Source organism: Castor canadensis, chromosome 9, assembly GCF_047511655.1.
Source record: "Castor canadensis chromosome 9, mCasCan1.hap1v2, whole genome shotgun sequence".
NCBI classification, from domain to species: Eukaryota; Metazoa; Chordata; class Mammalia; order Rodentia; family Castoridae; genus Castor; species Castor canadensis.
This window is the reverse complement of record NC_133394.1, coordinates 39,021,074-39,136,983: the sequence shown is the minus strand read 5'-3', so window position 1 is coordinate 39,136,983 and position 115,910 is coordinate 39,021,074. Positions and strand designations below refer to the sequence as shown.

At 37.1% G+C, this 115,910-nt stretch overlaps 1 protein-coding gene across 2 annotated transcripts; it reads left to right on the top strand.

The window, feature by feature from the left end:
* The first annotated feature begins 40,941 nt into the window (after positions 1-40,941).
* Ppa2 (inorganic pyrophosphatase 2) lies at positions 40,942-114,368 on the top strand. 2 transcript variants are annotated; one of them, XM_074041478.1, is made up of 13 exons: positions 40,942-41,238; positions 51,185-51,249; positions 53,804-53,848; positions 57,460-57,513; positions 61,386-61,505; positions 69,817-69,903; positions 82,169-82,295; positions 94,456-94,583; positions 96,742-96,827; positions 102,446-102,558; positions 104,572-104,641; positions 112,954-112,993; positions 114,164-114,368. In XM_074041478.1, exons 1-11 carry the CDS (start codon positions 41,061-41,063, stop codon positions 104,631-104,633), a joined length of 1,065 nt encoding a protein of 354 aa, XP_073897579.1. In that variant the 5' UTR covers positions 40,942-41,060; the 3' UTR covers positions 104,634-104,641; positions 112,954-112,993; positions 114,164-114,368. The 2 variants fall into 2 exon arrangements, with proteins under 2 accessions (XP_073897579.1, XP_020038359.1); XM_020182770.2 differs by lacking the exon at positions 102,446-102,558.
* The last annotated feature ends 1,542 nt before the right edge of the window (positions 114,369-115,910 follow it).

The following is a 115,910-nucleotide window of genomic DNA, read 5'->3' as shown; positions in this document are numbered from 1 at the left end:
TGTAAACAAACATGGCGGCTGGCAGGAGCAGCAGCACCGCCCAGTAATCAGGAGCAGGAAAGATTGTGAAAGTGGCGGTGGGAGGAAAACTGCACAGGAGAGGGGGGAAGACCCACCTCCTACATGAACTGTAAATAAACACGCAGGCCTGACAACATGGGTGCAGTGTCACCTTTCCCAGTGTGCTTGGAAAGAGGAAAGCTTGTAGCAGAGGCTCACGTACAGGAGAAATCTGAGTAAACAAAGCCTGCAGGGCCAGGTTAGTGCTAAGATCACCCCTGAGATCTGCATAAATAACGCCTCTAGCAACAGCAGGCTGACAGCAGCAGGCAGGCAAGCCACAGCTACAGATACCATTCTCAGAACTGTCTCCAGACTCTTTTTTTTTCTTTGTCTCCCTACCTTTGATGAGAGAACAACTGAATTACACCTGCAAGCTGAAAAACTTACTGAAACTGTATTGCATTTGAACTTGGGACACTTGGTGGGGTTTTTGTGTGTGTGTGTGTGTGTGTGTGTGTGTAGTTTTGTTCTACTTTATGCATCCCCTTTGATGAGACAACGACAGAACAACATCTGAGGCACCATCTCCAGGAATGGAGACTGAGACGGACACCCAAATTATTAAGACTGAAACTTCATTGCATTTGAACTTGGAGGTTTTTTGGTTTTTTTGGTTTTTTTAATTTTCTATTTTTTCATTTTATTTTAATACATTTTTATATATAGATTTTTCTTTCATTTACTTATTTTTTATTTTTATTCTTACATTTATTTTTTTTATTTTTGATTTTCAATCCTCTCTCTGTTTCTCTAATGTCTGTTCAGCTTACTGTCGATTAGTACACTAAAGTTCCCTGTTCATACCTTTGAAACCTTCTTGTCTGATACCTTGTTTTGTTTTCTCCTTCCAGTCTGTGTATTTGTTTTTCCCATTTCTTTAACTTCTTGTTTTCCATCTCAGCTCACCCTTCTATTCTAAATATTACCATTGTTATTATTACAAGCTAAAAAATACTTAATTGCACACAGTACAGGGACAGTAACAACACCAAAGACAATGATGGGAAGACAGAAAAAACAGGGAAACCAGTTTCCCCACAGCAAAAAATTAGTACAGGAACCAGAGGGGAATGAAGAAAACAGATACGCAGATCCAGACTCCAACAAAATGAAGACAAACTATGCCAAAGGACCCAATGAAGCCCACAAGAATAATTTAAAAGAAGATATACTACAGGTACTCAATGAGAATTTTATAGAGATGATACTGGATAGGGTCAACCAAAATGTACAGGAGACACTCAAGAAATTCCAAGACAACAAAAATAGAGAATGTGAAAAAGCAAAAGAAGAAATAAAGGAAACCATAGAAGCACTGTATAAACACCAAAGTGAAAGAGAGAACATGATGAATAAACAGAAAAATGAACTCAGGACAAAAATAGACAACATTAAAGAGGAAACCAGCCAGGATATGGAAAACCTCAGAAAAAAGAACGAAACAGAACTGCAAAACAAAACGGGAGGCCACTCCAGCAGAATAGAACAAACAGAAGACAGAATCTCAGAACTGGAAGATGAAATGGTAATTAAAGGAAAAACTGAAGAACTATTAATTAAACAACTCAAGACCGGTGAAAAGAAAATGCAAGAACTCACTGACTCCATCAAAAGACCAAACTTGAGAATCATGGGCATCGAAGAAGGAGAAGAGGTGCAAGCGAAGGGAATGCGTAATATATTCAACAAAATAATAACGGAAAATTTCCCAAATCTAGAGAAAGATATTCCCATAAAGATGCAAGAGGCCTCCAGGACACCAAACAGACCTGATCAAAATAGAACTACCCCACGACATATCATCATTAAAACAACAAGTTCAGAAACTAAGGAAAGAATATTGAAGGCTGTAAGAGAGAAAAAACAAGTAACATACAAAGGTAAACCCATCAAAATCACAGCAGACTTCTCAACAGAAACATTAAAAGCAAGAAGAGCGTGGGGTGAGATCTTCCAGGCACTGAATGAAAATAACTTCAACCCTAGGATACTCTACCCAGCAAAACTATCATTCAAAATAGATGGAGAAATAAAAGTCTTCCATGATAAGCAGAAACTAAAACAATATGTGACCACAAAGCCACCACTACAAAGGATTCTTCAAGGGATTCTGCACACAGAAAGTGAAACCCAACTTAACCATGAAAAGACAGGCAGCACCAAACCATAGGAAAAGAAAAAGCAAGACAGTAGAGAGTAACCTCAACTTAGGTACACACAATCAAACCTTCAAACAACTGAGACAACTAAATGACAGGAATCACCACATACCTATCAGTACTAACACTTAATGTTAACAGACTTAATTCACCCATCAAAAGGCACCGCTTGATGAAATGGATTAAAAAGGAAGATCCAACAATTTGTTGCTTACAGGAGACCCATCTCACTGACAGAAATAAGCATAGGCTAAGGATGAAAGGCTGGAAGAAGATTTACCAAGCCAATGGCCCTCGAAAACAGGCAGGAGTAGCAATACTTATCTCTGACAAAGTAGACTTCAAACCTACATTGATCAAACGAGATAAAGAAGGACATTCCATACTAATAAAAGGGGAAATAGACCAAAAGGAAATAATAATCATCAATCTGTACGCACCCAATGTCAACGCACCCAATTTCATCAAACATACCCTGAAAGACCTAAAAGGTATATAAACGCCAGCACAGTGGTTGTGGGAGATTTTAACACCCCATTATCATCAACAGACAGGTTATCCAAACAAAAAATCAATAAAGAAATCCAAGATCTAAAATATGCAATAGATCAAATGGACCTAGTTGATGTCTACAGAACATTTCATCCAACTTCTACACAATATACATTCTTCTTAGCAGGCCATGGAACCTTCTCCAAAATAGATCATATCCTAGGGCACAAAGCAAGTCTCAGCAAATATAAGAAAATAGAAATTTTACTGTGCATACTATCTGATCACAATGCAGTAAAAGTAGAACTCAACAACAAAAGTAAAGACAAAAAACATGCAAACAGCTGGAAACTAAATAACTCATTATTTAATGAAGAATGGATCATCAATGAAATAAAAGAGGAAATTAAAAAGTTCCTGTAAGTCAATGAAAATGAAAACACAACCTACGGAACCTATGGGACACAGCTAAGGCAGTCCTGAGAGGGAAGTTTATAGCCATGAGTGCATATATTAAAAAGACTAAAAGATCCCAAATCAATGACCTAATGACACATCTCAAACTCCTAGAAAAACAAGAACAAGCAAATCCCAAAACAAATAGAAGGAGAGAAATAATAAAAATAAGAGCTGAAATCAACAAAATAGAAACCAAAAAAAAACCATACAAAGAATTAATGAAACAAAAAGTTGGTTCTTTGAAAAAATAAACAAGATTGATAGACCCCTGGCAAACCTGACTAAAATGAGGAGAGAAAAAACCCAAATTAGTAGAATCAGGAATGCAAAAGGGGAGATAACAACAAACACCATGGAAGTCCAGGAAATCATCAGAGACTACTTTGAGAAACTATATTCAAATAAATTTGAAAATCTTAAAAAAATGGATGGATATCTAGATACATATGACCATCCAAAACTGAACCAAGAGGAAATTAATCACCTGAATAGACCTATAACACAAAATGAAATTGAAGTAGCAATCAAGAGTCTCCCCAAAAAGAAAAGTCCAGGACCTGATATATTCTTTGCTGAATTCTATCAGACCTTTAAAGAAGAACTGATACGAACCCTCCTTAAACTGTTCCACGAAATAGAAAAGGAAGGAAAACTGCCAAACACATTTTATGAAGCCAATATTACACTTATCCCAAAACCAGGCAAAGACACCTCCAAAACAGAGAACTATAGGCCAATCTCCTTAATGAACATTGATGCAAAAATCCTCAACAAAATAATGGCAAACCGAATTCAACAACACATCAAAAAGGTTATTCACCACGACCAGGTAGGCTTCATCCCAGGGATGCAGGGGTGGTTCAACATACGAAAATCAATAAACGTAATAAACCACATTCACAGAAGCAAAGACAAAAACCACTTGATCATCTCAATAGATGCAGAGAAAGCCTTTGATAAGATCCAACATCATTTCATGATAAAAGCTCTAAGAAAACTAGGAATAGAAGGAAAGTTCCTCAACATTATAAAAGCTATATATGACAAACCTACAGCCAGCATTATACTTAACGGAGAAAAATTAAAACCATTCCCTCTAAAATCAGGAACCAGACAAGGATGCCCACTATCTCCACTCCTATTCAACATAGTACTGGAATTCCTAGCCAGAGCAATTAGTCAAGAAGAAGGAATAAAAGGAATGCAAATAGGTAAAGAAACTGTCAAAATATCCCTATTTGCAGATGACATGATCCTATACCTTAAAGACCCAAAAAACTCTACTCAGAAGCTTCTAGACATCATCAATAGCTATAGCAAGGTAGCAGGATATAAAATCAACATAGAAAAATCATTAGCATTTCTATACACTAACAATGAGCAAACAGAAAAAGAATGTATGAAAACAATTCCATTTACAGTAGCCTCAAAAAAAATCAAATACCTAGGTGTAAACCTAACAAAAGATGTGAAAGACCTCTACAAGGAAAACTATACACTTCTGAAGAAAGAGATTGAGGAAGACTATAGAAAGTGGAGAGATCTCCCATGCTCATGGATTGGTAGAATCAACATAGTAAAAATGTCGATACTCCCAAAAGTAATCTACATGTTTAATGCAATTCCCATCAAAATTCCAATGACATTCATTAAAGAGATTGAAAAATCTACTGTGAAATTTATATGGAAACACAAGAGGCCACGAATAGCCAAGGCACTACTCAGTCAAAAGAACAATGCAGGAGGTATCACAATACCTGACTTCAAACTATATTACAAAGCAATAACAATAAAAACAGCATGGTACTGGCACAAAAACAGACATGAAGACCAGTGGAACAGAATAGAGGATCCAGATATGAAGCCACACAACTATGAGCAACTTATCTTTGACAAAGGAGCTAAAAATATACGATGGAGAAATAGCAGCCTCTTCAACAAAAACTGCTGGGAAAACTGGTTAGCAGTCTGCAAAAAACTGAAACTAGATCCATGTATATCACCCTATACCAAGATTAACTCAAAATGGATCAAGGATCTTAATATCAGACCACAAACTCTTAAGTTGATACAAGAAAGAGTAGGAAATACTCTGGAGTTAGTAGGTATAGGTAAGAACTTTCTCAATGAAACCCCAGCAGCACAGCAATTAAGAGATAGCATAGATAAATGGGACCTCATAAAACTAAAAAGCTTCTGTTCATCAAAAGAAATGGTCTCTAAACTGCAGAGAACACCCACAGAGTGGGAGAAAATATTTGCCAATTATACATCAGACAAAGGACTGATAACCAGAATATACAGGGAACTTAAAAAACTAAATTCTCCCAAAACTAATGAACCAATAAAGAAATGGGCATGTGAACTAAACAGAACTTTCTCAAAAGAAGAAATTCAAATGGTCAGAAAACACATGAAAAAATGCTCACCATCTCTAGCAATAAAGGAAATGCAAATTAAAACCACACTAAGATTCCACCTCACCCCTGTTAGAATAGCCATCATCAGCAACACCACCAACAACAGGTGTTGGCGAGGATGCGGGGGGAAAAAGGAACCCTCTTACACTGTTGGTGGGAATGTATACTAGTACAACCACTCTGGAAAAAAATTTGGAGGCTACTTAAAAAGCTGGACATCGATCTACCATTTGACCCAGCAATACCACTCTTGGGGATATACCCAAAAGACTGTTACTCCAGAGGCACCTGCACATGCATGTTTATTGCGGCACTATTCACAATAGCCAAGTTATGGAAACAGCCAAGATGCCCCAGCACTGACGAATGGATTAAGAAAATGTGGTATCTATACACAATGGAATTTTATGCAGCCATGAAGAAGAACGAAATGTTATCATTCGCTGGTAAATGGATGGAATTGGAGAACATCATTCTGAGTGAGGTTAGCCTGGCCCAAAAGACCAAAAATCCTATGTTCTCCCTCATATGTGGACATTAGATCAAGGGCAAACACAACAAGGGGATTGGACTAAAAGCACATGATAAAAGCTTTAGCACACAAGGGAGGGGTGAGGATAGGTAAGACACCTAAAAAACTAGCTAGCATTTGTTGCCCTTAACGCAGAGAAACTAAAGCAGATACCTTAAAGCAACTGAGGCCAATAGGAAAAGGGGAACAGGTACTAGAGAAAAGGTTAGATCAAAAAGAATTAACCTAGAAGGTAACACACACTTACAGGAAATCAATGTGAGTCAACTCCCTGTATAGCTATCCTTATCTCAACCAGCAAAACCCCTTGTTCCTTCCTATTATTGCTTATACTCTCTCTACAACAAAATTAGAGATAAGGGCAAAATAGTTTCTGCTGGGTATTGAGTGGGGGGAGCGGGAGGGGGTGGAGTAGGTGGTAAGGGAGGGGGTGGGGGCAGGGGGGAGAAATGAACCAAGCCTTGTATGCACATATGAATAATAAAAGAAAAATGAAAAAAAATGTGCATGAGGTTTACACAGAGGCGAAAGAAAGGAGTGCCTTGTCTATTCAAAATGGAATAGCAAAGAAAATGGGAAAGAAAGGGTGATGTTTGGATAGTGACTCTTATAGTTTGGTTGCAACATATGATAAATGTAGGGACTTCAGAGAAATAACTTTGGAAAAGCAGACTGGAACAAGATGGTGATGGCCTCACTTGCCCAGGTAAGGAATTTGATTTGTTAGACAACTAGTTCACACTGAAGAGTTTTGACACTATTGGTTTCTACTTTAAAAAGTTAATAGAGAATATGGGATGGATTTTTGTTTTTTGAGGTAGATAGTTAAGGCAAGAAAGTAATTAGCCAGTTATGCTGGACATTTTCCATTTGCCACTCCAGATTCACACTCTCTCATTTCTAATCATGCCTTATGCTTCTGGAGGCTGAGTTTTATGGACTATTTTAAACAGGCTGCCTTTACCCTTTAATTTCTCATTGCATAAGAGACACAGTAGTCAAAAAGAGAGCAGATGGAAAGTGAGGTTCAAGGGGTTGTTACCTGAGCCGCTCCCTCAGGGATGGCCTGCAGGAAGGCCATAACTCCTAAAGAGCCTCTATTAGCAAACTGGGGACCAATAACTGCTCTCTTCCTTATCTCTTTTAGGCCTTTGGCAAACAGGCTTCCAAGCTAAAGTTAACCATCCCTTGTTAATGTGTTTTAATCCTCTCCACACCCTTCACTTAAGTCTCCTCTGTAGCCTTTGGGGCTGCTACTCATTTGCCACTAAAACCACAAATGTGTACTGTGTACTGCGTGCACTGGCACAGTGACCATTACTTCCACTCTATAGGCAGAAGGAGGGAGGATAGAGGGAATCAAAAGGGGCTCGTGTCCCAGTGAATTTCAAGAAGATTTCCGGAAGTCTCCTCTAATGCTTTTGCTTCCATCTTCATTTCCGTTTTCAGTTCACTGATTGGCCTGAACTACAGCGTATAGATATGTATGCAGAGCTGCAAAAGAGAAGAAGAAATGATTTTTCTCCAAGTAAGTTTCTGTCACTGAGAAGAACTAGAAAGTAGTTATTATATAAACAGTGACAGGCATCTGGTACAGAAATCTAGTTAATAATCCAGAAAAGCAGAATAGGTGTAGGGAGGGGATGGAATGTGGATGGTAGATATTGTGAGAAAGGGGTAAGATTAGACCATAAGGATGTGCTAGGCCCTCATAGTATACTCTTCATTCAAAAATACCTAACTTAAATCTCTTCTGATCTAATAAAATATTTATCTGAAAATACAACTTTCTAAAAGCTACTTATTAAAGACCTGTAGAGAAAATAACCAAGGCAAAAACAAATGCATTTAAGCAAGTCTGGAGAGAACGGGCTGAATACACAAGAATATTGAAAATATTAATTTCAAAAATCTTTGGTAATGTTGAGTGGTTCTGGAAACATACAAAATGGCAAAACTATGAGTTTTCTTTTGACCTAAATAAGCACCCCAAAATAGAATGTGTACCATACTTCAACTGTTAAATTGTGGCTGTTATATACACCCCTTTTAGCAAAGCTCCACCAGCTCCAAAGGAGGCAAAGTCCAATGTTACTGACATACTTAACAATGTTTTGTGTGTCCTTCTGCACTTGTGAGAAACAAGCTTCCCCGGTGAGCTGAGTATTAGAATAATAAAAACTTAATTTAGTCTCTTAAATTTTAATACAAAGCATTTTTCAGGATATTATGGCTTTTGATAATACAAAATACAGAAATATTCTGTTTCTTTTCCTTTCAAAATTTTATGTTCCTTGAAATATAAAACTCTCAAAACTATGCTTTTTGTGTAATATTTTTGTACATATTTGCAATGTAATTTTCAAAGTCATGGCTGATATGGATATCATTATATTTTAAAAAATCTCCAACTTTAAATACATTGTAACCCATTGTTATTCTTCATTTCTAAAATAAGAAAGGAATTGTTTTCTTTTTTTGGCAGTACTAGGGTTTGAACTTAGGGCTTTACCCTTGTTAGACAGGTGTTCTACCACTTGAGCCATGACCCCAGAAAGAAAGGAATTTTTAACTGTATGAAAAAAATGGAACCAGTTCATGTTGTCATTGGAATATATATTTTAACATGGTTGTGGTAACTAGCCTTTTTCGATTAAATAAATGTACATTCTAATTTAGCCAACTAAGTGCTAGTTTTGGTATTAAGAAGCTTCCCAAGGTTCCTTATCGCAATTAACTTATATTTTGCTGGATTTAATCGTGCTTCTCTGTTGCCATTAGAAATTATACATTTATAAACTGTGCCATTGCTTATGTACCCAAAACTCTATAATTCATTCCCTCACCTCAATTTACCTTGTAATACTCATTTAGCAAGCATTTATCAAATTCCTACTACATGTCAGGCTCTGAAGTAGGAACTAGGTGTTTAGCCTTGAGCTGTAGTTATTGGTTAGATCTACATGTCTGTAGTTGATTATATATCTTTTAATGCACAAGAGTGTTTCTGTGTGTGGAGAGCAACAACTAAATGTACTTGTAATTTTTAATTTATTAAATTGAATTCATCTATTTAACATTCTAAACCCATATGATTACATTAATAATAAAGTTGAATAACTAAATTTACTCTTAAAAAGATAAATAGCAATTCTACATTTAAGAACTGATAAAATACAAATAAAAGGACCATTAAACTTACTATTTTATTTTTTATTAGGATATATTCATTGTACAGGGAGGATTCATTGTGACAATTCCAAATAAGCTTATATTGTACATTGATTAGATAAGCCCCGCCGTCTCTCCACCTCCCCACTGAAAGCAATTGAAGAGAGTTCCTTGTTCTATTTCATATATGAAGTCTATCTACCATGTATCTTCACCTTAATCCCCTTCATTCCCCTTCCCCCCTCCCATAAATACCCCCCTCACAGTACCTATTTTACAGACCTGTCTTTTGTTATTAACATTTAAGTCAATGTTCCAATGGGTTTCTCAATGTGTCCTCACTGTGAGTATACTTTACTTTGGTTTATTCAACCCCTTCCATTGCTCTCCCTTACCCTTTTACCTTCCCCCCACACCATTTTTCAATAGCTTTCAATACATATTCTTAGATCATCTACACAGATGTTATGTTTTATGATATTGTTAATGCTTTATCATTTGCTTTTCCTTTCCCCCCTTCCATAAAGTAGTTCCACTGTTACAAACATGTTCTACATGTGAGTTTGTATATGATCATGTTTGTTTTTGTGTATATGTTTATCTTTTGGATTTATCTCCCATCTATGAGAGAAAACATGTGGCCTTTGTGTTTCTGAGCCTGGCTTACTTCACTTAATATGATGTCTTCTGATGGCATCCATTTACTTTCCAACCACGTCATTATTCCTTATGGCTAAGTTAAAACTCCATTGTGTATATATACCATATTTTCTTGATCCATTCATCAGTTGTAGGGCATCTGGGTTGTTTCCAGAGCTTGGCTATTGCGAACAGTGCTGTGATGAACATTAGTGTACAGGTGTCTCTATTTTATCCTGACACGTTCCTTTGAGTAGATGGCCAGGAGTCATATCACTGGATCATATGATAGTCCTATCAAATCTTTAAATTTATTCCAAAATATTGACATTATAGTTCGGCTAAAATTATCAAAATTTTCTTCATTTTCCTATAATGTTTTGTGTTATCCTTAATTTGATAATTTACTAAGGTTTTAGTAATATTATGCTTGAATAATATTTTCAGAGATAATAATCATTACTGAAAAAAAAACTGATTTTTTTTTAAACCAAAGTTACAGGATTTGAGTTGTCATTCTATTGATTATAAGGTGGAAAGTAGAATGTAGTTGTTTCTCCAACTACATTTTAATTTGTTAATTTTAATTTGTAATTAACAAATTAAAATAATTATTATCAATCTGAGATCTGTTTTTGAGAGAAAGGGTCTTGCTATCTAGTCCAGGCCGACCTTGAAATTTGAAATCTTCCTGCCTCAACATCCTGAGTGCTGAAATTCAGGCATGCAGCACCACACCCAGCAGGCTATTTCTTTTTGTAGTTAAATTTGGCAACACATTTTCTCTCTTAAATATTCATTTTGAAATCTTCCTTGGTTAGTAATGCCATGTATGTTTTATTATCATAATGCCTTTACCTGATCTGTTAGCATTATTACAACTCTTAAAATTCTGTATTAGTATTGTAATCTATAGAACCACAAAAAAAATCTTATTTCTTGAGTACAAGAATAATCCACACATTTGTGGATTATTCTTGATCATTGTGTACTAATTACTGTTAACCTCACTTTCCATTTGATATGGTGTGTCACTACAAGGGCTAATTAGTTCTCTCTGTTGTTGTTACAATTTGTGCCTTTTAGAGATTTATTTTTAAAAAAATTTGCCCAACACTTTAGCAAAATTATTGTATCATTTTACATTTCCTCCAGCAATTTATGAGAATTTTAACTAATCACATTGTCTCCTATATTTAATGTGGTTAGAATTTAATTTTAGCCATTTTACTGGGTATGTAGTGATATGTTATTATGACTTCACTTTGAATTTTCCTGATGACTATTAAGCAGTTTCATTTGGACTTGGTAAGCCTCCCCCGCTCCCCAAAAGTCAGCCCTCAGTCAGGTCCTGTGCAAAGGGAGTTTGATCCACTTCTGGGAACTTCTGAGAGGAAGTCAGAGACTTCCCCAAGAGGGAGGAAGAAAAACTATAATAACTTTGGTGTGAATGAGTGGCCTGATTCATCCTTGCTTCAGGCTCGAGTCTGTGGCTCCATGGCTGAAAAGCTATGGAGTCTGAGTGGGTCTGTTTTATGGTTCCGTGGTGATCCTTATATGGCTTTCGGTGGTGTTGGGAAAACCTGATTTAGAGTCACAAGGCTGACCCCACCATCGATGTTAAGAGGCACCAAAGATCCTTTGGGACACAGCCAGGAAGACATCTGATTGGTCTCTTCTCTTGAAGGGGCACCCACCCTTGTTTGTCTTTGCACCACCAACACAAGGGGGGAATACATAGGGTGGATATAGGGGATACTTCTTTTTTTTTAGTGCTGTCCGATTTTTTATTTATTTTTTTATTTTTTTATTTTTTTTTTCATTTTTCTTTTATTATTCATATGTGCATACAAGGCTTGGTTTATTTCTCCCCCCTGCCCCCACCCCCTCCCTTACCACCTACTCCACCCCCTCCCGCTACCCCCTCAATACCCAGCAGAAACTATTTTGCCCTTATCTCTAATTTTGTTGTAGAGAGAGTATAAGCAATAATAGGAAGGAACAAGGGGTTTTGCTGGTTGAGATAAGGATAGCTATACAGGGCATTGACTCACATTGATTTCCTGTGCGTGGGTGTTACCTTCTAGGTTAATTCTTTTTCATCTAACCTTTTCTCTAGTTCTTGGTCCCCTTTTCCTATTGGCCTCAGTTGCTTTTAAGGTATCTGCTTTAGTTTCTCTGCCTTAAGGACAACAAATGCTATCTAGTTTTTTTGGAGTCTTACCTATCCTCACTCCTCCCTTGTGTGCTCTGGCTTTTATCATGTGCTCAAAGTCCAATCCCCTTGTTGTGTTTGCCCTTGATCTAATGTCCACATATGAGGGAGAACATACGATTTTTGGTCTTTTGAGCCAGGCTAACCTCACTCAGAATGATGTGCTCCAATTCCATCCATTTACCAGCGAATGATAACATTTCGTTCTTCATGGCTGCATAAAATTCCATTGTGTATAGATACCACATTTTCTTAATCCATTCATCAGTGCTGGGGCATCTTGGCTGTTTCCATAACTTGGTTATTGTGAATAGTGCCGCAATAAACATGGATGTGCAGGTGCCTCTGGAGTAACAGTCTTTTGGGTATATCTAGGGGATACTTCTAACTGCCATGGGCAGAAGTTCCTCAAAAGCCACAGTCCTAGAGCATATGTTTAAACATTTTAAGAAGGGATTCTCAGGAGATTATGGGATCAAAATGTCTCTCAGATGGCTGCACACGCTGTGTGAGTTAGAATGGCTTACTTTTGGAGTCAACTGGCCCCCTGAAGGCACCCTAGATTTGCCCACTGTCAGGGCCATTTATCAGATCATAATAGGAAGCCCTGGGTACCCTGACCAGTTCCCATATATCAATTCCTGGCTTTAGGTGGCTCAAACCATACCACCTTGGGTCCAATTCTGTGCAAACAAAAAGGGACAGAGCAGAGTTTTTGTGGCCCAGGCAATGAAGCCTAAAGACCAGAAGCTGACCAAGCCTGTTCTGTAAGAGGATCCAGAGGATGAACTGCCTGTGCCCCTGCCATACATTCCCAGCACACCACCAGCATCAGAGCAGCCAGTGCCACCTTTCCCAGACGGTCCGCCACCCTCAGTGAGTCTTCCTCAGTCCTGTCAGCAACCTCCCAGCCCCAGTGATATCCCACACTCATCCCCGGCTTGGAGTCTGAATCCACAGCCCCTGAGCTGTCACCTTCACTCATCCCAGGCATTGGCCTCTCAGGCCAGGCCCCTGCAAATGCCATTCCATGAGTCACAAGGTCCCCAACAGATTGGTGCTGATGGCATGTTCCAGCCCAGACACTCTATCTTCTATTATCAGACTTTCAGTACAACTGACCTTTTAAATTGGAGGAACCACATACCCCTCTATTCAGAAAAACCCCAGGCCATGGTCAACCTCCTAGAATCCATATTTCAGACCCATCAACTCATTTGGGATGACTGCTGACAGATCCTCCTGACATTTTTCAACACAGAAGAGCAATGGCGAATTCTGACAAAAGCTCGCTGCTGGTGTCAAGGGCAGGCCCCAGCAGGAACCCTAGATGCACAAGCTTGGGCAAGAGAGGTGGCCCCTAATATGCAGCCTACTTGGGACTTCAATACAGCAGAAGGATGAGGAGTCCTCACTCAATATTGCGCCACCCTCCTACACAGGATCAGGACTGGACCTAAGAGACCTACCAACATGTTTAAAGCTGCAGCAGTTATCCAGAGGCCAGAGGAAACCCTGACTGATTTTTATGAGAGACTCTGTGAAGTCTTCTGGGTATACACCCCCTTCCATCCAGAAGCACCAGAAAACCAGCGAATGGTCAATCTGGCATTTGTGGCCCAGTCATATGCTGACATTCATCAGAAACTTGAGAAACTTGAAGGTTTCACTGGAATGAATGCCACCCAGCTGTTAGAAGTGGCAAACAAAGTCTTTGTAAACCGGGAGCATGAGGAAAAATGGGAAGCCAATAAAAGAATGAAAGCCAAGGTGTCCTTATTGGTTGCAGCACTGGGGAAGCCGGATCCAACCCAAAAGTCAGCTCTGCCATGGAAGGGGAGACCCAATGGAGAACCCCACTCCGAGGAGACCAATGTGCCTATTGCAAGGAGATTGACCATGGAAGAATTAATGCCCCTGCCACAAGAGAACAGCATCGGAGCCTAACAAAATTACTACAGGAAATAAGACAGGATGGCAACCCTAACCAGAGGCCCAGGTCCTCATTGGCCTAACAGGAATTGAGTCAGACTAGGGAAGACTGGGCTCCTTACTACTAGGCCCTCGAGAGCCCACAGCTGAAATGAAAGTAGAGGGCCAACAAATGATCTTCATGGTGGACTGAGGCGCTGAGCTTTCTGTGGTCACTAAACCTGTGGCCCCACTCACTGAGCACAGGGCCACAATAGTCAGAGCCACTGGCACCCAAACTCCCCAACAGTTCTGCTGACACCCGACATGCCAATGAGGAAGGCACAAGGTGACTCAGGAATTCCTGTATTTACCAGAATGCCCAACTCCTCTGCTGGGAAGGGACTTACTAACAAATCACCTTCACTCAGGGAGGGCCTACAAGCCTTACAGTGAGAGGACCAAATGCCCTCATCATGGCAGTGACCATGCCTACAGAAGACAAATGGCAATTTTATTGCCAGGAAAAGTGGGACCTGGCAAAGTCCATCTGTCTGCTGGAGGAGTTTCCTGATGTCTGGGCTAAAAAAGGGCCTCCTGGCCTGGCTCACAACCATGTGCCTATAATGGTAGATCTCAAATCTGGGGCACTCCCTGTCAGACAGGGGCAATATCCAGTGCCATGGGAAGCATGCCTCAGAATTCAGACCCACCCACAGTGGTTGAAGGACACAGGGATAGTAATCAACTGCCAATTGCCATGGAACACCCCACTGTTGCCCATTAAGAAGGCAGGGGGAGATGATTACCAGCCTGTCCAGGACCTGTGGGCAGTCAACAAGACCGTTATCACACTGAACCCAGTAGTCCCTAATCCCTACTCTCCTGAGCCTTCTACCACCACAAGCAAGCAGGTTCACCTGCCTGGACCTAAAGGATGCTTTCTTCTGTCTCCACCTGGTCCCAGTTAGCCAGCCTCTGTTTGCCTTTGCATGGGAAGACCCCCATACTGGAAGAAAAACACAAATGACCTGGGCTGGTCTGCCTCAGGGATTCAAAAACTCACTCACCTTGTTCAGGGAAGCCCTAGCAGCAGATTTCTCAACTTTCCTGGAAGAAAATCCAAGCTGTACTTTGCTCCAATATGTGGATGATTTGCTCCTGGCAAGCCACAACTGGGAGAAGTGCTGGAAGGCGACAAAGGTCTTGCTAGCCCAGCTCTGAGGCAGGCTACAAAGTCTCCTGGAAAAAGGCCCAAGTTTTCCAGCAAGTGGTCCTGTACCTCGGATTTGTCATCTCAGAGGGACGATGTGCCCTGGGTCCAGAGAGGAAACAGCTTGTCTGCTCCATCCCTCAGCCAAAGACCAAAAGGGAGGTCCAAGAATTCTTGGGAGCAGCAGAATTCTGTCACATCTGAATACCCAGACATTCAAGCCTGGCCAAATCACTTTATGAGGCCACAGCAGGCTCTGGAAAGGACTCTCTAAACTGGGGACCAGACCAAGAAAAGGCTTTCCAGGAAATAAAGACACTGTTAACCAGTGATCCTGAGCTAGGGCTGCCAGATATAACACGACCATTCAATCTCTTCATCTATGAGAAAAATCACACAGCTCTGGGGGTCCTCACTGAAATGGTAGGGCCATGGCAGTGGCCAGTGGTTTACCTGTCAAAGCATTAAGACACAATGGCCTCAGGGTGGCCTCCATGTCTCCGAGCCCTGGCTGCTACTGTAACCCTAATCAAGGAGGCCAAGGACAGGACATTAATGTTAAGGTCCCTCATGCAGTCATGGCTCTAATGAATGGGCAGGGTCATAAATGGCTGACCAGCTCCAGAATGGCCCATTACCAAGGACTACTATGTGAAAATCCTTGAGTCAGGCTTGAAACTGTACAAACTTTAAATCCTGCCATTTCCCTGTCAACAGAAGAAGGGCTCCCAGATCATGACTGCAAAGAGGTGATGGACAAACTATACTCCAGCAGGCCTGACCTAATGGATGCCCCCCCATTCAGATCCAAAGCTCGAACTCTTCACAAATGGAAGCAGCTTTGTCCAGGGTGGATGGTGAAAGGCCGGGTTCGAAATCACCACTGCTAATGACATTGTACAGGCTGAAGCCCTACCACAAGGATGGTCTGCACAATGAGATGAACTCTGGGCATTGGTCCAGGCATTACCACATGCAAAGGGAAAGTGGGTGAACATCTACACAGATTCTAAGCATGCCTTTGCTACTCTCCACCTGCATGAAGCAATATACAAGGAAAGAGGACTGATGACAGCAGGGGGAAAAGAGATTAAAAACAAAGGAGAAATCCTCCAACTGCTGGAAGCACTCTGGGAACCATCTCAAGTGGCTGTCATGCACTGCAGAGGCCACCAAAGAGGCACAGATGATGTCAGTAGAGGGACCCACCTGGCTGACCAGGTAGCAAAAAGGGCAGCAGAAGAGCTAAGCTCCCCTGAGGCACTGAAGCAAACTACCAAACTTCTGTTGGCTCCAGAGCTGCCTCCCACCCTGAATCACACTAAGGAGGAAGAACAATGGGCAAAAGATGAAAAAGGAATAAAGGAAAAGCGAGGCTGATGGAAGTTGCCTGATCAGAGACTCTTTGTCCCCAGTGCTGTAGAAGCCCCTCTGGTAAAACAACAACACGAGCTAACACACTTGGGGAAAACGGCCCTGGAAAAACTACTGGACAAATACTATTTCAGTCCCAAGCTCCCCACTCTGTGTGCCCAAGTAAGTGGTAGATGCATCACATGTGCATGAAACAATGTGAGTCAAAGGCCTAAGCCAAGCCCATGACTTGGCACCATGCCTTTTGAAGACCTGGGAGTGGACTTCACAGATGTCAAGCCCTGTCGAGAATACCGGTACCTCTTGGTTCTCATCTGCACTTACTCAGGGTGGGTTGAGGTTTACCCCCCACATACAGAGAAAGCATGAAAGGTAGTAAAGGCCCTTTTAAGAGAAATTATCCCCAGATATGGGCTCCCCCTTTCTATCAGATCAGATAATGGACCAGCCTTTGTGGCAGAAACAGTCCAGGGCCTGGCTAAAATTATAAAAATAAAATGGAAGCTCCATACAGCGTACAAGCCTCAGAGTTCAGGGAAAGTAGAGTGCATGAATCAAACCCTCAAAATTACCTTAGCTAAACTCTGTCAAGAAAAATAATCTCCCGTGTAGACATGCTACCATTAGCACTGCTCAGAGCATACTGTACCCCTAGACCCTCCAGATACTCACCCTTTGAGATTCTCTATGGCAGACCCCCTCCCATAATAAACAGGCTCAGAGGGGACCTCAGGCAAATTGGAAATCTAGACATGTCCTGACATCTCCAGGCCTTAGGAAAAACCCTATGCCACATCTCCCAGGAAGTCAGAAAAAGCCCCAATCCCCATGGGTAACTGGGCCCCTCCCCACCAATCCAAGGATATGGTATGGGTAAAAGATTGGAAAAAGGAATTGCTCCATCCTAGTTGGATGAGTCCCCATCTATCTACAGTTGTTAAAGTTGCAGGTATCACTCCCTGGATTCATTGCTCCTGGATAAGAAAGGCAGCCACCCCCACAGAGCCCAATGACTGTCAGGCTGTCCATGATTCAACTAACCCCCTCAGAATAAGGTTCCAGAGGAGGTCACAACAGGACACCATCACCTGAGAGAGCTCCAGCCCTGCTCCAGCCACCTCCTGGAAGCTGGTTGATCAGTGCACGACAGAAGCCTGAGGATTTGCCCACCAGGACATAAATGTATGCCCTTTTCTGCCACACATATGCTATTCTGCTAATTAGTACTGTTGCAATACTGTTCACACTAGGACTGGCCGCCACTGCTCCCCAAGATTGGAACGTAGGCCAGAAATTACTGCTGGCCTTCTGTTATCTCCTCATAGTAGGAAGCCTTACTGCTCTTCAGTGCTATCTGTAGCTCAGATCCCAGTCTCAGGCATGAGGTCTCTGATGTGTTATTGCCTTCTGACTCTATTACATTTTAATGTTTTCCTATCTAGAGGCCAAGATGACTGCTCAGCTTGCATAAAACTGCTCTTCTTCCAGGGAAACCTGTGGTACCCCTTCACCTTTTATTAATACCTGTCACTCACATGCAGCATATAAATTTCTGAATGCACCAGAGGAGGGACAATTTACTATAAGGAAAACTGACAGGCCTGACAGGGTCCTACAGGAACAAAGGCCCTACAGGGCAGATGGTTTGCTGGCAGAAAGATGGGGACCTCTTAAAGGCATGGAACGATGAAATAACAGGGGGAGGAAATAAGCCTCATTATGTCTGGGCACTCTACCTGTCCACCCCATCCCCATATCAGTTTACTAAGGGGAGAGCAGCAAATCTAGAGAGGCGATCCATAGGTGGTTACCTAGGTAGATATGAGCCTATAAAAGACATTGATCTGCCACCTCCACAACCCCCATTAAGGCTTCCTTCTGGGACAAGGAACTTTAACTTGGAACCTGAACTGTACAACCTGTTAAATACAACTCACCACCTCCTTAATCTTACAAACCCACCATTGGCAGGTGATTGTTGGCTCCTCCTGTTTTCAGGCCCCCTCCATTATGTAGTGACTCCATCGAGCCTCCTCCACCAAAGTGTGTATGACACTACTCCCAACTCTACCAGCACAAAACCCAAAGTAAAAAAACACAGCTATCTCAGAGGGCCCCTAATTGTATCTACAGTTCAAGAGGATATTATCCAGTGGGGGAACTGGCTTCTAGCCAGTATGTCCAGATCCAAAACTGTACAGCCACCACCATTAGATGTACAGTTGACAGACTATGGTGCAGCAGCCCAGGAACCTTCTTTGTTTGCAGAACCCTTGCTTATCGTTGCCTGTCAGCTAACTGGAAGGGCATTTGCATATTAGCACTCCTCACTCCCCAAATAGACATAGTGCCTAACAATCAGACCTTCTCTGTACCTTTGATGGCCCACACATGGTCAAAGAGAGCTATCCAATTCATACCTTTATTAATTGGATTAGGGATAATGTCTGGAATAGGACCAAGCATAGGAGGAATTGCCTTGTCAACCTTCTACTATAATCAATTATCTGTGGACCTAACAAATGACATAGAACAAGTGGCTAGGTCCATAGTGACCATGCAGGACCAGCTGGACTCCCTAGCATCAGTTGTCCTCCAAAATCAGAGAGGGTTGGACTTACTCACTGCTGAGAAGGGAGGGCTCTGCCTTTTCCTAAATGAAGAATGTTGTTTTTATGTAAATCAGTCAGTAATAGTGAGAGATATGGTTCAGCAATTGCAGAACCAGGTCACATGTAGGAGGCAGGAATTAGCGAACTCCTGAAACAGATAGAGCAGCATCTGGAATTGGGCCTCATGGCCACTCCCCTTGTCTGGTCCTCTTTTCATGCTCCTATTGGCACTGGCATTTGGTCCTTGCATTCTTAACACCATAACTCACTTTATTAGCTCACGAATGGAGGCAATAAAGTTGCAGTTCTTGGTAACACAGTGTAGGCCTTTGGGACAGGAGGAGCCTTATAGAATCCCTGAAATTTAGTGTCAATGCTTGTCCACAAGTAGGAAAAGCATTGAGAGGGGGAAAGAAGAAGATTGTCTCAGGCAAGGCTGCAGGACATGAGAAATTGCTATTTAAAGCTGTAAAAGAAAGTTCAGGGCTGAGACAAAGGGCACCATGCAGAGATAACCCGCTCATTCCCACCATCCTTTGTCTCTTTCCGCAAATAAACTTTCTAAAGCAGATCTCCCCTGCTGCTCCTATCTAAGCAACCCCAGGTCTGTAACCAGCACTGGCTCACCTATTAACCCTAACACATTCCTTGCAACTTGATGCCCTGCACTGCCCTTTAAGTATCCTGTGAATTCTTTGTTTGGGGGCCCAGAATTTCAAGTGCGGACTCATCTGGGACCTCCGGCATAAAATAAAATCTGAGTTCTCCATTTCTCTGAGTGTCGCTTGGTTTCTCATCTGACAATATATTCTCAACAGTAACATTAGTCTGTGTCTCTATGGTTTTTTTGTTTAAATGTTAAATCAAAGTGTCAGGTTTACTCTGGAAAAAAATTTGGAGCTACTTAAAAAGCTAGACATCATCAGCAACACCACCAACAACAGGTGTTGGCGAGGATGCGGGGGAAAAAGGAACCCTCTTACACTGTTGGTGGGAATGTAGACTAGTACAACCACTATGGAAAAAAATTTGGAGGCTACTTAAAAAGCTGGACATCGATCTACCATTTGATCCAGCAATACCACTCTTGGGGATATACCCAAAAGACTGTTACTCCAGAGGCACCTGCACATCCATGTTTATTGCGGCACTATTCACAATAGCCAAGTTATGGAAACAGCCAAGATGCCCCAGCACTGACGAATGGATTAAGAAAATGTGGTATCTATACACAATGGAATTTTATGCAGCCATGAAGAAGAACGAAATGTTATCATTCGCTGGTAAATGGATGGAATTGGAGAACATCATTCTGAGTGAGGTTAGCCTGGCCCAAAAGACCAAAAATCCTATGTTCTCCCTCATATGTGGACATTAGATCAAGGGCAAACACAACAAGGGGATTGGACTATGAGCACATGATAAAAGCGAGAGCACACAAGGGAGGGGTGAGGATAGGTAAGACACCTAAAAAACTAGCTAGCATTTGTTGCCCTTAACGCAGAGAAACTAAAGCAGATACCTTAAAGCAACTGAGGCCAATAGGAAAAGGGGACCAGGTACTAGAGAAAAAGTTAGATCAAAAAGAATTAACCTAGAAGGTAACACCCACGCACAGGAAATCAATGTGAGTCAATGCCCTGTATAGCTATCCTTATCTCAACCAGCAAAAACCCTTGTTCCTTCCTATTATTGCTTATACTCTCTCTACAACAAAATTAGAAATAAGGGCAAAATAGTTTCTGCTGGGTATTGGGGGGGGAGAGGGCGGGGGCGGAGTGGGTGGTAAGGGAGGGGGTGGGGGCAGGGGGGAGAAATAAACCAAGCCTTGTATGCACATATGAATAATAAAAGAAAAATGAAAAAAAAAAGTGTCATGTTAGATGACCTATACGCATTAGCTTTGCACTTACATGCCTATAATTCTATACCATTTTGTATTTCTCAAGGAACAGAACATTTAAGCATAATGCTAGAAAAGATTTTTTTAATTAATTAATTTGGGGTACTGGGGTTTGAACTCGGGGCCTTCACCTTGAGCCACTCCTCCAGCCCTTTTCTGTGATGTCTTTTTCAAGGTAGGGTCTCTCAAAATTATTTGCTTGGGCTTCCTCCTGATCTCTGCCTTTTGAATAACTAGGATTACAGGGGTGAGCCACTGGCCCCATCTAGAAAAGAGTTTTAAAATTCTTATTAGAGCTTTTGAACTTTAATTGAAATGAGGAAGGATAAAGACAATGCCAGAGGGCTTGTAAAGGATTTTCCTCTATAAAATAACTCGTTACCACTATCTTATCATACCCTTAAACCAAACAAAAGTAAAACAAAACAAAAAGGCCCATGTCATGTGCATGTTCAGATTTGGATGGTAAAATGCCATTATAAAAGAATCATTAATATTGCCACGAGGAAATTCCCTATCTTAAACAAGCAAACATGCTATTTCTTTTTTCCTTTCTTTTGCAAAATCAGAGAACAGGAGGGAGGAATAAGTACTGCCTGGGGGAACTGATACCAGTGGGAGGGGGGAGAAATGGAGAAAGGGTTTAGGAGGGTGAATATGGTACAAATACTATGTACACATGTATATAAATGGAAAAATGAGACCTGTTGAAACTATTCCAGGAATGGGAGGAAGGTTCATAAAGGAGAATAGTGGAGGGGGTAAATTCAAGTATTTGATACATTGAAGAACTTTTGTAAATGCCACAATGTACCCCCACCCAGCACACAATAAAATAAAAGTAAAGTCTCATACAAGTGAGAAAAAACCCCACATTGCACATCTTGACAGATATCCAGTATAAAAGTATAAATACAGTAAGAATCTCCTAAACTGGAACAAGGAAGTCAATGGGAAGAACAATGAAGTTTTTTCCACCTTTTCCTTTGCCTATCACTTAATACACCTGTATTCCATTTTTTAATTGACTAATTTGAGGAATGCTTAATTCAATTAATCATGACAGAGGTGGTCTGAATACAAATTAGTCCAAAGTCATTTCCCAATGATTGTGAATATAGTTCTATATTACTTTTTGCTTTAATAGAAATCTGTACCTAAGTCTGACAGACTCTTACATCAGTGGATCTGTTATACTTGTAAGCAGACTCTGCATGTATTGTGCACTTTCTGGGGAAAGGAGCTTATACTTTTCATCAGATTCTGAAATGGGTGGAAATCTCCAAAAGACTGTGTTCTTCTGACTCTAAGACAAGCCTGAGGCACCCCTGCTTCCTCTCTTTATAGCACTAAGAATTATATATGACTGTCTCAAAGAATTAAGTTTATTTCTTGCTAATTTTTAATTGAGTCCATTTTGTGGTATGTGCCATTTAAGGATCTGGTGCTAAATGTCTGCACCCCCTGTGGATAGTGCATGTTATAGAATCCAAAGGAGGTGGTCTTCAGAAATGTAGGAAGATGCTGAAAGTTGCCTGTCATGATTTTGATCACATATCAGCAGAAAGGAGAAAATATTGCTATAATAGTGCAGAATTGAGGGACTTCTGTAGTGAAATGTAAGACAAAAATTTATGGAGCACAGTTTGGAAAACTCAGGCTTCTTTGCAGCAAGTCACTATTAATCACTACTGAGGATAGCAATAAATAGCCAGAATGAATAAACCTGATTTTTCACAAAAATTGGTATATTGCTGTTCCCGCTTTTCTCACTTCCAAATCTCAGTGAGGTTAATTCTGTACAAGTCAATGAGGGAAATAACATTAGTGACTTCTTGAATACAAGACCAAACAACAGAGTTACAAAGATGGTATCAGTTCATATTTGGAATCTATGGTGGATACAGATATAATTCTATCCCTACACTTTCTCCTCCTCATTACAAACTAAGTCAAAACCCCAATAAGCAGAGTTTCTTTATCCTTTGTCAGCGACTTCCTCAGACAAATTTAGGCCTTAGGAGAGAGGATATAAGCATTCATTTTCTTCTCAAATGTACTCCAGACATAAACAAAAAAATCTAAAATATTTGCTCAGGTGTCTGAGGAGGAAATGGCTTATCCATTACTTTTGGTTTGAGTAATAATTGTTAATTTGTGGCAGAGTTCATGCCATACTGGGAACTCCTCTAAAAAGCTGAAGTCATTGAACAATAATGAAAACTGAAATGAGAAATGATTTTAGTGCTGTTAAGAACAAACAATGACAACAAAGACCTCAGTAGACAGTTCATTCCCCAATTCTGAAAAAAGGGTCTAATTATAGACAGAGGCCTTAGGATTCATGTGAATTTCTGCTGTGCAGGATGGGCAGATGTTAGGGTGATTCCTTGTGCTCAGTATGTCAGGAGACAAAGGCTGGAGCTCGACCACCTTGATCCCTCACACTGCTTGGTTGAATCAAAGGCAGCTCTTTGTTTCCTAGGAAATTAGGACTCTGTTTTAAGTGACAGAAATCCAACTAAAACTAAAATGAATGTGTTGGGAAGGTACTGGTGGATCTTCCAGAGCCAGTGAAAGATCACATGACCCTCTGTTGGAAAGGCAGGGATTACAGATGTTCCAGGCATTTTAATAATTGGAACCAAGGACTTGGATGCCATCCAGACTTACTCTGTGCCTCCTGCTATTTCTGCTTCTTATTATTGCAGACAGGTTTCTTTATACTGTAGAGGGTGGGCAGCTGGTAGTCCTAGATATATGTCTTTATTATTTCACTGATCCTGGTGTTTTTTTTTTCTTTTCCCTTTCCCTCCCTTTCTCCTCCTTTTTCTCTCCCCTCTTTCTCTTTCTCTTTCTTTTCTTTTTCTTTTTCTCTTTTTCTTTTCTTTTCACAGGCTCTCTTTATGTAGCCTATGCTGACTTTGAACCAAACCTCCTGCTTCTGCTTTCCAAGTTCTGGGATTATAGACAACAGTGTGTACACTACCTGATTTATGCTCTTTTTGTGACAATCCCAAGGAGGAAGGACTTTGACTGGCCTAGTGTTTTAGTCCTTTAGGGGTACAGTAACAAGATACCATTAACTGGGTGACTTATAAACAGCAGAAATTTATTGCTCACAGCTCTGAGGTAACTCAAATAATAAGGAGGGAACTGACAGAAGACTCTTTCAGGGTTCAAAATACACAAAGCAGAATCTATAACTCTCCTACAACGAGTTCTCAAAGCAGAGCCCCATCCAACTCACAGTGAAAGGCAAGTACAGGAAGTTTGTTTCTGAGGCACTGGTGGCCTGACCACCACATTGTCTTCTGTTCATCCAGTTCTTGGAGACAAGTAGCCAATGACAAACATTTTCTGGGAGATGGTGATATTTAAAAGTAGCTTGTTATTTATAATATCTGCTGGTTTCCTAAGAGGGGACATATAGGGGTAAGAATCAGGCTTTTTAATTTACCTGCTATTTTGATGGTTAGGAGAATAGGAGTTTAACACTTTGAAGTTTCTTCCCACAATTTTTAAGTAAAAGAAAAGGCAAATTTCTTTGATTTTTAAACTGTGTGTGTGTTGTAAATGTATGGTCTATTTTATGGCAAAATGTACACTCTACCTTCTCAGATAGTGTAATTTACTCTCATAAAGCAGAACAAAAGATAACATTTGCTAATTTCTTTTGCTTGCAGGATAAAAAGGTTTTAAGGACTATATAAAGAGAATTTTGTTCAAAAGTATCTCAGAAAAGCAAGAAAAATCCCAAGGTTTCACTAACTTGTCCAAATTAAGCACCACCAAGAAAGATCTGTGAATGCCATATAACATTTGAATTTAAGGTGAAATTACACTTTTATCCCCTTAATAGTAGTTTCATCACTACAAACTACCATACAACAGCTCTGCAATCATGAGATATCGTATGGGTATTAGATAATGTGCTCAGTAATCCTCACAATTTTGAATCAATCAGTTGATGCTAGAATATATTGCACATTTGCCATAAACTAGCCACTGTGCTAAATAACATGTAGCCATGTAAGGTTCTGCTATACCTTTCCCCTACTGGGTACAGTGCCCCTTTCCAATGGAATCTACCACAACCTGTTTCCTCCATGTGCTTTTTTACAGGAGCTGCTATCTTATAGACCACGCTTTTTGGACATGGTTGATTCCAGATAGATTGCCTAACCCCAAAAACATCCAATTAGAGTTCATCACTGAGAATTGTGATTTTGTGACCAGAGAGAACATGGTATTGGGAAGCATGAAATGTCAAATGTCAGAAGTGATTAGCAGCCAGGATTCTGCTTATTGAATAAGTTTGCAAAGAAGAATAAAACTGACAGTTCAAGAGGAAATATATTGTAAAACAATTTCTGGAGAAAGAACAAGAGAAAAAGAGTTCTCTTTTTGCTTAGGATAGATTGATTTGTATTCCTGTTACTTATAACAAAAGGATCCTTATTAATACTGAAGGCTGCCTCTTCAGTCCTTGGTCCCTTGTGGTAAATAGTAGTATTCCTTTTTTACAGATAGGGAAGATAAGTTAGATAAATCCAAATCTTGCTGAGGTGAAGCAAAAGTGTATGGCAAAGATAGGAGTTATATTTCTAGCTAAATCCAGCCACACCTTCCAAAACACAAGACTAGTGAATTATGACTACAAGATAAGGAGACTGTTTTATCAAAGAACAAATTAGAATTTATACACTTCAATAAGTATTTTTTATTTTGCTTATTTTGAATGGATGTGATATTTTTGAAGAAGATTAGTATATTTGTTAACTATTGCTGAAAAAACAAATCATCCCAAGATTCACACACAATAGTAACTTATCATTTTTCAAATGTGCAGTTTGGCTCTTCAAGGGTGGGCTCAGTTGAGGTAGCTGTAGTCCACATAACACTCATACTTCTTGGGGCAGGATTGGTCATAGCCAAGGCATATTCTTCCCAGAGAGCACACAGAGTCACACACAGAGCCACAGAGAGCAAGCCCAGACACACAAGCTCACTTCATGACTCTATTTGTGGTACATCTGCTAATATCCTTTTGGTTAAAAGAAGTCACATAGCTGAATCCATAGTCAAGGAGTAGTCAAACATATTGCCTTGAAGAACTCCAAAGGTGGAAAACGTCAGGGAGACAAGGAGGAATAAAGAACTTGGGGGATTAGTACAATCTACCACATGGTTACCAAAAATATTTTTGGAGTTTACTTAGTGACAGTGTTCTGATTAACTTGCTGTGGATTAGGAACTCAGAAAAGGCCAGCCTGGAGGTTTCAGGATCAGGGATTCTCATGGAATTGCAGTCAGATAACGGCTGAGGTTGGAATAGATAAGGGCTGGCTGGGTATCTTGCTTTCATGACCTTGCCATGAGGTATTTCCATAGTGCGGGTTTCTTCATAGTATGATGCCATTTTTATATTTCGGGATATATAATGTGCCACAGGAAATATGATAGAACAAAAAATTAGGCCTGTCCTCTGGTCCTGGCTTGCCAGTTACCAGCCATGTAACTCTAGACTTAGTATCTGACTTTCTAGTGTTGACTCCTAATAGGCATTAAATGCATATTTATCAAATGAATGGATTAGTGAATGAATGATTCTCTTCACTTACTTTCCTTGTATGAGACTAATAAAACCCAAGGAAGGTCATAAAGAATAAATGAGATGAGAAACTTGAAGATATTTTTACAACTTGAAAGTGTAATCATCTATGCATTTTCTCTTTCTTTTGGCAGCACTGGGGTTTGAACTCAGGGCACTGTGCTTGATAGGCTGGTGTTCTACCAATTAAGTCATGTCCCCAACTCTTATTCTTTTCTTTTTTAACATAACAGATATTTCTTTGGATATTCTCAATGATGATAAATCTTTGAAGAACTCTAAAGATAAGTCATCTGAAGAATTTAGTTTTGGGAAAGAGCTGATGATTGTTTGGAGATATGGGCAGGGTAAAGGCATGTGGTTATACTAGGAATAAGATTCTTTTTGTTTTATGTGGTACTATTAATATTTTTCAAGTGGCTAGTAACCTAATCTGGAAGACATTTCCAGGAAAAGACTACCTAAGATATCTTAAAAGCAGGACAATTGAAATAACTGTATGAGTGCCATAAATGAAGGCATAAGTTCTAGTTTGAATGTTGGTTAAAAAATAAGAGGGAGTGATTCATTATCACCTCTCCCATCCAGTGACTGAGAAAAGAATCAAGCTTCATTTTTAGGATGGGAAAATTTAAACTTTTCTAGTGATTAACGAACAGTGGTGATTAGAAAAGCTAACAGAAATTAGGAATAATTACAGTTAAAGGCCAGTTACAAATTTTCCAAAAGTTGAAACAAAAGTGCCTTGGTTCAGTCACCTCTATATTCATCTTTTTAAGGTTAGAAATTTTATTTTTTTCTTTTTATAATTTTAGAATTAGCAAATGAGAAATTATTTTAGGTGTTTATCTTTCTTTTATTTACAAATAATTATTTCTTAGTTACTGAAGCAAAAGCTAATACAAGTGATTTCATCAAGCAAACACACTCTTAGTTAAAGGCATATAGTTGTAGTTGGTCTTCTAGGGGGAACCACCATGTATCTGTTGATCAAGCAGAGGACACTGTGACATCAAAGCCAACCTGGAAGGGTCTGAGCAGACTAGTTAGGTAAATTTCATACTATTTGCACATGGAGTAAAGCTAGAAAAAAATGTTTTTCAAGAGAAAATGAGTCTGGGTGCCTGTGGCTCATACCTGTAATCCTAGCTACTTAAGAATCAGAGAGCAGGAAGATATGTGTTCAAAGCTAGCCATGGCAAATAGGTGACAAGACCCTATCTCAAAAAAAGGGCTGATGGAGTGGCTCAAGATATAGGCCCTGAGTTCAAATCCCAGTACCACAAAAAAAAAAAGAGAAAATGAAAAAAATAAAGTTAACTAAAATGGCATACAATAAATACTACTCTATATACATTAGATATATTATAATAGTGTCGATAAATTTTATAAGTAGAATTATGTCAAAACCTTTGAAAGTATGTATACTAGAATTATTCATTGTGTTGATACTATAATTGATTTCATATTATCTTAAGATAATCTCTAAAGAGCATGGCATATCTACCCATTTCCTCTCAAACCTGAAAGGCAATGGACAGCTGTCTTCAAGTGTCCTCGAGTGGCTTTGGTGTGTTTGACTTTATAAGCAAGGCCCCCAACTAATTTCAGTTACCTACGCTCCATTTCCCTCCTGTAGGTAAGTACAAACTCAGTCCTAGACTGCACAGATAGTTCATCTGCTATTGCTGACTAAGCTGCTGGCTCACCTGACAGATGAGGAGGTTCTACGGTTGATATCAGCATAACAGACAGTTATGAGACTTGAAGGTCTTACATGAGAAGGGCTGGACATAGGAACCATGGACCTTGCTGATGAATGAAGCCATTTTTCTACACCATAAATAAGATATGGAAGTACTGCTCCATTGCTCCTAATCCTTAAAGTACAGATCCCAGCCTCTGGGAGAGCTCTCCTTGGAGAACTTTTAACCTGAGAGCAGGATTCAGCTAAGAAGAGTCATTTGTCACATATTTAAAATTCCAATTATGGTAACTGCCATGAAAGTCCTTTAAGTTGATATATGCTAACTAAGTCGTACTTCTATTTGTTAGAGATATTACTATTACTCTTATTGCAACTGGAAGGCTTACTTTAAAGAATATAATGCTAAATGTCTATGGGGAAAGTATATTTTATAATAAGTATCTTAGAAGACAAATCAAGAAAGATAAAACTAGTTTCAGAAATGTCTTTCTCAACTACAGTGACTGTTTAAATGTGCTTCCTCACACATCTTTTCAACAATAGGTAAATAACCTTGCATATGGTGGCGGATACTGATTTTTCCTGTTACAATATTTTTAGTATACAAACATAAGGAAAGGGTGTAGGAGGGTGAATGTGGTGGAAATATTACATACTCCTGTATGTAAATGGAAAAATGAGAACTGTTGAAGCTACTCCAGGAATGGGGGGGAAGGGGGATAAATGAGAATGATGGAGGGGATGAATTCAACTATGATATATTGTAAGAACTTTTGTAAATTACAATGAACCCCCAGTACAACAATAACATATGATAATAAAAAAAGAAAAAGTACATGAACATTTTTGTTTTTCCTTAATTGGTGCTAAAAAATATAGATCATTGTTATTTCAAGGTCTCCAAATTTTAGCACCACCCATTTCCTAATTTTATTTGCATTTTCTCTTTCCTTCTCAACTTCAAAATTCTTAACTCCTTTCCCCCTGTCTTCATATCTAGACATCTTTGTCCTCCTTCTTCCTCTTAGAATCTCCTATTTTCCTGTGTTCTGGATTTGTTCTTTCTCTTCCATCTTGGGAATTTTTTGCTATTTTAGCTTCTGTCTCCTTCCCATCAAGCCCATGACCACAGGAGAGCAGTTTGTTCCCATGATACCTGGCACCACCCTCAACACCTTCCTTGGATTTAGCTTGCTTTATTCTGACACCCTTTTAAGATTCCATAGATTCATACTTGCACTCTCCAAATTGATTGGCCACACTCCAACCAAGGTGATCACAGAAACTGAATCATGATATGTCCTCTTAAAACCCCCAAATGGATTCCCATTTACATACAGGATAAACTCCAAAATCCTTTTCAAAAGGCCCTTCAGGTTCAACTCTCCTTTGTTAGTAGCTAGAATATTCTTGGAATGGGCTGCTTTTCTCCTCTCTTCTTTCCTCACTTTGTTTCTGTCAAATGTTTCTGAGGGGGAGGTGTGATCAAGATGGTGGTGCTTCTTAATTAGTGTCTTAGCTAACAGAAAAGAGGTGTTCACATGGGGGTTGGGTGGAGCTCCACAAATGGTTAGCTATATTGGAAGACATCAGTTATTGGAAGATCTACAGCTTTGAAAACAGTGCTAAAGTCATACATTCTTACTGTGAAAATGACAAACTACAAAGTAAGCCTCAAAGATGTTTTTCAGATTTTTCCCTGCATCTATTAACTATTTGTAAACATCTATTAACTATTTGTCTTTTTAGACAAATAAAAACATTGTAACTCTTCCAGAAATGACTGACCTTCAGAATAGGAAAAGACTAGAATTTGAGATACATTTATGAAAAAAAAAAACACTATAGAAATGTTTTTTGTTTGCTTTTCCCTGGAACTGTGGAGACAGTCACACGAATCTTTCTGATTAGTAGACATTTTTCCCTCCAGTTATATTCCCCTGGTGGCAGTAAACTCTGATGCACTGTCTCACAGGGATGTTCCATCACTGAGGAAGCTGTGTCACACTGAGAGGGACCACTGTCTAGAATCCAAGATGAATAGCACTTGTGTTGGTATATCCTCATCCACCAGAGATATTATCAGTCAGTAATTTGTGCCAATATAATGGACAAAAACCCCCAAATGCAAAAATATTCTCATTCTTATTTTTATTTTCCTTATTTCCAAGAATGTTTGAATATATTTTAGCATGGTATTTGTTGATAAGTTCTGATTTTCTGCAAATTCACTGCTTCTATTTTCTACTTACTCTGTCATTGGTTGTTTTGATTTGTAAAAAGCTTTTTTATAAAGGTGAATATTGTCATGGTCTTGGAGATGTGCCATTCGGACCCCTCTTCAAAGAATTACCTGCAGGGAATGCTATTAGCAGAAAGCCTTCAATCTTCACTACCTTCAAGAATCACCTCAGCTACCATGTCTCACTCCAGTGACTGATGTGAAGAAGGGATGCTTGTTAAGGTCCAGCTATTCTGGCCGGTCAGAAGACAACTCTGACCAGCCAATGCATCCTCCAATGATCCCTGTAGGAGGAGCCAAAGCTGTTGTCTATGACTGAGTTACAGCTATCCATCTCCCTCTTCCACATCCTGAACTGAATCTTTCTTCCATCTTCGTCACATGTTGTTTATAAGGACTCTTCCAAATAAATATCCTGACACAGCATCTGCTTCTCCTGGGAGAATCCAACTTGTGACAAATATATATTTAATATATTTTTGCAAATGTTTTTTCAGAAAGTATCTCTCAGGCACTATTGCCTCAGGACCTTTCGAGATCTCTTTCTCATACCACTTTTCCTTTAGCTATCTCTTGCCCTTCCTTTAGCTGTCTGCTGAAATGCCATATCTTTATAGAGGCCTCCCTTGATCCTCAGTCCAAATCAAGTGTCCTTATTATTCTCTGTTATCGCTTCCTATATTGTCTTTTATTGAACTTATTTCCATTTTTAATCCTATTAATAGAATTATGTGATTTTTTTTCTTTCTGGTGGAACTGGGGTTTGAACTCAGGGCTTCACACTCACAAAGCTGTCACTCTACTACTTGAGCCACACCTCCAGTCCATTTTTCTTTGTTATTTTGGAGATGAGGTCGTGCAAACTATTTGCCTGGGCTGGTCTCAAACCTCAGTTCTCCCAATCTCAGTCTCCCAAGTGGCTAAGATTTCAGGTGTGAGCCACTGGTGCCTGACTTTATGTGATTTTTTAAAAACTGCCTGAATCTTCCACCAGATTCTAGTAACAAAAGTGCAGATTATCTTCCGATTTTTTCCACTGGTGTATATCCAGTTACTATTGTACTTCTTGACTCATTGGAAATATTTAGCAAGTTTTAGTCAAATGAATGAAGGATTGGATAAATGAAAAAGGGAAAGGAAGACCCCTCTTTCAAAAAATATCATTTTTAAACAAGGGAAACTCCTCAGCTGCTGTTTCTAACCCTTCTCATCGCAAGCATCATCAACTGAAACTATGACATTATTCTGCATTATTTTGGGGTGGGGGTTGCTGAGATATTTTTTGGTGTGGATATGAGGTTTGTTATAAATTAATCCTGGCCATGTTTTCTTTCAATGGATTATATAAAATTTATTTCAAGGAGTTGCCTTTGGAACCCAGGGTTCTTTTGAATCTAATTTGAAACCCATTATTCCATGTAATTAGAACATGTATAAAAGAGAAAAAGATAGAAGTCTTGTAGTTAAATCATTTAAAAACAAAATTAATTCCCACTGCACAAGGCCTAAAGGGAAAATCTAGAAAGTGGGCAGAGAAAATGGGTTGTCTCATTAGATTTTGTTCAGAACCCATTATTACCAATTTAGTAGCTCAACCCTTGAATTGGATTAGAGTATTATCATGATTACTATATTTATAATATTATAAGGGATTTATAATGTGTCATTTGGAGCTTAATTTCTCATGATTATTTTAGCCTAGAAGCAGTAATACTTAACCAGGCAAAAGTTTCTGTTTTTCTCATACCATTTAACAATATGTAGTTAAATCATATGTGATTCTTATGTGGTGGATAAATATTACTCTGTCCAATTTAGTAAGTAGCCAAAAAGATGGATAGCTTAATACGAGATATATTCTGTGAATTACTGGCACTTGGTCATAAACAACCTAATTGTTCTCTTTTCTAAGAGGTATATGAGTCTCAGGACACAGGCTAATTTTCACTTAGATAAAAACCAGTCTGAAAAGAATTTCTGTAAGCTAATAACTCCTTTTTTTTTCCAGACTAGGAGGAATTAAACTAATTTCTCATCTTTCAACCAATTATGTCTCTGTTTGCTGTGTAAGTCTCTCCTGGGGCTATTTGTTTCACTGAACGTAGAATCCAGATCTCTTTTAACATAAGGAAAAAGGGGTTCTAAAAGATAAGGATAGATTTTGCATTTAATCATGACAGTCTTTAAGAGGAATCCAATAAACCAATAGAGTTTTTTTTTTTTAACTTTTTTGTTTGCTTTGTCTTTCATGACTCTCTTATCTAGCTCTTGTCAACCAATCCCTTTCACCAAAGTACTTGTAGGGACAAAGGAGAAGGAATCTATGCCCCTTCCATTTGCCAGGTGTTTACAATTCTGAGGTAGAATTTAGAGGGTTGGTGAACTTGTATTTAAAAAATATATATTTATTTTCACTAATTTCTAGCTAAAATGTAGCATTTAAGAAAGAAGGCAACATTATTTTGAGAAGGATTTCATAAACCTAATAAGGTTTCCAACGGGGGATGCATAAAGTAAAAATGATTAATAATCTCTAAAGCAGTTATTTTCAAACTTATCAGGCCTAATTTTCCTTTTTAAAAAACTGACATAATACTCACATAACACCCACTTTAACTTTTTGAGTATACAATTTAGTTGCATTTGGTATTCACCCAGAAATACACTCCGTATCCTGTAAGAAATCATTTCACGTTTTCCCATGCCTCATCCCTTGATAACCAAATAATCTGCTGTCTCTCTGTATGGATTTGCCCATCCTGGGTACTTAATATAAAAGGAGTCATGCACTATGTGACCTCTTGTGTCTGGCTTCCTTCACTTGGTACAATGCTGCTGATGTCCATTCAAGTTGTAGAATGTGTCATGCTTACATTCCTTTCAATGACTAAATAATATTCCATGCATATATATGCCAGAATTCCCACTGCTCAAGAACTAAAGGGAAAATCTATAAAGTGGGTAAAGTACATGAATTGTCTCTTAGTCAACTCCATGACAAGAAGGAAATCACAACCTAATTTAAAACTGGATAATGGACTTAAATAGACATTTCCCTAAAGAAGACACAGAAATGGGTAACAAACACATGAACAGATGTTCAACTCCTTTGGCCATTAAGAAAACACAAGTCAAAATCACAATGAGTTATCACTCATTAGAGTGGTTACCATAATTAAAAAAAAAATAAAAATTGTTAACAAGGGAGAGGAGAAATACAAACAATCATATATTGTTAATGAGACTGAAAAATAGTGCAACTTACATGGAAAAATTTGGTGGCTCCTCAAGCTAAACACAATTGCCAGATGACCTGCCTTGGTGTACATGTGCCCAAAGGATACAAAAATGTGAGAACACACAGAAACGTGTATGTGCATGTTTATATCAGCATTATTCACAAGAGCCAAAAGACAGAAACAACCCAAATGTCCAGTGATGGATGAATTCATAAACAAAATTTCCCTTCTGATAGAAAATACTTTGTAACAGCTAATAAAACCCACTGTACTCAATAATTATTTTTAAAAAATGTATAAAGAAGACATAAAAGAAGAGTAATTTGTAATAAAAGTATATGCATTTCAATATGCAAATACCCAGGCACCAGCACTGGTGACATATGAAGTAGTCAGATACTGCATTATGTGCAGAAGCTCTGTGAATTGAGAGCTGTAAGTGCCGAATGATGCAGTGTGTCATATTAGTGATTTAAATACCAGGGGCATATTTAAACTGTGCCAAAAATAGCTTCATGTGAATGTACAAAATGGCATTAAATTTTATGCCAAGATAATTTTTAAAATTTTATTTTTGAATTATCATACACTAAAGGGGTTTCCTTGTGATAATTCCATACATGTGCCCAGTTTACTTTGAGCAAGTTCAACCCCTCCATTATTTTCCCATTCCTACCTCCATGCTCCCTTTTTTCAAAGTGTTTCATGGGTTTATTATAGCTATAATAGATATGTAATAATTCAATTCTCTTCATACCTCAGTATCCATTTCTTTCTCTCTCCTCCCTCTTGCTGATTCACTCCCTAGAGAGTCCCTGTTTTACATTCATGTCCCATTATTATTATTATAATCATCAACATCATAATCATTTTAGGTCTAGGTTCCACAAATGAGGGATAATATGATATCTGCCTTTTTGAGCTTGACTTATCTCACTCTGACGATTTCCAGTTCCATCCATTTTTCTACAAATGATATAATTTCATTTTTTTCTTTATGGCTGAGTATATTCCATGGTGTGTGTGTGTGTGTGTGTATCTGTATGTATAATATTTTCTTTATCCATTCATTATTGGCCATCTTGGCTGATTCCACAGTGTGGCTATTGTACAATGATTTACACTCCTTTGGATGTATGCCCAAGAGAGGTATGGTGGGGTAAGAGGGTAAATTTATTTTATTTTATTTCATAATTTTTTTGGTGATATTGGGGCTTGAACTCAGGGCCTCATGCTTTCTAGGTAGGTGCTTTACCACTTGAGCCAGTCTGCATCCCAAAGGTAAGTCTATTTTAAACAGTCTATTAAAATACTGTAAAAAAAAAAAACTTTGTGTTTATATACAAAACGGCATTAGTTTTTAGCCAGAGATAACTAAAAAAAACAAAACAAAACAGGTTTTATACCTACACAAATGTCTTTGGCAAGACAACTGAAAGTAGTGCAGATCACATGACAACTCTTTCTTGTGTGAGGCTGTTCTAAATGTTATAGGATGTAAAACATTTCTGACTCCTATGACAATAATGCTCCTCAATCATTTTGATGCCAGAAAACACCCTGACAATTTAAAAAATGACTTCCTAGGGCAATACTGTCCCCTGTGAGAACCTCTGACCCAAGGCCCACTCCCTGAACTTTGAGATTTCTCTCAAGATTAATGCTTTACTCTTAAAATGAAATATAAATATAAGTCTTGTATTCTACGATACTATCATTTCAATATATACATAACTTTCACACATCTGAACTGTATAGAGGCCATCTTCAGTATACTTCATCTTCTTTAAAAAAGAACACAAGTCTGACTCCAAAAGTATTAATGAGTAATATAAATGACTCTACAAACTTCAGAGAGCTCTTTGGAGAAGGTTATATTTCACCATATAAAGTAAAACTTCTTTATAATCCATTGAAATCTCTCTACTCTTTTCTCAAAGTTTTTCTTATTTCCCAAATACCTAGCATTCGGCTTTTGCAGTCAAGCTGGCTTCAGGTTAAAATAAAATCACATTACAAGGTTTCCTGTGTCCCCTACCTCTAGATGGACACAGACTTCAGAGAATGATCTTGGTATTTGTCTTTTGTCACTTGGTGGTGAAGGGAAGTGGTAGAAGAAGACATTTAGAACCCTGGGGTTTGTGTTTACATCTCTGGGCTTGAGGACCAGACTTATAAGAACACACTGACTCTCAGATCTATCCTCTGCAGTCATGGCTTGTGATTGTTCAGGGACCTCTGATGTTGACAGTCCTCTGAGTAGCTGATTAAAAATTGCTTTAAAACAAATCAATTTTCAGGATTGATTTGATAGTGAAGAGTCAGGAAAGAACTTTAAACACTTCAGATACTTAAGACAAAAGTATAGTTTGCTATTGGATACCTTAAAGGTTGAGCCATCAAAATTGAGATTTTATAGTCTCATTATTTACTCTTTTCTGTCAGGCGATTAGAGACAATAAGCCCATTGGAATTCTCCTTTTCACTTGGCCCAAATATGTATTCTCTTCATTCAAGGTACTCAGAAATATGTCCTAATATTTGAGTTGAAGAGTCTTTTCAAGAATTTTCACACACACACAAAAATACCCTGTTGAATAATCATGCAGGTATGGAACTGGCAGACTTATGACATCTATGAAATACAAAAAGAAAATGATTACCAGCGAGCCACTGCCTCGTTCAGAAACTCATTCTATTCATATTAAAAAGCCCTGAAGTTGAGAGCTAAAATTAGTTGCTATTTAATAGCTGTCTATGTTTTAAGAAAGAAATTAGATATTATAAATTAGGTATTCAGAAACTTTTCAAAAAAGGGGCTCTGAGAATTTAAGCATTGTTCATTAAGTTAGTGGAGGTGTGGGTGATGAAGGAAGTGGGAGTCTGTAAAATGAAAATTAGAAGGGACATTGGCTGAAAAATAAAACCAGTCAAAATTGCTCTTAAATAATAATAAAGAATAGTATGTTAGAATCTCTGAAAGACTGCCACTTTCCATAGGATGACCACCTAGTTCAAATTAGAATGCAATGACTAATGACTCAAGCAAGGGTAAGTCAAGTTATGACCCAATGTATGTTATAAATAGAGCATCTAAAATTACTAGTAACACTCTTAAGGCACTATTAGTTAGAGGCTAAAGTAAAACATTGGTTTTCACTAGGTAATGGAAATACAGTAAATAGCAATAAGAAAGGAATGAAACATTTTTTTTCTTTTATTATTCATATGTGCATACAAGGCTTGGGTCATTTCTCCCCCCTGCCCCCACCCCCTCCTTTACCACCCACTCCGCCCCCTCCCTCTCCTCACCACCCCCCTCAATACCCAGCAGAAACTATTTTGCCCTTATTTCTAATTTTGTTGTAGAGAGAATATAAGCAATAATAGGAAGGAGCAAGGGATTTTGCTGGTTGAGATAAGGATAGCTATACAGAGCATTGACTCACATTGATTTCCTGTGTGTGGGTGTTACCTTCTAGGTTCTTTTTGATCTCACCTTTTCTCTAGTTCCTGGTCCCCTTTTCCTGTTGGCCTCAGTTGCTTTTAAGGTATCTGCTTTAGTTTCTCTACGTTAAGGGCAGACCTATCCTCACCCCTCCCTTGTGTGCTCTCGCTTTTATCATGTGCTCATAGTCCAATCCCATTGTTGTGTTTGCCCTTGATCTAATGTCCACATATGAGGGAGAACATATGATTTTTGGTCTCTTGGGCCAGGCTAACATCACTCAGAATGATGTTCTCCGATTCCATCCATTTACCAGGGAATGATAACATTTCGTTCTTCTTCATGGCTGCATAAAATTCCATTGTGTATAGATACCACATTTTCTTAATCCAGAATGAAACATTTTTTAAATTTAAATTACCATACTAGATATTGGCTGCTGACCATGGTGGTGCATGACTGTGATCCCACACTTGGAAGCAGGAAAATAGAGTTCAAGGTCATCCTGAGCTACATAATGAGACCCTGTCACACATACACAAAAAGTTTCAATGGTTTCTGAGATGTCTTTTGCTGTCATTTTGTTAAGTTCATTGTCTTTTAAATAGACTTCTTGAAAAATCAGTAAAATTGAGGTTCACAGTAAAATTGAGAAGATAGACATTTCCCTTCCCTACACAGAAATATACAGCCTCTCTCCTTTTTCAATATCCTGTATCAGAGCTCTACACTTGTTACAATGGAATCTAATTGACACCTCATTATCAATGAAATTCCTTAGTTTACATTAGGGTTCACTCTTGGCTTTGCATATTTTATTTATGGGTTTAGACAAATGTATAATAACAGATATTCACCACTACAGTATCATTCAGAGTGCCATCATTGCCCTAAAAACCCTCTGTACTCCATTATGCACCTGACAACCCTAAATGCTGGTGAGGATGTGGAGCAACAGGAACTCTCATTCACTGTGGATTCACTGTTGCTTTGGATTTTACCACATTCTAATTTCCCAGGCACAGCCTAATAAATTCTGCACACACTAAGCCCAATCTCAGAGCCAGCTTCTCAGAAAATCCTACCAGTGAAGACAATTTCATCTTCAATGGGAATTCTCTGCATTGTTTCAAATTCCACAGGGGGTGAAGAGGATGGAAGTACGCTACATAAACCCATATGAAGACAGCAGAAACATGCCAAACACTGAAAGAGGGGGAAAGAGAGAGGGAAAAAGAAAATATAAGGGAGGGGTGACAAGTTCAAGGTACACTGTACACATTTATGGAATTTATCACTGGGAAATCCCCTTGTATTATTAATGGATGATTCAGAACAAATTTAAAAATTAAAAAATAAATAAAATCATGTCCCAAGCTCAGTTATCACCTTATCTCCCATGTTTCCCATGCATTTTTTTGTTTTGTTTTGTTTCTGAGAATAACACCACATTTTTTACTATTCTGTATGGAAACTGCTTTTTTGGTTTTTTTTACTCTCTGTAATCATTACACTACTTCAACAGGCACCAAATTTTGTTTTTCAACTCTAATATTCCTTTCTCTATCTACTACCAGAACTACTGTCTTAGTCCTTGTGACTTGAAATCTAAGCTACTGTGAATATCTGGACACCTTGTTTCTTATTTCCTATTCTGAACTTTCATACATCATACTTCTAAGTCAGTTTTTCTAAATCAAAAGCTTTATAAAAACTCTATTCAAGAATCTCTACTGATTGGTTTTGTATTTTGTAAACTCTGGGAATGTTGCTTAATAGTCTTATGTGTATTTGTATCTACCTTCATCTTGTAAACTCCTAGAATTGAGTTTTACTTACTGCATGATCATGATGAAAACAGAGGCCAGAGAAGGAAGCCCAATAAGTTAGAAACCAAACACCTAAATTTGAACAAATATTCTATTATTAACATTATCCTCAGAAATTCACATTTTAAAGTTACTAAAGAAGCTAACGGGATTTACCTATTGTGATTTTACATCATTGATATTATAGACTCTTTTTTTGTGAGACTCGGTTTGATCTCAGGGCTTCATGTTTGCAAAGCAAGTGCTATATGACTTAAGCCGCACTTCCAGCCCTGTATAATCTTAATTATCTCAGCAAATTGTAGAGGATAAAAGATGGGAATTGAAAGGATTGTAAATTTATTTAATAAAATTCATTTATTTTGAATGATACTTTACCCACATTTTAGAATGTAATTTACATAATAACATCAGTGTAAACATTTCACTTTTGTAAACATTCATTTTGAAATGCTTAATTTTTTTATTAGTTTTTTTTCAAATAGGATGTATATAATTTGTGTATTACTAATAAAATTAGCTTAATGTTGCCAGAGTTAAGGACAGCTATTGGCAAGAGGGTCCTTAAAACCGTATGCTGGATTTTCCCAATGGATAACTACATGTGTTATGATACAGAAAATATGTTAACTTGAGGAATAACTCAGAAAATTCTTCTCTTCACTGTTTTCTATAGAAAGCCAGAACTTTTAATGTCATGGGACAATATGTGTAAAAATCAGATACATGGAAAATTTGATCTTATTTTAAAAAACTATAGACCACTAGACATTAGCTACAACCTTGTCTCAGAAGGAATTTGTCTTATTGAAATAAGTGATCTTTAAAGGTTTTTTTCACATAAACAATAAAATTATACAACCACTGTAATATATGAATAAAAATGTTTTCCTGTTTTATATGGGAGTCTGCTTATAATTCAGCTTAGTCATCTTGACACATCACAAATTCACCAGTGTTGACAAAAATATTTAGAATCTACAATCTAGTGATTAGTGAAATCTCCCATACATCCCTTCTGGAAAATGAGTGGACCAGGATTTAAATTTTAACTGTCACTAGCTAATTAGAGATGTTCAAACCTGAGTGCTCAGAAGGGATGATGTTAGCCCTGCTAACAGTTGGAGTAGAAAACTGTATAGAGTTCTAAACCTTGCCAATGAGCTAGAGGGTCCCCAAAGAAGCTAGTCTATAGGATGAAAAAAACATTTGTAGCAGACTTCCAGTTGTTCTCCAACATCCATTCTTCCCTTCTGCAACAGCATGGCTACCAATTGTGAGTCTGGCCCATGACCACTCAGAATAAAGGCTGCTAGTTTTTCGTTAGCTGTGGCCACTAGGCTAAGTGAGGTCTGTCTTATGGGATATAAAAAGTAGTTTATGCAACTGGTGGGAAGTCACATTTACTTTACTTAATTATGAAAAGGCCTCATGGAGAAGGTGGCATTGGGGGGATATTAGGATTTTGCTCTGTAAGTAAGTCGGTGTCAAGGTCAAGTTTTCACAAAGGTGGGCTAAACGTTGTCTCACGGTTATGGCTCTGTGTGCGTGTGTGTGCACAAGCACTGGTGTAGAGAAGTCTGGCAGAGTAACCAATATGACATTACTGTTATAAAATATCTTATGATAGTCATGGTTGTCTCGCTCATTTTTGGACTTCAGCCTGGTTCAGGGCGCTGCGCTGGTCAAAGGGTGGGGAATCTGATACGGGTCGAGGTGGTACCGCCGGTGCCGGGCGGCAGGGGGCGCCGGCGCGCGGTCGGGTCAGGCCGGGGGCCACCAGTACCGCCGCGCGGGTCCCCACGGTGGTGTACGCCATGCGCGCGCTGCTGCCTCTGCTGCTGCGCACGGGCCGGGGGTGGCGCGCGGAGCCCGCTGTCGCCGCCCGCCTGCCGGGGGGAGCGAGCGCAGGAAGCGGGGCGCGCCGGGCCATGGCCCTGTACCGCACGGAGGAGCGCGGCCAGCCCAACTCTCCCGAGTACCGCCTCTTCTTCAGTGAGTAGCGAGCATATGTCCGGGCGGGAGGTGTCCGGCTGCGGGGGTGGCTTGGAGAGGGCACCTGCCCCTGTCCCGCGCGGCCTGTCGGCCTCTCTCAGGCCCTCGGCAGGCTCCGCGCGGTCCAGGCCGCCTTCTCGCACGCGGGGGTGGACTGCGAGGCCCGGGGACCAAGACCCCTCCCGCGGGCGCGAGATGCCCTTGACCGAGCCAACCGCTCCCCGCCCCCACCCCGCACTCCGCACTCCGCACTCCGCGGTGGGCGGGGTGCGCGGCCCTGTGGCGGCGGCCGAGGCCGAGGCCGAGCCCTTGGCCCTGCGCTCGCGCTGCTTGGTGACTTAGGACCCAGAGGCCGAGTCCTCCCGCCGTGCGGTGCCCGCCCTCCCGTGGCGTAGCAAACCCCTCCCTGCGCGCGCCGCCCGCCGCTGGGCGGGCAGGAAGAACTTTGGGGAGGCAGGGATCGTCTCCCCGAAACTGAACGTAAACCTCAGGTCTGCGCCCTGCGCGCTGTCCGCAGGCCAGAGCCCGGCCGCCCCTGTGACCTCTCTTCCTCTGCAAATCCAGGCCCCTGCTGAGCTGGCCAGCTAAGCCGGGAAAGGATCCAGCTTTCCGTGACCCTCGGTTTTCCTTGCACCTTTCCTGTGCTTCTCTGTTAATTGTGACGTTGGAAATGGCCCTGTCGCCCGCACGCCCCATTGAGTACAGAACCCTGAGGGGAGCTGTGCTGGCCAGGAAGTGGGCCTTGCGCTGGCAGTTTGTGGCACACTTGTCAGGAGTTCACCCTGCCCCAGGGGCTTTCTTCATCTTAAGATTCTTCTTTTAGCTCTTGGGATCCCCACAACCCCTCGCTGCGAGTTTCTGAACTTGCTGAGCCTTGGATTTCCTCTGTTAAATAGGCCTGCAAAAATTACTTCGTGTATGGAAAGTAATTAGTGTGATAGGGCCTATCCTGTAAGTTACTGTTGTTAATAATACCTGTAATCATTGATACTTATTGTTTATAAAATGCTTACAGTTATCCTACCAGAGTGTAGGGTTGAGAAGTATTTATGGAAATGATAAACTTGCCTAAGCTCTGTGGTTATAATGCAAGTGGTACTAAAATTTTATTTTCTTCAAATATTTTTGCTTTTTTCCCCTCTGTGCTACAGTTTTTCTCCCATTCTTTTCTCCCATTCAAAACTGACTGGATATTGTTAAAAACAAATAACTTTCCGAGCCTGGCATTGTGGCACCAGCCTGCAATCCCAGCCCTTGGGAGGTATTGGTAGAAGAATCACAAGTTGAAGGCCATCCTGGGTTATAGAAAGAGAGAGAGAGCCCTCCAGGCACTGGATTTGGGTGGGAAGGCTGAGGCCTCAATCCTGGTTTTGCCATTAACTCCTGTGTGATGTTGGGTAGGTGACCACATTTCTTTCTTAGAGGACAGTTTCTTTAGTCTTAAAAAGCAGCATTGACCTTGCAGTGATTCTCCAGGTCCTTCCTAGCACTGGTATTCCTTGAAGGCATTAGAAAAATAATAAAGGTTCTGAAAGTCTTTATTGGGACAAGGCTTGCATTGAGAGGGTTTCTGAGGCTGCAAAAGTACTTGAGACTCATTATTTTTCTGTAATTAGAATGCCATAAGTAACTTTTTTCATTCACTTGGGTAAATAGGGCATAAAAGAAGAAAAAAAGGTTTTTACTGAGGTTAGTGGGCAAGGATTGGAAGAAAGGGAAGTGTGGTTTCCTGGAGGATCCAAATGGGATGAGATCCTAATTGAAAGATACTTTGGGTTAAGCAATTCCAGAAATAACCACCAGGTGGCATGGTTGGCTCAGAACTGTTTCTACTTGGTGGAAGGGGTAGGACAAAATGGTAGGAAGCCACTCGAGAGTGAGTAAAATAAAGAGAAGGCAGTGAACAAATTGCTTATTGTAAAGATAAGTGAATAAGAGAACAAGTTGTTCTCATTGTGACCATCAGAGACCACTCACTTTCTGTCTATAGGAAGTATGCCCTTTCCTGATAAACGTTACTATCACTTAAATTACAAAAACAAAACAAAATAAAAAAGATGGTCAAAATAACTATAGAAGAAGAGGTTGAAGGTTCCCAACACATAAAATGGTAGTATTTGAGGAGATGGGAGCGCTGACTACCCTTATTTGACCATTAACACATTGTATAGACATACCGATTACAATTCTGTACCCTGTAAATACAAATTTTATATGTTGGGAAAAAAGATGGTCATGAATTGGGTATTTGCAGTACTAGATATCTTTAAGTGGTATGAAGTTGTAATTCTGGTTCCTTTAAAAGAAAAACATGAATAGCACTACTGATCTGACAATTATTCATCATTATTGAAGTAGAAATGTTGACCACGTTCCCAAATATATTCCAAGTCTCTAAAATAACCAATATTATAGGGGGACAGAGAACATTTTGAGTTTCATGTCAATGGTTTCTATTACTGCCATTAGAAAGAATAAGAATGATTGGTTGATATAATACTTTTTTTTCTGGTGGCACTGAAGTTTGAATTCAGGACTCACAATTTCTAGGCATGTACTCTATCACTTGAGCTACTCCATTAGTTTGTGTGTGTGTGTGTGTGTGTGTGTGTGTGTGTGTTGGGTGTTTTTGAGATAGGGTCTTGAACTATTTGCTCAGGCTGGCCTTAAAATGTGATCCTCCTGATCTCTGCCTCCTAAGTAGCTAGGATTACAGGCATGAGCCATGGGCACCGGCTGATGTAATACTTCTTAAAAAAAATTGTTGTTGAACTTTGTGGTAACACTATTGAGGTGAGGTAGATGATGCAGGGGAAAGAGCATCCTGGGTCATCAAGTCTCTTGGTGCCAGACCTGGCCCTATTAGTAACTTGCTGGATGGACTTTTGTCACTTTTACCTCATTTTATTAAGCCATGGAGTGAGGAGCTTGAACCAGATGACCAGTATCTGAATTCTTAGTCGAACGTAAGCATCTCATGGGATATTATTAGGTTTTCTTTTAAAGCAAAGGGTTTCGTGATTTAGCAAACTAGAATACTTCTCATTTTATTGCCATCTTAAAGAGTAATATGTACATATTAAAGTTCTGAACAATCTGATGTAATTTGTCCCAAACTTTTAAACCACAGAGTACTTATTTCTCAGAACACTGTAAACATCTTAGTAACAACAGAGTTTCATGGAAGTCAGTTTGGGAAGCACTGCATGGGATGATTTCTGCAACTTCTAGAAGCAGCTGTGTAGTGATAGTAGTTCTGGACCAACAGTGAATACACTTAGGTTATGGTTCTGGCTTCACTATCTTGGACAAGTTACATGACAGAGCTAATAAACAGATGGCTTCTCTTAGCTTAGATGCCATCCTTAGCTCAGTTTCTCTTTCTGTATGATAGGCTACCATTAATAATTGTAGAGAATTGCTGTGGTCAGTTAAGCAAGACCATGTGTAAAGATGATCGTTGTCTCGCGCTTGGTAGATATTAAGTGTATGGTTTTTCTTGTCCTCTTTTGATTTTAAGTCATTAGGCACTCTTTTTGTTTTTTTTTTTGTTTTAATTTATGAATGTATTTGGTGACAATCTATTATGTGCTCTTTTAAGTGGTGTTTACAGAACATGTATTCCTGTGAAATCACAAGTTCTACAGTTTTATTAATTTCTGTATATTCAAATCTTCAAATCATTAAGCTGTTAAAATACCTTAGAAAAGAGAGTGGACTTTAGTGTAGATATTTTTCTCATTAACCTGAAGTAATCTTCAAAGAGAGAATGGGGAAGGAGGGATTGTGGAAGAAGGTGGTAACTTCACCATTGGAATTTTTAATTTGAGGCAGCTGTTAAACATCCCAGTGGAGAGGGCCAGCAGGCTGTTGGAGTATGGGGTATGGAGATAAAGATTTGAAGGCCCATTTGTTTTAGGCAATAGGTTGAACTATGAGATCACTCAGGTCTGTGCTGAAATGCTGCCCTGTCCATTCAATACCAAATATCATTCCTTCCATGATTCACTCTGCCTGCCCCGATTTGTTTTCCTTTTAAGCTCACCATCATACCTGCTGTAGTATACACATATTTACTGCTTTTGTTCTCCACTAGAATATAAGTTAAATAAGAGAAGGGAATTGGAATTTGTATTCTTTGCACATAGAATAGTATTTGGTATGGTGTATGTGTTCAGTAAATATTTACCAAATGAATTAATGTAAAGAAAACTTGTAAGTAAAAAGAAAAAAAAGTGAAAAGAAGAGAACTTGAATTTTTAAAAGTCAATGGTGTTCTCTAAGCCCTGAAAAGCTATTGTACCAATGAAAAAGGAAGAGAGGATGATATGAGTAAATAGCCTCACGAGTTCTTGGAAATTAAAATATTTTTTTAAACTCTAGAAGATATTGTGGGCTGAATTTCATTCTGTTGTTTTAAGTCACAAAATTTGTGGTAAGTTTTTACAGCAGCCCTGAGCAACTAATACAGATGAGCTAGAAGAGAAGGTAAAAGCAGTCTGCAGAAAGTAGAGCAAAATATCAGAAACAACAGGAGGTAAAAAGAAGAGACATGGGGAGTCCAGGATGTCCAGTGTATGACTAATATGAGTTTCAAAAGGAAAGAATGGCTGAATTAGAGAGGAAATGATGAAAGGGATAATGGGGAGATTTAAGAGTTGAAGGACCAAGAGTTGACTCCCACTCACTTTATTTTGCAATCTCAGAAAACAGGCCCTGAAGAAGATCCAAAAAGGGAGTAGGAAGAGAACAGACCACCTGCAGAGGGATGAGAATCAAACCAGTATCTGACTCACTGGCTCTGCTGCTGAATGCTTGAACACTGTGGAGTAATGTCTTCAGGATTTTGAGAGGAAATCATTTTTTTTCCTAGAAGTTTTCACCCTGGCAGCCAGGGATCAATCTGGGATGAAAACTGAATAAAAACACTCAGTAACTTAATGCCCTGAGCTAGATGCTTGTAGAAGCAGAGATTGAAGTTTGAGGCCAACCCAGGCAAAAAGTTAGCAAGACCCCATCTCAACACCATCAACAGGGCATTATGGCACACTCCTGTCATCCCATCCCAACTAGGTGGGATGCATATGTAGGAGGATCATTGAGGTCATGCAAGACCCTTCCTGAAAAAAACTAAAGCAAAAAAGTGCTAGAAGTATGGCTCAAGTGGTAAAATGCCTGCTGAGCAATCCTGAGGCCCTAGGTACAAACCAAGTACTATAAAAAAAAAAAAGTCTGGAAAGCAACTGAGGCCAATAGAAGAAGGGGACAAGGAACTAGAGAAAAGATTAGATCAAGAAGAATTACCTTAGAAGGTAACACACATGCACAGGAAATCAATGTGAGTCAACTCCCTATATAGCTATCCTTATCTCAACTAACAAAAACCCTTGTTCCTTCCTATTATTGCTTATACTCTCTCTACAACAAAATTAGAGATAAGGGCAAAATAGTTTCTGCCGGGTATTGAGGGGGTGGGAGGGAGAGGGAGGGAGTGGAGTGGGGGGTAAGGGAAGGGGTTGGGGGAGGGGAGAGAAATGACCCAAACATTGTATGCACATATAAATAAAAAAAATATTAAAAAAAAAAGAATGACTTGAGAAATTTACCTTATACATAATTGTTCTTATAGAATGAATGTTAAGGATGTGCTCTTAAAAAACAAATAAGTAAACCAAGAGATACTTCATTACTTCATTGGGATCCAGAAAACAGAAGGTCCTGGCTAGAGAGGCATTGGGATAACAAGGAACCACTCCATCCAGATTGTACCAGAGAATAGAGGGTGCCAGATAAGGTATTTGGATAAAAATGGTATTTCAGTATTGATGGTTGGTGAAGTGTTGGAATAATTCATAGATATGATTGTGACAAATAGTGCAAGAAAGGTAATTAGAGGCACAAAGAAAAATAGAAGCTGAACAAGAAATGAAATTTAATTTTAACACCTTGTTGCTAAGATCAGCACATAGACGATTCTCAACTTTGAGTGTAAGAATTACTTGGGGTCCTTGCTCAGCCTGTGAATATCCCTGATATTCTGATTCTTGAAGAGTGGGAGAGGGGTTGGGGAATCTGCATTTTAACAAGCACTCTAGAGAAATTTTGAAAATATACTATTTGTATATTTTAAAAAGCATAGAAAATATGGTTGCAGAACATTTTGTCAGCCTTGAAATGAGAAAATAATAGTACAGAAGACAAAAATTGGAAGGGAAAAGAATGAGGAAAGAGAAGTAGAAGGCAGAATGGTGGAATCAAGAAACACTATATATGTTTGGTGGAACACGGAATTAAAGCATAAAGTTTTAAAATTAGCCAATCGAATTTAATGGGACTAGCTTGGGGCCAAATGAACTAAATTCTTTTCTCTCAGAATTAGACTCAGTATGTCATTTCTAAAGTAGAGATGTGAAAACTATGTTAGACAGATGATGATCACCACTAGACACTAAAACGGGTTCAAGAGGTGAAAGAGGGGTTGCTCTTAGGAGTGGAACTGCTTTGGATAGTTGTAGGGACTACTATTTTTTTGATCATGCATGTGCCTTGCGTTGACTTAGCAACAACAAAATAGTTATTTTAAAAACTAAGTTGACAACAGTAACTTGTTTTCAACTGTAAAGAAGCAACCAGTTTGAGCTTCAGACAATAAAAGTTGTATCACTAATTTATTCTGTGGCTCTGAGAAAGGGCAGCATCTGATGTGTGCTTCAGGGATTTTGTTGTTGACTCTTTTTTTTTGAGATAAGATTTCACTATGTAGCCCAGGCTGGCCTGGAACTCAGTCAGGATCCTCCTGCCAGAGCTTCCCAAGTGCTGGGATTACAGGCATGTACCACCACGTTTGTGCCACAGTGCTCGCTTCATGTACCATCTTTCTCTGTGGCTTGTGTGTATAATATACTTTACCCCTTTCATCTTACAGAGGATCAGATAGCCACTTTTAGAAAATCATAATACTGTGTAAGGGGCGCATAGTTGCACATTAATAGCACTGACCTGGAATAATTTTAAGAGGTCCTCATCCTTTCTTTGTACTCTCAGGAAATGACTAGCTCTGAGTGTGCTGAGAGGACTGCTTTGTGTTTAAACTTACCAAGTGGTGGTGTGAAGACTGATGGAGTGCATGCCTTGTCTCAGCTATGACCATAACTCACTTGCAGGCTCTTTGGTATCCCAGAATCTAGTCCATTGCCTGTACATACGAAACACTAAGTGTACAATGCTTGATGGAAGAAACCATTGAGAAAATGAGGTTTCAGAGAAATGGAATGATTTTACCGAGCTCAGTACCTACAAGTCAGGCTCTTGGGTTCTGTATTCATTGCTTCTGTGCAAATTTATAGGTATATTGCCCATTAAAGCATTCTCATAATCTGAGACCTGAGGCTATGTTTTTTTCCAGAAATAAGTCTTTTTTTATTCATTATTATTTAATGATGCATACTATTTTGTGATCCAAAGAGCTTCTAGTATATATGGTAATTTAAGTAAACACTGATCACTCATTTATAGTGATCATGCAAAAAAAAATAGTAATTTCCTTTTGTTCTTGTGTTGCTCCTAGATGACTTTGAAAATCAAGTAGATGGCTTGAAATCTGTTGTAGAATGTACAGGGAATTTTTTTTTAAAGGTGCATCCTTTTAACTGCTGAGAAAGCCTTATTATAGCAAGAGTTTTATGTGCTTTGTACTTGGTGTGCTTTTCTCAGCTTTATCCTTACCTGTGTACACATCCCAGGAGTTACCTTGTTGCCAAGGTGGGGAAAGAAAATCAACAGTTTGGAAGGGAAAAAATGAAACAGTATGGAGACATTTATTCAATAACTGTGCTGATCAGTTATTGAATGCCAACCTAGTGCAGGCTACACAAAGACTCCTTCCTTCAGAACTTAATTCTAGTGATAAGTGCTAAATACACATAGCATAAGATGGTAAAATAAAATTTTGATGAAAATCAGGACATTTTTTCTTAATGGTGGTACTAGACTTTAAACTCAGGACCTCATAGTTGCTAGGCAGGTGCTCTACCACTTCAGCCACTCCATCAGTCCTGTTTTAGTTGGGTGTTTTTGAGATAGGGTCTCATAAACTGTTTGCTCTGGTTGGCTTTGAACCGTGATCCTCCTGATCTCTGCCTCCTGAGTAGCTAGGATTACAGAGGTGAGCCACTGTCCATGGCTGATATAATTTTAGTTTGGAAAAGTTGCAAAGATAGTACAGAATTCCAGTATGCCCTTTCCCCCAGTTTCCTGTACTGTTAACATCTTTCATTACCATTGTACATCTGTCAACACTGAGAAACCAACATTGGTACATGCTCTTAACCGAATTCTAGGAAACTTACATTTTACTTGTTTTTCCACTAATGTCATTTTTCCATTCCAGGATTCAGTTCAGGATCTCACATTGATTTCATAAATTTTCCTTAATCTCCTCCGGCTGTTACAGTTTCTTGGTGTTTGTTTCTTTTTCTCTATTTCTTTGTTTGCTATTTATTTATTTGATAAGTTTTTTGTATTATTGTGGATTTTTTTTTTTTTGTGGTACTGGGGTTTGAACTCAGGACTTTCTGCTTGATCCACACCTGCTGCTGTGTGGATCCTTACATATTTATTTATACCTTGGGTTTTAAGTCAGTGTTTCAGTACTCATTTTGTTGCTCAAATTGTTCTCTTTGGCTTTTGAAAGCTCTTTCAAGGGTGGCTCATAATATTCCTCCAAACTTTTGGTTTTTGAGTACTTGGTTGATTTTTTAACCCCCTGAGACAAGGTTTTGCTGTTTCCTAGGCTGGCCTCGACCTTCTGGGCTCAAGTAGTCTTCCTGTTTCAGCCTCCTCAGTAGCCATGCCAGTGCACCTGCCTCTTAAGATTTTGTCTTCCTTCCTTCCTCTCTTTTTCCCCTCTCCTCCCCTTCCCTCCCCTCCCCTCTCATGCTGGAGACCAAACCCAAATCTTTCACATGCTAGGCAAGCATGTGTTCTACCACTGAGCTACATCTCTAGCCCTGGTTGATTTCTAGCCCCTATAAGATGCTCAGTGTCATCTCATGTATTTGCCCATTGTAACAATAAGCCTTTTCTCCAAGCATTAATTCCTTTCATTAGAGAATGGTATTTAGAAACCAAAAATCTCTGTGTTGGGTGTACTCACTGCTACTGGGATGTCAGCCAGCCCTTTTATTATTGTTATTATTTTCTTAAAGTATTTTTACAGTTGAAAATTACACTGAAGAGATAGCAGGGTAGAAGTAAAACATATGCTGATTTAGAATATTGCAAAGTGAAAATTTTATATGCTGTATTAAGCCAAGGTTTTGGAAACAGATGTGTTCCAGTAAAATGTGTATTGAATAATTGCATTTATTTAAATAACATACTTTTAAATGTATTTTAAATGTACATTTGAGTATACAGCTTTTAAGATAGTTTCTGTTATTGAAGTTTGCTTTTGTTTTAAGTTTACCTTAATATTGGCATCCTTACCAATGTGAGTAGAAACAAATGATTTATTTCTTTCAATAAAATAGGGTCTTGGGACCTTTCTTCCTATGGATCATAGGTAGAATTTGGAGGTTCTGTTGTTAGGTTTCTCCTAAGAAATTGACATCAGTGTTAGTCTAACTTTTAGTAAGTTTTCAGTATAAGATTTTTTTCATATTCTGAGTTTTAGTCTATTTTAGACTTTTTCTTCTTTGGATGTTTTAAGACATTGGGATAAGTAAATGGTTTTAGCAAACTTATTGTGATTTAGTTGGTATATACTTCTCTTTGGTGGTCAAATAGGAACAAGTTTTAAAATTTGAATTAAACCTTAAATAGAGAGTTAAAGTTAGCTTTGAAGAAAATGGGTAAGATTAAAAGTGGATAAGGATTTTTTGCTATAAAGAACAGTGCTTTAATTCTGTTTTTTTTGTTTTGTTTTGTTTTGTTTTTTCCTTTGCAGAGAATGTAGCTGGTCACTACATGTCCCCCTTTCATGATATTCCTCTGATGGTGGACTCTAAAGAGGTATTATTTTAATTTGTTTTGAGTATGAAGATAGGTAGTTCTTTTATTGCCATAAAATGCTTTTTGGAAGGACCTGGAAGGAAAGAATGGAAGTCAGGAAGAAAAACTAAGGAATTGTAATGGTTGTTAACCTCTTTCATGAATCAAAGTTTATGTGAGGATAGGATTCTTCTGGGAGGACTTGGAAGAAAGGAGGGTCAGTTATCTGTAAAGCTTTGAATTTGGCAGGAGATGAAGATTAAACAGCAGTAACTTAAGAAAATAAGAGGCTTATTTTTAAAAATAATAACAGTGTAGTTAAATTTGTGGATTATTTCTATTTGCTAGCTGCTGTGTGAACATGTTATTTAATTCTTATGACTTGCTATTATTATCTTAAAGGACAGTGAAGTTGAAGGTGTTTTATTGACTTGTAAAATATCACACAGGTGGTAAATATCAGAGCTAAGTTTTGAATTGTCATTTTTGACCACAGATGTCATGTTCCTTAACCATTCCATACGACAAGTGCTAGAAAAATAAGACTAGGGAAAAAAGATTATATTTGGGTAAGTATTGTCTTAGAACCTAAAGTCACTTGACCACTATGAGGATATGAAGGATGTCATTCAAATGGGTATAGCTTTTGAGAGGGTCTCAAAAGCACCAAGGCATTTTGAGTTCTTTCCTGATGAGTTGGTAAGATGATGTTGGTCATAGCAGATATTAGTGATCATCATTAAGCTGAAAGTCATTGCCTTAATATCCAAGTCTTGAATCACCAGATTCATAAAGCGAGCAGAGCTGCTGAGGAAGCAGCACTGTTCCAGGTTGAGATTACATGGGACTGAATGATTGGGTTGGTTTTTTCCAGGAGTGTAGAGAGATCACTGTAGGGGCAAAGGCTGCTGACATAGTAAGAAGGCGACTTCACATGCAAGGGTGGTTTGACCTTTTTGGTTTTACCTCACATGTCATAGTGAGGTTATGGAACATTGTGCAGAATACCAAATTGTCAGTGGTGGTAACAAAGAAGAAGAATAGTTGTTTATTAGCCAGGCACTGTGCTCAGTGCTTGACACACATCATCTCAATCCTTCTGGAACTACTATTATTTATTTTGTTAATAAGCTCAAGTACTTTGTCCATGGTCACAAATCTAGACTGCCGTGGAGCGGGGTTGAATTCAGGTGCTTTAACTCCAGAGCTGTTCGTGTTCTTCACTTCTTTGTGCACTGCCTTAGCTCGTTACTTTGAGTGTTTAGCTGCAGGATAAGGGATGATATAGTTTGGAAAGAGAAAGAAACCAAGAGGGCAGAAATAATTCTGTTATTGTATATGTCTCTTTGAGTGTGAGAAAGAGTATGTTTTGTTTTGGCCCGTGAATTATCAAACCTAAAAATGTCATGTGTTCCAGTATCTCTCCTTGCTTTTAACCAAAGTGTGAGTGCATTTACTTTCTCATTTGATAAGTAATCATTGCAAGCCTCTTATGAGTCAGACACTATCTTAGGCACTAGATATGAAATGATGAATAAAATAGATGTAGTCACACTCAGTCAGAGGTGACAACCATAAAACAAATCAGTCAGATACTGAAGTAGTGTAAAGGGATGAAGAGTGACTAGTGGATGGTATTGTCAGGGGTATACTACAACAAGGTTTGTGTACCTCATAACAAGAATATAGAAAGGCTGTATTTTTGAGAATTATGTAGGAAGAAAAGGAAGTGGAATAAAGGATGTGATAGAAACATCTCATCTGAGAGGGTATAGCATTCTAAGGAGGATGGGTTTGAGGGAATGTGAGTTTTGGGATTAGGCATAATAGAGGGCAGGACAAATTATAACAACAAGATGTGCTGGTGAGTTCTAAGGATGAGCTACTGGTACATTTCCTTGGTGGTCAGCCAGTAATGATTAAAATGTTTATACCTTGAGCTTTGGGATATTGAGTTTTAGGAACAGAAATAATGTTTCAGGGCCAACTTGGAATAATTATTTTTCTGTTTGTTTTGTTTTCTTCATTAGTAGTCGTTTGGGTGTGTAAGCGTTTTATATACTGGGTGAGCATTTATGAATGGCACAATTTTTCTTCCCAACCAACCATGTAGTCTGGTTTAATTTGAAAATGTTGCGTGGAGGCTTAATAATCACACCTTGGTAGAGTTCACAGGCGGGAAGTGCAGCTGAGTACTTTCATGGCTTGTTAGTCATGCTCCCTGGAGTTTCATTTCAATAATGAATTGACTGTCTTAAGCGTAATCATTGGCAACTGCCAGTCTTTCCTTAAAGACTGAGCAGAGCCTTTGCTTATTTTATAAAAACTTAGAAAATATTCTTGAAAGGGATTTAGCTTTTCTGATAATTTATTTGATAAAATCCATTCAGTGCTGTTTTCTGGGATGTTAATACTGAGGGAAAAACTAGGTGTTTCTGGTAGGTTCTCTGTTTAGTCAGAATTCAGCATAGCTTCTGAAATTGAATGTGTATACAGTAGGTATATTTTATTGTTATGCAGTGCATCTATATTTTGTGCAATGTTACAGTAATAAGTACTGTCTTTTCTTTTATAGGCAAATGGCATTCCCACAAAGAAGGCACGAAGTGATGAATATGAGGTATATCTAAAAGGTTTTACTTTGTGAATCACTTTTATACTATCTGTTAAAGACCTTGATAGTAGTATGCATTTGTAAAATGCTTCTGAATGTTTTCCCTTGCAAGAATTCCATGTGTATTCTGAAGTTTTTCTCTTTAAGGCATTTAATCTTTTCTTTAAAATTGTGGTAAGATTTTATAAGTTAAAATTTGCCATTTTAAATTTCTAAAGTGTACAGTTCAGTGGTATTAAGTACTTTCACACTGTTGTGCAGTAGTCACCACCATTGATCTCCAGAGCTTTCTGTCATTTCTAGCCGAAACTCTACACCCATTAACTAGCAGTCCTCCTCCTCTCCCTCCCCTGGTAACTGCTTTGCTTTTTGAGTATGAACTTGACTGTTTTAGTTACTTCTTTACCATTTCATTTTTCAAGTGAAAAATCAAAACATGAAACCATATTTTAGTAGCAAATTATTTATCATGGCAAAGAATCTAAAGTAAATGTGCTTTATTAAAATTAGTCAGTGTACCTTTTTAAATGTTTTAAATTATAACAGAGATGATAAGAACTACAGTCTTTCAAGAGTAGAGGAAAAGAAAAATAGTTATACCAACTAGAATACATTTCAAATATATCTCTTAACTATTTGACTATCAAACCTTTGTAGTTACTGACTTAGGACCAGAGCATTTGATTGACATCTTTCTGCATTTCTTGCTCTGGGTGTTCTTTTCTCTTGATGCTGGACAGCTCTCCCTTTCACCTTTTCCCTCCCCAGTCTATTCCATCTCTTCTCTGAAACATTTGTCCACAGCCTCCTTACCCACTTCCACACATAGATAAGCGGACTGTTTAATCCCTACAACCTTTGCCTGTCATCCTTCTTTTTGCTTTCCCAAAGTGGTGTTAGTCAGATAGTCCTTGGACCATCTCCACTAGAACCACTTACAGTGGTTGTTAAAAGTTCAGATTCCAGGCCTCATCCCACATCTGCTAAATCAGAATCTCTGCTTGATGGCCCTGGCTCATCTACATGCTTACCAATATTCCGGGCACTTCCTCCACAGGAAATTTGACAACCATTGCCCTAGACGTCGGGGAAACAGGCACGCAGGGACTCAGGCTTTACAGTTCCTAGGGACATTATTTATTAACCTGAAAAGCTATTTCAATGGGAAAAGTATATTCTGAGTCTAGACCATCAAAGTAAAATTTAATTCTTATAATACAATTTACATGTTGGAGATTATCTGGTTTGTGTGTTTTTGAAAGCTTAAAAATTAGGAAAGAAGGATGATTTTGTGTTTTTTTCCCCTATGTATATAAAGCATAATGACTGCTTTTTCACATATGTTCTTAGCTTTTCTCTTTTATTTCTTTTTATTTTCTTATTTGTTCTCAAGGGAAAAAATGGAGAGAAAGAAAAAAACTAAAAGGAGGAGTTAAATGTCCCTGCCATATAGATGACTTTCTGGTTTAATTTTGCCCCCTTTTATCTTTTTGATTTTCTAATAAATTCTGGCAGGTCATTGTTGGTTTATAATTAATACTAATCTTAAGAAAATGAGACTAACATTGGCTTTAAAATTAGAGGCTAAATGCATTGTAGTTGGAGAAAAGAAAGGCAGGCTAAAAGTAGGCTTTTAGTGGTTAGGAGCAAATGATGAGTGTGGCTTGCAGTCTTAAAATTCAGACCTATTCTTCATCTCTTGTTCCTTTGGTCTAATTCAAGTCTGTGTGAGTGGCTTTGGGTAGGTGTCATTGTGTACCATGATTGTCACTAGTATGGTCGTCTCTGTCATCTACGAGTATTCATCCACATGCATTTGTTCTCTTATAGCCAGGCTTTCAGGGATGAATAAATTATGTGAACATCTGCCATTTACTTCAGTTTTTCTTTTTAACAGCTTCTTGAGACATATTTAAACAGGTGTAGGGTACCTCATGAAAGAGCATAGAAAATGAAACATAACAGCAGGGCTGTGTACGAGGGTTGTTAAGATAGGTATGAGATGGGCTTCTAAGGAGCGATTGTTGGGAATTCATTCTCGGCTTTGTTTACCTCATTATGGGTTTGCGGTTTTGCCATTTGAAACAGTCTTATCTAGAAAAACTTAATAAAAAATCATCATTTCTTTTGTGGCTCACTATCGGTTTACACTTAATCGTGCAAATGGCGTTCTTTGAATTAGCAGCATTTGTATTTCACTGAGACACTCACAGGATGTTGTCAGCAATGCTTTAAGCCAACCTTGACTGCATGTTAAAATGGCTTGGACAGTTTTTAAAAAGAGGCAGTGTCCTGGCTCCGCCCCAGACTGGTTGAATTCAAATAGGTGGGTTGTAGAGCTTGCTGAAACTCTTTTTCTTTTTTTGTAATTAGTTAAAGCTCACCAAGTAATTTTGATTTGTGTACAATTGAGAATAAGTTTGTTAAATTATTGCTTCTCAGATCTGTGGTTTTTCTTATTTATTTCTATCTGTTGTGAACTGATACTTTAAAAATACAACCAAAATGAATGAAGAAAAGTATAATTCAAGTAGATTCAACACATATAAAAATTACTGTTACCTTGCCACAAGTGCTTCTAAATGAACCAGTAGGACCAGTTTGCAGACTGGCCCGGGCTCAAGGCACACTTGGGGTAGCACCGTTTTAAAGTTTTAAGCCATTGCCTCACGTTCAGGGTTCCTTACTGATGTCAGTGTGGTACAAATCATCTTTAACCTGCACATTTCTCTTTGTAAGGCAAACTCTGGGAATTGTTCATACTCATCATTGACCCAGAGTCTACAGAAGAAAAAGAAGCCCTGGCCTTTTTGTATCTCTAGGGAGTGTGAACTCACTAGCTGTGGTTGAGAAGGGATGCCTAAATCCTTGTGAACTGTATTCTGATTGCCTTGATTTTACTTTATGATTGTAACTTGTATGTAAATATTGCCTTGATTTTACTTTATGATTGTAACTTGTATGTAAATACTCTATTACAACTTTCAAAATATTTGACTTCCTGTTATTCTATGTATTTTCCTTTAAGTTATATAATTGATCTTCTTAACAACCTTGTGGTGTGTGGGATAGAGATGCTCACCCTTACTTCCCAGAATGGAAAAGTAAGACCAAAGGCTTATATGAGGGACCTGGTCTTTGACTCCTATTTTAGCTAAAATATGAAAGTCAAAACATTTTTCCTGGGCTGTGGAGTGACTCAAGTGGTAGAGCACCTGCCTAGCAAGTGTGAGGCCCTGAGTTTAAACCCCAATACTGCCAAAAAATTTAAAAAATAAAATAAAATAAACATTTTTCCTGACTCCATTCTAGTTCTGTCACTACCCTGCAAAAGTACTTCAGATGTAATGACCTCAGATACTGTGTAGCAGTGCTCAAATGACATGATGGCTTAAATTCTGCTGTTTTAGACAACATCTCTAATTTTTAAAAGAAATGTAAGGCATAGGGAGATGTATAATACAGACAACTAAACATTTTTTGTGGGATTAAAAACCTTCAGGATTCTTTTAAAGAGTGTAATAATTATAAAATTAGCCTAAGAGTTTCCAATTCAAAGTGTAGAAATAAGAGCTAGTAAAAATTTTAAATGTTCTCTCTCTCTCTCTCTTTCACAGAATTTGTTTCATATGGTTGTAGAAATTCCTCGGTGGACAAACGCTAAAATGGAGGTATGGATGTGCTCTATTAATGTAAAATTGAAAAGAAAACTTAATAATAATATGAAAGGCATTGCTTCTAGCTATTTGGCATGATGTTTTAAATTGGGAATGGTTGATAGGCTTCTTTATAATGAAACAATTAAATATTTTTGTGAACTTGGACTTTAATTTCAAAAAGAAAAATATTCGTACAGAATATACACTTAAAAGAGTGTTTTTCAAATTTTGCCTATCCAGTTTATGGTACACATATTTGTTTAATTTTTGTTGCCTACCCTTTCTTTGACAAGATGTCAAATATTTTCAAGATTTGTTTAAATAGATTCTGAGATGTATTTAGTTGATAGATACAAGTGAACCATTTGTTTGAGGCTGGTGGCAATTTTAATTTCTGAGCATTTAATTCTTCTTTAAATTTTATTCTGCCTGAAATGAAAGCATTTTCCTGACTAAAAGAATTTATGAACACTGTCTAAGAGCACCGGCAGTTGCCCTAGTTAGCTTTTCTAGAAAATTATTTCAATTTTAATCTCTTCCATGAACCTATCAAGAATATCTCATGTGCTTTTTGGTGTTTTGTTTTTTCTTCAGTTAGAGAAGATCCTTTACAGCTCTAGGTAAAATTTAACTTCTTGTACTTTGTTAGTTAAGCTTTCTGTAACTTGAGATGTAATGGCAAGTATGATTAAGTATATAAATTAGACATTGTTAGGTGGGTGTGTAATTTTCAGAGTTCATTTGGGAAATTATTGATCATTTCACCAAGTCCTGGTAAAATGTTAACATTTTAATAGGAAAAAATAGATACTACATTCTTCTTTTGGTCTTGTTTTAGGCATGACACTTCATCATTCTTATCTCTTCACCTCAGTATCAGATCCTGCTTATGTTAAGCAGTGGTTCTTCATTCAAACATGGCCTCAGTGATTTTTGCATGTGTGTGTGTGTGTGTGTGTGTGTGTGTTTATTTTATAGCATTTTTTCCCTTTTTTGAATGGAAAATGTGAATATGTTTGATAGAAAAGTAACTTAAAGTGAAATCAATTGGCAAGAATCTGGGGGGAGTTGGTGATTTTTAAAAATTATATTGTAATTAACTACATATTATATATGTAGAAAACAAACTGATATTTGATTTATGACCAGAACAAAAATTAAATCAGGCTCATCAACATGTGTATCATTTCAAATACTTAATACTTACTGTGGTGAGGACATTTGCAATTTATTTATTTATTTTGACATTTGCAATTTAGAGTGTATAATAAACCATTAACTGTATTCACTGTAGGTCTCAAAACCAAAAGAAAGTCATATTCTTCCTGTCTGAGGTTTTGTACCTTTAACCATCATCTCTGGCCACTACAACCACCATTCTAGTCTCTGCTTCTTTTTTTTAGTTAAACTAAATTTGTTTTTAACTAATACATATTCATATTAATGACTGCCATGCAATGTTTCAGGTATACATTGTGTAATGTGTAAGTCAGGTTAAACATAACTATCTCAACTCAAACACTGATCATTTCTTCACAGTGAAATCTTTGAAAATCCTTTCTTCTAGCTTTTTAAAACATATGGTGTAGTATTATTTTCTGTAGTCACTCTATTGTACAAATAGCACAGCAAAATTTCTTGCTTCTACCAACTACAACTTTTAGTACCCATCGATCAACCTTCCTCTCTCCCCCTACACTCCCCTGGTAACTACCATTCTACTCTAAAGCTCAATGAGAGCAAGTTTTGTAGATTCCACAGATGACTGAAGTCATATCATCTTGATACTTGTCTTATTTTACTTAACATAATGATCTCTAGTTCTGTTCCTGTTACAAATGACAGGATTTTATTCCTTAGTATGGCTGAAAAATGTATTGCATTTTCTTTATCCATTCATCAGGTAATGCCCACTTAGCTCGTTTTGTTCCGAATAGTGCTGCAGTGCGCATGAGCATGCACACATCTCTCCCGCGTACCGATTTCATTTTGTTTGTCTGTATATTCAGAAGTGGAATTGCTGGATTATATGGCAGTTCTATTTTTAGTTATTTTGGGAAACTATACTGGTTTCCATGATGGCTGCACTAATTTACATTTCCACCAAGAGTGTATAAGCTTTCCTTTTTTCTCCACATCCTCACTGGCACTTGTTATCTTCATTTGTTTTGATAGTAACCATTCTTACTGGAGTGAGGCTGATATAGTGATTTTGATATGAATTTCCTGATGATTAGTGATGTTGAGTACTTTTTCATAGATGGGTTGGCCATTTGTATATCTTCTTTTGAGAAATGTCTATTTAAGTCTGTTGCCCATTTTTAATCAGGTTATTTGTTGCTTTGCTATTTAGTTTTTGAGTTCCTTATTTAGTCTGTGTATCAACTCCTTGTCAGGTATGTAGCCTGCAAATATTTTCTCCCATTGCATATGTTGTTTCTTCACTGTAGGTTATTTCCTTTGCAGTACAGAGCTTTTTTAAAAAAAATATTAGCATATATTAGTTGTTCAGGGAGTTTCATTGTTACATTTCCATTTAATGCTTGCAATGCACCTTGGTTAGACTCTTGCCTCCATCATTCTCCTTCATCTCTTCCTTCCCACACTTCTTAAAACAATTTCAACAGGCTTCATTTTCATGCAGCTATATAAAGTGCATCAACAGTGTAATGTAATGTCATTTGTCTATTTTTGCTTTTGTTAACTGTTGTTTTGTGGTCAAAAAAAAAGAATCATTGCCCAGACCAATGTGTAGTTTTTTTTCTGTATTTTATTATAGTAGTGTTAACAGTTTCTAGTTACATTTAAGTCTTTAATCCATTTTGTGTTGATTTTTGTGTGTGAGGTTTAAGGATCCAATTTGATTCTTTATGTGGATATCCAGTTTTTCCCAATGCCATTTATTGAAGAGTTATCCCTTCCCACTGTGTATTATTGGCCCTTTTGTTGAAAATCAATTGACAATACACACCTGGGTTCATTTCTGCACTTTCATTGATCAATATGGCAGATGTTTTTTTTGCCAGCATCACCCTACTTTTTTACTGTAGCTTCATAGTGAAGTTTGAAATCAAGTAGTGTGATGCTTTGTTCTTTTGTTCATGATTACCTTGGCTATTCAGGATTTTTTGTGTGTGCTTTGTATGTGGCTCCATAGGACCTTAGAATTGTCTTTTCTATTTCTATGTTTAAAGATAACTTTGGACTTTTGATATGGAGTGCACTGAACATAGTTCATGCTACTTTGAGTAATGGATATTTTAACATTAATTCTTTCCAGTCCATGAACATGGGATATCTTTACATTTATTTAGGGTTTTCTGTATATATAATTGTATTATCAATAAAGGGTAACAGTTTCACTTCTTCCTTTCCTATTTGGATGTCCTTTATTTCTTTCTCTTGCCTAATTACTCTGACAAGGACTTCTAAAAATATGGGTAAAAGTGACAAGAGTGAGCATCCTTAATTTTTTTCAGATTTATACAAAAGATTTTTAGTCTTTCACTGTGATGAAAATCTTTGAGTAAACCTTATTATCATAAGATTGTTGGTAATAAAAGTTCCCAGATTAGTAACAAAAAGCTGCTTTGGTTAATCTTTATCCTCTTTCTAGTTCAACCATTTTATTTGTGTTAGAAATAGTGTAGAATATGAATAATATGTTGCCTAAATATATAACTGGATGTTTCCTTTCCAGACAATTTTTGTTACATGGTACTGTAAATCAACAATAAGAGCTGGCTTAATTTATTTTAAAGCACCTTTGATCATTAGGTTGGAATATGAATATTTCACCTGAATTTAGCAGTTCTTAAAAATGTGATTTGGATGTAGGATTAATCTTTTCACATCCCCTATCCCCTTCTCTGTGATCTGCTTAGATTGCCACCAAGGAGCCACTGAATCCCATTAAACAAGACTTAAAGCACGGCAAGCTGCGCTACACGGCGAACATCTTCCCTCACAAGGGTTATATATGGAATTATGGGGCTCTCCCTCAGGTAACATTTTTGCTATAATGGTAAAATTTTTCTGTCTCCTGAAAAAATTGCCTTGTAAATCCTGTGAACTGATTGAATTTAAATAGGTTCTGAGGACATGTCAGTTTGAGAGATTTGTAAATTTAAAAAGGTTTAATGTGTAGTTTTACTGTATCAATAAATTTTGTTTCAAACCATATATATGTCTGTCCTCAGGTTCTTGGGGTCAGGCATATAGAATGTTCACATTTGACATTCTGAGCACATTTCGTTTCCTGGGCTTAGCTATTAAATGTCAGTGAAAAATTCTTAGCAAGCCTTTATCTGTAGTCATTCCTTTAATTCTCCTATATAAATTTATATAAGATAAGATGGATTTGATTTTTAAACTCCAGATTAATTTTTTAAGTTAACTTTTTCAGAACTTGCAAATTAAGTTACTTGTATTTTTCACTGTTATAAGTTTATAATTTTTAAGTGGAAAGTATGAAAACAAGGAAAATGATAAGGCAGCATTCCAATGGAACAGTTTTACTACTTTGCTTTTAGCTTTTCTTCCTTTCTTGTCCCTTTTTGTTTTCTTCTCATATTTCCTCACTCTGGCAAAGCAGGAACTCTTCCAGATTATTTAGGAAAACTTGATACCCCAGATCCAACATCTAGGTTTGGGGGACATAGAATAGCATTTGTGTTTATGAATCCCTTTAGCTCATCTGTCTAGAGATTTAATTTTATATTTTTGTGTATTAATTTTAATATTAATTAATTCAAAGATGCTATTGGGGAAATATTTAGGGAAGGAGGGTCTGACTTTATCCAACCCAGAAAAACAGCGGCTCATTTAGAATAAGCATCCACAGGAAAAGAAAGAAGAAACTTGCTCTCTAAAGAGTCAGGCTGCCTTTGCTGGAGTTAAGAGTTCCCACTGGTTAAAGCTGGCTCTTCTACAATGATGCGCTAAGAATGAAATGTCTGTTAAAATGTGAAGGTAGATGTCTGACTCCCCAGGAGCCTTAGTCGACATTCTGCGTGACCCAACAGGGACAGGTTAAAAAAGTTCTGTAGAGATTTTGGGAAGTGAGAAGCTAGGATGTGTGGATGAAGAGAAGGCCAAAGGAGCCATGAAGTTAGAGACAGAGAAACAGGTGCATACAAAGTCGACCCAAAAGGGACAGTCTTCTCAGGGGCTGGGGCTTAAGTTGTGGGGCGCCTGCCTCGCTCCAGAAATAAATAAAAGTAAATAAAGTTCATACGTCTGTTCATTCTTAAAACATCCGCTAAGGACTTAGGCAGTGTACTTGGCTGGGGTATGAAGACAGAGGAACTAGATGCATGATCAAAGCAGCATGGTAAGTGATCATGAATATGGGCTTGGGAGCCAGGTTGCCACTCACTAGTGATGTGACTTTGGGTGAGATACTTTGTCTTTCACTTTTTTCATCTGTGAAATGGAGAACATAAAATGCCTACTGCGTGTTACTGTGTTGAGGTGAAATGATTTTATTACATTTGAATAGTGTGTAATAGTAATGTTATCATTGTTATCATCAGTACTGTTAATATAAGCTGGTCTTTTTTTTTTTTTTTTTCCCTTTTTTTGGCAGTTCTGGGGTTTGAACTCAGGACCTTGACTTGCTAGGCAGGTGCTCTACACTAGAGCAACACCTCCAGCTTTTTATTTTATTTTTTTTGCTTCAGTTATTTTTCAGGTATAGTCTCATGGCTTTGCCCAGGGCTGGCCTCCAACCTCCTTCCTCCTACCTATGCCATCCAGTGTAGCTGGGATTGTAGGTGTATGTCACCACTCTCTAGCTTATTGATTAAAGGTGGAGCTTGCTAATTTTTTTTTGCTCATGCTCGCCCTCAATCTCGATCCTCCCAATTCCCAACTTCCAGGTAGCTGGGATTGTGGTCTGAGCCACCACATAAGCTCATCTAGTTCTTTTACTGAAGTCATTTACAGTCTGATCCATGCAATCAACAAGTCTAATGCTCTTAATAATTCTACCATCTTATTATGTACAAAAATAAAGAAGACCTACTGGTGAGAAGGAAAGGAGTGAGGGATGAAGGTGAAAACAAAAGAAACTTCACTAGTTTTCTAATTAGAGTCCAGCTAAAGTTTTGCTCTTCTGGATGTGTTTGTATTTTCAGTGTGCTCTTATCTGCCATAATCTTAGTCTGTTACTTGCAGAAGTTCTTCTCTGATTCAACTGAATTGAACTGCAGCAGTGTCTTAATTCTACTTACTCTACATTTCCTATTATACCTAAATTTGTACTCCATCCAACATCTAAAATGATTTACAAATAAAAACCCAGTTATGCTTTTCTCATATAAGAACCATTCAGGGGTGGGCTTGGTGGTACATGCCTGTAATCCTAGCCTCTTAGGAGATAGAGATAGGAAAGGTGTGGTTCAAGGCCAGCCTGGGCAAAGTTAGCACAAGACCCTATCTGAAAAACAAGCTAAAAGTGAAAGGCCTAGTGCATGACTCAAGTGGTAGAGTACTTGTGAGGTCTTGCATTTAGTACCCACTGCAAAAAAAAATCAAACTCAAAAACAAAGCAAAACAAAACAAATAAATAACAACAACAAAATAACCATTCAGTGGTTTCCTGTTGCTAAAAGGATAAGATATAGAACTCTTAACATGACTTCTCAACCCTGCATGATCTAGCTTCTGCTTACATCTTCATCCTCATTTTCCAACATTTCTCCTTTCTTACTTCCATTCCACACATCTTCCGTGTTTCTAATTCCCAAGAACTGTGCCTTCATTCAATACATAGTTACCAAGTGCTTGATATTTGCCAGGCAGTGTCCTTGTTCTAAGTACTGGAGGAAAAGCAGTGATAAAAGTGACAGAAATTAATTGGGAATTTTTATTCTAGGCAGAGAGTCAGACAATAAATAAGTAAAATGTCAGATAGTGATAAGTGCATTGGAAAATAAAGCAGAGAGGCTAGTTGCGGTAGCTCACAGCTATGATCCTGGCTACTCAGGAGGCAGGGATTAGGAGGATTGAGGTTGAGGCCAACCCATGCAAAAAGTTAGTGAGACCCCATCTCAATTAAAAAGCTGGTTGTGGTGAATACCTGTGATCCCAGCTATGTGGAAGGCCACAGATAGGAGAATCATGGTCTGAGGCTGGCCATGGCCTTAATAAGATCCTATCTGAAAAATAACTAAAAAGCAAAAAGGGCTGGAGGAGTGGCTAAGTTGTAGAATAGCTGCCTACCAGGCATGAGGCCCTGAATTCAAGCTCCAGTGCCACCAATTAAAAATAAAAATAGGCCAGTCTAACTAGAAGGGAAGTGAAGGAGAGTAAATATACCTTCGTTCTCTCTGCTATTTTTAACCAGAGATCTTTACTGTGTTTTTAAATCCAAACTTTTAAATCCTTACTTGTGTTTTTAAATCACACTTGTGTGTGATTGTGTGTGCACCATATATAAACTTATAGATATATTAATTATAAAATAAAAATAACTAAGTTATATTTTTTAAAGTTGAAATCATATAGAGTGCTTATGGGAAGAAGTAATTCTATGTCAGAGTGAGCTGTTTAAATGAAAGCCAATCCCTGGCCCTGTATGCCTTTTTAAAGATCCTCTCTCTGCCTTCCCTCCTACTCCCTTTCCTTTTCCTCCCCTTCAGGCTCCTGATGCTCCCAACACACTCCTGCCTCAGGGCTTCATACTACTGTGTCCTCTATGCACATAGCTTTCTCACTATGCACATAGCTTACCTCCTGAAATGTTTGTTTACAACTCACCTTCTTCATGACGTCTGCCAAACTGTCTTTAAAACTTTAAGTCTCCTGAACTCTTGTTCCTGTTTCCATGCTTTATTTTTCCCCTTTGCACAAACTGACCAAATTTTAACCTGATATATAATTTACTTATTTTGTTTGTTGGCAATTTCTTTTAGCTAGTATGAACACTTTGTGAGAGCAACGATTCTGTGTGTTTTACTGGTGACTGTATCCCAACTAGCCCGGCTTAGTATCTAGCACTGAGTTGATGATCCATAAATATTTTTGATATGAATGAATTAATGAATGCATTGCATGCTTGTTTCACAGGCATATGTGGATGTTAGATTTTGCTCTTCCTCTGTGGTTTGTCTTGTCACAGCAGGAAATTTGTTGAGAGCATTTACCAAGCCAACTGCTAGGAAAAACATTTAGGCAACATAATATTGTTTAAGTAGAAATATTTCCATTTAGCCTGTGACTCACCAGTATGCTTTTATTGTGCCATACCTTCAGATAGTTTTTGAATGGGGTCTCCCATTTATGTCTGGCCCACCTGGACCAAGAGCCTCCTGTTTATACTTTCTTCATAGCAGTGATGGCAGGCACATGCCACAGGCCCAGCTTTTATAGGTCAAGTTGGGAGTCTCACTAACTTTTTCGCCTGGGCTGGCCTTGAATCCTCCTACGTGGCTAGGATTACAAATGTGTATCACTATACCTGGCAGCTATCTAGATTCTTCACTTTAATAACTTTTCCTACATAACACCTCCCTCCAAGTTTGAGTTTTCCCTCAGTCTTCTTTGTCTTCTCTCAGTTGCCTTTTACTACCTACTTGTAACAGGTCATTCCAGTGTTCTCTGTAAATGAGTATTTAGAAAACTTGTCTGGGTCATATTAAAGACTAGACTTACTTTAAATTCAAGTTTTTTTCAGTCTTAATTAATATTAATATGTTTATTATTTTGAACGTTTTATGAATTTGATTCATTGACAGCAAACATTTACACAGTATCATTTATTAGGGTTAGAGCCTGAGACAAGAGACTAAATCTCTTTAGGCCTATTTGTTCATTTCTGTGATAATACCATCTACCCCACAGGGTTATTGTGAGAAATGTGAGGCAATCATAGCAGAGTGTTTAGCTCTGTGATGACACAGAGCTACTGCGAGGACTGTATAATAATAAAGGAACTGAGAGAGAGTCCTGTTCCAGTTGGAATCTGAGAAAGTGCAGGTAGTTGTTGAGTAACTTTACTTCCTTTAGCTTGGTGACAGGAATTACAGTTAGTTAGGAACGAATTTTTAAGAACCACCTGCATGTTCAGCTTTGTACAGTTCAGGGTTTTGCAGAGAGAACTGAGGACCAGAGCACAGTGATTGCAAGCATGTTGGTTAATATTTAGATTGTAAGGTAATGATCTCCAGCACCAGTACAAAGGTAAGATTTGTGTTAGGCTAGATCAATAATGTGAGTATTCTGATTTATTCATTTTCCTAGTTTTGCATAATACTATTTTCCCGTTGATAGGTGGTTTATGGTGCAGTTCTTCAGTCCATGCTAAAATTTTTATGTATACTTAGGTATGTACACCTAGGTATATACTTATAAGTCAGTTTTTGAATTTTATACCTATATACCTTACTTTACTAGGTATCCCCAAGTTGTTTACAAAAGAAAGTTGTAGAAATTTACATTCTCGCTAGCTTAGGGTTCCAAGCACCTTTCATTTTTGAAATAGTGTTACATTATAGCTTTAATTTGTATTTCTCTGTGTCTTTTCATGAATTTATAAGTTATTCATGTTTCTTTTTTCTTTTCCTTGTTTTCTTTTTCAGTGCTGGGTTTTGAACTCAGCCTCCTGCTTGCTAAACCAGCACTCTACCACTTGAGCCACACTCCCAGCCCACATCATGTTTCTTTTTTGTTAATTACTTATTCAGCTCTAAAACCCATTTGTGTTGGATTGTTCTTTTTATTATTCAGTTGTAGAGGTTATTTATAAATTCTGAATGCTAATCTTTTGTCACTTTTGTGAAACAAACACTAAGATTCTGAACTGCCTTGGTATTTCTTAGTCTTGACTCTGCTTTTATACTGGTTTCTCTGCCTTGTTACATATTTAACATTCCACAAGAGGGCTTGTTCAAAATTTCAAATTGGTCAAGAATTCTTGTTGAGATTATATTATATTTTCAAGTTAAAATTGAGACCATTTACTATCTAGCTCTCTCTCTCTCTCTCTCTCTCTTAACTAAACTCAAATCCTGAAGATGTGAAAGTATTGAAGACAGCATTGGAAATAAAAGGCACTCTGGTATTTTTACTGATGCAAAAATCATAAAGAAACTGTCCTAAAATTGACAGTCCTGTATAGTGTACTTATTTCTTTCAATAGTAGTAACTAAATTGATAGACAGTTGAAGGTGGAGTTTTGAGGGGAATGCAGACAAGCCAATCAACAAGCAGAAAGACTCACCAAAACTAAATTGTGTGCAAGTTATAAGAGGATAGCTTTGGCTTCAATATAAGGAAGGACTTTCTTAACACTAAGCAAAGTCAACTAAGTTAACTCATGGATTTGTAAGCTTCCTAGTCACTGGCAGTATTAATGCAGGTTATGAGTGAGCACTAATAGTCACAGTGTTTTAGGACTAGGATGTATCTAAAGATTGTCTTAGTTGAGCCTCTTTTTGTAGCTGAAAAAACTGAGGTCTCGGTGTTGTAGTCAGAGTGGTTTGTGGCTGAGTTAGGACGAGATTGAGCTGTCTTCCTTTAGGCCAGAGTCTGTAGCTTACCACATTTGTTCTCTATGGGAGTGGGAGTGGGATTATGGAGTGATCAAGAGGTGATCCTTGCATACGGGGAAATTTTCTGATCTAGGTTGTGTGATACTGATTATACCCTGATCCTATGTTGGTTTCCCTAGCACATTAAGATTAATATTAGAGCATTTATCAAAAATGCTGTGCTATTTATTAACATGACTGTCTCCAGGGTATTGACCATGTCTGACTAATCTCTGCTCCTGCTCCAGAATGGTACTTAATAAATAACTTGTTGTATGTATGGATGCCTAGTAATAGATAATAGGAAAAAGGTAGCAGTAATGGGGAGACTAGGGAAGAACAGAACCTCCATGGGAAAAATATACTAAGGAGATTCTGAGAATAAGAAATGATATTTTTTTTGGTGGTACTGGGATTTGAAAAATCAAGGCCTCATGCTTGCTAGGCATATGCTCTACCACTTGAGCCACTCCACCAGCAAGAAATGGTATTTAAAAGATGAGAACTACAAGATAGAATTTGCTGTTGTTATCAACATCTGATAACTATACGAGTACTAATCCCATCTCTACCATTTAGAAACTATGAAATCTGGCAAGTGTAAACTCTATGTTTCAGTTCACTCTTCTGTAAAATGGGGTTAGTAATGATGTGTTCCTCATAGGGCGTGTGTGACTGTGTCACTTGGAAAGTGTCTGTCACCTATAAACCAGTATGAAAGGTCGTCAATTACAGTTTTCTCTTTTATTAATAGTATTAGTACATGGGGTCCTAGAATCTTGTTGGATCTGATTATTTTTTTAATAAGGCTTGGTGGGTTCATTCCTAGATATGTATAATTAGGACTACAAAGAGAATATTGGAGTTTATCCAGGGTTGGCTGTAAATAAGTGTGCATTTTTATCTGTCTGCATACAATTAGAGAAACTAAAACTTGGATAGTCTGAAATCCAGGATAATAGTGATAAGTGAATCTTGAAATGACACCATCTTTGCATCCCTTAGAATGTAGATCTAAGGGAAATACTTTTGGGAAACTTCTGCGTTGCATTCAGAATCAGACAGTTATGAAGCTTTTGGGAATGGGTAGTGCCTAGGGGATCTTCGCACTTGACAGGAAATTCTGTTACGCTATTCATTTATAAAAATGCAATGTATTTTTGTAGCCAACAGTATAAAATTTCCAGTAAACTGAGGAGTTGGCATCTTGTATTTTTTGTTATGATCTTGAAATTTAATGGCAAAAGTAGAGAATTTTTTTAATGAAGTGAAATGAGTATGTAAAGTCTTGTTCTTTGGTTTTTGAAGGAAAAATCTATTTCTACTAGTTGAAGATATATAAAGATTAGTAAGTTTATTTTCAAAAATGGAAAGGTTAGATCCCTAGGTTCTCACCTTGTTACAGGAAGCAGTGAGTGATGGAGCCAAAATTGAGACAGTCAGGGGAAACACAGAAACAAGGACATAGACATCCAAACTGAATCTCTGTGATTCATGAACATGAATTTAGTATCTGACTAAACTTGGAAGAGAGTGTGTCTGGAAATTCCACCCACTTTCAGATGTGGTTATAGAGACAAATGAGAGACAGAAGGGAGGAATACTATACATCTATTTTAATTATTATGATGGTTAGGGATATACGGGTGTGTTGCCCTTGAGCCTATGTAATTTCTGAGAATTCTTTCTTTGGATTATAACTATCTATAAAACTTCATGATCATGTGGAAAGATTAAGCTATATTACAGTGAGCATTAACCTACATTTCTGCTTCTTTTTTAGACTTGGGAAGATCCCCATCAAAAAGATAAGAACACAGACTGCTGTGGAGATAATGATCCTATTGATGTTTGTGAAATAGGCTCAAAGGTTTGTTTTATAGACTGTGTTAATTCTAACATGTGTTTTGGTTTATTCATGCCATAAAATTTCATTTTAGTCTCTATTTCTTCAACTCTTCAAAGTGCAAGCCTATTGACTCTTCTGGTGTACTCAGTCTCTGATTTCCTTCTCTTAAGCCAGGAGTTGGTAAAATACATCAAATAGAATCCAGATACCACCTGATTTTGATTTTTTTTTTTTAAAAAACAAAAAAACATGTATAAAACACATGTATGCCCAATCATGCACTCATTTTCTAGGACTGCTTTTGCACCACATCAGCAGAGTTGAGGAATTGTGGCAGCGATTGTAGGGTCTGTGAAGTCTAAAACATGTTACATGACCTTTTACAGTAAGTTTGCGAAACTCTATCTTTAGCTACCTTGCCATTATCCAGACAGAAAGTTCATACTGATGAAAGTCAACTGGTTCTTTTTTCTTTTTTCCCTAAACTTTAATTGGCAGAATAATTTGTTCATTATGAAAATAGTAAATAATAATTAAAAGTATCAGATTCTTACGATTGCAAGTTTAAGGCCAGCCTGGGCTACTTAGTGAGTTCCAGATCAGTGGCCAGACCCTGTCTCAAACAAAACACATTATTTTAGTTGTACAGATTTATGACATCAAGTGCAATAGTTCTAAATACATGCACACATACATATATGGTGTGTTATAATCAAATCAGAATAGTTAACACTTTCAAATCCTTAAATGTTTTAAAAATTTGGTCAGCACATAATATGCAAATTTATGAGGTATAGTGAGACATTTCAATATGAGCAGATATGTTCTGACTAAATCAGGGTAATTAATATTAGCATCTCCTTATCATTTTGGTGAATTTGATATTGAAAATGGTTATTTTAATTTTCACTTCTATAATTTTTTATTATATATTCATTGCATGGGGGGATTCATTGTAACAGTTCCACATAGGCTTATATTATACATTGGTTAGATCACCTTCACCCTCTCTCTCTCTTGACCCCCTCCCCACCTGACTTAAAGCAATTGCAAGAGGTTTCTTTGTTCTATTTCATGCAAGTGTATGAAGTCCATCCACGTATACCCTTGCCTTAATCTTCTTTCACCCTTCCCCCTCCTACAAGTACCCCCTCCCCCACACACACCATACCTATTTTACAACTGTCTTTTGTTATTAATATTTGAGTCAGTGTTCCAAGGGGTTTCTCAATGTGTCCTTGCTGAGAGTCTTCTTTACTTTGGTCTATTCAACCCCTTCCATTGCTCTCCTTTACCCTTATATCCTCCACCTACACAGAGGTTATGTTTTACAATATTGTTGATGCTCTATCTTTTCCTTTCCCTCCTTCCCTGAGTTCCAGAGTAGTTCCACTGTTAAAAACATTGTACATATGAGTTTGTATATGATCATATTTGTTTTTGTGTATATTTGTCTTTTGGATCTGTCTTTCATGTATGAGAGTAAACATGCAGCTTTTGTGTTTCTGAGCCTGGCTTACTTCACTTAACATGATGTCCTCCAATTGCATCCATTGACTTTCCATCCACAGGTCATTATTCCTTATGGCTGAGTTAAAACTCCATTGTATATATGTACCACGTTTTCTTGATCCATTTGTCAGTTGTAGAGCATCTGGGTTATTTCCATACCTTGGCTACTGTGATAGTGCTGTGATGGACATTGGTGTACAGGTGTCTCTATTGTATCCTGACTTTACGTTCCTTTGGGTAGATGTCCAGGAGTGGTATCACTGGATCATATGGCAGTTCTATCTTTAACTTTTTGAGGAATCCCCATACTGCTTTCCATAGTTGTTGTACTAACTGGCATTCCCACCAACAGTGCATAAAGGTTCCTGTTTCTCCTCATCCTTGCCAACATTTATTGTTCTTTTTCTTTTTGTACCTGCTTCCAGGTTGCAAGTCCTATTGGTGACAAACAAACCCCACAATCTCACAGATTGATGTTACTCTTCAGTTCTTCTCTATGTCTTCAGCCACTTCTTTCTTCTTTTTTCTACTACATTTATTATAAATATTTCTTGTCTCTGCTTGTCCCACTTTGTTCACACTTCCAGCAGAACATCTAGTCTTTCATTTTGTACAACTCATAAACACTAACAGGTGAGAATTCCCTCACCTTTCCCTCAGAACTGCATCTGCAAGCATTGTTCTCTTGCTCCCACTACCTGTGCTTGAACTTGATTCTGTCCTTTCAGTAGTTTAAATGGTGCTGTTTTCTAATCCCTTCTCTTTCCTGTGTTAGTATTGGCTTCTTTCCACATGCTGCCTCCCTTCTTCCCCTTTTTACATGCAGACTTGTGAGAAGAGTTTTTAGCACTCATCCCATTTCCTACTTTCCTTGTAATCTTCAACCCATTGCAAAATTGTTTCTATCACCCCCACCGCCACCATTTCATTCAAACTGCTCTCACTAAGGTCAATGATAGCTTTCTTTTAGCCAAATCTAATGAGCCTGTTTCATAGGCTTTGTTAATTTAAATTTGCTTTAGCATTTTATGTTGTTGACTTCCTCTTCTTGAGTCAGTCAGTTCTTCACTGACTACTATATCATAGTATTTTCTCTAATCATTCTGAGTCCTTCCTCTTGGTTTGTTTTTCGAGGTCCTTTTCTTCTGCTACTCTATAGCTGCTGGATGTACTCTTATGCAACTCCTTTCTCCTCATGTAGGAACTCTCTTGGTGATCCAATCTCCAGTACCCCTGGTTTTGCTCTCACATTGGTAAGTTCAGCTCAGATCCACATACTCAACTACCATATCTGTACTTGGATGTTTCTCAGTCTTCCCAAACTCATCCTGTCCCAAGCTGTATTCATTATTTTCCTCTCTCACTAACTTCTCTTTAGTAATTTCAGTCTCAGTGAATGACATCTCTCCTCTTTCCTTTCCCATCTCCAGATTCTTAAGCTAGAAACTGAGTGGTGCTCCTTGACCTCAATCTGTGCTTTTTTTCACCCAGTTAATCATGAAAAATTGCTTCCATGTCCCAGAGAGCTTTTAAATTTGTTTGACTCTTTCCATTCTCACTGCTGCTAACTTTATCCAGTCCATTCATATCTTACTTGAATTTTTCCTCCTACTAACCATTTTCCTTCCTAAGTCTTGTCCCTATCATCACTTTTATTCTATTCTCCTGCTTTACTTTCTTGAGGACCTGGCTCCTACACCTCTTCTGGCTTCCTTTCTTGCCACTCATTGTCTGGACACTGCCCACCAGCTGTGCTGATCTTTCTGTTCCTGCAGTGCATCTGTTCTCACTCATGTCCAGGCTTTTACGCAAGCTGTTCCCTCTGGAAGAGTGTTTACATTATTGTACTTCCTCCTTCTTTTCACTCTTGTTCCCACTGCTCATCTAAAGATACCAGCTAAAATCACTTCCCCTGGGAAGTCTTCTTTGACCCTCCATGGACTACAGTCATTGTTCTGTGTTATGTGCGCAAATTCATATTTCTAGTTTATACACAGATAAGTTAGAATTCCTGTGTATGTGACTATAATTCCTGTATCTCTCCAGCAGAAATATGAACCAATTGTAAGCTTTTTTTCTTTTTTCAAATTTAAGCTATCGTTATGGGAACTTAATTTTTGAACACTTTCTCCCCAGAAGGAGTACCAAACTATGTATAAAAAGAATAGACTCAAAGTAATGAAAGATATTTCAATGAGTACCTGCTATGCCACTGCTGGGTTCTTCAGTCACATCCCCTTATCCTATTGCATAATATGTAAGAGTCACTAAAGCAGTGTGCTGGGGTCATTTACTTCATATTTAGTACAAATTATTAAATCAGTTTAAACCTTGTACAGGTGTTAAGTGTGAGTGAAAAGATTAAATAAAAGTCTCTTTTTCCACCCATGTAAAAATGTGTCAGTGAACATGTAATTAACTGTGTTAGCTGGAAGGAATCACATGAAAACATTTGTACCTGATAAATTGATTTGACTTAGTAACAATAATTTGTTACTGACAGAACAAATGAATAACTCAGAAAACTCAATATGGGTTTTTAAATAAATGTGTCAAAGTAACTGAATATGCAGAATAAAACTAAAGACTTTAAATATAAGTGATTTTTAATATGGTATATATATTACCAAAACCATATTTTTACACTTTACATATAAAGCTTAGAACATAATAGATATATAGTGACTACTGAAAAGTATATTGAATAGTCATTGTTCTATTTTGTGTAGCTGTAGTGTTAATTATTAATGATCAAATGAGAGCACTTCAAATTTAACGTAGATTAGGATATTATAAGGTATAGGGGAAATTTTCACAGACCAAGAAATACCAAGAGCAGGGAAGACATTCTAGAATGATGAAATTATTAGAAAGCATATAAAAGAAAAAAAACGAATCCCTAGGTCCTACAGTTGCCAGTACATAAAATATTGCTACTTTATTCTAGAGTCATACTTTTGTAGGCTTAGCCCACTATTTGAATCCAATGAGCCCTAAATGCTATTTTTTTTCTTCTGTGGGAAATGATTTCTTATATTTGTCTACTTTTGTTTTTATCTTCGACCAAAATGTTTTCAATATTTTGTATTTTTTTCCTTCAGTGTTATTTACTATGCAAGAAAATTCTAGTTATATTAATGGAAGTAAAATCAAAGACAAACCTTCCCTCACAATTCTGCTACCTCAATAAGTTACATTGTCTTACTCTTTCCATGTTTTCTTCTTTCTTGAATAAATGTATAAATATTTTGAGTTTGTTGGGCATTTTTTCCAGTTTTTTTTAATAGAATTGATAATAGTTAAAGAAGTTTTCCTACATATAGCTTTTCCATTTTAATTTCTTTTGGAATAACTAGATATGACAGAATTTCTAAAATGGCACCCAAAAGATATCTTCTCTAATGCCTAGAGCCTACAGATACGGTGAGACACCACTCTTCTAGATTATGTTACTTTTCATAGCATAATTTGCTCTCAAGTAGGGTGGTTATCTTTGTTTATTCATGCATGTAATGACATTAGCCCTTAAAAACAAAGAGTTTTCTATAGCTGGTGGCAGAAGAGGATCTGAGACAGTCATGTGAGAAGAACTCATACACCATTGCTAGTTTGAAGTTGAGGAAAAGATGTCACATGGGAGCTGATGTCTGGTTACAGTGAGCATGCTGCACATTTGACATCCAGCAAACAAACAGAGACCTTAGTCCTGCAACTGCTAGGAATCAGATTTAAGTGAACTCTTCCTTGATTGTGGCTTTGTGAGACCCTAGATAAAGAATGCAGCTATGGTGGGCCTAGACTCCTAACTCGTGGAAGCAGTGAAATAATAAATTTACACTGTTTTAAGCCTTTTAAGTTTGTAATAATTTATTATACAGCAATAGAAAACCTAATTCACAGGCTAATAGGCCATAAGCAATGTTACTTTCCATTGTTTTCATGTGTTGACTGAGCCTGGTTGAAGTTTACCTCCTTGAAGTTCTCAATAAGCATGGAGCTTAGGTTTTTAGGTACCTGTTAGGTTTTGTTTATACCAAGCTCCTGCAAGTCAGCAGGTGGTAGGTGTGTGCTTAGTTCATGTAAAGCTCAGAGAGAAAAAATTAGTATCTGTAGAAGACCTCTTAAGCATTAGTTCATCTATCTGTTTTTCTTTGGCTCGTTACTTAAGCCCAATGCTGAAGAATGATGTTATTTTCATTTTACTGTTGAGAAGCTGAAGTCTAAAATACATGTGAAATAATTTACCTCAATTCACCTCTTGTAATGATGGAGATAGAATTCAGTCCTATGTTTTATGACTAAAAATACTACTGTCTTTTGCAATTTCCACAACATCTAGAAAAGTTGGTAATAACTTTAGTCTTATTCAACCTAAAACCTTTGAGGCAAAAACTTATGCTGTTGTTTCACAATCTTAGCACACTTTCCAAACATGAAACTCTAACAGAATTGATAACAAAATCTGGCAGCACATTAATTTTCTTGGAAGGGTAGACTGACAGGAGAACAGGGAAAGATTTCTTTTTATTGCCAGAGCAGTTTATTCCTTTAGTCAACATGACTAAAGTAATATTTAGTAATATTTACTAAATAAGAAGTAAGTACACAATCACCATGTAAAGAAGTCTTTGTTAGGGGTATGCCACTTTCATGCCTGACTATGAGAAGAATGCTTAAATTGACTGTAAGGAACATTGTGGTAGAAAGTCTCTTTTAACATCACGTTGGTAATAAGCAAAGGAAAGAAGTAGAATCCTGGAAGATGATAATAGACCAGGAATCACAGACATAGAGATTTTTAACATTGTAAGTTTTTTGAGAGATTATATATTATTCATTTGTTTTCTAAGAGAAGACTAAACATTATACAGTCAGTCAGCATAAATTTGTTCAGTTGATTTAGATTGAATTGAAATGTGGAAATTTCATATGGGTTTTACCATTTGTTCTCTAAGCATCTTGTCCAGAGTTTTTTGTTTGAGTTCTTTCTAGCTTTTAAAGCAATAGTTTGTTTGAAATAAAACCACCCCTCTCTGTTCTTACCAGATCAGAGTGTATGAACATTTGGTGAAATTTGACAATCTGCTGGATATGCTTCCTGCTTTTCTTATTACCCAGTCTTATGTTGTTCAAAAATGCAAAAGAAATTCTGTGAATTAGAACATAAAATAATTTAGAATGTGCTTTTTAAGAACTTTATGTGTGTTGGATGCCAGTGGCTCATGCCTGTAGTCCTAGCTACTCAAGGCAGAGATCAGGAGGATCATGGTTTGAAGCCAGCTCGGGCAAATAGTTCGTGAGACCTTATCTTGAAAAAACCCATTACAAAAAGAAGGGCTGATGAAGTGGCTCAAGGTGTAGGCCCTGAGTTCAAACAACAACAACAATGACAAAAAGAAAGATAAAATAAATAAAAAATAAAAACTATGAGTCTCAGAAGTTCTGAAAGAACCCTTGCCATCAGCTTCTGTAATTCTGGTGTTTGGGATGGATAATTCTTTGTTAGAGAGGACTGTGATGGAAGAGTCCCTGGCCACTTCCCACTAGCTGCTAGGAATGCCTCCCCAGTTGTGACAACCAAAATTGTCTACAGACATTGCCAACATGTCTCCTGAAGGGCAAAACTTCCTTGGTTCAGAGCTATTCCACTAATGTATCAGTGAGTTAAACAACAATCTTTTTTTCACTGGTAATTGTGTGATAACTTCATATTCAGATATTTTGTTTTATAAAGGATCTTATAGTACTTTTAGTCTCATATATTTTGTTTTATAAAGGATCTTATATTTGGTCCCATATACTATGCCCTCGAAGCTTCTTACTCTAGTTCTGGTAGTTGTTCCTCCTCTGTGAGAGTTCTAGATCCTTGTTCACTTGATTCCTTCTCACCAGATTTCTCTATTGATGCCCTCTTTAGAATGGAGAACCACCATCCATACCCACCTTTCTCTTCATAAGATTCAGACTGAAGAAATTGGTATTTACCTAAATAACTGAAATCTTTCTGCAATGTACTTCAGTTTTGATATATGACATATTTAGAGCTATAAATATCACCCATATTTTTATAAGTACTTGTCATGTTTTCCTTTTGGACTTGGGAATCTAGAATTTAAGAAACCCATAGTTCAGATTTGAGGTCAAGTACCTGAAATACTTTATGATTACAGCTGGTGAAATGTATGGGAGGTAGGGAGAGGAGACAGATGGGGTAAGGAGGCAGCATTTCAGTTTTTCAGACAATTAAGACCAAACTATAAAGGGAAACTCTTTGTTCCTAATGCCACTACTATGAACAGTGTTGCTGTTAAATTTCCCTCGCAGATGTGGCTTTCATATTCACCCCTACAGGCATGTAAAGAGGGCAGCTGAGCTGATCAAACAGTGGCTTCTGTGAGTTGGTGCCAAGATCAGTTCAGAGGGGCCCATGTTGAAGCCCATGTGTCTCCTGTTACCATCTCCTGAACCAAGAGCATCCTGTACGTCCAGGAAACTCTTTGCAGGTGAAATAGGAATCTAACAATGGAGTGGAGGAGGCTCAGTTCTTCACCTGCAATAAGTACAGATAATGAAGATGGACTTCTTTTTCTATTAAGACATAGAGGAGCAGGTTAAGAAAGCTGGGGTTTGGTGTTTCTTTAAGCATGCTGAAGAAGATAGTTCCATGCCTTTTATAGAATTACATCACTGTAGGACGTGACATATGAAATGTCACTTAGAAATCTAATTCTTTGTCTTTCATTCTTCAGGATATACTTGAGGGGAAAGTCCCTGATTTTATTTTTGTTTTCCAGTTTTTTGAGATACGATCTCACTGTGTAGCCCTGGCTGGCCTCAAATTTCACCATCCTCTTGCCTCTGCCTCCCGAGTGTTGGGATTATATTATAGGTGTGCACCACCATGCCTGACTGAGGGCAAGCTTTTTTCTTTTTAACCCCCTCTAACATTTTTTTGTATACCTAGAATGGTAGGGGGAGAAAGTTATGATTTCCCTTTTTTAACCCAAATCTTAATATCACTTCTTAGAGAGGAGCTGTAAACTATTCTGCGAGATACTCTGTGTGAATTATGTCACTTATTTCTCAGTGCTACCTATGAAACAGCATGTTTATTATACAGTTTTACATAAACTTGTGTCCCAACAAGGTTAACTCATGGAGCTGGTGGTTGGCAGAGTTGGGGTTAAATGCCAGGTGAGTCTGGAGCCTGAGTCCCCAGCCTCGGCACTACAATTGTGAGATTTAGCATATATCTTCATATCCATTCTGACCATATAGGTTATGGCCGTGTTACTTCAGCTGTTATTATCTGAGATGACAGATGCTTAGTTTGTGTTGTCTACCTTTATTAAAGCACGTTTTGCATCCTGTCTTGTATTATTCTATCCTGGTGGGAAGTGTGTATCTCCCAAACAAGACTGTAAATCTTTGAGAACAGCCATTCTTTCTTTCTGTTTTTTTTATACACAGTGCCTAATATAATGCCTCTGCAAACTTAATAGAGGTTAAACATGTGAGAGACTGATTAATATAATTATGTGTCTTCTCCTAAAAGTGCGATTTCAGTTTAGTTTCTGCAATCACACTACTTTGTTGTGTAAACTAATTACAACTTCATGCATATGTATGTGAAAACTTTAGGATCACTTTGCAAATGTTCTGAAAGAATTTAACTTTATGGTGCAAAATCATAGTTTTTTTCCTCAAAATAAATAATTTCAGGACACAAAGTGACTTTGTTTTACATACCTTACTTTTTAAATGTAAAGCTGAATTTTGACTCATGAAGGAATTTGTTCTGGAGCATGTATTCACATTTCAAGATTACAAGGAAATTCTATAGCCAACTAAACCTGTAAAAATGAAAGGATATAGAAGGAATGTAGGTGCTGGCAGCTTGAGGGATCACTGAAATAGCTTTCTTAAGCACAGCAAACATCTGCCAACTTCTTGCTGTTTTTAAATTTCTCCTAAAATCTTTTTAAAGCATTTGATGAAACCTGTCTTATCTGTATCTTTAACATTAATAATTGTTTTATTGTCATTCTTTCTTAAGGCTATATTTTAATTTTTCACTTTTCACTAGTAACTTGTACATGTGGTAAAACAGGAACCATGAAGCAATTTCAGTGGATTCTCAGGTCTCTTTTCTTCCTGCATCAGGAGCCAAGTTTAGATTATATAATGACTGATAAGGGTTTTATTTTGTTTGGGATGAGTTTCTAGGTCTACTGGGTATCTTAAATTTCTATATATACAAATGACTTAATTTTCAGTGTCAAATTGCAGCAGATTTAAACTGTCTACTTTTTTGATAAAATATTTTTTAAATACATGGATTATGTTCTTATACAAAGATTTTGAGTTTTTAAATTAAAAATTTGTACTTAGTAAAATGGCATTTTAAACTTTTCATTGTACATATTAATTATTATGTAAAACTTTATAGGTAGTCATTAGAATACCAGTTAAACTTAGACTGCAAATGTTAGATTCTTCCAAGATAGCGACAGTCAGGAGAGGACAGGGCAGCTCCCCTTCTTCTTTGTCTGTCTGTCCCCTGCCTGTCTTTGACTCCCTTTCATCTGTAAATCTTCTTGGTAATAGAACAATGCACACCCCACCACATTTACCTGTGCTGCATAATATCTATAATTTCTGGGCTTGTTTTTCAGTAGAGTGAAATCAAATGTGTACTTCAACTTCTGATTTCTTTGCATGGAATAGGAAAAATGATCCCCTTCATAAATTTAGAGCTGGCAGCCAGAGATACTTCTTCAGTATCTGAGAAGTATCAGAGATACTTCTTCTTCAGAGATATTTCCTTCCAAAATAGAGGAAAGCAAAATATGAGGATTGAGATGTCAGACAACTGCCTGTTGTGTGAGAGTCCTGGGAACACTAAGCAGTGATATTATTTAAACCTCAAGATGGTTATGTTATGACTGAGTTTGAGCATCTTTTCATATCGTTAAGCCTGTTTTCTTTTTTTTCTTCTGTATTTGTCTTTCATGGTTTCTTCCATTTTCATCTCAGTCATTTCGTGGTTTTCTTCATCTTAGTAGCTCTTCATGTAACATAAGTTGCTAATATTTTAACAGTTGGCTTTTTAACTATTAAGCTTCATTAAGATATGAATTGTATTCCATAAAATGTTTCCACTTTACAAATAAAGTTCATTTACCTTGGGTGGATATCACACACACATACCCTTCACTCTTTCTAGTGCAGATATGGAACATTTCCATCCCTCACAAGGTTTCCTGTTGCCCTTGGCAAGTCTCTCCCAGTCCACAGTCATTCTAGATTGATCCACTTTTTCCTGAAGAATTATAAAGATTTAATTCCTTGTCTTTTGTCTTTCATTGTTTTGAAAGAAGACAACAGTTGTCATTTATTTTTATACCCTAATATGTAATCTTGCCCCTCATCTGCCTTTAATATTTTTTTCTGTCCCTGGTTTTCAGCAGTTTGATTATTATGTGTCTTAATTTGGTTTTCTTTTTGTTAATTTTGATGGGGTGTCTGGTTCACTAATTTTCCCTTTTGCAATGACTGTTTTGTTGTTAAAATGAGCTAGAGGATTTTTCATTTTGGATAATGTATTTTTTCAACTCTAAAAATGCCATCTAGCTGGTGGAGAGGCTCAAGCAGTAAGAGCACCTGCCTAGCAAGTATGAGGCCCTGAGTTCAAAGCCCAGTGCCACACCCCCAAAAAAATTTAAATGGCATCTTAAAGATGCTCTTTTTTATATTTTCTAATTCTCCCCTCCACATTTTCATGTTTTTGTTTAAATCTATGAGCATATTTGCAGTAGTTGTTTTAAAGGCCTGGTCTGTCCATTCATTATCTGTCATTTGCTTCTGTATAATGGTTTTTCTTTCCTGGTTAAGGCTTATAATTTTCTGCTTATTGGCAAGATTTAGTTGTGATGACTGTTCAGTTGTTGAATGACTTTTGTCTTCCTTTAAAGAATATTTGTTTTGGCAGGTGGCTACTTGTGAATCATTTTGATTGTTTCTGGACATAAAAAAAGAAAAATAAAAACTTTGTTAGGGCAGTCCTGAGTTACCTTTACTTGTGGACTAGTTTAGCTCTACTACTAAGGTATACTTCTTCTAGACCATGGTTGAATGAGAGTTTTGGGTGGTAAGAACTCCTTTTACTGTTCTCTGGCAGTTATTCTTTGCTCGGCTTCATGGGGCTCACCCCATGTGTAAGCAGGTTAGTATTTCATCAGTGTTTCAAAGAAGCCCCTGTGTAGATTTCTGGAGTTAATTCTCATGTCCAGAATATGGCCCAACAAATTCCAGCTGCCTCATCCTCCCAGTTTTTAAAAAACTATTCTTGTCCCCGCTGCCCCTGCTGCCATGTTCTTCCTGGGTTCCCCTTCCCTGGGCCATGGTCTGGAAGGTGTGTTGAGGAGAAAGCCAAGGCAAATCACAGGCTCTTCTCATTTATTTACTTCACTCTGGAGTCACAGTCCTGCACTACCTGTTGTTTAATATCTGAAAAGTGATTTCTTATATTTTGTCCAGTTTTCCCAGAGAATACTTTTTTGTTTTCAATCAGTAATTCCGTCATGGGTGGAAGTGAAAGTTTTAAGATACTTAATTCTAAAGAGGACATTGCAAGATGGACTTTTAAGAGTATTTTCACATTGTTTTTAACTATTGAAACTTATATTTCGTCTGTAGTATTTTTAATCTGTTATTTTTTTTTTTTATGTTATGCTCCAAAGCCTTGTAAATTGTGACATTTTTCTCTTTAAAGGTTCTTTCTCGTGGAGATGTTATTCATGTGAAGATTCTTGGAATTTTGGCTCTTATTGATGAGGGTGAAACAGATTGGAAAATAATTGCTATCAATGTAAATGATCCTGAAGCTGAAAAGTTTAATGGTAAGTCTGGAACTTTCCTGAAGATAAAGTAAATTAATGTGTCATTGGAATTCTTAGAACTTAAAACAGGGTCATGTAAAACACCATTTACATAGGTAGAAGTTAAATTTATGTGCTTTGTTTTTTTAATTTTCTTTCCATAGACTATAAAGTGCAACCTATTTTTGTCTGAGTAGTGTTATATTGCTAGGAGGAGCAAGAGAGAAGAAAATTACAGACAGACTATGATACTTTAAACTCAGAAAGTATATTCTGTGGATTCCCATCCCTTCCCTTCCCCTCCCTTCCCTTCCTCTCTCCTAGTGACTCCCATCCTTTCTCTCTTTCCTTCTTCCTTTCATTCTTTCCTTCTCTTCTTCCTACCTCCCACGCTGTCTTCTCATATTATTTGTTTCTATGTCCTTAGTTCTTTTGGGTGATTGCTTCTATTCTGTAAACAATGAGTTTACACCTCTGTTTCTTAACTTATGTATCTTCTTTATTGACATGAGTTGCTACTTTGAAGATGGGGAAATTAACTTCATAAACATTTCTCAATTATTCTGCTATATTTCATCTTCAGCTATCCTAATAACTCTTAAGTATTGTACTTCAAGATGTATTTATTGCTTCTGTGACTTTAAATAGTAACTCTAGACTGCCAGTAGGGAATTCCCTATACTTGCTTTAGGGTTTTAGGTCTGATATTAAGGTCCTTAATCCACTTAGAGTTGATACTAGTACAGGGTGACAGGCTTGGATCAAGTTTCAGTTTTCCGTAGGCAGATAGTCACTTTTCCCAGCAACATTTGTTGAAGAGGCTGTCTTCTTTGGTCTCTTTCTTCAATGATTTGTAATTCTCCTTTTAGAGGTCATTTATATCCTGTGTTAAGTTTATTCCTAGGTGTTACGTAGTTGCGTGGATTCATATCAGGTCCTCTATTCTGTTCCATTGGTCTTCATATCTGTTTTTGTGCCAGTACTATGCTGTTTTTATTGCTATGGCTCTGTAGTATAGTTTGAAGTCGGGTATTGTGATACCTCCAGCATTGCTCTTTTTGCTGAGTATTGCGTTGGCTATTCACGGTCTTTTGTGTTTCCAAATGAACTTTAGGGGAATTTTTAATCTCTGTGATGAAAATCAAAGAAAATCAAATCATTGGGATTTGAATGTGAATTACGTTGACATACATTGCTTTTAGTAGTATAGCCATTTTTACTCAGTTGATTCTGCCAGCCCATGAGCATGGGAGATTTTTCTACCTTCTGTAGTCTTCAGTCTCTTTCTTCAATGTTTGTAGTTCTCCTGTAAAGGTCATCATTTGTTAAGTGTTCTCCTAGGTATTTGATTTCTTTTTTTTTTTTGATGCTATTGAAATATATAGAATTTCAACATACATATAGGGAAGTTTAAAAGTCAAATAAAACTTCTTAATTCCTTTTATTGACTTTCAGGGCAGTAATAAACCTGTGGAAACTGAATCAGTTTGGCTGAAAATTTCATTTGCTAAGCAAACATTTCTAGCATCCTTGCAATTAATTTTAAAAAATTAATATGGTGTTAGAATATTAAATTATATTTTTAGAATATAATTTAAAACTGTCACTTGGGAAACAAATGACCAGGAAAACAAGAGCGAGACTAACATAGTGCTTAAGGGAGAACATAAGGAAGAGTTCATTTTGCTTTCCTGCACTGTCAGAAGTCAGTGGAATGCACTTGGTGTGGAAAGGGGTTGGCACATCACTGAAGTTGTCCTAGTAGGTCTAGCATTTGTGGAGCATTGCTGTGTGCCTGAGAACTATGCCAAGTACTTCTTTGAAATTATCTATTTAATTTTCACATGACTCAAATCAGGATGTACTGTTGTTCCCATTTCTTCAGATAGGGCACCTGAGGCCCTGGGGGGAGGGGATGGTTAGTAACTTGTCTAAAATAACACTTCAGCCCTTCAAATCCAGCAGGGTTCCAGAGCCCATGATCAACCCACTGCTACATAGCATATCACTCTTCTGAAGGAAATACTGGGCTAGCCAAGTGTACCTGTTGCCTTCTGGGAATGCTGACCATTTTCTCTAAGATAATTTATCCATTGGTAAGATAATCGTAATTAGAGGTCTGCTGAGAGCTAGTTCTTTGATCTTTATTTCTTTGATCTCATTTATGGTGTGTCTTAGAGGAGTGGGTGTGTAGGAATGGAGTGTGGGAGGAAGCAGTTGAGGATCAGGTACAAATTGAGTTAAATGTACTATAATTAAGAATTCAATTAGTGTGAGTCTGCTGCTTCTTTTTTGAACCTTGACCTTCATACAGCTTTTTGTTTTGTTTTAGATTTCAGCCATTCCTATGATGTGAAGTATGGGGTTAGCTGTAAATTCTAAAATGTTCTCATGTGCTTGCTTGTTATTTGAACTTGGAAAAAATTATGTAACCTCCTCAAACCTCAGTTCCTTTATTTCTAAAACTGTGGGGTTGGTTCTCTAGTCAGTAAATGATCACTAGGGTTTATCCCTAAGTTTTTTCCCATCTCTAAGTTCTTGTTCTAGGAAATATTTTTAATCTTTTATTTTTAGCTTGTCTTCTATCAGTAGAAAGAGCTAAATTCTCTACAAAGTTACTGCTAAAGGAAACAGTTTATTATTTTATTGTCATTATTATTAACATAATAGTGATACAAATTAATGGGATTTCCTGTGATATTTCCATACATGTATACATCATGGAAACACGGTTAAATGGAAGGATCGTGAGATAGATTTTTTGGGAACATTGGCACATTAATAAGTGCTTTAAGTTGGCTTCTGAGTGATAGAGCTGGAAGTTCATTGAAGATCTGTCTGACCTGAAGTCCGTGCCTTAGACACTTGCTGTGTGCTTCAAATCAAAATCACATTAGAAAAATATTTTAATTTCTTCTATATTCAAAGTTCCAATTTTTACTATCCTGTGAAATTTCTTATAAACTGGTAATGAGTGCTTATATTATTGGAAAAATCCACGGCTCTTCTCTAAGACTGTTTTCTGATGCAATATGTGGATAGGCCGATGTGTAGAATGCCCTTGCTTAGTAGCCCTTACTTTGAATTATGTTAATTTCCATTATTTTCTCATGAGGTAAGTATATATTTTTAGTATAGGTTTTGACTTGGTCAAAAAATTTATGAAACAGGAGAATAAAGAAGGAAAAGGCAAGTACAATGAAGATACTGTTCATTGGCCTATGTTCATTAAACATAGGCACACAAAAATGTCTACAAACCATCAAAATCTGGAGATCCCGAGTAAACACAAACTATTAAGAAAATTAATTCTCTGAGCAGGAGCTTCTATTTATGGTGCAGAAAATACAGTGACTGTTACAGAATGAGATTTTGTTTTTTATGAATATTTATAAGAGACATTAAAGACACATATTCTTGCGTCCCAAAGATTTTGTTTAGAAGGTGTTTAGCTCTGTGAAAGCAGCACGTATCACACTGCAGTGAGAGCTTTGTGCAAATGAATGTTCACAACTTCCTGTGGTAAAATCCCATAGAGTCATAAACACCCCTCCCTTTTCACTTGTCTTTTTTTTTTTTTTAACCCCCTTTGGACAAAATGCTAGCATGAGGCTATTTCCTGGTATTCTTTTTTTTCTTTTAAATAACAAAGGCAAGGAGATATTGTATTACATTTGTGTTACTGATTTTTATCTAAAAATAAAAAATCCTTAGCTGATTACATGCTCTCTTCTCTTTGTATTATGGTTTTGTGGAATATCCAGACAAAGCAGCATTTTAATTTTTCTTCAGATATTTGTGAAATACAGGTAGTTTCCAATGTGGAAATGGATGGTAAGGTTAGAGATGTGAATTTATTTAGTTTGATAACATTCCCTGGGTGAGTCTGTATAGTGCCTGGCATGGCATAAATGTTCAATTATTTTTTGGAATTGATGAATAAGTGAGTGTGTATGTATATGTACTAATAAAAATGAACATTTTGAGTGAAGTTTGAAAATATCTTCAAAATAGGTACCTTCTCACTTATTTTAAAGGGAGAAAACATTGATCAGTACTTGAAATTTTGACATTTTTAACAGTTATTTCTTTAGAGTCCTGTGTACATGCTTCATTTTTATATTTGCACAATTTTAAACTTTGTCATCTCTGTCCTTGGTGATCTTAATAAGTCACTGACAATCTGACAGATCCTACAGTCTGTCACCAAATTCTCTCACCTTAACCTCAGAAATATCTTTCATATCTATTATTTTCCCCTTTGCCTTAAGCTATCATATCTTGCTTGCTTTTCCACTGAAGCAGAGTTAACATTTCCCTGATCTCAGCATCCTGCAACTAAAATTTATCTTCCACACTGGTTACCGAACTTACCTGATTGTAGAGAAATCTTACTTTAAAGGAAAGTAGAAAATCTTCTGACTCCCCATTTTTTACAGAAAACTCAAAGTTCTCTAGCTTGATAAAAGCCTTTTAGTAATCTCCTCTCCCCTGTTTTTCTAGACATTTACCATATAGAAATAGGATCCGTACACATAGTTTCTCCTCCCCCTGAGATGGCTAGACTCTCTCCTGTCAGTGGCTTTGCAGATACATTTCCGTCTCTGAAATGTCTTTTGTCTACCTGGAAACACCTTATCTTTTGAGAGCCAGTCTAAATGTCACCTCTCAGTGAGATGTCTTTGACTCTGTAAGGTAAACATAATTGGTTAGTAACCACATCTTCTTTTTCCTACCATGCCAGTTTGTTTGATTCTGCAAGATGTGTTTGATTTCACATATTTGTAATTTGTTCATTTCCATGTCTGCCCATCTATGTAGATAATGAGCTCTTTCAGGATTGGAACTCTCACTTACTTATTTTTTTAGACAGCTTTATTGTATTTCCATACATATCCGCCCCACTTTAAGTGTACAATTTAAGGAGTTTTGATAACTATATGTTGTAGTCTTAACAACTATCACAATCATAGCACAGAACATTTCCATTATCAATTCCCACGTGCAGCCAATCCCTTCCTCCTACCCTAGCCACCTAGCAAACTCTGGTCTCCTTTCTGTCACAATAGTTTTGCCTTCTCTAGAATTTCCTGTCAGTAGCTATTGTCTGTTGCCTTTGGTATGTGAAACATGCTCTTTGGCATATGACTTCTTACTATTGCATGTTTTAGTGTAGTTTGTCACTTTTTTTTTTTTTTTTTTTGCTGAATGGTATTCCATAGTGTAGATATACCACAGTTTCATCTGTTAGTGGAAATTTGGGTTTCCAATTTGGGGCTAATATGAATAAAATCATTATGAACACAAAATAAAGTACAAGCCTGCGTGAATATATGTTTTCTTTCCCCATGGTGAAATACCTAAGAATACACTTGTTGGGTTAAATGGTAATTATGTGCTTAACAGCATAAGAAATTACCAAACTGTTTACCAACAGTGTATGAGATATCTCATTGCCCTCAGGACCTCCATCCTTCCTATGTTTGTTACATATTGTTTTAAATAATGTCTTTTTCAAAAATTAAGAGAAATAAACATGCACATTTTCACAAGTATTGTTTTGTATTCACCCATGTATTTGCCATTTCCATACTTAATTCCTTCCTGCAGATCTGCCTTTCATTCTAATATTGTTTCCTTGGACCTTGAAGACTAGCATTCCTTGAGCCCAGTTCTCTTGATTACAGATATTCTCTATTTTTATTTATTTAAATTGTCTTTTCTTACCTTTGTTTTGGAAATGCATGTTCACTAGATACAGTATTTTGAGTTGAAAGGGTTTTTTTAATGATGAAAAGTCAGTAGCTTATTCGTATTATTACTACTTATATAGCATTTATTTTTTTCTTTTGTTTTTGGAGTTCACCAACTTTTTCAACAATATATTTTTCTTTATGCTTATCCTGCTTAGGACATGCTGAGCTTTCTAGATCTGTAAGTTTGTTCTTCACTACATTTGGGAAATTATTTGCCTTTTTGTTGTTGTTGTTTGTTTGTTCTCAGACTTTTATGCTGACTGTTTTTCAGACAGAGTAGATAATTTCTACTGATCTGTTTTCTAGTTCCCTGATTTTTGGGGGAGTGGAGGGGAATATCCAAGTTCTGTTGTCAAATATGGCCTAACTTCTTTATTTGAAAGTTTTATAGTTTCTATTCCTCTGCTAAGATTTCCATGTGTTTCTATAGTCTGCCCATATTTTCTGAAAGTCTGGAGCATATTCATAAAACTACTTTAAAATCCTTTGTAGGGATCATCTCAGAATTGCTTTCTGTTGACCTTTTTTTTTTGATAAGTGTTCTCGAATATTTCAGCATGTACAATAAATTATATGCTCACAGTCTGCGTCTCCTAATTGCACATCGAATCTCTGTACGCCCATGGATTCAGACCAATGTCTTCATTGTTCTGTGTTTTTGTTCCACAATAGGTTTGCACAGGTATTCATCTTGGCGGGATTTTGTTTGCTTGCTTTTTGTTTTGTTTTTTGTCTTTTGGGTTTTCTCTTTTTATGTTACTTATTTTTCTGTGAGTTAGCCTGAGTGCGTGGGCTAAAACATGATTTCTGTGCCTCATCTTTGTCAGAGGTTTCTTTTCCCCAAAGCATTGTTCCTTGGAGAATGTGTTTAATTGATGATAATTTGGAAGTCTCTCATTTCAAAAATAAATATTTTCATTTACTGTACTTAAATAATTCTATATACATATACATGTATATAGTTCCGCTGTTCCAAATGTTTTTTTTAAAGTGGCATTTACTTGTAACTCAGAAATACTGGGAAAGAAATAATTCTGTAAGAACTAAATAATAATGTCTGAGATACAGGCAATAATAATACCTGAAGTCTGTCATTTTAATTACAAATTCAGATAGGGGTATATATCTCAATTGTACACAACCTAGCACGCACGAGGAAGGCCCTGAGTTCCATCTCCAGTATTGTCACAATTTCTTTTAAGTTACTTGGGGTCTGATCTTTAGTGTCAACAACAACAAAAGGTATTTTTATAGCAAAAGATTTTGAATAGATCATATGCAGGTGTATGTGCTATTTTTACTGCTTGTTTACATTTATTATATCAATACCTAACTACATTGATTTTTCAGAGAATTACACATTAAAATGAAATAACACTGGGTACCACTGGACCATGTCTGTAATCCTAGCTACTCAGGAGGCAGAGATCAAGAGGATCATGGTTTGATGCCAGCCCAGACAAATAGTTTGTGAGACCCTATCTCAAAAATATCCAACACAAAAAAGGACTGACGGAGTGGCTCAAGTGGTAGAGTGCCTGCCTAGCTAGCATGAGGCCCTGAGTTCAAACCGCAGTACCACCAAAAAAAAAAAAAAAAAAACCAAATGAAATGACTGTTAATGTTAGTGAGTGAAGTTATATATTTTTAAAGGTAAAAGCATGTGAGGCCATAGGTTTTCCTCTGAGTATATCTGTGGCTGCATCCATGAACAAAGTTTTAGGAGACTGGAGAGATGATAATTCATATTTGCTAAGAATTATTTTATTAGATGACTTTTATATATTAATCGTGACAAGTTTAATTTTTCTCCTCCATTTTAGATTTGAAGAGACAGTATAATTTCCCAACATGGCACAATATATGACTACAGAACTGGAATTTGAACTTCATGCTGTCTGGAAAAACACTTGTTTTTCCTAGTTTGTGCTAGTTGTTCTTATCATCTTTCTGAGTGTTCTCATTACCCTCATTTTCTGAATATTCCTAGTTTTGATTGAGTTTCTCTCTCTCTTGCCTTTGGCAGCACTGCAGTACTAGCAAGGCCTTGCACTTGCTAGGCAGGTGCTCTACCACTTGAGTCTCACTTCCAGCTAAGTTATGACTTTCTATTGGACCACAAAATTATTTTCATTTTTTTTGTTTTTTTTTAATATCCCATTTTTAGTTAAGTAAAAAAAAAAGAGGCATACTAAGTATAGTTCTTTTTTGATAGGCAAGAGAGAGTTATTTGAAATTATTTATTATTGACCTCCAGGTTATTGTACTTAAGAACATTGTCCTACAATGAAATCCCCTTGTATTATTAATGATGATAATCCAAAAGAAGTAAAATAAAAAAATTAAAAAAGGAATGTTGTCCTAATTTCCTCATGTTTAAAGTTTAGTTTTCTTAGTTTTTAGTCAGTACCAATTTTTATAGTTCACTTGTACTTTAATGTATATCTAGATTAAATAGATCTCAGATTTTAGATTTTCCTTTCATATATATTATTCATGGGCTATGTTTATGAAATGTACCTTATCAATTTGATTTTCAAATCATTTATATAATTTACTGTTTGTTTGCTTGGCAAAAATAGTGTTGGTGTAATAGTTGTGAAGTTTGAGTAATATTTTAGTCTCAGCAAGCAAATGTAATTAGAAATTTTCTGTGGTGTGAGAAAGTGTAGTTTTGGATAAAAAGGAATAGAAAAAACTTTATTCCTAAAATCCTTTTTTGTGATTTTTGCTTTGTTTTGTTTGCTTTGCTTATTGATTATAATATATGATATTCTGTTAGATTATAGAAACAAGTGAATTGGTTTATACTGAAAGGCAATTTGAAACAATAGCCTCAGTGAAAGGAAAAGCTATCACAAACGTTTTGGGGTTTTTTTGGTGGTACTGGAGTATGAACTCAGGGCCTGACACTTGTGAGGCAGGCGCTCAACACTTGAGTCACTCTGCCACCCTAAAACTTGCTTTGTAAAAATGGAAATATCCAGGCATGGGGGCACATGTCTGTCATCCCAGCTGCTTGGGAAGCTGAGACAGAAAGATTAAGAGTTCAAGGTCAGTCTGTGCAACCAAGACCTGGTCTCAAAATATAAGTTAAAAAATAAAGACCCCTAAATAAAAAGTGTTGTATTTCTTTAATATCTGTAGAGACAAAGTAGTAGGTTTTAACTAAAGCATTTTAAGTTAATTTCTTTTTGCTAAAACATAAATCAAAGTTAGTTAAAAATAAATTAAATGGAGATATGTGGACTTGGGAATACCAAATTGAACTTTACAATTTGTTGCTATGTTGTTGTTGGTTTTGCTTTTTAACTGACATTTCATATGGAAAGTTTCAAAACTTGCAATGGATTTATATAGAAGTATGGTCATTTATAAAAAATAATCTTTTATAGTTTTAATATTAAAATGGTCTTTAAAAGACTATAATCCTTATTTAAACTTTCAAATTTGAGAACAGCTCTGGAACAAAGTAATTGTGGTGCACACTGCTTGTCAGAATTTATGATTCTTTTTAATGAAGCCATTTTAGAACTGCCAACAACCAGAAATTAAGATGTAAATAATTGAGAATGGCAAGGTTTCAAATATACTTTGAGAGTTGATGTTTGATTTTTAAAATTATTTTGGTATAAATAGTCCTCTTTGTAACTTCTGAGGAGAAAGCTTCCTAGACTGAAATGAAATAGATTTTGGATAATTAACTTTTCCCCTTTTTTGGGGCCTTTCAATCGTTATGCCTCATTTTTAGGTTATTTTTCAGATAGGGTCTCTCATCTTCAGATTGTGATCCTCCTATCTCTGCTTTCTGAGATTACAGATGTGTACCACTACACCCCACCAGCTTTTCCTTTTGTAATCGAAGTCATGAGTTAAATAACATAATCGAGTCAATGTTTATGTAGTAGGACAGAGAATGATAGACTGGGGAAGATACACTGATGAAGTTGTAAAGCACATTTAAGTAATAGAAAATTACTTATTTTGGGCATTAATTAAGTACATTTCTGGTGGTTCCCCCCCTCTAAATAAGATAAAAATGGCATTGAGTTGAAGAAACTCAGTTATTAATTACAGGAATGCTTTTTTAAAAAATAGGGGTAGGTTGTAAGAAAGTGATCAATAGAAAATCCACCTTAGAAACTCTTTCAGTAAGAACCAGGAAGGAAATCAGAACTTGAAGAGGAAACAATAGATTTATTTAACCTTATTAGATTCTATTTTGAGAATGGCAAAGAACTCTGTAGCCCAAGATATACTGAAGAATCCTTAAGGAGATAACCTTAATCTTTAGAATTTACTGTCTTAAGACTGTAAAATAGGTACAGTGTGGGGAGTGTTCTTGTGGGTCGGGGGGGATGAATGGAGGAGGTGAAGATGAAAGAGTAGGGTCTGCGGGCTTATATACATAAAGGAAATAGAATGATGAAACCTCTTGTAATTGTGTTAAGTGGGAAGGGAAGGAAGTAGCGGGCAGGGAGTTGGTAGAGAGCGTCATCTCACTGTTGCACAATGTAAAACTATACAGAAGTGTCAAACAGATCCCTCTTGTACAATGAATATTTGCTAATAAAAATAAATATTAAAAAAATTTAAATTCGCTGTCTTATGCATCTCCTATCACTTACTGATTGTTAAAGAAATGTGTTGACTCTGACTGATAGATATGGTTCCATCATCAGATGTGGTTCTTCAGGTGATTCTTTTTTCCCCCTTGGTTAATTGTAACATTGCTGCTTTTTGTTCCATAATTATCTTAGATAGATGTGTGGTCATTGGTGTCTTTTTAAATTTTAAGTTTGAATGCCTTAGGCAGCATCCTCAGTCTTCCCTTTGTCCTGGTCTGCCATGCCACACTCATTTCATTTATGTGAAGCATCTGGCCTCTGGAGGTGTTAAACCATTGTGTAACAGACAAGAGGCAAATGTAAAAGGCAAAAGAATAATTCTCATCTGACCAATGACTGCAAAGTGCTTACCTTTTCCCAGCCAAATCTAGAGGATGTGGATTCTTACAAAACTTGGGTGACTGAGTCTGAAACCAAATAATCTTTAAGATGTTCATATGTGGGTATTGTCTCGTGATTTCTGGTTAGAAATTCTAATTTTTCAAGCGCCATCAGGTCTATTTGTTATGTACTACAGTATATTGTGTACAAAAGGACTATATTAAATTTTATTTAGGCCATAGTCTGGTTGAGAGTATTTATTTGTTAAATTTTTTAATTGTTTTTGGAAAAGATGCATTCCCTCAGACCTTTTTTGGAGGAAGGATTTATTAGTATTAATACAGCAGTTTTATTTCAAATTATATTCCAGTGGATGTCATCAAAATATAATGGTTAAGCTACTTAGGTGGGAATAGAACTTAAAAGGAAACCCTGAGAATCATTACAGAATTTGAATAAAAACTTCTATGTATTATCACATCCTTCCCTGTTTAAAGTCTCCTCATTCACATTTTGTCTGCTTACTCTGCTTCATTTTTGTTTATGGGACTTTTCACCACTTAACATATTGTATATATTTTTATTTGTTGTCTTATCTCTTCCTACTACTGTGTAAGCCGTGACATCAGGGGCATGATTTTGTTCACTGTTCTAACTCACTGCTTGGAGCTGAGTCTGATGCACAATTAGAACTTACTAAATATTTTGGGGAAAATGCATGGAACCCTTCTCATCCAACTTTAATGTATTCTCTTATGGGTATTGCCCTCACCTGTGCTCAGTATCCTGTTAGGCTAATACTTCTAGAACACACATCCTGAAATTGAGGCTTTCCCTAAGCTAAACCCTCCATTGCCTATAAAACCCAGCAATCCCTTAGCAAAATACATGTTTTTGCTAGAGGCCCTTCCTGGGTATCTCCTCCCATTCTCCTCCCCCGCCTCCCAACACCATTTCCTAGCCAGGTAAAGCCATCTGTGTATTTCTGAAATATCCTCCCTTGCTTGATGTTCCTTCTACCTTTCTCCCTCTTGTCTTCTTGGTGTTCCTCCCAATTTTATGACACTTTCTTTCACACCCTCTTGTATGACACTGCCATTCCTGTGTATATTTCTGAAAAACTCGTACTTTATTATAATTTGTTGTTTGCTGTCTATGTCTGTTTCCCATAGCCAAACCTCTGAGTATCTTGACAAAAGTTATTTGTTGTATCCATCCACTGACTCCCCATATCTAACACATTGTCTAAAGGTGCTCAGTAAATGTTTGGAGGCTGAAGGAATAGTATTTTACATAGGAAAACAAGTCTAAAGTGATATAGTGTATGTCAGCATTACACAGTCAGTTAGCATAACCGATTATGATGCTAGCTGGATGAGGTACCCTGTTTCCTGACTACTTTGGTTCTGTACTCTACCACTTAATAAAGTGAATTTTGGTTTTTAATAAAATGTCTTTATGTTTCTTCCCACACAGATATTGATGATGTTAAGAAGTTCAAACCAGGCTACCTAGAAGCTACTCTTAATTGGCTCAGATTTTATAAGGTACCAGAAGGAAAAGCAGAAAACAAATTTGCTTTTAATGGAGAATTCAAAAACAAGGTGAAGAAGAGAATCTTTATGTACCTCCTAATCCCTATACAATACTTGTTTCATTTGAGTGATTTTTTTATATGAATATTTGTATATAACCTGATGAAAAAGTGTTTTTTATGGATTTATGTATTTAAAGACATAATTTTATCATTAAAACTTTTTTCAGATCTAAGTAAATCAAGGCTGAAAAGTATCTATTTCCATCATCTACATATATCTTCTTCATCTCAGAAAATGAAGGCATTCCATGGTCAGTTTAATTTTGCAAATTGCATATGAAGAAAAACCTTCCATTTACTGTTTGAGAAGGAGGTTTCTTGCTCATACTATGCATCCACCTGAGCATCCCTCCTACCTGTTCATCCTACCATGACTGAATTAAGCTGCTGAACAGTTAAGAAAACACTTGAAGTATCTTACTGTCATAGGATTTTTCTATTAGAATTGCCACAGTTACCATAAAGTGTTTCCAATGTAACACAAATGGAGAAAACATGTCAAGAAGTTAGTCTAAAACATAGGATATCTTTTTAAAAGTTATTGCACTGAGTAAATTGTACATTCTCAAACAACTTCTAAGTGGGTACTAGTAAGTAAAGTATGTTTTACAAGTGAAATGTAGCACAATAATGAAATCTTAAAATATAACAGTAAGAATTTTGCTGTAGAATTGATTGCTGAACCTAGTGTTTTTTGAAAGGCACTTTAAAAGAGCCGTTAGTATCTTGAAGGCTTTGTTTAGAATTATGCAATGTAAACATAAATTTGTTTGATACTAGATTCTTTTCAAAATGAAATCTTGGAGATTTATATGTTATTTCTATTTTTTTCCTAAAAATACACGTTATATTTTTGTCTGAAATAATACAAATTTCAAACATGTAAATATGTTTGTGGCCCTTTGTTGTCTTAGGCTTAGTCTCCTTTATGAGGAGTGAGATATCCTTTGTGTTTTGTTTGTTTTTTGGCAAAAATGAATCCTTTTCTGTATGAAGACTAAGCCATTTTTACAACTGCTTTAGAAAATAATCTTTCTATACATCACTGTTTACCACTGCTGTTTAAAATATTTAGCCAAACTCAAGAAAACTTAATCATGTCTCTTAACACGGTTGAAAGACAGCTTTCGCTTTTTACACGAGGGCTTTCCTGCTTGCTCCTTTAAGCCAGTACCAGAATTGCTTCCACAACTCATTGAATAAATTTGGCTAGAATTTTTTCCTTGAATTACCCAGATAGTAAATTGTATTTCTTAGCCTTTGTCTTAAGCAAGACCTCTCAACACTGCCTCATTGAGAGCAAACCATTCTCCTGTATATCAGTCAGAATTTTTATTTCAAAGTTTAAATTTCCCATGATTATCACATCTCAGAACCTATGACTTTTTTTTTTCTGTGGTACCAGGGTTTGAACTCAGGGCTTCATGCTTGCAAGGCAGGTTCTCTACCACTTGAGCCACTCTACCAGCCTCTATTATTTATTTTATATACTATATTTATTTTATATATTATATTTATTTTATTATATATATTTGTTATATATTTAAAATATATACATTATTATATATTTTTAGGCATCTTAAGAGTTACTACTAAGAAAAAGTTTGGAAAATGCTAAGAAGCTTTACTGTTTTTAGATGGTGAATAGTCCAGAATTTCTATTAGACTGCATTTGCAATGATGGTGAACTGAATGTATGCATGCTTACATGTTGGGAACTCAGCTAAGCATCTTATTTATTTGAACAACCCTGCGGTTTAGATCAGAAATTGGCAAACTATTTCTCTGTAGGATCATACAGTAAATTTTTAGACTTTACTGATCATTTGGTTTTGTGACAGCTACTGAACTCTGCCATTTGTAGCATTAAAATAGCCATAGGCTAAAAACTGGTGGCAGGCCACATGTGATCCACATGTCCTAGTTTGCTAACCTCTGAGGTATATTATTCCCATATCCTGTTTTGCTGGTGAAGAAATTGAGGCTTAGTGAAGCTACGTACCTGTCCAAAGTCATACCTGTGGTAAATTAGAAGCCAGGTTTTATACTCAAGTGAGCCTGACTGCTGTGCTTCTGCTCTTAACAACGAACTGTAATGGTGAGATTAGTTCTGTGTTGGTATAGCAGTGTGACTGATGTGTCTTTTCTTTTTTTGTTGGAAGCAGGCTTTTGCTCTTGAAGTTATTAAACATGCTCATGAGTGTTGGAAAGCATTGCTCATGAAGAAGTGTGATGGAGGGGCTATAAATTGGTAAGAATTTGTCTTTTCTATGTAAGTAATAATATTATTAGTTAGTACTAGACTGCCACCTGATACTGCCCAGATCTCAGATTTTTTTAAGAAGTAATTTTAATTATTTTTCATTCAAAAAAAAATGTGAAGCATCTATTCCGTGGGTGTACTGATTGCTGGGCACTTACGCAATGAGGTTAGGACTTGACATGGAAGTTTCAACGGATTTATATTTTTAGCAAGATATCTACAAGTAAACAAACATTTAATTGTAATACATTGTGTTATGTGCAAAGATAGAGTTAAAAATATCGATTTTTCAAAATGCAAATATGTGGTTATTTACCTTACAGTTACCACAGCATTTCTTAATAAGAACAGTAAACATCTTATCCAACATGATCTGGATTAGTAGCTGATTAAGAGGAATCAAATAACAGTAACATACATAATTCAAACATTTTATTTTAATTTAAAACATTTAAGTATATATTTATTTACCAGTCTTTGGATGGAGGGTGCTAAAATATTTGCTAAATAGATCCCATGTAGATTTTCTCTACATATGTTAACATAATATAGAAAATAAAGATCCTGTAAACCTTAAGTTCCTTACAACTTAAAAACCCTTGCGGGTTTTTAGTATTCTTTTTTCCAAATCTTTTCCAGTTATGTTACCCACATCTAATTTGACTTCTGGCAATTTACCTTGATGGAGACTTCTAGAGCCTTACTGTTGTTTACAGCCTCTGTAGTTTTCAAGCCTACAGAATGTTCACCATAACACTTCTCTTGCCACATACTCCTTTCATCATAATTTACTACTTAAAATATGAAATACAACTGACAAAGTTGTACAGCTGACTCGTGCATTGCCATCCTGGAGAGGAGAGCTCCCTACCGTCCTTCCCCCTTCTCCGAATCAGGAGAAATTCAGAAGCAGCTCACTCAACAACAGACAGCTTGCTGCCTGCTGTCTCACTTATCTTCTTCCTAATCATGCTTTTTAAAGAGTTCATACAGTGCCCAGTGGGACGCAAATGTTTCTCACAGTTTTTTCCCAGTTTCTCTTTCCTTCTGGTCTGATTCTAATTATCTTTACTCTGAAAGTAATTTTATTTCTAAGCTCTGAAGTCATTTTGCTATAGCCCCTGTAAGCAATAATAAGGATTGCATCAACAATAAGAGTTGGCATTTATGAACTCTATAGTATGTTCCAAGGTTTGAGTGTTTTACATGTGTCTTTTCATAAATATTTACAAGAGCCCTGTCAAATATGTATTGTTACTGTCTCCATTTACACATGAGAAAATTGAGGCCACATGAGATTTAAGTAAATTTATGTTTATACAGTGCATATTGGAGTCGGCATTGAAACCCAGATTCCTAGCCTACTCTCTTAATAGCTGTTTTAGTCTCTTTTGTGTTGCTCTAACAAAATATATGAGACTTGATACTGTGTCAAGAAAAGAAGTTTATTTGGCTCAGTTTTGGAGGTCTAAGAACATGGCGCCAGCATCAGTTTAGCTGTGGTGAGTATCTTGCGGCAGGTGGCTTCACATGGTAGGAACACATGCAAAAGATCACATAGCAAGAGGGGACAGTGTTAGAAAATTTGGACGCATTGTCCCTTTCTTTAACACTGGTGTATTAGGATCTCTTGGGATTAGGGTCTAAGCAAGTACGTTTCTAAAGCTCCCTGATGGGCTTCTCTGCTTAAGAACAAATACCAAAACAGCATGGTACTGGCACAAAAACAGACTTGAAGACCAATGGAACAGAATAGAGGACCCAGATATGAAGCCACACAACTATAACCAACTTGTCTTTGACAAAGGAGCTAAAAATATACGATGGGGAAATAGCAGCCTCTTGAACAAAAACTGCTGGGAAAACTGGTTAGCAGTCTGCAAAAAATGGAAACGAGATCCATGTATATCACCCTATACCAATATTAACTCACAATGCATTAAGGATCTTAATATCAGACCCCAAATTCTAAAGTTGGTACAGGAAAGAGTAGGAAGAGTAGGCAAGACCTTTCTCAATGGAACCCCAGCAGCTCAGCAACTAAGAGATAGCATGGATAAATGGGACTTCATAAAACTGAAAAGCTTCTGTTCATCAAAAGAAATGGTCTCTAAACTGAAGAGAACACCCACAGAGTGGGAGAAAATATTTGCCAGCTACACATCAGACAAAGGACTGATAACCAGAATATATAGGGAACTTAAAAAACTAAATTCTCCCAAAACTAATGAACCAATAAAGAAATAGGCAAGTGAACTAAACAGAACTCTCTCAAAAGAAGAAATTCAAATGGCCAAAAAACACATGAAAAAATGCTCACCATCTCTAGCAATAAAGGAAATGCAAATTAAAACCACACTAAGATTCCACCTCACCCCTGTTAGAATAGCCATCATCAGCAACACCACCAACAACTGTTGTTGGCAAGGATGCGGGGAGGAGCCCTCTTACACTGTTGGTGGGAATGTAAACTAGTACAACCACTCTGGAAAAAAATTTGGAGGCTACTTAAAAAGCTAGACATTGATCTACCATTTGATCCAGCAATACCACTCTTGGGGATATACCCAAAAGACTGTTACTCCAGAGGCACCTGCACACCCATGTTTATTGCGGCACTATTCACAATAGCCAAGTTATGGAAACAGCCAAGATGCCCCACCACTGACAGATGGATTAAGAAAATGTGGTATCTATATACAATGGATTTTATGCAGCCATGAAGAAGAATGAAATGTTATCATTCGCTGGTAAATGGATGGAATTGGAGAACATCATTCTGAGTGAGGTTAGCCTGGCCCAAATGGCCAAAAATCATATGTTCTCCCTCATATGCAGACATTAGATCAAGGGCAAACACAACAACGGGATTGGAGTTTGATCACATGATAAAGCGAGAGCACACAAGGAAGGTAGGATAGGTAAGACACCTAAAAAACTAGATAGCATTTGTTGCCCTCAACGCAGAGAAACTAAAGCAGGTATTTAAAGCAACTGAGGCCAATAGGAGAAGGGGACCAGGAACGAGAGAAAAGGGTAGTTCAAGAAGAATTAACTTAGAAGGTAACACACATGCACAGAAAATCAATGTGAGTCAACTCCCTGTATCTCAACTCCTTATCTCAACTAGCAAAAACCCTTGGTCCTTCCTATTATTGCTTATACTCTCTATTCAACAAAATTAGAGATAAGGGCAGAATAGTTTCTGCCCAGTAGGGAGGGATAAGGGAGGGGGTGGGGAAAAGGGGGGAGAAATGACCCAAACAATGTATGCACATATGAATAAAATAAAAATTAAAAAAAAAGAAAATGCAAAATGACAGATGGAAAGAATCTATATCTTTGGTGTCACTGAGCGTCTAAAATAACCAAATGTGGAACCTCCCTGGCTCTGGACCTCTTGTAGCATAAAACAATATATTTTCTTTATTATCTAAAAAAACCAAACCAAACCAAAACAAAACAGTAATACCTAAACTTCCTCTCATAGAGCAGCAAAAAAAAAAAAAAAGCCTTCCAAGATTTGCCTATTACCTGTCTAGCCTCATTTTCTACCACCTACTTGTCTCTTACTTCTTGCTTCAACAGCTTAAAACCATTTTGTGATTCCTACAAATAACATGCTCTCCTTGCTTTTGACCTTCATTCACTTTGTTTTCTTTGCTATGTCTTCTTACTTCTTGAACTGGCTAACTTGTTCGTCCTTGAAGTCTTAGTTTAGACAATCTCAGCAAACAGCCCCCATACTAGCCCCATGCTAGCCTAGTGCTAGTATCTCTGTATTCCTTGTTCCTTGTATACATCTGAAATCATTGCATTTACCAGTTATTAAATACATAGTTCATGAAGCATCCCCTTCTCTACAGTGTAAGGTCCTCAAAGCAGATGAGTAAACACGTCTTATCCATTTCTATGTTCCTAATACCTAGTGTGTGTGGTAACCATTCAGTAAACATCTGTTGCAGTAAATTGTTAAGTATTACTTTAAAGTCAATGAATATTTTTTTAATCCATGTAGAGACATTTCTGTTCCCAAGGGCACTGCATTTGTTAACTTCTTTGATACATTGAGTGATTCTCTTTCTTCCAATAGCTTGGTTGATTTGTTGTGGTCATTAATCGTTTCTGCTGCTTAATGTATACTCTGAAAGCCATATGTTCTTTTAACAGAGAATTTCATTATTTCTATTCTTACCTAAGAAACCTTTATGCTCTCTTTTGGGAAAAATAAATTTTTTGATGTTTGGGGTTATACTTCAACCCCTCTCACCCTCTCTTCAACCAGTTTTCTTATCTATCTTATTATTTAAAAATCAGAAATGTACTCTATTAAGTTTACCAGCTTATTTTACCAACCATTGTTTATTTTGGTCCACCTGTCTTCTAAAATTTTAAGTTTTGACTAGTTTTCAAAAGTCTTTCTAGGTGTATATTCTAGCTTTAATTCTGCCACTTACAATTTCTTTACTCATAATTTTATATTAGCAAACATTCTATTTAATATATTCTGTATAGTATTCCCAAAATATCTTTCAAGAGTATATGTATGACTTTGTCATTTTTAGGCTGAAAAACTACTTTTTGTGGCTCCCTTTAATTATAAGATTTGTAATTAAACAATGTTTACAAGTCTGTTTCTCCATTCTCATGTACTGTACCTCCTGCCCCACTGTCTTTGCTCCATGAATATCTGCTCTTCAAGAAGCAGCATAGCAGTCACCTCTACAGTTTCATTTCTTGTGGACTCTTTTATTACTGCTGTGCACATCTGTGTGCAACTAAGGGTGTTTATATTCTATTATTCAGTTCATACATTAGCATATGTTAACAGGACTTGACACAGAAGATAGTTTAGCCATGCATACTGAGTGAAGAAATACTCAGTTTTTCCATTTTTTCAGGTCTTGAAATTATTTCTTTTTTGGCTTCCACAGGAAAGTATATTTATCTTACAAACAGTGATTTTATATTTTGGTAGCTCCAGTTCTATTTAGCTTTGTATGCATTTATTCCAATATCACTTTCTTCTATAAGCTCTAGAGGTCATGGTCCAAAATCATTGTCAGTCTTACTTCTTTGTATTTTCTTTCTCCTTTGTTCTTGACTAGTTGCTTTAGAATGAAAAGTTATGTCCTAGACACTTTCTTTGAGAATTTCATGAGTATGGGCCTTTGTCTGATTTGAGATCAATGTGAAGAAAATAATTTATTGTTTCCTAAAATTCTGTATTACTGGCCCTATAAATCTCATCCTCTAAGTAGCTGTCTGTTGTTTTTAGGTAATCATCTATTTCTGTTTCTTTTTTATTCCATCAGTTATTTTGTTCTGCCATCTATATTAAGATATCTTTTTGTTGTTTCTAAAAGCAATTTGGGTTTGTTGTACACAGCATTTTTGATATTGCTGATTCTTTGCTCTCGTGTCATGTCTGCTTAGTTTGTTCAGCAAAGTTGTGCATGTACCATGTAACATTCACACATTGCTCATTTGTTTATTTACCTATTTATTTTTGTAGTGCTGTGACATTTATAAACTTAGAAGAAGATTTGTGTCTTATTATGAAAAAAACGCACATTCTTTTTTGTTGTTTTTAATCTCGTTTATAGTAGGTACCAGCACCTTAGTTATCCTCCACTTGGTGATTGTATTGCTTCTCCTACCGTAGACCCTAATCATGGTTTAAGAACTAAAAGGAATCCTGGAGATGGTAACTCCCTGGGTCAGTATTCTATCCCCAGCATCTAGAAAAGTCCCCGGCATGTGGTATATAATATTTTTAACTAGTCAATAAATATGTGTTAAATCAGCATTTTTTACATGAAGGCCATTCAGGAAAAAAAAATTCTTGGTAGCATGTCTTTCACATCCAAAGTATAAAAAAATCCTGATGGAGTTAAAAGTTATATATACACAAATAACACACACATACACATATATACACATGCATCTATTTTTATAACCTAGATCATATACTTTATGACTCAAATAAATTCTGACTTTATTAACTAATAATAGCAGAGCCTGTTGGTTTTCTAGGTTTCTACTGGTTAATTATAATATTTTATTGGAAATATTTTTTAATTATTTGACGTTTGAACATTTTTTCAGTGCTACCTTTAATCCTGTTGTTCTTTTCCTATGCCTGCTTATGGTTTCATTATGTTGTGGCAGTAGGGGATTACTTTGGAAATAGGGTTATCATATTTAACAGATAAGTACAGGACACTCACTATAATTTGAATTTTAGAAAAATATTTTCAGTATAAGTGTGTTCCTTTTAGTACTGGGAACATACACTAAAAAAGTTTATCTGGAATTCAAATTTAAGTGGTTATTCTGTGTCTTTTCTTACTTTCATTTTCCCAGAATTTATAAGGAACCCATTTTGGCTGAGTTATAACATTAAAAGTATTAGGTCTAGTATATTTAACACATATTGTGCTTCAGAGAACTAACACTTAAGACTTTGTGGTGTCTAATTTTTGGGCCTGGTCCTTTTTATTTTTATTATTATTGTTACTTACTCTCATTAGGGAGACATCTGATTGATGAGGCCCTACCTTTTTCAAAGATGACCTATGGGAAAGAGAATACCAAAAAGCATAGTTTACAGTTGATAGTGTCAACTTACATCAAATTTTATTCCTGCTGAGCTGGGTATCATGGTACTTGCCTGTAATACTAGCACACAGGAAGCTAAAGCATGAAGATTTCAAATTTGAGTCCATCCTGGGTACATAGTGAGACCCCACCTCAAAAAACAAACCAACAAATAAAAAACCAAATTTCATTCATGCCAAGAATGAAAATAATGCTCCACATTATGACTGTATAAAAACCAAAAAGACCACTTACCATAATCACTGTTGTCAATTACAACAGATACAGTGCATAAGATAAATAAATAAGTCGGTAAGTCTTCTTATCACAGACGCTAACATATTCACAAAGCAATTGTGGAAATAAGTCTTTATTATCCTTAAGGTCCATTTAAGGGACAATAAGTGTTTGTGTTTCACCTGTTCATATCCTTTTAGAGATAATCAGCATTAATCAGTTTTTCCTTTCATTTAAAAAATTAATTTGTTTTATATCCTTCCATGCTATTTCTTCCTATATCCATTTAGTCTGTCAATTTCTTTAATGAATTTTTTAAAACTCAGCCTCAATGTGTGTAGAGGGGACAGTTTTGTAACTGGGAAGCAGGACCTGTGTGGTGGAGGTGGGCTTGTGAGCCCTTACTGATCAGGGAAGGAGCTGGTATTCTTCTGACTTCCTCAACTGCTCTACTTGTAAAATTAGTTTCTGTCTTCATATAGTTTCCTCTTTCATCTGAGAAAGAGAATCTTTCCAATGCCAATTTCAATGTTTATCATTTAGAAGGAAAATTTCTCCTTATTGTTCCCTTCTGTAGGTCAGATTTTTATTAAAGGTGAAATGTAGCTGTGGTATTGACTTATGTACATACCAGAAAATTATTGGGATTTGTCTATCATTTTAAATTTTTTACTCTGGTGAGTATATTTGGAATATTCCTTATTTATAATTCTGCCTAAATGAATGTACAGCAATTTTTGTTATCATAATTTAGATTCACTAAGTCCCTGTTCATTGGCTGAAATTCTATAGCCAACATCGAGTGTTTGGAGTTGGGTTTTTTTTTTTTTTTTTTTTTTTGGTAATTGCTCCTTGTATGTCATGTTTACTAATAATGGTCTCTTTTCTTCTCCAGCACAAATGTGCAGGTATGTGATAGCCCTTTCCAGTGCACTCAAGAGGAAGCAAAATCATTAGTTGAATCGGTAAGGAGCTAATGTTTAAGGCACCCTTGAATCATGTAAAAGTCATGGGAAGTCTAGCAGAAATTCTGAAATATCTAGCAGTGAAATATGCCAAGTCCTTTTGGAATCGTAAATTAAAAAACAATGTGAATTTTTTTTAATTTAGGGAATTTCAGTCAAAAACTTTTAAAATCTTTTAGTTCTCAAATCAAATTTATTTTTTTCTTAATTCAGTTGATTGTTGTTTACATACATTTGCTCTCTCCCTGTGTTGGTCTCTTCCCGTGAATCATCTGTCATCCAGTTTCTGCTTTGGGACTGACTTTTGTTAAAGATGCACGTTGGCTCAAGGAAAATGAAATAAATAAGACTGTGCTTTTTCTTTCCATTTAGTTTACATATCTCACAAGCTTTCTTCAAGTTCAGAAGAGATCCTTGGAATTTTACATGTCTTAGTGATGATGCTGCATGGAGGCAACTAAATTTATTAGTAAACACTTAATTTGGAGAGCACTAAATAAGAAAATTAATATTCAGATAATTAAGTAATGTTAGTATATGAAGTGTGTTTAGCAGGAATCTCAGACTTGAAACCCCATTTATAAAGGGTTTTTTAAAGCTAATTATGAGCTAGAAGCTAGTGAATTTAAGTCTTTACTATAGGAACAACTAAAATGTTCCTGAACGTTATTTGATTATTATGGCTGCTTTTAATTTGTTGGGGTTTTTCCCACTAATTCATCAGCTATTTAATTAGTGCCTGCTCTATGGTAAATTACCTGTGCTGGGGATACAATATTAAAGAAAAGATGAAAAATCTTTGCCCTTGTGGAAGGCACATTTTAGTTAGGGAACTGAATAATAAATTAATATGCAAGGAAAATACATAGAGTGTTTCAACAGACAATCAATGCTATGATAGAAAATAAGCAGGAATAGGGGATAAAGTCCCAGGAGGAGGATGGGAGCTAGAGTTGTTAAAAAATAGGTCAGGGCACCTCAGTGCAAAGAGGGTTTCCATCTAAGCCCAGGGTTGTAGAAGGTGAAGGAATGACCCAAGTGAACATCTGAAGGGAGAGCATTCCAACCCCACAGGCCACAAGGCAAGAGGATGATACCTGGTATTCAGGAAATAGGCAAGGAGACTCCAATAATTCATGCAGTACTGACAGTGTGGGGAGAAAGGAAGAGAATGGATAGGAAATGTTTGGGTTTTGGGGGTGGAAATGGAGGCAAATGAGGAAAGACCCTGTGAAGACTATTGTGAAGATTGTGCTTCTTACTCTGAACGAGGAAGGGATCCACTGGAGGGTATTGAGCAAAGGGGTGATAGGATCTGAGTTTGATTGTCACAAGGTCACTGATGGCATTGGTGAAAATGGACTAAAGACCAGCAAGGGAAGATGCAGGGACACTGTCAGAGCAGCACAGGTCACAGCGTTATTTATTTTCTGCAAGTTGCCTGTTTTTTTATCTCTACAGATTTTATTCTGAACTTGGTTTGCAACACGATTTGTTATTAAGGAAAAAATTTTTAAAATTTTAAAAAAAACCTTTTCATCTTCATCTTAAGTAGTCACTAATCTCAGATTAAAACTGTTCCACTTCTTTTAGTTTTGGATTTATTATTTAGTAATGTAATAGATTACTATCTCAAAATTATTGGGAACATAAAGTTTGTATGGTATTTTATATGTTTAATTTCTTCCTATCATACTAGTTGGAAAACAGTCCTCTTGGAAAAAATAATCAGGATATGGATACAATTATCTTGAGTTAGAGGAATAACATTAAAATTCAGAAACATTAACATCCAGTTTTAATTACATGGTTTGGTAATGTTGTTGAGCTTCATAATAAAGAAGGTACAATTCCATGATTTTTTACTGAGAACATTGCAGCAGAAATTCACAATTTAGAGGAATCAGTCCCTTTTTACTAACTCAGTGGATCGATCATATACTAGTTTTCATCATTAAATATTTGTAAGTCAGAAAATTGCCCTATTAGCAGAAAAGAAGTACACTAAACTTTTGAGTGGTTAATAGAACTGATGAAGAAAGCATATATTAGATGAACATATATTGATCAAAACACAATTAATTATAGCATTGAGACAAAAAAAAAATCATTAAGTAGCCACCAGAAATATATACAGATTGATTAGGGAAAATATTGTCACTATGTCTAAGAAAACAAAAGCCAACAAATTGATGAATATTATTAAGTACCATTTTGGAAACAGATGGGAAGCATCTGTTGAAACAATTTATTATACTTAGGTTATGTACTTAAGAAGGATCTGGGGAAGATTTTAGAAGGAGTATTGGACTAGTCTAAAAGATTATTGGGTTTTGTTTATGCATATATAGATGTTTGAATTACGTATAAGCATTACAGGTATGATTGTTAAAAACAAGTTTTGTCGGTTAGCTCCTAGCACACGTGGAAGCCATAAGAGGCACATGCTCTGAGTGGGCTGTAGCCTGTGGCCAATGCAGCAGGACTGTTGTACTGCAACAGTTCAGCCTCAGGACCACCCAGTCATATATATTATCACATGAAGTTTTTTAACCTATAGCTAATTTTATAACCAAAAGATGAGGCTGGTTCCCAGTACTTTAGAACTTTATGAGCAGCAATTGGAGGCTTATTTCAGGGAGCAAGGTTCAGAACATTTATAGGGAACGGTGTGTATGTCTGGGTTCCATGTTTTCCTATCTTTTTTTTTTTTTTTCTCTCCTTATAAGGAAACAAGTCATTTTGGATTAGGACTCACCCTACTCAGTAATGTTCTCATCTTAATTTGATTACATCTACATTGGCCCTATTTTCAGATAAGGTCATATTCATAGATACCAAGGTTTAGGATTTGAACAGAAAAAAAGTAAAACCCAGGAAATTATTGACTATAGGTGAAATGTTTAATACTTGATGTTTTTCATGAACCCACTCTTACTGTTGCTGTTTTCAAATTTAAGTATCATTCTCTCATTTAATATGAAAATGATATTCCAAAAAAAAAAAAAGACTTCCAATCAGAGTCACAGTAGCAAAAGTGGAACAAATTAAAAATAAATGAAAAATCTCCAAATACTATCTCTGAGTGTTGGATTTATCCAGGATTGTTTTCTTTTAAATAAGGCTTTGTATGTTCCAAATATATTCTACCAATCTAGAAATATTTTCTAAGAATGAAGAAATAAAAACATTTTGGAAATTATTTTTAAAATAATATATAATGGGCCAGGCATGGTGGCTCATGCTTATAATCCCAGCTATATGGGAGGCAATAGTTAGGGCATTTGCAGTTCAAGGTCATCTGGGGAAAAAAATTAAGAAGACCCCCATCTCAACAAGCTATTCAGGAGGCCATAGGTAGGAGGATCACAGTCCAAGACCAGCCTGGGCAAAAACACAAGACCCTATCTAAAAGATAACTAAAGCAAAAAGAACTGGAAGCATGGTTCAAGTGTTAGGCCTTGAATTCAAACTCCAGTACTGCCAAAAGAGAAAAAAGTAATGATAAATGTTTTAGAGTAACTTGCATATTTCTTTTTTATAATGCTTTTAAAGTTAATAAGAAGTTGCTCAATTACTCTATTTTTTTTTTCTATTTTCCTCCTCTAAAATGTTTGGCAGCTGCTGGTTCCAAACAAGAAATTTAACCAACTAATTTTCAACAAACTTTATTTGATAAGTGTCCTGTACAATTTATAAAGTATAACAGTTTCAAAGAATAAGAAGGTTATTCTATAGTCTATTTAGATAAATAGATCTGCCAGATTCCAAATTCTAATCTCAGTGAGTAGAATTTTTATGTTGCTGTGTCACTGTTAACACTCACATTTGTTATACCTCCCTCATAAGCAATCATGATTAAGCATTTTTTCTATGGGAAGAAACTGAATAGAATTCTCTTCTTCCTTCTCCCATCCACCTTTTTTTTATGGTGCTGGGGTTTGAACTCAGGGCCTCATACTTGCAAGGCAAGCATTCTGCCACCTGAGCCCCAACTCTGGACCTGCAAAGAGTCTTTTTTATTTACATGGTTATATCATCCTTTTGACATAAAGGAAAAATTTTTAATTCTGTTGGGTTCCGTTTATGATTTGGGGGAATGTATTACTTGGGTTTCTCCAGAGGAACAGAAACAATAGGATATGTATGCAGTCATGTCATCATTATGATCAACAGATCACACATATGATGATGGTCCAGTAAGAGTCCACATTAAGTGGATTGACCAAGGAATGAAATTAAAGGTAACCAAGAATTGCCAAGTTGGTAAACCAGTGGTTATTACTTGCTAGTCAGACATGTCCCATTCAACCACAGCTAAAGTCTTAAAAGAACAAGAACAAAGTGATGGAAGCTGTTAAAGGATCTGTGTCATTGAAGGTGACAAGACTAACAAGAATTTGAGAATGGCCCATATCAAAAATGGGAAAAATTTTAAGGACCTGAATTGAAGAAGGGCCTGGACCCAACTGTAGTGTTTAATTTGCTGCTAGCTATGGGTGGTTGAAACAATTCAGTAATTATTATTCATTACATAATGTGGAACTAAATGATAAGTACTGATGTGATGGTAGCTGAAGAATTTTTGGAGACAATAGATATGTTATTATGGGGGGAAATTACTCACCAGAGCCAATCTTCAATATGGATGAAACCTCCCTGTTATGGAATCTCATGCCTGAGAACTTCATCTGTAGGGAAGCCAGGGCAGTGCCAGGTTTCAAGGATTTTAAGGATGAGTATCACTGTTGCTTGGGAGAAACTGCAGGTTTCCTTCCTAGTAAGCATGAGGCTGAAGTCAAAACTGATGCTACAATAAAGAAAGAGAAATAGAGACAAAGACAGATAGAAATGGAGGGAGACAGAGAGAAGAAAGAAAAAGAAACCTTTTCTGATCTGGCACAGTGAGATTTCAAGCGTGTTAGTAAGCACACATGCCAGCACACTATCGGAGCAGTGAGAAATCATGAATCACTCAGGTCATGAACGAGCCTCTTTCAGGATTCCCTCTTGAAATGCTGTGCAGTGGACTGTAGAGATCCTATCTTGAGAATAACATACTTCTTGAGATTTTGCTTATTGTAGATCATTCTCTCACATATCCTCCATTTATTGCTAATCTTCATCTCAATATCAACATGGTGTTTCTACCTCCAAATAACACCTCTTTTATCTCATCAATGAATAAACAAGTTGTTTATTAAAAAGTTGTCCTTAATACTTTTAAGGACTGTTACCTAAGGAGGACCTTTCTTCTGGTGACTGCTGCAACTGAAGAAAACACTGATGCAGTTCTGGAAGGATTGCAGCATCTATAACTGCATCAAGAACCTGGCTTGGACTTGGGTTAATATCACCAAGGGAATGATAAACAACTTGGGGATGGATGAGATGACATTGAGGACCTCCTTGAAGTGGTTCCTGACTGCTGTGGTTTGAATGTGGGTTTGTCTTTGCCAAAACTACTCATAAGGCTTAATTCCCCCAGTATATAGTAGTTAAAGGTGGTGGGACCCTTAAGGGGCAGGTCTAGTGGGAGGTGATTAGATCATGACTTTGCCTCATGAAGGATTAATGTTGGTCACAGAGGAAGTGTGTTTAGACTCTCAAGATTAGATTAGTCCCCCAAAACCAGAATATTATAATAAACCAAGACTGGTCCCTTCTTGTTCTCTTGCCATGTGACCTTTTTCCACATGTGCCCACTTCTCCATCATTTTGTGACATGGCTAGGTAGCCCTCACAAAACACTTTGCCATACTGTTTGGACTTTACAGTCACCAGGATGGTAAGACAAATAAACCTTTTTCTTTATATATTACCCATTGTCAGTTACTTTGTTATCAAAAAACAAAGCAGACCAAGACACTAAAGAATTAACTAATGAGGGGTTGTTGGAACTGGATCAGGAAAACGTAGCTAAAGAAGAGAAAAGGGCAAATTGAAGGAGAAGAAAAAGAAGTCACAGAAAAATTCACAGTAAGGACTTAACAGAAGCTTTGGCTAACCCCAATAAGTTCTTTAAAAAGTTCAAAAACATGGACTCCAACATCAAAAGTTTTCGTTTTCATGGTGCATTATGTACTTACAAGCAAGTCTGTGCTTATAAAAGAAACAAACCCAGCAAACTAACATGGACACATCTGAACAGCGTGATATCTCAAGGAGAGCCTGAGGCAGGTTCCTCAGGATGGATCCAGAAGAAGATGTTGCTGTCATGGGAGATGAAGCTCCATATTGCTCCTGAAGACCTTCCAGCGTGGAGGCAGAAGACAGTGATATTGATGATCCTAGTCCTGTGTAATCCTAAACTAATGAACATGTTGTTTCTTAGTTTTCAACAAAAAAATATAGAGTAGAAATAAATGAAAAAAATTAAAAATGGAAAGTTTATAGAAAAGAATATATTAAAGAAGATATTTTGTACAGTTGTACAGTATGTTTGTGTTTTAAGCTAAGTGTTACTACAGAAGAATCAAAAGCTTGAAAATGGCTGAGGAAGCAGCTCAGTGGTAAGAGTGTGCTTATGCACAAGGCCCTGAGTTCAGTAAAAAGATTGATTTTAAGGAATTGGCTCATGGAATTATGGAGGCTTGGCAAGTCCAAAATCTTCAGATGATAAAGTTCCAGTGTGAATGCTAACAACCTAGACACCCAGAGAGCCAGTAGTTGTGCAGATGAAGTCTGCAAGAAACCTATGGAGAATCTCTACTTGTTGGCAAAAACCAGTCTTTTTTCCTCTAGTCAGGCTTTATCTGATAGGATGAAGCCTACCCATATTATGGAAAGCAATTGGCTTTACCCCAAAGTTCACTAGGGTAAATGTTAATCAGTTCTAGTAACTCACTTCAAGTTAACCTACAAAATTGGCTGTTGTGAAGAATAATATTTTTGTTGAGTTCCTGTTCAGTACTGACCTTAACCCTAAGCAAGGAGGGCTCTGTCTCTTGTCCCTTTTCAGAGGGTCCACTTTGATCTTCATCAAGGTACATCCTTTCCACAAGGAAAAAAGACCAGGGGGCCAAAGTTATGGACTCAGCAATAGCCATGACCCCATTCTAGACATGCTTTGGCTACCCAACCCCTGGAATTACTTTCCCGGACAGCTTCAGGCATGTTTCCAAGGCCTTATGGTAATCAGGACATGCATTTCTCACATGACCTTGACTCTTGACTGCATAGACTGTGTGTCCACCATTACTGCTGCAGGGGCCAGTGAGGGAGTGGCTGTTGGGAAAGCGTAGGTGTGTGGACTGGATTTTCTACCTATATTAGGAAAAGAAATCTGGTATAGGAAGAGAAATGGGACAGAACCAGGGTCCTGGGCCTCTTATTCCAGCATGTTCAGGCACATGTGTCTGAGGCATCTGGAGTTCTAAATGAAAGCTCTCAAGTCATAAAAAGATAATAAGTACCAAAATAGTTGGATGGGACATGTTTTGTAGTTTATTATTCACTTTGTTAGCTGATTTATTGTAACTTAAATGTTCAGGTGTATAATATGTGGTCTTCCATTTTTATTTCTTCCCTAGACATCACAGAGGCAGGTCTTTTATATTTTGGATGGACAAATCCAGAGAATTAGAAGTTAATGATTAAATCTGAAATGTAAAAAAAGTTATATTATAAAATCTGTATAGGGTTATAATTAAGGAAGGAAGAGGCTATAAGTGGGGAGTGGCCTGGCATATCCCATTTCTTGACTTGGGAAGTGGTTACATAGATGTTCATTCTTATGACTCAATAAACTTAAATATATAGGCTTTGTGCCTTCTTTGTGGGTCCCCAACAAAAACATTAAAAAATGTTTTGGTTTTGGTTAGGGAAAAACTATATACCTACCATAGATTTTATTTCTTCTAGTCTAAGAATTTTGGCCTACCCATCAAAATAAACAGAAAAAAATGTAAAATCTCTGCAATACAGCTAAATTATGTATGTGGTTGTCTCCATACACATGCATACACATGTATTTGCATGTGCATGTTTGATTTTTCATTCTTAAGACTTCAGTCATGGAAGCAACTCCAAGAAAACTCTTCACATTCTCAGCTCCAAGGCCTTTGTAGTTCCATGGGTTATTGTTAGAAAGTATTTTCAAGTTTGCTTTTACCTGACTCTACATCTGTGGTTTGTTTATCAGAAAGAATGAGTAATGATAATAAAAGACAAAGAGGAATATTTACTCTTTTTTTCAGGTTAGAGAACTATTGTGTGTCAACATTGCTGTATAATTTCATGAAAAAAAATTCTGGGTTCACTTTCCACATACAAATATAAATGTAACAGAGATTCTTTCCCTTTTTTTTCAGGTCATAACATCTTCACTGAATAAAGAAAGTAATGTAGAAGGTATAGTATACTTTGGTTCTTAAGGGGCAAGGTGTATAAATTTGTTTACAGTCATGGAAACAAAAAAACTAAAATTAAAAAGTTATATAAATTAAGTAAAATATATTTTGAATATCATTAGAATTTTTATATGAAATATATTTCCTAATTTCAAAAAATGAGGAGGAATTCATTTATTACTTTTAGGATAGAAAATGATTTTATTACAGTAACCTTTGGTATGGGGGTGAAGTAATGGAAAATTCTAGCTAGTTCTGATAAATCTTAAAAGACTCCAAGCTAGACATGATAATGTATACCTCCTATTTCCAGCTACTCAGAAAGCAGAAGCAGGAGAATCTTAGTTCAAGGCCAGCCCCAGCAAAATTAGGGAGACCCTGTCTCTAAAATAAACTTAACAAAAAGACTGGCGGCGTGGCTCAATTGGTAGAGTGCCTGCCTAACTTAAGTGAGACTCTGGGTTCAATCTCAAATCTGGAAGGCTTTCTTCATTTTCTCACACAATTTTAAGGAATTTTAACTGAAGATCTTAAAATTTATAGTAGGGTTGAAAAGAACTTTCATGTTCTTAGTTACCATTATTTAAGCTGTTTTGATAAACAAGTAAAGCTGTTCTATGGTTAAAAACTTCAAAATGCAAGCAAATGTATATAACATTTGTCTTTTAAAATATTGCAAGGCTTAATAATATTCAACTTACAAATTTAGCAGGAAAATTAGAACTATTTACTATAAGTCCAGTTGTAACACGTCTAGAAAGGAGTAGAGGCCTAGACATGATGTCATGGGAAAGCAAGCTGTATTCTACCTCATTTTCAGTACTTGATGGACAGTCAAATTTTACACTGAAAGATTTTTCTAGACCTTTCATATGTAGCTATGGTACTATCTTCTGTATTGTTTACTAGAGATTAAAAAAAGTGGGAAGGCACTAGTATTCTTACTGTAGCTTTATAAAAGGTTTATGCTAACTGAGAGAACTTAGATAAGAATTTAGAAGGATGCAGTTTTAAATGAAGAAGTGTGACATCCTAAGGTTAAGACTCTTTTTATCTGCCTAAACTAAATGCTTCCTAAAGGCCTCAGTTAAATTTGTCTCATCCTTCATGTCCTCCTCCTCTTCTACTTCACCTCTCTCCTGACACCCTTCTTCCCTCATTTTAAACACAGAGCATGTATGGCACTTCCTTGGCAAGTGATTGGAATATCTGAAGTTCTGCCATCAAGATTTCAACCTCTAAGGAACTTCAGGACTCCCTTTCTCTTAAGTGCTAGTGGCAGACAGGTGTGAGCATTTGCTGACTTCCTGTTGAAAAGTCATTGTTGTCAAACTTTTTGAAATATGCAATGTATAAATAAATACCAAAATTTTTGAGTTTGTCTCGTTTGGACATTTATTGATATAAAATGAAAAGATTTGGTTTACAGTAGAAATTTAGGACATTGTTTTGAAGTATTGAAGTTTTCTACCTGAAGTAACATAATGATTTTATTAGCTTTTATGTCTATATGTTAAATGTAAAAATCACAAACTTAATTTAATAAAATTTTTGCAGATACTGTTGTTCTCACATTCATACCATATTATTCCTCTTCAAGTCCATTGACAATAAAGGCTTTATTTAGCCAACCTCTATCCTCTCTTTTTAGTGTCTGTGTAAATACATTTCATAAAATGTTATGTTTATTAGGGCTTTTTCCTATCATTTGTTATTTTGGAAGATTTAACCTCTTTCTGGATTCTCATCTTGATGCCTTAATTTCAGTTCTCATCTCTATGGTGGTTACTTCAAATGTATGGAAGAATCCCAGGTCTCTCTCCTGGGATCTGCCTATTGGACATTATTTATTAATATTATGGGGTTTTTTTTGTACTACTGGGGTTTGAACTCAAGGCCTTGTGCTTAGTAGGCAGGTACTCTACCACTTGAGCCACACATCCAGCCCCTTTGTTCTTGAATATTGGAATTAACATTCCCCTAGATCCACCTGGAGCTTTATTCATGAAAATCACCTGAATGTTTCTCGCTTTGTCATCCTTACTCCTTTTCTCCCTTGCTGTGCTGGGTTTTTCCATTATTTATGGGACTGTTGTAACAGCCTCCTGCAGGTCTCTCAGACCTCTCTGCCTCATCCCCATTGCTCTTGCTCAATTTCCTGCCCTCTGGCCTGCTCATCAAATGGTTATCCTGCTTCTGACTTCTCTCCCTCCATCCCGTCTTTCACATTTCCAATCAGTGATTTTACTGAAGCATAGATTTTTGCGTTGTGGCCAGGTGTGGTGGTGTACGTCTGTAATTCCAACTATACAGGACACTGATGTAAAAGTATCATTTATGGTCAAGGCCAGCCCTGACCAAAAAAACTGAGACCCTGTGTGAAAAATAACTAAAGCAAAGAGCACTCAGTGGAAAAGCACTTGCCTAGTGTAGAGGTTGAAACCTTGAAAATGGGAAGTCCCAAACAGCTGGTTCCAGGAATTTTACCACACTGCAGGGTTTCAAGAGAGATGTTTATCATGTTTATCTCTGTGGTTGAAATTACGGGTCCAGAAGAACTTACTGAGCCTGTGTTGTCTTCTGTCATCACAAGACCAAAGACGAAGCTTATTCTAGGCTTCACATTCATAGGCATCCTCATTGCATGCACCTGTCTGCCCAGCACTGCTGTGAGCACAGTGGGAAGGATGGAGTGGGTGAACTTGCTTTTGTAAAAGAATTAAAAGAACTGGGAGGGCCATGATGCATTTCCTCCCTGAGCATGCTGGGAGGCACTCAGCACACTTCCCAGGGAGGAGGACATATGGTTCTTTTCTTAGAAACGTACTTCTAGTTCTTCTATGGTAGTAAAGTTTAATTTTCATCACCCTGAGTTCAAACCCCAGTACCACCAAAAATAAATAAATAGATCTTGCTTT

What these genes read in the sequence shown, in the direction of transcription:
- Ppa2 (XM_074041478.1), top strand. Translation starts at nt 41,061, where the DNA reads ATGCGCGCGCTGCTGCCTCTGCTGCTGCGCACGGGCCGGGGGTGGCGC. An exon ending in CGAGTACCGCCTCTTCTTCA is followed by an intron (nt 41,239 to 51,184) that starts GTGAGTAGCGAG and finishes TTTCCTTTGCAG; the next exon opens with AGAATGTAGCTGGTCACTAC. An exon ending in TGAAGCTGAAAAGTTTAATG is followed by an intron (nt 82,296 to 94,455) that starts GTAAGTCTGGAA and finishes CTTCCCACACAG; the next exon opens with ATATTGATGATGTTAAGAAG.